General features: G+C 41.4%; 1 protein-coding gene across 2 annotated transcripts; it reads right to left on the bottom strand.

Annotated features, from left to right (window-relative positions):
* Positions 1-31642: 31642 nt before the first annotated feature.
* Positions 31643-118227, bottom strand: CDYL (chromodomain Y like). 2 transcript variants are annotated; one of them, XM_040432044.1, is made up of 7 exons: positions 117883-118227; positions 72496-73156; positions 49871-50124; positions 40674-40846; positions 34256-34466; positions 32850-32993; positions 31643-32757 (listed from the first exon to the last, which is right to left on the bottom strand). In XM_040432044.1, the coding sequence occupies exons 1-7, from the start codon at positions 117904-117906 to the stop codon at positions 32599-32601; spliced, it is 1626 nt and encodes a 541-aa protein (XP_040287978.1). In that variant the 5' UTR covers positions 117907-118227; the 3' UTR covers positions 31643-32598. The 2 variants fall into 2 exon arrangements, with proteins under 2 accessions (XP_040287978.1, XP_040287979.1); XM_040432045.1 differs by lacking the exon at positions 72496-73156 and having other exon boundaries at positions 117883-118225.
* Positions 118228-144179: the final 25952 nt, after the last annotated feature.

Genomic DNA, 144179 nt, shown 5'->3' with positions numbered 1-144179 from the left:
GATTAAGAACCTGTTTCCACATGTAATTGAAGCAACCATTTTGACAGGATGTGCCAATGGAGAGGAGGTTTTTATTCCAACAATTCCACTCATTCCATTTGATTTGACTTTTGATTTTAAACGCCTCCAGTTTCCAGTTCATCTGGCATTTGCAATGTCCATCAACAAGGCTCAGGGGCAGTCCTTAAAGTAGCAGGAATTAATTTGGAATCTCTATGCTTTTCACATGGTCAGCTTTAGGTGGCCTTTTTATGTGCAAAATATGTTATTTACAATTTACTATTTACGAACAGTTATTTACAATCTCGGGCAACGCCGGGTCCTTCAACTAGTCCCACAAAAAGCAAGCCCTCACACACTATGTTGATGGAAAAATTTTATGAATGTTAGCAAATGGCAATGCAAAATACAACAGATTTTTTTTATTTAAAAAAAGTGATTTTATGATGGAAAAACAGTAAAAACTATATAAATATCATCAATAAAGTTTTCATATCCTATATATTTCAAGGTGAACCCAATAAAAAATAAAACGTAAAAAACACTGACAATTTACATTTTTGACCACCTCACTTCCCAAAAAATGAAATAGAAACCATTCAAAAAGACAAATGTACCAAAAAATGGAACCGATAAAAACTACAAATTATCCCCAAACAGCTCAGTCAACAAAAAATAAAAGTTATGGCTTTCAAAAACCATTTCAGCAAATTTCATGTTACAAAATCCAGATGTTGCTCCTTCCCTTCTGAGTGCTGCCTTCCCCAAACAGCGGTTTATGACCACATTTGAGATATTTCTGTACTCAGGAGAGATTGTGTGATGCTTATTCTCCTTTTAACTTTGCAAAAATGAAAAATGTGAGGCTAGAGCAAGCATTATTGAAAAAAAATGTATTTTTCATTTTCACAATCCAATGTTAATAAATTCTAGGACACATATGTGGGGTCAAAACCATTACTACAACCCTAGCTGATTTTCTGGGGGGAGGGAATGAGTATTTTTGAAAATTTTGTTATTTCTTGGGATTTCCACTATACTAGTACCTAAGGGGTGTTGCAAGCTTGACATGACACCCAAACCCATTCCAGCAAAATCTGGGTTTCAAAAGTCAAATGGCACTCCTTCCATTCCTGCTGTGTGCCCAAACAGCAGGTTATGACCACATATATGGTATTCCCATACTTGGGAGAAATGAAGTAACAATTTTTGGAATGATTTTTCTCCTCCTAACCCATGTAAAAATAAAAAGGTTTAGCTTAAATTACATACTATTGTTAACATGCAATGTTTTATTTTCTTTCACCAATTGTAATAGTCTATGAAACCCTGAAGAGTCAAAATTCTCACTGCACCCCTACAGTAATTTCTTGGGAGGGGTAGTTTCCAAAATGGAGCTTTTTGGGGGTGTTTCTTATGTTATAGCATCAAGGCCTATGAAAACCTGAAATGGTGCCCAAATACTTCTTAAAAATTGAGACCCAAAATCTACAATGTGCTTCTTCAATTATAAGAGTGGTATTTTAGTCAAGTATCACTCTGGGGCTACATATGGGATACTTCTCAAATCTGTTGAATGAAGGTAATACATTTGGAGTACTAGTTCCATTTTATCACCTACTGTGTTCCAAATTGAAAATATGCAGAAAAAGGAAATTTTTTAATTTCACCCTTATAGTTCATTAATTCCTGTGAAACACATAAAGGGTTAACAAACTTCCTAAATGCCGTTTTGAATACTTTGACGGTGCCATTTTAAAAATGGGGTGATTTATAGGGGGGGGGGGATTCTCAAAATATAGGCCCAGGGGCATAGCTAAAGCTCATGGGCCCTGGTGCAAGAGTCCTGCTTGGGCCCCCCATACCCTCAGTGCATTGTGTCAAGGGGCAGGGGTGCACACCTAGCCTTTCTGCTGCCTGTGGTAAAAAATGGAAACGGCACCACCATCACAAATTCTCAACCTTTCCTCCATCCCTACTGTTAAAGAGATACTTGGAAAACATTACATACAGCATTAAAAAAATACAGAGTAATACAGTACCACATACCTCTTACATCTAGTGAAGTCTCCTCTGATGTAGAGGTTTTCTTTCCTCATCTTCTCCATTCAGACCAGACCACCATGATGATTTATTTCACAGTTTGACAAATAGACATCTTAGTTTCCTACTTTTCCATCATCCTCCCACCTTCTGACACCCTATTCTGCCACCTCTAATACTGTGCCCGCTACGCTCTCCAATACTAGACTGCTGAAACCTCCCCCTAAAAATACTTGTACAACACAGATAGTGCCCCTACGATAACTATTGGCACAAAGTGCCCTAAAAATAACTGTGTCCAGCAAATAGTGCCCCTGACATTAATAATGTCATAAACATAGGGCCAGATTTATCTTTAGCTCAAGTCAGAATAATGGAGTGAAAAAGTCGCAAATTTTTGCTCAATCGCTAAAACTGCGCACAAATTTGCGACTTTTTTCTGCTCTGCACTATGCTCGCCAGTTTTCTGAAAGTGGGCGTGTTTTCCTATGTAAATGAATCTCTAGACAGATTTACTACTGGGACTATTTAAAAAGTCGCAAAAAATGCGCAATTTCACTCCAGTGAGGACCATGCTTATCTTATGAGACTTTTTAATAGAACATGCAACTTTTTTGTAAAGACGTGCGACTTTTGTAAAGCTGCTTACTGACAGATAAACTGCTACCATCAAACAACATTTATTACAGTCTAAAAGGGCCGATCCAAAATCTGACTTGGCTAAAACTGACTTTAGCCATATATGAAAGTGGAGTGAGCTGTCAGAGTAATGATAAATCTGGCCCATAATGTCTCCCAAAAATAATTGTGTTAAGCTGATACTGTACCAGTATGCCCCCCCCCCCCCCACAGTAATAGTGCTCTCCAAAGTCCAACCAATAGTAATAATTCTCTGCCAGAGTTCATGTAGTGTTAACAGTGCCCCCATCAGTAATAATGCCCCCATTGTGCCCATACTAGTAATCATGTTCCCCATAGTCCCCAGTAGTAATAATTCTCCTTATAATGTGTCAGTACAAAAATGCCCACTTTTAATGTGTGCCAGTGCAAAAAATGCCCCCTTATAATGAGTGCCATTGCAAAAAAATATCCCTTTATAATACGTGCCAGTGCTAAACTGCCCGTTAAAATGTGCGCCACTATAAAAAAATGTGTGCCACTATAAAAAATGCCCCATCTGTGTGACTTTGCAAAAATATGGCCAGTACAAAATGTCCATATTTAGTGCCACCAGAAGAAACAATGCCCCATAGTGTCTCCCCCCCCCCCCCATAGCGGCCCAACAGCATGGTGCAAAATAAAAAAAAATGAATTGGTTCCTACAAAATAGGATTTAGAAATTTTCTTGAACATTTGTAAAATTTCTGCTAAAATTATAAGCCCTCTAATGCCCAAAAAATCCATAAATATACTTTTCAAAAATGATGCGAACATAAACTAGACATGAAAAATGTTAAAAGTAAACAGTTTTGTATGGTATAACAGTTTTAAAAGCATACAGTTCCTGAACTTAAATATTGCAAATTGAAAAAAAAAAAATTACGTTTTTTTTTAAGACGAAAAAACAAAACATAGCAATACAAATTTGCCACTGACATAAAGTGCAATATGTAACAAAACAAAACATCAGAATCATTTGGATATGTAGAAGCTTTCCAAAGTTATTACCACATAAAGTGACGCATGTCAGATTTGAAAAGTGGGGCTGAGTCTTTAAGGCCCAAATAGGCTTCATCCTTAAGGGATTAAAGGCTATGAACACCTTCCTGAAAATTCTTATGATTGTATTTTACTCATTTTGGGCTAAGAATAATTTTTGCAATTGGTCTTTATTAAAAACTTAGGGTTAATTTACATCCATTTACAGAGTATCTTGCTTTCAGTTTCACACTGAACCAGTCTAATTGCTGATCTGATTGCTCCATGTATAGCACTGCCCCTTGAATTCCTGACAGCTAATAAACACTCATTATAGCTAACTTCATATCAAATTGATATGAATATATGGCTTAAATGAGTGTTTATCACCTGTTAGGAGTTCAGAGATAAGGGCTATACATTAAACAATCAGATCTGCAACCTGACAGGTTCAGTGTGAAACTGAAAGCAAGATACTCTGCAGAAAGACTGAAACCTGTAGAACAAAAATCATTGAACATTTTTTTAATAAAGACCAATTGAAAAATAATTAAATTACAATCATAAAAAATGCTTCCAAAGGTTCATAGCCTTAAGTGTGCTACATAAAGAGGTTGTGCAGGATAGGTAATTAAAATCAGATTGGTGGGTGTTCGACTCCCAACTCTCCCCCGGTGCTCGTATGAGCACTTCTGCCAATTCAAAATTACCTGCACATCATCTATTTTAGAGGCGGTGCAGCGTTATTACAACTGCTTGTCCCATTCAAGTGAATGGATCAAACAGTTGAAATTACATTGCTCAGCCACTGCAAATGAGATGGTGCACAGGTAATTTGGAAGCAAACTCCTCCTCCTTACTGAGGTCTGCATTCCCGCTAAATGTTTGTATATATTTAAAGCACATTGGGACAGATTTATCATTAGCTCAAGTCAGAATAATGGAGTAAAAAAGTCGAATATTTTTGCGCAAGCGCTAAAACTGCGCAAAAATTTGTGACTTTTTTCTGCTCTGCACTATGCTCGCCAGTTTTCTGAAAGTTTCCATGTTTTCTTATGTAAATGAATCTCTAGACAGATTTACTATTGCGACTATTTAAAAAGTCGCTAAAAAATGTGCAATTTCACTCCAGTGAGGACCATGCTTATCTTATGAGACATTTTAATAGAACATGCGACTTTTTTGTAAAGTTTTGTAAAGCTGCTTACTGATGGATAAACTGCTACCGTCAAACCACATTTATTACAGTCTTAAAGGGCCGATCATAAATCTAACTTAGCTAAAACTGACTTTACCCATATGTGAAAGTGGAGTGAGCTGTCAGAGTAATGATAAATCTGGCCCAGTGTTTGTACCATGCATCAGATACAATTGTATCTGAAGAAGAGAATTTTCTCCCTGAAACGTGTTATAAATGTTGGATTAATAAAGAATTTTTGGGATTATCCTTGGCTGGTGACTGTGTCCTCCTTTTCTCACAGAGGGGTTCCAGCCTCATACAAGTCTACCATTTAGTGACACCTGGATTACCCTCCAGATGAACTTGGGCTGGGCAGCCAGCTTCTTCCAGAGATTTCTGCATTATGTGCATATGATTGTTGTGACCCATTTCACATAAAGTCAGAGTCCAACTTGAAACCCCATTACTTCCTATATCTGATTTCCAGAAGTACTGCTCTATGTGGAGCCCGGTGTTAGTAGTCTGTATTTTTCTAGTACACAAGTGAAGCACAACCCCCTGGAGATGATTGTCGTTTGAACAACAGGACACAGCTTTGTGCCCCCAGACATCCCTGCACTTGAGCAGCCGCTAAATGTACATATAGATCAGCTTGATCACAAAGTGGAAATTGATTTCTACATGCAACAACTGGAGAAATGCAATTTAAAACTGACCAAAACCAACATTTGAAAACTCGGATTCTCATATACAACTATCTCTTAACTTCTGTCAGATGAAGATCTTAGTCATTTATTTAACAATTTAGGAAATATGCTAAAAAATGAACTGATAGTGAAGGAAATTCTGATCAGGCGCAAAATCACTGGTTAAAGTCGGTCTTTGTAGGTGAATCTTCTTTAATTACATAACAAACAGATGTACATAGAAAAACGCGTTTCTGGGCTCAAAAAGTCCCCTCATCAGGTTAATAAGTAATTACAATAACTAGTATTGATCACAGGTTTATATGGATGTAAAAAAACGCCAAAAAACTGATTACCTGAGGGCTGCCCACAGGTAGGAGGGGCTAGCCCCAGGCATAATGGCATAAAGTGAAAAACAACTATTTTTAAACATTTTAAATCATCAGAATGCACATTATTATATACTAAATGTAGTTTATTTATATAACCAATAAAACTATGTGGGCAATTGTATAAAACTCATTAGAGTATAATCCGGCCGGGGGACAGGTGTCACGTGACCACCTCACTGCGATCACGTGATGGGGTGGGCCGGTTTGTCGGTTCACAGAGCGCTGGCGCTCTGTTTCTAACCCAGTATAACACCAAAGTGGGTCATATCAAGAACATGATTAACAAAAATTGGCATATACTAAAGAATGATCCCGTTCTCAGTAAGGATTTACCAGACAAACCCCCTGTAGTTTTCAAGAGAGCAAGTAATCTCACCAATAGATTGGTTCATAGCACTAGCTTTGCAACCAACAAAAAACGCATAGTTGCCAATAAGGGCAAATTCACATGGTGCGTTTTTTGCATACCATGCAGAAACCGCATTCAAAAGGATCGGGTAAGGTCTGTGGCCATTATACAATCTAATAAAAGAAAAGGAGAAACCTTTAAAATAAGAGCCAATATTTCTTGCAATAATGTGGGTATTATTTATCTATTGGAGTGCCCGTGTGGCCTCCAATATGTGGGAAGAACTACACGGAGCCTTAAGACCCGAGTCCAGGAGCATATCTGCAATATTAAAAAGGGGCTTGAGACGCATAGTGTCTCTCTACATTTTAAGATCCATCACCAAAAAAATCCTAGGGGTCTGCGTTTTATTGGTATTGAGATGGTACATATCCCCATAACTACGTTTATTTCACAAGATTGTTCGTACCTGTTGTATATATTCACCCAAAAAAAAATTTAACTAACTTTCGTATGTATGAAAATCCAAAAAGCTTTATTGTAAATATACACTGCTCAAAAAAATAAAGGGAACACAAAAATAACACATCCTAGATCTGAGTTAATTAAATATTCTTCTGAAATACTTTGTTCTTTACATAGTTGAATGTGCTGACAACAAAATCACACAAAAATAAAAAAATGGAAATCAAATTCTTCAACCCATGGAGGTCTGGATTTGGAGTCACACTCAAAATTAAAGTGGAAAAACACACTACAGGCTGATCCAACTTTGATGTAATGTCCTTAAAACAAGTCAAAATGAGGCTCAGTAGTGTGTGTGGCCTCCACGTGCCTGTATGACCTCCCTACAACGCCTGTGCATGCTCCTGATGAGGTGGCGGATGGTCTCCTGAGGGATCTCCTCCCAGACCTGGACTAAAGCATCTGCCAACTCCTGGACAGTCTGTGGTGCAACGTGGCGTTGGTGTATAGAGCGAGACATGATGTTCCAGATGTGCTCAATTGGATTCAGGTCTGGGGAACGGGCGGGCCAGTCCATAGCATCAATGCCTTCGATTTGCAGGAACTGCTGACACACTCCAGCCACATGAGGTCTAGCATTGTCTTGCATTAGCAGGAACCCAGGGCCAACCGCACCAGCATATGGTCTCACAAGGGGTCTGAGGATCTCATTTCGGTACCTAATGGCAGTCAGGCTACCTCTGGCGAGCACATGGAGGGCTGTGGGGCCCTCCAAAGAAATGCCACCCCACACCATTACTGACCCAATGCCAAACCGGTCATGCTGGAGGATGTTGCACGCAGCAGAACGTAATCCACGGCGTCTCCAGACTCTGTCACGTCTGTCACATGTGCTCAGTGTGAACCTGCTTTCATCTGTGAAGAGCACAGGGCGCCAGTTGCGAATTTGCCAATCTTGGTGTTCTCTGGCAAACGCCAAACGTCCTGCACGGTGTTGGGTTGTAAGCACAGCCCCCACCTGTGGACGTCGGGCCCTCATATCACCCTCATGGAGTCTGTTTCTGACCGTTTGAGCAGACACATGCACATTTGTGGCCTGCTGGAGGTCATTTTGCAGGGCTCTGGCAGTGCTCCTCCTATTCCTCCTTGCACAAAGGCGGAGGTAGCGGTCCTGCTGCTGGGTTGTTGCCCTCCTACGGCCTCCTCCACGTCTCCTGATGTACTGGCCTGTCTCCTGGTAGCGCCTCCATGCTCTGGACACTACGCTGACAGACACAGCAAACCTTCTTGCCACAGCTCGCATTGATGTGCCATCCTGGATAAGCTGCACTACCTGAGCCACTTGTGTGGGTTGTAGACTCCGTCTCATGCTACCACTAGAGTGAAAGCACCGCCAGCATTCAAAAGTGACCAAAACATCAGCCAGGAAGCATAGGAACTGAGAAATGGTCTGTGGTCACCACCTGCAGAACCACTCCTTTATTGGGTGTGTCTTGCTAATTGCCTATAATTTCCACCTGTTGGCTATCCCATTTGCACAACAGCATGTGAAATTGATTGTCACTCAGTGTTGCTTCCTAAGTGGAAAGTTTGATTTCACAGAAGTGTGATTGACTTGGAGTTTCATTGTGTTGTTTAAGTGTTCCCTTTATTTTTTTGAGCAGTGTATATAAACAGTACATACATGTATTATAAAACAGGCAGCACAAGGCGGGACACACAGATGAGGAGCAGGACCCAAGGAGAGGCCGGGAGATCAGTGCAAAAAAATACAGGGAAAAAGAATACTAGCTGAAAGAGCATACCTCAGAGTCTCATAGCAGCAACGCCCCAAACACAATGCAACAGAGGCGATTGTGGAGACTGAGGTTTAAGATGGAAGGAACACAAATCGTATTTGCGGGGTGCCGACTGGAGACAGGAGTCCGCTCCCTCTGTCAGCACTTTACATGCAGCGTAAAGTGTTAAACAGCCCAGATTGGCACTCCTGCAGCGCTTAGACCGGGCCGCCGTAAAAAGGCTTATGGGTGGTCACTAAGGGGTTAACTTCTATGGGCTCGACGGAAATAGCTGAGCCAGCGCTCGGCTATTATCGCCGGCCCCATAGAAAATGAATGTAGGGCGGCTGTGCATGAGCAGTGCGCCCTCCTTGATTTTCAGGGCTCCGATCTCGATATAGGTGCGGGTCCCAGTGGTGGGACCGGTACCTCTAAGACAATGGGGGCATATGCCTCCTTGTCTGTCATGAGACAACCCCTTTAACCCTTATATATACAAACTGAAAAGAATGACATGGTATTAAACAGGCAGGAAGTGCTGAAACCCACATGCAGTTGTGCATATATATATACAGGGGAGCAAATCCTGCACTTGTGGCCCGTTGCTAATGACGATCCCCAGCAAAAATGCATACAGTGGAGGATGACCGCAGCGAACCACAAGTACCACAATAGACATCCTACATAAGATAGAAATTATGTGGATGTGATAATCAATATAACAATATAACAAAATAATAGCAAAGACAGGTGCACTCTGCGGACTTACTAAACCCTCAAACTGATTTTAAAATTGAGAGATTAGCCAACATGTCTGAGCCCGAGCACCGCGCCAAGGTTTCTTGGCGCGGTGCCATTGTTATATTGATTATCACATCCACATAATTGCTATCTTATGTAGGATGTCTATTGTGGTACTTGTGGTTCGCTGCGGTCATCCTCCACTGTATGCATTTTTTCTGGGGATCGTCATTAGCAACGGGCCGCAAGTGCAGGATTTGCTCCCATGTATATATATGCACAACTGCATGTGGGTTTGAGCATTTCCTGCCTGTTTAATACCACGTTAGGTGCACCTGTGAGGCCTGGGCCCTATCAGCCAGTCTTGAGTGGGACTCGCAGACTCCTCCCTCCTCCCATTGCTAGCATGGTTACATGCTGGAGGTAACTGGTGAGTTGTTTGTAAATCGGCCTCATGCTCCTGTAATTTGCCCACTGGCTCCACATAGGCACAGGTAGGTGAGTGTTAGGTCCCGAGCTACTTGAGAAACCTTGGCGCGGTGCTCGGGCTCAGACATGTCCTACACCGTAGGACATGTTGGCTAATCTCTCAATTTTAAAATCAGTTTGAGGGTTTAGTAAGTCCGCAGAGCGCACCTGTCTTTGCTATTATTCCCTTTAACCCTTACCCTATTACAAGAATAAATTGATTAAAATGTAAAATAAAATGTCACCTTCATTTTGCTTTAATTCCTGTGGAACACCTAAATGGTTATCATCGTTCATAAATCCAGTGTTGAATAATTTGAGGGTGACATTTAGAGATGAGCGAATTTCAAAAAAAAATTATTTGTCCGGTTCGCCGAATTTTCTGGAAAAATTAGCTTTGATCCGAATTAATTTGCGACGAATCGCATTAAAAACGGCTATTTCCAGGCTGCATAGAGCCTTTATATGTGTGTAGAACACTGCCTTGCAGTAACACGCATAGGGAGTGTGCTGGGGTTGTGAAATAATACTGTCAGTCAGTATGACATGCGTCGCTATTAGAATCACACTGCACACTTCACTTATTTGGGCAGTCACAGGGCCAAAACCGATCAAATAACTCAAGTATTAACTCAGCCTTACAGGTCGATGTTAGTGTAAAGAAGAAGCACACTCCTTTTACACACTGGTCAGCTGATGAACAGCGTCTATTTTTCTCATACTGTACTATAATAGGGCACTAAACGCTTTCACCATTAATAGCTGCAGAAGTGAACAGAATATATATTTCTCTTTTTCCACAGATATAAGCCACTAAAGGCTTTTCAACATAACACTTGCACTCCTACAACAAATTTCTGGAATGACAGAGCTGTATAATGGCTATTTGGATCCCCAAATCATCTTTCCCTGTGCTTGCAAATCATATTTTTTCTCCAATGATGTTTTCTTTATCACTCTCCCTAGTGCCTGAAACGTCTGTCCCTGCACTTAGATGATGTGAAATGATTCCTCCCTATCCTTATCGTGCATTTAGAAAACACATTTTTTTTTTCACAATGAGGTTTTCTTTCACTCTCCCTAGCGCCTGCATAAACGTCTGTCTCTGAAGAAAGTACGATGGAGAATGGCAGAATCTAAGATGGCCGTCATATTTATAGGGCTGCTGATTGGCTGCATGCATAGCATTATGGGTCATCCCGCCTTCCCAGAGTTCCTTGCCCCATGTCCTCACACGTGTAGCCGCCATTTTAGGAAAAATTGTGCTTCGTTACCACGAAGCGAGAGGAAATTCGCGTTCGTTCAGAATCGAATTTTTCCTGAAATTCTGAACTAATTCGACTTCGTCAGCTTCGATTCACTCATCTCTAGTGACGTTTCTAAAATTTGGTAATTTATGGGTGGTTTCTATTATGGAAACCCCTCAAGGTGACTTCAAAACTGAATTGGTCATTAATAAAGATTGTTTTAAAAGTGGAATTATATTATCTAGTTTTTTATGGTAGTTTCAATACATTAACCAGTTTACATTTTGATTGTTTTTAGTATACACTGCTAGTATACCTACTGAACCATGTGATTTTTCTCTAGATGACAATAGGATGCAATTCTGTTTAAATTATTCTGTGTTTTACAACCCTATGCTTTGATTAACCACTTACAAACTGGGCCATTTTTGATCTCTTCCTGACCAAGGTAAGGTTTGCAAATCAATGCTTTGAAATGCTTTTAATAGGGATGAGCGAATCGACTTTGGATGAAACATCCAAAGTAGATTCGTATAAAACTTTGTTCTAATACTGTGCGGAGCAGGAGCTCCGTACAGTATTAGAATGTATTGGCTCCGATGAGCCAAAGTTATTGCTTTGCGAAGTCTTACTAGACTTCGCTCAATGACTTCATAAATTAATTTGTACTGTAACAAAACATTCCCCGAACTCGGAACTGAGTTTGGCACTATTTTGGGGTGCATAGGACTTTTTGATCGCTTGCTATTACACTTTTTGTGATGTAAGGTGACAAAAAAATGGTTTATTTAGCACAGTTTTTATTTTTTATTTTTTACGGTGTTCATCTGACGGGTTAGGTCATGTGATATGTTTATAGAGCCGGTCGATACGGACGCAGCGATACCTAATATGTATACTTTTTTCCCCTCAATTTTTTACCAATTTTTTTAACTTTATTTGGGGGAAATGACGTTTTTGTTTATTTTTACTTGAAACTTTTAATTTTTGGGGGGGAAAACTTTATTTTTTCAACTTTTTTTTTTCACTTTATTTTTTGTCCCACTTTAGTACTTGAACTTTTGGAGGTCTAATCCTTTACAATGCATTCCAATACTTCTGTATTGGAATGAATTGCCTGTATGAGTAATACTGTGTGCATTACTCATACAGCTTCCGGCCTGTTAGATCCAGGGGGCTGGATCTCACAGGCTCGTCACCGGAAGGCAGCACAGATGCCTAAGAAAGGCATCGCGCTGCCTTCCATGCCATCGGGTCCCCCCTACAGCCCCATGGGGACCCGATGCCACCACTGCCGCCGCACCATGTAAAAGTCGCAAACTGCAGGTCTGAATTGACCTGCGGTTTGCGGCGATCGCTGACACGGGGGGGGTCACGGGACCCCCCCGCGCATTTAGCCGAGGTTCCTGCTCAATGATTTAAGCAGGCACCGGTTTCCGATCACCGCCCGCCCGGCGGCGGTGATTGGAACTATACATGACGTACCGGTACGTCATGGGTCCCTAACGGGTTAAGGACCAATCCAGTTCTGAAGTCACTTTGCTGGGCTTACATAATAGAAGCCAACCATAAATGACCATTTTAGAAAGAACACAACTCAAATTATTCAAAACTGAGTTTAGAAACTTAATTATGTGTTCCATAGCAATTCAAGTTAAATGGAGGTGAAAATTAAAATTTTTATTTTTTTTGTCAGAATTTCCAATTTAATAAATTTTTCCTGTAACACAAGAGTTAAACCTGATTCTGCAGTTTACAGAAACATCCTATATGTGATTATAAACTGGGAAGGGAAGGAGTGCCATATGGCTTTTGGATGTCAGATTTTGCTGGAATTGTTTTCGGATGCAATGTCACATTTGAAGAGACCCTAAGGTACCCCTACAGTGGAAACGCCCAAGAAATAATTTTTTAGAAACTACCTCAAGGTATTTATCAAGGGGTGTAGTGAGTGTTTTGACCCCATGGGTGTTTCAAAGAATTTTACCCCCAAGTAAGTGGTAATAGGAGGTAATAGGAGCACCCCAATATCTCCTATATGGTCATAAACTGCTTTTTGGGCACACTGCAGGACTCAGAAGCAAAAGAGCACCATGTGCATTTGAGGCCTAATATGGCTATTTTTACAGCCCTGGCCGACAAGTGAAAAGGGCTCTGCTGTGCAGTAAAAAAAAACACAGAGGAAATTACCCCATTTTAGAAAAAAATATTCATCACTGAATTTACCAAGGGGTAGTGAGCATTATGACACTATATTTGTTTTGCAAATATTGTATAGCAGATGGTGCAAATCCCCCGCCCCCCATAGATATGGCATTTCAGTGCCCAATATGCTGTGCCAAGCTGGTATCATATGAGACTCACACTACACTTCTCAGAATGGAATTTGGCTTTTGGAGCATGGATTTTGCAGAAATGGTTATTGGGTGCTACATCACATTTGCAAAGACCCTGAGGTACCTTTTCGTGCATTTTCATAAGTGTACAGTCTTATCTGAAAATATTATAGTTTAAATGTCAATGCTCATTGCCTTTAAGAGTAAAGTCAGACTGAACGAGAGTCTAATATTTCTCTATAGAATTGAAATAGGCCAAGATGAGTTCATGCTGAGTTCAATTTGGGTAACATGTTTGTAACGAACATACAATGTATTGTCTCTTAAAAATTATTGAGCAGATGTAGTGTATCTGTTAATGCTATGATGGGTCCTACAGACATGTATCTGTGAGAGATAACCATTTGAATAGCAATGTATTATTTTACTTCCTTACAAGGTAATTAAGGAGGTCATGACTTATGGGAAACATTTGGTGTGCATTGTTCAATTCATGTATGCATGATTATATTCTATATAATTCTGTGTGGTATATTTAGATTTGCAACATATCTTAAACAATGGTTTATATAATATATCATTTATGTGTAACAGTGTGTCGATATATATATATATATTTATATATATATATATATATATATATATATATATATATATATATATGAAGCAAAAAAGTAGATGAGCAGCACACACACTGGTCGGTGCAATTCCTTGGAGCAGACCACGGACTTGATCCAATGTAGATACGTATAGAAGAAACCAAGGCAGCACACAGGTATTCGTGAAAATAAGGGTGTTTATTCCCCCATGTGAAGACAACGTTTCAGCTCTCTCTATGGAGCCTTTGTCAAGCTTGACAAAGGCTCCATAGAGAGAGCTGAAACGTTGTCTTCACATGGGGGAATAAACACCCTTATTCTCACGAATACCTGTGTGCTGCCTTGGTTTCTTCTATACGTATATATATATATATATATATATATATATATATATTATTTAGAATATATATTTTATACTATGTATATTTCACTGATTGGATATAACCTTAGGAGGTTTAGAAAGTATTAAAGTTATCTTCCTACTAATTGGGTTTCATGAGGAGAGCTGAATATTATTAGCCAGCCATGTGAGCAAGTTAATGAACCCGGATGTCAAGTAAAAGGGCCCATTGTCCATGAAGAAACAGTAGAAGATGGTGACTCCAACAGGTCTACATTATGGGTAATTAAAAGTGTCAGGAAGAAACCCTTAATACTGATGCATATTGGGGAGGTTAAAAAGGTAATGTGAATGTATTATTAGGTATTTAGAATTAATGTTATAATTGTTATGTGGTACAACAGTGCCATCTAGAGGTAGATGGACAATATTATATTATTTTATAACTTGTTTTCTCCAGCATATCAAGGGTTAAGGTTACATCATAGTAATATTAACATATGTTACACCCTCCTCAGTTGATTGGGAGATCATAATCCAGGAGGTGGTAACGTAAGATATCAGGGAGGATAAGTACTGATGGATAGGAACATGGATGGAGATCAAAACCATCAGATCAGACTATCAGATCAGATCATAAGAAAGGATATCAAAAGAAACTTGAATTATATTTTGACTACTAGAGAACTCCTGAGAACTGGTCCCATCCAAAACTCTGCCCATCCTTGACTTGTTAACGTATATTATATTTTTGCTTGTGATATTAAGATATTCCTCTCAGCATATAGTCAAGAGTTCCCATACTGTGGGAACGTATAGTGTTAAACACCTCCCTAAATGCTAGTTGTCCTCTTAGCAAAGATGCATATTGCTAATGGGAGATTAGACATTGTCTGAGTAGAGGAAAAACTCTGGGAAATTATATATGCCGAGTAGGATATAATATCATATTAATATCATTTATATTTTTGATTGTCATAGGCTGAGACAGAGTCAAGGGACAACATTTATTGTTCTTGTATTAATCTGTATTTTGTCATGTTATAACCTGTTGGTAAACAGAAAATCTTGAGTTTCTCTTGATGTATTATTTATTGGCCTGTTTGATAAAGATATAGCATTTATATCTTATCATATGTAACTTTAAATAATTCTGTGCTGGTGAGAAAGTGATAGTGGGTTACACCACCATCTAGTGGTGGTTTGTTGGTACTGCGTCAATTTGTCTATCCATTTATCTTATGTCTGTTTTGTATTGGATTTTACTCATTTATAAATAAATGTTATATTTTTGCATAATTGATTGCCCCTTTGTTTTCATTAATTGCATAAATTAAATTTAGAGTCTCAAGGTAAAAGAAAAGGCGCCTAGTGTATTTCCTGACTGATTTCCATGTTTTATTGACATTTTATCTTATATAAAAGATATAATTTGACATTTATGGAGGCACTGCTGAGATCTTGAGATATTTCTATAAATTATTTATGCAAATAATGAAAAATTCTCCACTTCTTCTTAGCTTGCCAAATTGTTATTGTTATCTGTATTGATTATTGATCAGAATAATAAGTGTAACAGGCAGCGACCCAGATAATAGCCAGGCTATAGCAGATAATCCATCATACCCGGAACAGATAGTCCATAAGACTATTGAATATATATATTCATAGGTTAAAATTGATAAGGAGAAGACTGAATGGACTAATGAGCTGCAGGAAAGAGCTTATGAAGAACGTGGGGATATATGGAAGTTAGGTGGCATGGTTGATAGATACCTGACATACATACACTCACCTAAAGAATTATAAGGAACACCATACTAATACGGTGTTGGACCCCCTTTTGCCTTCAGAACTGCCTTAATTCTACGTGGCATTGATTCAATAAGGTGCTGATAGCATTCTTTAGAAATGTTGGCCCATATTGATAGGATAGCATCTTGCAGTTGATGGAGATTTGAGGGATGCACATCCAGGGCACGAAGCTCCCGTTCCACCACATCCCAAAGATGCTCTATTGGGTTGAGATCTGGTGACTGTGGCGGCCATTTTAGTACAGTGAACTTATTGTCATGTTCAAGAAACCATTTTTCCAGTCTTCAACAGTCCAATTTTGGTGAGCTCGTGCAAATTGTAGCCTCTTTTTCCTATTTGTAGTGGAGATGAGTGGTACCCGGTGGGGTCTTCTGCTGTTGTAGCCCATCCGCCTCAAGGTTGTGCGTGTTGTGGCTTCACAAATGCTGCATACCTCGGTTATAACGAGTGGTTATTTCAGTCAACGTTGCTCTTCTATCAGCTTGAATCAGTCAGCCCATTCTCCTCTGACCTCTAGCATCAACAAGGCATTTTCGCCCACAGGACTGCCGCTTACTGGATGTTTTTCCCTTTTCACACCATTCTTTGTAAACCCTAGAAATGGTTGTGTGTGAAAATCCCAGTAACTGAGCAGATTGTGAAATACTCAGACCGGCCCGTCTGGCACCAACAACCATGCCATGCTCAAAATTGCTTAAATCACCTTTCTTTCCCATTCTGACATTCAGTTTGGAGTTCAGGAGATTGTCTTGACCAGGACCACAACCCTACATGCATTAAAGCAACTGCCATGTGATTGGTTGACTAGATAATCGCATTAATGAAAAATAGAACAGGAGTTCCTAATAATTCTTTAGGTGAGTGTAGATTTAAAACAAAATAATACCAAGAGGGACCAATACCTATTTTGCGCTTTGCCACCTGTTTTGTATGCATTATTGGCGGTCAATACTCTTTCACAAAAGAAACAGGAGTCTGTGAAGAGAATGGAGATCTATATAGCCCAGCTAGAAGCAGATCTCTAAGACACAGGGGCCATGATCAAGGACTTAAAATAGAATCTTGATCACAGCCATGATGCATACCAAAAGGCAAAAAGTGATTTAGAGGATGTACATCTCCAGTATTCCAAAATTAAGCAGACAGATGGATCCGCCCATAATCTAGTCAATGCTGAAAGGGATCCATCTAACACTGTGGGATCTCCTGACCCTCCAATTCTTATTTCCCAATATCCAGACATGTCATCACATGCTCTTAAAGCAGACCCCATCCAAGACACTCAGCAACCTGAAAGTGTTGGCGTGATAACACAGGAGGCATTAACCCAATTGAGTCGGGCGTTCCAAAAAGTAACCGCCTTACTAGGTCCCGTTAATACGGAAGCCCCTAGAAGTGTCTCTCCTCATATTCCCCTGTATAGAGATGTTAGGGTTAGAGTTAAATCACCTGTGCAATATGTGTCTCATGAGAGTAGGGAAAGCGCATTTGAGTCTGATAGTGATGTGGGAAAGCGTGCATCTTACTCCCTGCCACGCAGGCAGGTGTTTGCCCACAAAGAGGATCAGGGTCCCAGGCGACCATCATATGCTGAGGTGGTCTCTAGGAAGAAAAATTATCAATATTCAGAAAAGGATCAAAGTTCATCCAGCATAATTAAGTTTTTAAATGCCACTGTGTCCAAGTTCTCTAACAAAGGTTCTTCTCAGATAGCAAATCACTTAGAACTGTATGAATCCACTATGGATTCTTTAAAATTATACTCTGATGCTGACAGGATCAGATTCCTTCCATGGGCATTTGATGATAAGTATCGTCATTACTTTACCTCATTTAGGGAGAGAGGAATTCAAGATTGGCCAAGTGTCTTGCATGAAGTTAAACTGGAATTTGGACCATACCGAACCATTACTGCTGCAAAACGGAACATATATAAGCTTACATGTAGGCCCAATCAAAGTCCCCGTGAATTCCTTTCTGTCCTTAAAAATGCCTAGTATTAGCATATAGGTCCCCAAACTGTGAATCTGAAGAATTTAAGCAGTTGTTCTTTGATGCTACGCCAACCCAGATCCAACTTAGGCTAGCCAGAGATCTGGATATTGAAGCTCCCTTGGATAGGTTGGTGACAGCTGCCACCACGCTGTATAATATCAGTGAATGCCATGAAACAGGTGAGAGAAGATTTAAAAAGTCCCCAGAGCAAAATATAGCTGAAGCTAAGGTCAACCCTAGCTTGGGATTTGAAACACAGCCACGTAAGTTCCCTCAGTCTATAGGACCTGTCCAACAAACCCAGCAACAACAGGTAGAACCCAAGCAAACCAAGCCCCAAAATCCCAACGGGTCAGAGGGGGATAATTCTGGTGCTGGAAGGTCTAACTACCGTCCATATTACAATAAGGGTCCCCAGGGATATAGGCCTTATTACAATATGGATTCTCAGGGTTACAGGCACTGGAATAACAGGCCCATACAACAGAGGGAAGATAGGCAGGAACCCTCAAATTCACCTAGGAGTAGGTCACCCACCAATAATTAGGGCGCCCCACAAAACCAAAATATGCGCAAACCAAACAGGCTTGATCAGCTGGCAGAACAAGTGGCCCAGTTGGGTGACATTGTGAGAAAGTTGTCCCAGGTATCCCCAGGAAAACAGCCTGAACCTTTTTAACGGCAACTCCAGGTCCCAGCTCAACATTATAAAGCAGATTGGGCCGGTTCAGAACCCAGGCCACTGCAAGGCTATTAAGATGAATGTGAAAGAATCTGATGTGATTACTAATACCATTTCTCCTTGCAGTACCCCTGACCCTGAGATTGGGGCCAGGGAGGAGGTGTCAAATATGTTATTTGTCTTACAGTCTAATTGTGTCGATCCCTCTTCTAATTTCTTATGTGATTTATTTCAGGTTGAAAGCCGATATTTTGTGGATTCATATCTACAAAATGAACTTATCGGACCAATCAAAAGTTTACTTGACACCGGATCACAAGCCACCATCTTATCTTACAGTTATTTCCAACAGGTTCTGGATTTGACAACAAAGAAGCCGAGATTAAGATCATTTGATGGCTCTTTGTTAAGTGTAGGTGGAGACGCTTTACAGGTAAAAGGTACATCATGGTTGACATTTAGAATTGGCAAGAAAACAATTAGACACCCCACATTGATTGTGGATCTTCCATATGATCGGCTGATCATAAAAATTGATTTACTAAAAAGATTGAGTTCCATAATAGACTTCATTAATGAAGCAGTCTGGACTCAAGTGAAGGCACCCATTGCCTACGAGTACTCTTGCAATGCACAAACACAACGCAGTTGTCACGTGATTGAAGAGAAGTCTAATTCTATTGAAGTTCATTACAGGAACAGTCAAATGACAGATGTTACGATCCTGAAAAATGGTAAGCCCGAGGAAGCTGTCAACGGTGCCGCTCACATAATTACCATCCAAAGGGACAGAATCGAAAAGGTAACCCTGGATGATGATGTATTGACTATTTCTCTTGAAGGAGGAAATCACAAAGTCGCGGACCTGACCAAACATACTCAATCCATGGTACGGATTGAAAAGGTCAATGACAATTTATTGATTCCCATACAGGTGAACAATATAGCCCGGGTGAAATATGCCAAATTGCATCTGAAATCCAAAGCCAGCTACATAAGCTTAGGACTCTTAAAACAGATCACCAATCCTAAAATGATTAAAAGTTTCTCTCCACAGGAACAATGGGTTCATGATCTGGATGGAGATTCCCAGAGTCATAATGTGGTTGCAAGATGTCTTTTGTCTATCTCCCTAGGAAGCAAGACCACGGAACACGTTTTCATCGTGATAAATGATCCACGGTACCAAATGTATATAGGTAACAACCTTCTACACCGATTTGCCGTGCAGATTGATCTGGTGAATAAGACCTTATGGTCCAGATTACCAGGAAATCCAGAGGGATTCCAGGATGTAGAGCAAGCCTTAAGATGGGGACAACAGATGCCCTATGCCGTAAGTATTGAGGTTGCTGAAGAGGTTAAAATCCCTGAAGGATGCAAACCATTTCTTCTTCCCATTCAAGTGAAGAAGGCACAAAACTTGAAGAATGCAGATGCCCTGATCTGCTTATCCAACCGGATGCAGCAACTCGGCCTAAAGGTAAAGCCTACTCTCATGATAAACGTCCATCAGGTTCCATTACAGATGGTAGTCCATAACATGGCTCCCCATAGCATATCCCTACAAAAGGACACCGTTATTGGTCTAGCTATGGATTCAGAATACTATACTTTTGGATTCCAGAATGATGTTATTGGACTTACTCCTGATGAATATCTAACAGAAGAACAGGTAGTAGAACAAAGTTTTTCATCAACACCTGAGGGGTTATTTAATATCCATTCTGTTTATCCTTTCAGCTCTGAAGAAGGTACATGTCACATCGAAGAGTCATCATTGGTTTTCAACCATGAAATCGATGAGAAGTAGTACGAGTCCTGCCAACAAGGAAAGGATAAGGTACTCTACACCCAAAATGACTTAACCAGTGAGCTTGAAGAAGCTTACGAGTTAAGTCAGCCTGAAATCTTTTCAGAATTTCAGGAGCGGGTGGAAGAACAAGTCTCTATAGCTGATGACGCTCTGACTCATTGGAGCATGCATCAGCTAAAATAACTCTTCACAGAGCTCCAGGACATGTTCGCCAAGGATTCTTATGACTGTGGAGAAACAGACATACATGTTGCAAGAATCCAGACAGATCCCGATGCACCCCCTGACTTTGTCAATCAATACCGACTTCCACTGGCGGCTTACGAGTCACTATCGGAAATCGGTAAGAACCTGGAGAGGAGGGGCACTATCCGTCCAATACATAGCTCGTTCAAACATCCGATACTTGGTGTCCTCAAACCCAATGGTCAATTTCGTCTCTGCTCGGACCTAAGACAATTAAACAAACGTGTTTACATGTCCGGATAGCCCGTGCCATATATTGACCAATATTTGGCACAAATTCAAGGATCAAAAATTTTCACCGCCCTTGACTGTGGACGATTAAAGTTGACGAGAGGGATCAGTACAAACTGGCCTTCACATTTGGAAAGCAACAATATGCATGGACCCGACTGCCCTTCAGGTACATAAATGCGGGCCATGAATTTGCTGTGTTCATGCATAAGGCAATGCCTGATGCAACTGAATGAGGTACCTTATCCTATGTGGATGACATTCTAATCAAAAGCACGACTTTTGAGGAACACATTGTAGAGCTGAGGCATGTACTAACCCAACTGAGAGAAGCTGGTGTGAAACTTTGTTTTCAGAAGGCTCAATGGTGTTGTGCCAAGTTTAATTTCCTAGGTCACGAAATCACTGCTGATGGAATCAACCCACAGAAGAAGGTGGAAGCAGTGATCAACACCAAGTCAACTACAAATCTCAAGGAGTTGAGATCATTCTTGGGCATGATGAACTATTCACATAAGTTTATAGATAATTATGCCAAAATTACAAAGCCTCTTTTGCAGTTACTGAAGAAAGGAGTAAAATGGGAATGGAGTGAGCGTCATGAGCCAAACTTATCCAGGCGCCATGCCTTGCCTATCCAGAAGGGGGAAAACCTTTCTTCGTGGAAACAGGTTTCACTGACAAGAGCATGAGTGCAGTCCTTTTCCAAAAACAGGAAAACCGGAACAAAATCATTGCCTATGCCAGCAAGTCCTTGTCACCAGTAGAGGTAAAATTCAATAGCTGTGAGAAAGCATTATTGTCAGTGTGGGCTTTGCAATATTTCAGGAGTTTTATCCAAGGTGAAAGGATCATTGTGGAGACTGCACACCAACCGCTGCAATACTTGCAGAGTGATCGGATAAGGGACGTAAACCTGTCAAACAGCAGGATAACCGCCTGGACGATGTCCTTAATGGGATGGCCATTGGAGATCAGGCATAAACAAAGTAATAATAACCCAGTTGCTCAAAGATTAGCTGAACTCCATGATTGTACCAATGCAACAACATAAAAGTGAGTCACAGGAGAATGATTTCCTGGAGGAACAATCATCATCCCCATATAAATCTTACGAAGAGGAGTACTGCAAATCATTACCAGGTGTGTACGTAGATGGTTGGTCTTCACATACAGATATAGGAACTGAGCGTACGCTGGTTGCAGGTGTCGGAATCATGTGGATTAATATGTTCCCAGAGATGTCCTTCGGATACAAAATCAGTTCCAAAAGTAGCCAGGTCGCAGAACTTACCGCTGTGTACAAAGCTGTACAAATGGCTATCGAATATGATATTAAAGAGTTTGTCATAATAACAGATTCTGATTATATTCGAAATAGCTTTGTGGAATATTTCCCCGGATGGAAAAGATCCAACATGATGAGAAGCAACAACAAGCCAGTCAAGCTTGGTAAGATGTTTTTCAAAATCAACGAGATGGTTATTACCCACAGTCTTACAATTTACTGGAAAAAGGTAAAGGGTCTTTCAAAGTATCCAGGTATGGACAAGGAAGGGAATGATCTAGCAGATTCCCTCGCCAAGCAAGCAGCCATTGACGGAGAAGTCTTGGACGTTGATGACCTCATGGGAACTATCCAAGTGGATGCAACAACGAGAAGTCAGGCCCAAAAGGGGACTGAAGCTAATGTGTTGTAATGGAGCCAATATTCCCCTAGTGAGGATCTCATTGCGAGCCAAAAGGGGGATCCAGTTATTGGTACCTTTTATAAACACATTGAAGATCCACAGAATTGTCCCATAGATACGGAAGACTATGATGGTAAGGAGGAATTATGAATTCTGATGAAGGGTAAGTCCCAATTCTCATTACAGGATGGATTGCTGATAAGGACCTCAAAGAACAGTATCACGCAATGGGTAGTACCTGCAGCGTATCGAGGTCTGATGCTACAACATGCCCATGATGCCCCAACAGCTGGAGATTGAGGTGAGAAACTAACATACGAGTTACTATGGGACTATGTTTACTGGCCACATATGTTGCAAGACGTTCGCACGTATTGTCAGAGATGTCTAACTTGCCCTCAATTCCAGCCACAAGGACCCACTCATCGGGCACCGCTGATGAAAAGGGGGCTGTCCATGCCGTGGTCAGACATTCAAATTGATTTCATTGGGCCAGTAACCACGTCATCAAAAGGCAACAGATATATGTTAACCGTAACTTGTTTGTTCACAAAATGGGTGGAATGTTTGCCGTGCAAAACATGCAGTTCAAGCGTATGTGCATCTCTGCTCATTAACCACATATTCTCCACATTTGGTCTTCCCCAACGCATCGAGTCCGATCATGGAAGTCATTTCACTAGTGAGGTGATGACAAAGATGTGGGAGATACTGGGGGGTAAAAAGGAAGCTGCATATAGCTTATCATCCAGCCTCTAGTGGTGGAGTGGAGCGCTACAACCAATCCATTGTGAATATTCTGAAAAAGTTTGTCAATGAATCCGGTAAGGACTGGGATGTCAAGTTGCCTTTGGTTCTTATGGCCATCTGATCTACCCCAAGCGCAGCAACCAAACTTTCTCCCTTGGAGTTGATCACAGGAAGGAAGATGGTGTTACCCCAGCATTTATTATACCGGACAACAGATCTTAATTTGATAAATGCTACATCGCATCAATATGTGGAAAATTTATGCAAGCACCTTCAGCATGCTTTTGCGTTTGCCCAGAAGAACATAGAGAAAGCCGCAGTGAGTGCTAAAACATATTATGATCTGAAAACTACTCAGGAGTATCAAGTTTCCGATCAGGTTTATCTCTATAACTTCGCTCGGGATCAAGTGAAGGAGAGAAAATTCCTACCTTCATGGAAAGGACCTTATGTCATGATTGACTAGTTGTCACCAGTGGTATACAAGATAAAAATCCCTAAGGGGGATGAATTTGTGGAAAAATGGGTGCACATTAATCAATTACGTGTTTGTCATCCTAGCTCACGACTTCGAGAGATAGAAGGAGTCTGAGGAGGAGAGGTGAAGAGATTTTACAGTTCCAGCTAAAGATGGAAATTAGGATTGGTATTGTATGAACAAACATGTATACTAACCCATCCTCACGTGTGTTTCCTCTATAACTAAACATCTCTTAACTGACCTCTAAAACAAGGAACTTACCCTGTTCAAGAAAAGAACCTATGCCAATCAAAAATATATGATAGCATTAACCTCTTTTTTTACAGGATAAAAAGTGAAAGATGTATGTACTCATATTTGTCATACAATATTTTAGGCGTAAGATGCCAACTAAGATGATTGCCATCATCTATGTCATCCTGATCTTGGGGAAGGAGTTCCACGCCGAGCCGATTGTTGTGCCAGGTCCTTCGTCCGGAATTATGCTGCAGGACTCTGCGGGGTTCATTCTGACGAACAAGAGGATTTTGTCCCAGAAGATTTACATCAGCCTGGATCCACGCGTCTTCATCGAAAAACAATTCAACGTGTCCGAGATCCTGTCACCGGAGATCCAAACCTGGTACCAGACGCACATCGGATATTCCCAAGAACGGATTACGCAAATCCTGGAGTAAGCGAGAAAGACCCTGACCAGAGAGCAGTTTTCTACGAGTCAAAGACCGAGACGGTTTATTTCTGTCATCGTTGCCGCTATAATCTTTAGCGTAGTGGGCGCTGTCATTGCCACAGGTGTAACAGTTGCCAATTCCATCTCCATTAAAACATTAGAACTGGAGATCGGTTCGCTGAAAAATAACTTACTAAGTATTTATGCGGAGATGGAGAATCAAAACAAACATTTATCGAACTTATATACTATTTTGCAGGATCTATGGGATGGTTGAGTTTGTTGATCATCCAAAGCAGTACGTTGGGTAAGGTTCTTCAAAGACTAGGTAAACTATAGCTAAAACACCATAAACAAGGTCTACGTGCAGTGACCCATGAAGAAGACATATGAAAAGCCCTTTTGAACATTCCAAATATATTCACACTTTATGGAACATTTTTTTCGTGCATTTTCATAAATGTACAGTCTTATCTGAAAATATTATAGTTTAAATGTCAATGCTCATTGCCTTTAAGAGTAAAGTCAGACTGAACTAATATTTCTCTATAGAATTGAAATAGGCCAAGGTGAGTTCATGCTGAGTTCAATTTGGGAACATGTTCGTAACGACATAGAATGTATTGTCTCTTAAAAATTATTGAGCAGATGTAGTGTATCTGTTAATGCTATGATGGGTCCTACAGACATGTATCTGTGAGAGATAACCATTTGAATAGCAATGTATTATTTTACTTCCTTACAAGGTAATTAAGGAGGTCATGACTTATGGGAAACATTTGGTGTGCATTGTTCAATTCATGTATGCATGATTATATTCTATATAAATCTGTGTGGTATATTTAGATTTGCAACATATCTTAAACAATGGTTTATATAATGTATCATTTATGCGTAACAGTGTGTCGATATATATGTGTATATATATATATATATATATATATATATATATATATATATATATATATATATATAAAGCAAAAAAGTAGATGAGCAGCACACACACTGGTCGGTGCAATTCCTTGGAGTAGACCACGGACTTGATCCAATGTAGATACGTATAGAAGAAACCAAGGCAGCACACAGATATTCGTGAAAATAAGGGTGTTTATTCCCCTATGTGAAGACAACGTTTCAGCTCTCTCTATGGAGCCTTTGTCAAGCTTGACAAAGGCTCCATAGAGAGAGCTGAAACGTTGTCTTCACATGGGGGAATAAACACCCTTATTTTCACGAATACCTGTGTGCTGCCTTGGTTTCTTCTATATATATATATATATATATATATAATTATTTAGAATATATATTTTATACCATGTATATTTCACTGATTGGATATAACCTTAGGAGGTTTAGAAAGTATTAAAGTTATCTTCCTACTAATTGGGTTTCATGAGGAGAGCTGAATATTATTAGCCAGCCATGTGAGCAAGTTAATAAACCCGGATGTCAAGTAAAAGGGCCCATTGTCCATGAAGAAACAGTAGAAGATGGTGACTCCAACAGGTCTAGATTATGGGTAATTAAAAGTGTCAGGAAGAAACCCTTAATACTGATGCATATTGGGGAGGTTAAAAAGGTCATGTGAATGTATTATTAGGCATTTAGAATTAATGTTATAATTGTTATGTGGTACAACAGTGCCATCTGGAGGTAGATGGACAATATTATAGTATTTTATAACTTGTTTTCTCCAGCATATCAAGGGTTAAGGTTACATCATAGTAATATTAACATATGTTACACCCTCCTCAGTTGATTGGGAGATCATAATCCAGGAGGTGGTAATGTAAGATATCAGGGAGGATAAGTACTGATGGATAGGAACATGGATGGAGATCAAAACCATCAGATCAGACTATCAGATCAGATCATAAGAAAGGATATCAAAAGAAACTTGAATTATATTTTGACTACTAGAGAACTCCTGAGAACTGGTCCCATCCAAAACTCTGCCCATCCTTGACTTGATAACGTATATTATATTTTTGCTTGTGACATTAAGATATTCCTCTCAGCATATAGTCAAGAGTTCCCATACTGTGGGAACGTAGTGTTAAACACCTCCCTAAATGCTAGTTGTCCTCTTAGCAAAGATGCATATTGCTAATGGGAGATTAGACATTGAGTAGAGGAAAAACTCTGGGAAATTATTTTTTTCATAGTCTGATTGCCGAGTAGGATATAGTATCATATTAATATCATTTATATTTTTGATTGTCATAGGCTGAGACAGAGTCAAGGGACAACATTTATTGTTCTTGTATTAATCTGTATTTTGTCATGTTATAACCTGTTGGTAAACAGAAAATCCTGAGTTTCTCTTGATGTATTAATTATTGGCCTGTTTGATAAAGATATAGCATTTATATCTTATCATATGTAACTATTAATAATTGTGTGCTGGTGAGAAAGTGATAGTGGGTTACACCACCATCTAGTGGTGGTTTGTTGGTACTGCATCAATTTGTCTATCCATTTATCTTATGTCTGTTTTGCATTGGATTTTACTCATTTATAAATTAATGTTATATTTTTGCATAATTGATTGCCCCTTTGTTTTCATTAATTGCAAAAATTAAATTTAGAGTCTCAAGATAAAAGAAAAGGCGTTTTTATCTTATATAAAATATTTATATTTTATATAAAAGATATAGTTTGACAACCTGTACAGTGGAAACCTCTAGTTAGTGACCAGAATCTGGAAACTACACCTATCAAGTTATTTATGAAGGGTTGGAGTGAGTTATTTTGAATAAATATATGAACAGGGGTTCCACAGATATGGTATTTCAGTGTACTGAAGTATTCTGTGCCCAGCTTGTGCCATCTAAGACACACCATGTCCTTGAGATTGCTTGGCAAGTGCTACTGAGAAATGCCATAAACATGGATGTAAACTGCTGTTTGGGTACGCTGCAGAGTTCAGAAGTTAAATATCACCTTTAGGCTTTTGCAGTGCAGATTTTGATGGATTGGTTTTTGGGCGCCATGTTGTTTTTGCACAGCCTCTGGGGTCCCACTATATTGCGGAGAACCATACATTTCTTTTTCCTCTCGACTGAGCTTTGGGTTTATTTTTTGCGGAATAATGTGCTATTGTCATTACTACTGTTTTGTGGTACATATGACTTTTTGATTGCTTTTTATTTTGCTTCTTGGGAAGCAGGATAAAGAACAGGCAACAATTCTGCCATTGCTTTTTGGGTACACCATGCACTATTTGGGAAAAGCCATGTTAACTTGGTCAGTATGACTACAGAGACCAATTTTAGATATGGCAACACCAAATATTTTAGAAATATATAGAAAAAAATAGCACCAGCTTATGTGAGCTCCCATGGTCCCGGCCATCAGAGAGGCCAGCACTTTTTCCTATAGTGTGCAAGAACGGCCACCGCTGATGCATTGCAGGGTGGACGTAACCATGGAAACAAGCAGTATATAATGCAATGGAAAAATGAATCAAGCCAGCAAAGGAGGCAATATGGACAATCACAATACGTTAGTAAGTGCCTTGTATTAACTTTATCTACGTGATAACTGCAATTTGCTGAAGTGACACAACCCCATTTAAGTTATAGGCTCAGCTCTAAGGAGTTGTGGATTTTCCTTCATTATGTGATTAAGCAGACAAATACACAGTAACTCTAAAAATCATTTTGACCAGTGAAGAAAGTCAAAGTCAAACATCATTTGTCTCCTAATTAGGGTTTAAAATTATTATTTTTTTTTTACGGTTTTTATTCAGTCTTGAACCTTAAAGTTAGTTTTGTAAACCAAATCCTTACCATTAAGCTATAGGGTCAGCTCTAAGCAGTTGTATATATAAAATCATTTCGACTCTGACGCTGACCAGTGAGGAAAGTCAGAAATCAAAGTCAATCATTATTTCAATTTGTCTACTAGCTAGGATTTAAAAACACATTTTTGTTATAAAGGTTTCTATTGGGTCTTGAACCCAAAAACCTTTGGTTCTCATCGCAACAATCTTCCATTGAGCTATAGGCTCTTCTACAGCTTGATCAGCTCTTGCAAATAAGTAAAATGACCATGCTTTCATCAGCATTTCAGAGAAGTAAAATGCCTATTATTGCAACTGCACATACCATAAAGCTATAGACTTAGCTATGGACTTTTCTTGGCTGTGTGATTTAGCATACAAATAAACAGTAAATCTATAACTCATTCTGACTTTGTTCTGTGAAGAAAGTCAGACATCATAGTCAAACTCCGATGTCAGAGTGAGATATCAAAGTCAGATAGTATTTTGCCGCACACTGACATTATTCTAATTCTTGACTATGATATCTTACCATGTCCTAAAATGAACACTGTATGTGCGGACTCCTGGCCCCTGGCCGTCTAATGAGCACTGGGGACAGAACAGCAACATACTTGTACATGTATACAGTGATAGGGAAAGCAGAAGCATTTTACAAAAGCTATTAACATCTTTGGGGGCAATTTTTTTTAATTGCATTTTACTCATTTTAAACTACAAATTATCTTTTCATTTGGTATCTATTAACAATTTTCTACAGTTGTTCTACAGGGTTAAGTTTCAGTCTGCCTGCAGACTGTCACCCATAAACACTCATTTAAGCCATATTCTTATTAGTTTGATAAAAATTTTGCTATGAATGTTTGAGCTGCCAGGAGTTCAAAGATAAAGGGCTATACATCCAGGACAAAAACTGCTGAAGATATGATTCTTTATTTCAAAATGAGTAAATCGCGATCATAAAAAAATTGTTCCTAAAGGTGTTTATGGACCCAGAGTGAGTTGAAATGTGTAAGTGGTTGCCATTATGTTAAAGAATTCATTTTTCTCTTTTACATTATTAAAAGATTCCCCCATACTAAACATAACTATATATTTACTGCAACATCTACTCTTCATGCCATAAAACACTGCTCAACAAAATAAAGGGAACACTTAAACAACACAATGTAACTCCAAGTCAATCACACTTCTGTGAAATCAAACTGTCCACTTAGGAAGCAACACTGAGTGACAATCAATTTCACATGCTGTTGTGCAAATGGGATAGACAACAGGTGGAAATGATAGGCAATTAGCAAGACACCCCCAATAAAGGAGTGGTTCTGCAGGTGGTAATCACAGACCACTTCTCAGTTCCTATGCTTCCTGGCTGATGTTTTGGTCACTTTTGAATGCTGGCGGTGCTTTCACTCTAGTGGTAGCATGAGACGGAGTCTACAACCCACACAAGTGGCTCAGGTAGTGCAGCTTATCCAGGATGGCACATCAATGCGAGCTGTGGCAAGAAGGTTTGCTGTGTCTGTCAGCGTAGTGTCCATAGCATGGAGGCGCTACCAGGAGACAGGCCAGTACATCAGGAGACATGGAGGAGGCCGTAGGAGGGCAACAACCCAGCAGCAGGACTGCTACCTCCGCCTTTGTGCAAGGAGGAACAGGAGGAGCACTGCCAGAGCCCTGCAAAATGACCTCCAGCAGGCCACAAATGTGCATGTGTCTGCTCAAACGGTCAGAAACAGACTCCATGAGGGTGATATGAGGGCCCGACGTCCACAGGTGGGGGTTGTGCTTACAGCCCAACACCGTGCAGGACGTTGGGCATTTGCCAGAGAACACCAAGATTGGCAAATTCGCCACTGGCGCCCTGTGCTCTTCACAGATGAAAGCAGGTTCACACTGAGCACATGTGACAGACGTTCTGCTGCCTGCAACATCCTCCAGCATGACCGGTTTGGCATTGGGTCAGTAATGGTGTGGGGTGGCATTTCTTTGGAGGGCCGCACTGCCCTCCATGTGCTCGCCAGAGGTAGCCTGACTGCCATTAGGTACCGAGATGAGATCCTTAGACCCCTTGCGAGACCATATGCTGGTGCGGTTGGCCCTGGGTTCCTCCTAATGCAAGACAATGCTAGACCTCATGTGGCTGAAGTGTGTCAGCAGTTCCTGCAAGACGAAGGCATTGATGCTATGGACTGGCCCGCCCGTTCCCCAGACCTGAATCCAATTGAGCACATCTGGGACATCATGTCTCGCTCTATCCACCAACGTCACATTGCACCACAGACTGTCCAGGAGTTTGCAGATGCTTTAGTCCAGGTCTGGGAGGAGATCCCTCAGGAGACCGTCTGCCACCTCATCAGGAGCATGCACAGGCATTGTAGGGAGGTCATACAGGCACGTGGAGGCCACACACACTACTTAGCCTCATTTTGACTTGTTTTAAGGACATTACATCAAAGTTGGATCAGCCTGTAGTGTTTTTCCACTTTAATTTTGAGTGTGACTCCAAATCCAGACCTCCATGGGTTGAAAAATTTGATTTCCATTTTTTTATTTTTGTGTGATTTTGTTGTCAGCACATTCAACTATGTAAAGAACAAAGTATTTCAGAAGAATATTTAATTAATTCAGATCTAGGATGTGTTATTTTTGTGTTCCCTTTATTTTTTTGAGCAGTGTACTAATAATGCTTTCCCTTATAATAGAGTAAGAAATGCTGTAACATCCTATAAAACATAGTTGTTTTAAAGTGACAGAAAAATAAATCACAAAAGCCTGCCAGAACATTAAGTTAAGAAAAATTAGTTTTATTTTAGCCAATTTCACAGCTGTATATTTTAGAAAACTTTACAGACTGTACAATGTATATATTTTATCTTCTGAACAAAGGCATAGGTCCAATAAATGCAAATACTGTACCAACCCAAGCTACAGGCAGATTTACACAGAGAACAACTCTCCGACAAGAATGGGATATGGTCAGTTTGAAGTAAAAATGTAAAAACTGTACAAAAATAACGTGGATTACTTTTCTTCATATATTCAACTACTTTGCAAGAACAGATATTTCAGTTTCCAGAGTAATAAATCTGTAGTCACCAATCAATGATACCCTCCGGGAATTGATGGCACATTTGATATATTTACAGAGACACTCCTAAACTATACAGAAAAGTAAAATATATATATATATATATATATATATATATATATATATATATATTTGGGATTTGTATAGTGTATTGATTAAAAAAGGCAATAGAATAGAATAGCACACTCCTAATAAAAAAAAGGTAGTTTGGGGAGGGTATTTTGCAATTTAATAGTGTACCAAAATTAACTTAAATAATAAAATATATTCTAGTGATACCTAACATTTATACATGTATGAACATAAAATTATTTTTGGTGTAATACATTACCTGCAAACAGCTAGGAAGTTTCACTCAGGAACTAAACAACTATATAAAATTGCTTCTGAAGAGTAAATGAACCTCAGCCTTAGACACAAGATAAATCAGTGACCTGTTAATACTGCTTCACACAAAGGAAAAATACCTTGACAGTGGTTTCATCATGCTAATGTAAAAATAACCTGGACATGTTCCTGACAATATACAAAGATCTGTTTTCCTTTCCTCTCCATTTTATTAGCATATGTCCTGAGTTTACGCACACTCTTTTTGGGGCTTGTTACGATGCATCCGTACACAGTTATAGTTTTGTGGGAACTGATTAAGTCCTTTACAAAAAAAAAAGTCCATGTCTGAGGTATTTTACCTTCCAACCTCAGTGGGCAATGAAAGTCAGGGCTCACTGCTACCCGTTTTTTTTATTTTATTTTAAATATATATTTATATAAATTTCATATATATATATCTTATGAACAAAAAAAATATGCATTTTCTATATTTCCTTGTCACGCAAAAGTTTGTCAACATCTTCTTTCGGTACAACTTCTACAGCGTTCAAGAAGTGGATTGCTAGATGTTTTGTAAGTATACTCCATATCGTACGTCTGCCCAGAAAATAAAAAAAAACTGGCAGGGTTCAGTTATTTGTTCCAAACGTGAAAGAAAAAAAAAACAACTTTAAATAATCTAGCGCATCGCAATGGGTGCAGATATCCCTTTAAGTGTTTCAAGGCTATTTCATAAAACAAAAGTAATGGATTTTTAAAATTCGTCAATTTTCCTTTGCAAGTATTTCAACATGGAGTCCATTCCTTGAGCAGATCCCCAGATCTTCTTAAGCAGTTCACACTCCCTTTCATTTGTTTGTTCCAAATCTCCTCTCATGACATTCCGGACTAAAGCTTTGGACTCTTCAAGTACCTGTTGAACAAGGAGAAAGAAAATGAATATTTTGTACCTCATCCATAACCAAGTGAGCAATAAGATATCTTCATAACATAAGATCCACATACTACGGGATTGCAGTTCACAAGTTCCTTAATGCGGACCATAACTTCTTGTGTGAATGTCCCAGGCCAGAAGACCTGAGATACAAGGCCTTTTGCACATGCTTCTTGAGCCGTTAGTTTCCTTCCACTGAGTAACATCTCATTCGCCTAAAATGAAAGAACATGAAATGTTTGGTAACTATTCACATGATTGGAAGAAGAACTATCCAATGCAAATTATCAATCGCATGTATATCAAATGTTTGTTTTCTTTTTTATTTTTATATAATTTTGGATTCACATACATTTTTTAACAATTTTGCAGTGTTTTCACTAGCATATTTACCAAATTTTTTGTCAAAACCATTGTGGCAAAATGTTACTTTAAAGAGGACCTATCATCCACGAAATACAGTACAATCTGCAGGTGGCATGTGTTAGAGCAGAAGAAGTAGATTGCTGTATAGTATTGTGGGAAAAGATTCAGCAAAACTTAAGGTAACAAGGCCAATAAGATAATGGGTTGCATCAAAAGGGGCATGGATGCCCAAGATGAGAACATAGTCCTACCACTTTTCAAATCACTAGTCAGACCACACATGGAGTACTATGTACAGTTCTGGGCTCCTGTGAACAAGGCAGACATAGCAGAGCTGGAGAGGGTTCAGAGGAGGGAAACTAAGGTAATAACTGGAATGGAGCAACTACAGTACCCTGAAAGATTATCAAAATTAGGGTTATTCACTTTAGAAAAAAGACGACTGAGGGGAGATATAATTACTATGTATAAATATATCCGGGGGCAGTACAGAGATCTCTCCCATCATCTATTTATCCCTAGGACTGTGACGAGGGGACATCCTCTGCGTCTGGAGGAAAGAAGGTTTGTACACAAACATAGAAAAGGATTCTTTACGGTAAGAGCAGTGAGACTATGGAACTCTCTGCCTGAGGAGGTGGTCATGGTGAGTACAATAAAGAAATTCAAGAGGGTCCTGGATGTATTTCTGGAGTGTAATAATATTACAGGCTATAGATACTAGAGAGGGGTCGTTGATCCAGGGAGTTATTCTGATTGCCTGATTGGAGTCGGGAAGGAATTTTTTCCCCCTTAAGTGGGGAAAATTGGCTTCTACCTCACAGGGTTTTATTTGCCTTATTCTGGATCAACTTGCAGGATGACAGGCCGAACTGGAAGGACAGATGTATTTTTTCGGCCTTATATACTATGTTACTATGTAAAATAGGGGAAGGCGCAAAAGCTTTTCAAACATCTTTCTAGTTTCAGATTGTGTTATTTCCACTTTAATATAAAATCCGCAATTTAACAGTAACTTAATCTATTCAGAGTATTATATGACTGTAGTGAGTTAATCAATAAGTAATAACAATGTCTGTGAAATGAAATAACTGTAAAAAAGAAAACTTACTGATGCAATGCCCATTATTTTAGGAAATAGTAATGATGAACAACCATCTGGGCTTTGTCCAAAAGTAGTGTAAGGTGTCTGAAACCATGCCTTCTCATTTGCCCAGATAACATCACAAAGTGGCAATATAGAAGCCCCCAATCCTATTGCAGGTCCATTTACAGCAACGATAATTGGTTTCTTAAACTGAATAAAAGTATTTACAAATACTCTGCAAAATAATATATCCAAGAGTTAATATAAAAAAATATAACAAAATAAATGCATAATTATAAGAGATATATTTACTAGATTGTGTCATACAGCTATTAATCCAGTGCTGGCAGGGCATGCGGGTACTCTTGAGACATTAAATTAAAAAGTGACAAATAGTAACCTACTACCCAAGAGGGACTTGATACTGACAGTTACACCGGACCATCATTTTATAGATTGTAAAACAATTAAGCTTATCTTCCACTTAAATTATCCAGTGAAGAGTTATGATATATTTACTTACATAATATGATGCCATCTGGTGTTCACAATGTATAGCAATGGGAACGTCTATCTACTGAGTCTTGTGCTGCTGCTACATACATGGTGATCCTCTGTTCACTGCTGAGCAGCTACCAGAAATAGCGTTCACACTTGTTGTATTCACTGCAGAGGTGCTAAAAAAAAAATGTCTCTCTAAGGGTCACTATGCAAAAAACTGGGGAGAATCATTGAGAATGTGTGACCAGCAGCACTCAAGCTCAGTAGAGGGATGAGCAGACTGCTTTACACTTTGAACTCCAGGCAGTGCCATACTTTGTAAGTAAACATCATAACTCTTCATTGGAAAATTTCCTGACATGTATGATCTATAAAATTAATATGACATTTAATGGTATGACAAACCCTTTAAACCCTTAAGGACTCAGCCCTATTTCACCTTAACCCCTTCACTTCTGCAATCTGTATATATACGTGATAGCTGCACATGCCCCGTGCAGCTACCACGTATATAAACGTTCTGGCAGCTCTTTAATCCAAGCGCTGCAAAGCGCTTGGATTTAAGCTTCTGCCCCTGCCCTGCTGCTGTCACGGACAGCATACAGTCTAGTAATGCCGGCAAGGGGCCAATCAGAGTGGCCCCTTGCCGGCAATCGATCCGATTGGTTAGTCTGTGCAGACTAACCAATCGGATCGCGGCAGTGTTAAAGTGCCGGTTTCAGGCTCTGATCTGCGCTCTGCAGATCAAAGCCTGAAAGCAGATAGTGTAACTCATGCCCCCCGATCTGTGCCCCTCCAAGCCCTTAATGCCGATCTGTGCCCCCCCATCTGTGCTCTGCTGATCTGTGCCCCTCTCCTGCTCGGATGGCATGCGGTCCGCTCCCTCCCCGCCCCCTGCATTCATTTTCAAGCCGCCCCTCCTGCCCCAGCCTCCCTCGATATCCTCGATATTGTGGGCAGCCTCCCGACCCCCCCCCCTTTCCAGCGCTGCCCCCCCCCCCCCCGATCCCCCTGCTGTGTGCGATGGCGGCGGCTCAATTACTGAGCCGCCGCCATCAGCAGAGAGTGTCAGCTCTATGCTGACACTCTCCTGTAACCCCTATAGATGCCGCGGTTGCGGCATCCATGGGGTTAACAGAGGGAGGGAGCTCCCTCTCTCCACCATCGGGGCTGCAGCGCTGTGATTGCAGCACCCGATGGTTGCCATGGCAACCGGACGCTTTGCAAAAGCGTCCGGTTGCCATGGCAAAGGCATCCAGTGCTGCCACCTACAGGCAATCTGGAAGTACTATACTTTGGAATGCAAGAGCATTGCAAAGTATAGTACAACTATCAGCCCCACTGGATCTTCAAGATCCAAGAGGGAACTGATAAAAAAAATAGTGAAAATAATAAAAGTAAAAATAAATAAATAAATAAAAATGTAAATTAGAAAAAAGAAATTGCCTTTTCCTATAAAAAAAATGAAAAAAATAAATAAAATACACATATTAGGTGTCGCCACGTCCGTAACGACCATCTCTATAAATATATCACATGATAGACCCCGTCAGATAAACACCATAAAAATAAAATAAAAAAAACAGTGCCAAAAGATATTTTTGTCACCTTACATCACAAAAAGTGCAACAGCAAGCGATCAAAAAGGCTTATGACCCCCAAAATAGTACCAATCAAACCGTCACCTCGTCCCGCAAAAAATGATAACCTATTTAAGACAATCGCCCAAAAAATAAAAAAAGCGATGGCTCTCAGACTATAGAGACACTAAAACATCATTTTTTGGGTTTCAAAAATGCTATTATTGTGTAAAACTTAAATAAATAAGAAAAAATATACATATTAGGTATTGCCACGTCCGTAACGATCTTCTCTATAAAACTATCACATGACCTAACTTTTCAGATGAACACTGTAAAAATAAATAAATGAAAACTGTTCCAAAACAGCCAATTTTTGGGTCACCTTGCCCCATAAAGTGTAATAATGAATGATCAAAAAATCCTATGTACCCAAAAATGGTACCAATAAAAACCTCAACACTTTCTGCAAAAAACGAGCCCCTGCACAAGACGATCGGCACAAAAATAAAAAACATATGGCGTTCAGAAAACCAATCCAGCAAAATCTGCCTTCCAAAAACCGTATGGCATTCCTTTCCTTCTGCGCCCTGCCGTGTGCCCGTACAGCAGTTTACGACCACATGTGGGGTGTTTCTGTAAACGGCGGAATCAGGGTAATAAATTATGAGTTTTGTTTGGCTGTTAACTCTCAATGTGTTAAAGAAAAAAAAATTATAAAAATGGAAAATCTGCCAAAAAGGTGAAATTTCATCTCCATTTTCCTTTAATTCTTGTGGAACGCCTAAAGGGTTAACAAAGTTTTTTTTAAATCAGTTTTGAGTAATTTGAGGGGTGTAGTTTCTACAATGGGGTCATTTATGGGGGTTTCCACTATGTAAGCCCCATAAAGTGACTTCAGACCTGAACTGGTCCTTAAAAGGTGGGTTTTGGAAATTTTCTTAAAAATTGTAAGAATTGCTTCTAAACTTCTAAGCCTTCTAACGTCCTAAAATAATAAAATGACATTTCCAAAATGATGCCAACATAAAGTAGACATATGGGGAATGTTAAGTAATAAATATTTTATTAGGTATGACTTTCTGTTTTAGAAGCAGAGAAATTGAAATTTGGAAAATTGTGAATTTTTCCAAATTTTTGGTAAATTTGGGATTTTTTCATAAATAAAGGTGAAATATATTGACTCAAATATATGACTGTCATGAAGTACAATGTGTTACGAGAAAACAATCTCAGAATGGCATGGATAAGTAAAAGTGTTCCAAAGCTATTACCACATAAAGTGACGCATGTCAGATTTGAAAATTTTGACCTGGACATTGGGGCATCAATGACCCTTGGTCATGAAAGGGTTAAAGACCCAGCCATTTTTTGCAAATCTGACCAGTGTCACTTTAAGTAGTGATAACTTTAAAACGCTTTGACTTATCCATGCCATTCTGAGATTGTTTTTTCGTCACATATTGTACTTCATGACACTGGTAAAAAATACTAATTTTTATTTATAAAAAAAACAAACAAATTTACCAAAAATTTGTAGAAAATTGCAAATTTCCAAGTTTCAATTTCTCTACTTCTATAATACATAGTAATACCTCCAAAAATAGTTATTACTTTACATTCCCCATATGTCTACTTCATGTTTGGATCATTTTGGGAAAGATATTTTATTTTTTGGGGATGTTACAAGGCTTAGAAGTTTAGAAACAAATCTTGAATTTTTTCAGAAATTTTCAAAAACCCAATTTTTAGGGACCAGTTCAGGTCTGAAGTCACTTTGCGAGGCTTACATAATAGAAACCACCAAAAAATGACCCCATTCTATAAACTACACCCCTCAAGGTATTCAAAACTGATTTTACAAACGTCGTTAACCCTTTAGGTGTTCCACAAGAAGTAATGGAAAATAGAGATACAATTTCAAAATTTCACTTTTTTGGCAGATTTTCCATTTTAATAATTTTTTTCCAGTTACAAAGCAAGGGTTAACAGCCAAACCAAACTCAATATTTATGACCCAGATTCTGCCGTTTACAGAAACACCCCATATGTGGTCGTAAACCGCTGTACGGGCACACGGCAGGGCGCAGAAGGAAAGGAATGCCATATGGTTTTTGGAAGGCAGATTTTGCTGGACTGGTTTTTTTGACACCATGTCCCATTTGAAGCCCCCCTGATGCACTCCTAGAGTAGAAACTCCAAAAAAGTGGCCCCATTTTAGAAACTACGGGATAGGGTGGCAGTATTGTTGGTACTAGTTTAGGGTACATATGATTTTTGGTTGCTCTATATTACACTTTTTGTGAGGCAAGATAACAAGAAATAGCTGTTTTGGCCCAGTTTTTATTTTTGGTTATTTACAACATTCATCTGACAGGTTAGATCATGTGATATTTTTATAGACCAGGTTGTCACGGATGCGGCGATACCTAATATGTATACTTTTTATTTTATTTAAGTTTACACAATGATTTCTTTTTTGAAGCAAAAAAAATATCATGTTTTAGTGTTTCCATAGTTTGTGTTTCCATAGTCTGAAAGCCATAATTTTTTCAGTTTTTGGGCGATTACCTTGGGTAGGGTATGATTTTTGCGGGATGAGATGACGGTTTTATTGGCACTATTTTGGGGTGCGTGTGACTTTTTGATCGCTTGCCATTACACTTTTTGTGATGTAAGGTGACAAAAAAATTGTTTATTTAGCATAGTTTTTATTTAAATTTTTTTACGGTGTTCATCTGAGGGGTTAGGTCATGTGATATTTTTATAGAGCCGGTCGATACGGACGCGGCGATACCTAATATGTACACTTTTTTTTTATTTATGTAAGTTTTACACAATATCTTTTTTGAAACAAAAAAGAAAATCATGTTTTAGTGTCTCCATATTCTGAGTGCCAGTTTTTAGGCGATTATTTTAGGTAGGGTATGATTTTTGCGGGATGAGATGACGGTTTTATTGGCACTATTTTGGGGTGCGTGTGACTTTTTGATCGCTTGCTGTTGTACTTTTTGTGATGTAAGGTGACAAAAAAATTGTTTATTTAGCATTTATTTTTACGGTGTTCATCTGAGGGGTTAGGTCATGTGATATGTTTATAGAGCCGGTCGATACGGACACAGCGATACCTAATATTTCCCCTCTACTTTTTACAATTTTTTTTAAACTTTATTTGGGGAAAATTACGTTTTTGTTTATTTTTACTTGAAACTTTTAATTTTTTGGGGGGGGAAAGTTTATTTTTTCAACTTTTCTTTTCACTTTATTTTTTGTCCCACTTTGGGACTTGAACTTTTGGGGGTCTAATCCTTTACAATGCATTCCAATACTTCTGTATTGGAACGCATTGGCTGTATGAGTAATACTGTGTGTATTACTGATATAGCTTCCAGCCTGTGAGATCCACAAAAAAACAAGAAACTAAGTACGGCTGCCTAAAGATCTACAAAATATGGATGCGCTCTGTGTTGCACCCGCCTTTTTTTTTTTCAGACTCATTAACTTCAATGGGTTCATGGTCTGCACTTTGTGGCCAAGTATAGGACATGTTCTATCCCTTTGCAGAACAGACAAATGGATGCACAAAAGACATGTCTGCAAAACAGGGACCATGGACTCAGTCAACGCAGACCGCACACGGACCGCATCGGTATTCTGTGGATCAGCAGTTTGCGAAACCACAAAGCGGTCACAGTTGCGTGCATGAGACCATAACCTTTTCTCATTGGATCCTATCCTTTCTCATATAGCAATCAGATCTGTAACAAATACAATATATAAAAAAAATTATTCTTTTACATATCACCCAGGAAATCAGTCATTTCGGTCCTTTTTTTTTGTTTGTTTTAACAAAAACACTTCTGGCTGTCAAGTAACTAGCTGCAGAGTGTATCCTCCCTCATTGCTCAATTTGCAATAGAAAACTAGAAACACTAAACCCTGCCAATGGCCAAACCAGGAACCCCTAATTACCTGTGCGCCAGAAAAAAAAGGGATCACGAATACATTACAACTTGTGCTCTCAGCAAAAATTATACACTGACAAATTGTCAGTCTGCAAAATTTTATGCATGCCAATAATGTTTTAATTATTTACGCTTAGGTCTGGTGTTGGTTGGTTAATAATGGATATGAAAATTAAACAGTAAGTTATATATTCTACCATTTCCTTATAACACAAAAATTTTTAATTAAATTTTTTTTTTAACGCACACACTAATCTAACATTCAACATTTGTACAATAGGTCAAATATGAACTGGCAAATATATACAGTAACTGCTTGAATGAATTCATTTTCCACTGATTACTCCAAGCTACTTGTATATAACGCGGCACAGTTTTTAGAGATTGTGCACATACCTAATTGCATCTGCCATTTTAGTGCTCTCTTTTTTTCGATCATCTGTCAAGCGTCTTATAAAATAAATAAAATCCAGCCCACAGCAAAACACACTCCCAACTGCACTGAAAAGAACTAGCTTGCTGTCATCTGCAGCTGCCGTGGCTAGTGCACCCTGGACCTCCTTCATTACCTGCAAGACAGAGAGAGAATGTTCAATTTATGGCAGTAGATTACTCTTACCCAGGCAATATGAAACTGCTAAGTCTTGTTATTAGCAAGAAAGGAAGGCTGCAGAAAAGTTTGGACTGTCTAGCCCGGCTTTTATAAATTTACACAGCTTAGAATTCTAAAATGAAAGATGCAAACGCAAAACTAAATCATAACTTGAAGCAGGGTTTTATAGCCCAAAAAAGTTCTTCCAATTTTTGTACTTTGATTTACCAACTTAAAGGGGTTGTCAGTTATTTTTTTGTGTGTTTCTAACTAATCAAATGAAGAGGCTTTACCATGTACTTACTGCATCTGCAGTGGTTCCTTTCTCAGATTTCACTGAGGGTCATATGACTTGTGATAGCTTCTTTCCCTGCTCTGATGATGTTTCGTTCACAAGCCTGAGACAGCAGATATGTGTCTGCTCTCTCCTTGGATTCTTCAGGAAAAACTTTTACCCCTTCAGCAGACTCAGAGCTGAAGGCTTTACTGAGTAGCTGCAGGCAGTGAGACAGATGCTGGACACAGGAGCTGACAGACTAGAGGAGTTCTGCAGAGCATTGCACAAGAACAAGTAGGGAGAAGATCCTGTGTGTATCAGCAGTGTCATTGTACAGCTGGGACTTGTAGTCCCACACATACAACATGCTGCTGAGTGTCCCAGCAGGCAGACATGTCACTCAGGGAAGACTTATTCACTCCCTTTGCAGAGCGGGTAAACAAAGGGCCAGAATAGAACCAGGGAAATGAGGAAATGTATAATCTTTTTTTCCTAAAACTTGCTTAGCTTAGATATATATTGCTGCACATCAGATTTACAGTGCTATATTTTTTTTCTTCATAACTCGGACAACCCCTTTAAGTTATGTAACTGCCACAAACAAAAAAGTATATACAAACTGCATATACACAACACAAAATGTACAATTACAGGAAGTTAAATCCATCTTCTATACACAGCCCAATCTACCTTCTTTTTACATTTCCCTCTATACAAGCTTCGTGGTAGCAACTGTGGAAGCATGAGGTCTCATTGGAATTCCCTGCTTGCATTACTGAACTGCCTTCCTAACTCATCTCAGCATTCTGTAATTATGTCAAGTATCACTATATTACAGAAATATTAGAAATTAAATAGTCAATTCAGAGTAAAAGGAGCAGTAATTCCACACAAGATGCATCTGTCTAAAATTAAAGTAGTATTACTGTAAATCAAATAGCTTTAAAGGGCTGTCCATTTGGTAAAATGTTTTTAAAACAGAGTCAAATTTATTTCTACCGTGTTAGCCAGTAAATAGAAGATACAAAAATTGAGATCCCTCAGTGGTTGATACCTTTTAAAGGCTAAAGGCTGTATTATACAAAGATGTGGCAAACAACTGTCGGGAGGGAAGCGGTCCCTCCTGGTATTACATGCAGTGATCTTCTCCGCAGCATGGGGAGGAGCGATCACTATGCCATTGCTTGTCCCCATGCTGTATGGTGCTTTGCCGGCAGCAGATCGTTATTAGACACCACAATCTGCTGTCTGCAAACGATAATTTTTTTATCATCTCAAAAGGTTTGGATTGCCTGATGATCGTTTTCTCACTCATTGGGCAATCAATATTACAGGCAGGCAGTATTACACTGCCAGATGATCGCTAACGAGTGAACATGCGAACACTCATTAGCCTCCTCAGGACCGCCGTACGCAGGATTGCGTCTTTGCGGCGGTCCTGTTGTTCTGGGTGGACGCGCCGGTGCGTCCTCTCGCGAGACGCGAGATTTCGTGCATTGCCGGCCCGCGCATGCGCATCGCGGGCCGGCAAAAGTTAAAGAAGTATTTCGTCACCAGCCTGCCAGCAACGATCATTGGCTGGCAGGCTGGCGATTTTCAAAAAATCAAATCAGAAGCCAGATAACAGATCATATTAGTAAATATGATCTGTTATATGGCTTCTCTTCTCCTCTGCTGGTCCTTTTCGTCGGTTGGATCCAGCAGAGAAGCAGACTTCACTGTGAGTACCCACCAAACACTGTCCTTAGCCCCAGATCACCCTCCATCACCCCCATCACCCGAATTAACCCCTTGATCGCCCCCTGTCAATCACTTAGTGAAAGACAAAAAGTGATCAGTGTAAACTGTCACATTTTTTTTTTCACTAGTATTGGCTGTTAGGTTTTAGGGATAGTTTAGGCCCCTTGGTTAGGTAGTTAGCGTCAGTTAGCGCCCACCCGACCGCACCGCAGTCACTTTTATTCGCTGATTAGCGTATTGCTAATCAGCATTTGTACTTTTATAGTATCTGTAAGTGATCAAAACTGATCACGGTCAGATCTATAATAGTATTAGTGTCACTTTAGTTCGCCCTCCACCCAAAACGCAGTGTTTGCCCGATCAGGCCTGATCGGTCGCCCACACGTGCGTTCACCCACGCCTGCCCCACCGCAGTGACAAAAAAAAAATGTTGTTTTTTGATCACTGCACATTCACTTTACACGCACTGCGGCGATAAAAAAATCAGTTTTGATATTTTTTATCAACCGCAGCAGCCTCCGGTACTTTGCTAGCCTCCCCTTTGTAAGACAGGTTTGCTTTTTTTCTTGGGTAGTCTCAGGGAATACCCCTAAATTTAGTAGTCCAAAATGTCAAACAGGGGGTATTCTTCTGAAGAGGCCTACAGGATTCTGACCCAGTCGGATGAGGAGTGGGAACCCTCATCTGACGAATCTAGCGGGTCAGAATATGAACCTGTAGAAAGCAGTGGCTCTCTGACCCAAAGTTCGGACGAGGAGGTGGAGGTCCCTGGCAGCACCAGGCGTACCCGGCCCCGTGTCGCTAGACCACAGGTTACGCAGGATCCGTTTCAAGAGCAGCAGAGTGGGGCTGTCGCTGCCGGATCACGTGGTGAGGCATACACCAGCAGCGCAGCCCTTCCTGGACCTAGTACCAGCACTGCCGTACAACATGGTGACGTGGCGAGCACCAGAAGGGCAGTTGAAGCTGGTACGGTGGCACGTGCACTAGTTACCCCGTCGCAGCCACCGCGCAGACAGGCCCGTAGAGCCCCTAGAATCCCTGAGGTGCTGGCAAACCCTGATTGGCAGTCACCAACTTCAGCCGCACCAGTAGTTCCCCCTTTCACCGCCCAGTCTGGAGTTCGGGTTGAGACGGCTCAAATCGGTTCGGCCCTGGGATTTTTTGAGCTGTTCTTGACTGCGGAACTCTTGGACTTAGTCGTGGCAGAAACAAATCGGTATGCCACACAATTTATATCCGCCAACCCGGGAAGCTCTTATGCCCATCCTACGTTTTCTGCATTTTAACGACAACACCACCTCCCGTCCCAGAGGCCACCCAGCTTTTGACCGGCTCCACAAAATTCGGCCCCTCATAGACCATTTCAACCAGAAATTTGCAGATTTGTATACCCCCGAGCAAAACATCTGCGTAGACGAGTCCCTAATACATTTTACCGGGCGCCTTGGCTTCAAACAATACATCCCAAGCAAGCGTGCCCGGTATGGGGTCAAATTGTATAAGCTCTGTGAAAGGGCCACAGGCTATACCCACAAATTTCGGATCTATGAGGGAAAAGATCAGACCCTGGAGCCGGTCGGTTGCCCTGACTACCTGGGGAGCAGTGGGAAGACAGTCTGGGACTTGGTGTCACCCTTATTCGGCAAGGGGTACCATCTTTATGTGGACAATTTCTATACAAGTGTGGCCCTCTTTAGGCATTTGTTTCTAGAACGGATTTGCGCCTGTGGCACCGCGCGAACTTGTCGTGTGGGCTTCCCCCAACGGCTTGTAACCACCCGTCTTGCAAGGGGGGAGAGGGCTGCCTTGTGTAATGAAGAACTGCTCGCGGTGAAATGGAGAGACAAGCGTGACGTTTACATGCTCTCCTCCATTCACGCAGACACGACAATCCAAATTGAAAGGGCAACCCGTGTCATTGAAAAGCCCCTCTCAGTCCACGACTATAATGCGCTCATGGGAGGGGTGGACTTCAATGACCAGATGTTGGCTCCCTATTTAGTTTCCCGCAGAACCAGACGCTGGTATAAGAAGGTGTCTGTATATTTAATTCAATTGGCTGCCTATAATAGTTTTGTTCTCTACAGTAAGGCTGGGAGAACAGGATCCTTCCTCAAATTCCAGGAAGAGATCATCGAGAACCTCCTTTACCCAGGAGGTTCCGTGGCCCCATCCACCAGTGTAGTTAGCCGTCTACACGAGCGACATTTCCCCAGTGTCGTTGCTGGTACCTCAACCCAACCGCCACCCCGAAAAAAATGTCGTGTCTGTAGCAGGAGTGGAATAAGGCGTGACACCCGCTATTTCTGTCCTGACTGTCCTGACCACCCTGCCCTATGCTATGGAGAGTGTTTCCGGAAGTACCACACACAGGTACACCTAGCATAGGGATTGCATCTCACAGGACAGGCACACAGGGCTATTAGGGCCCTTTTACTCACAGCTGCTGCAAACCTCTCCTTTCACCTGGAATAAAGTGCATAACGTACTTCGCCACATCTTTGGGCGATTTGCGCTTTGCACATTGTCCCATGGGGAAGGAGAGGTTTGTTCTATAAAGGTAAAAAAAACTAAACAAAAAAAAAATTACCGGTAAGTAAAAAAGTTAAACGTTCAGTTAAAAAAAAGTTTCTATGTTCCGTTCAACAGTTAATAAATTTATTGCGTTGCGGCCTGGTTTTTTCTTTTTTTTTTTTTTTACCTTCCAGGTGGACCAACCGATCGACTAGCTGCAGCACTGATGTGCATTCTGACAGAAGCATTGCGCTGCTGTCAGATTACATGCAAGTCGGTGTATGCGGCGCTGCAAGACGAGATTTCTCCTCTGCAGTAAAAGATACGTTTGCCGAGGCATATGAGCTGAGGAGGTGGCGGTGTTCATATACTTTGGCAAACACTTTGTATATATATAAAAAAAAAAAATCCCAGCAATGATTTATTCATCCACATCGATTGATGTGAATGGAGAAATCGGGTTTGCCAGGGCATACGAGCTAAGTGGGTATGGATGTTGGGCGGAGCTCCTATGTCCTGGCAGACGCCTTTCCCCTCCTTTTTCTTTTTTTGGCAGAGATTTTTTCATCCACATTGATCGATGCGAATGAAGAAATCTGTGCCGTTCATTTTTTTCTTTCAGCCCAGAGGCTGAACGGAAAAAAAAAATCTCATTACCCGTATGCTCAATATAAGGAGAATAGCAGAAACTCCTAATGCTGGGCATACATGTAATGATTGTGGAGACCCTCAAATGCCAGGGCAGTACAAACACCCCACAAATAACACCATTTCGGAAAGAAGACACCCTAAGGTATTCGCTGAGGGGCATATTGAGTCCATGAAAGATTTAAATTTTTGTCCCAAGTCAGCGGAAAGGGAGACTTTGTGAGAACAAAATCAAAAAAATCAATTTCCGCTAACTTGTGCCAAAATTTTTTTTTTTCTATGAACTCGCCATGCCCCTCATTGAATACCTTGGGGTGTCTTCTTTCCAAAATGGGGTCACATGTGGGGTATTTATACTGCCCTGGCATTTTAGGGGCCCCAAAGCGTGAGAAGAAGTCTGGTATCCAAATGTCTAAAAATGCCCTCCTAAAAGGAATTTGGGCACCTTTGCCCACCTAGGCTGCAAAAAAGTGTCACACATCTGGTATCTCTGTATTCAGGAGAAGTTGAGGAATGTGTTTTGGGGTGTCTTTTTACATATACCCATGCTGGGTGAGATAAATATCTTGGTCAAATGCCAACTTTGTATAAAAAAATGGGAAAAGTTGTCTTTTGCCAAGATATTTCTCTCACCCAGCATGGGTATATGTAAAATGACACCCCAAAACACATTCCCCACCTTCTCCTGAGTACGGAGATACCAGATGTGTGACACTTTTTTGCAGCCTAGGTGGGCAAAGGGGCCCACATTCCAAAGAGCACCTTTTGGATTTCACAGGTCATTTACCTACTTACCACACATTAGGGCCCCTGGAAAATGCCAGGGCAGTATAACTATCCCACAAGTGACCCCATTTTGGAAAGAAGACACCCCAAGGTATTCCGTGAGGGGCATGGCAAGTTCCTAGAATTTTTTATTTTTTGTCACAAGTTAGTGGAAAATGATGATTTTTTATTTTTATTTTTTTTTCATACAAAGTCTCATATTCCACTAACTTGTGACAAAAAATAAAAACTTCCATGAACTCACTATGCCCATCAGCGAATACCTTGGGGTCTCTTCTTTCCAAAATGGGGTCACTTGTGGGGTAGTTATACTGCCCTGGCATTCTAGGGGCCCAAATGTGTGGTAAGGAGTTTGAAATCAAATTCTGTAAAAAATGACCTGTGAAATCCGAAAGTGCTCTTTGGAATATGGGCCCCTTTGCCCACCTAGGCTGCAAAAAAGTGTCACACATCTGGTATCTCCGTACTCAGGAGAAGTTGAGGAATGTGTTTTGGGGTGTCATTTTACATATACCCATGCTGGGTGAGATAAATATCTTGGTCAAATGCCAACTTTGTATAAAAAAAATGGGAAAAGTTGTCTTTTGCCAAGATATCATAGAACTTTTTATTTTTTGTCACAAGTTAGTGGAATATGAGACTTTGTAAGAAAAAAATAAAATAAAAAAAATCATCATTTTCCGCTAACTTGTGACAAAAAATAAAAAGTTCTATGAACTCACTATGCCCATCAGCGAATACCTTAGGGTGTGTACTTTCTGAAATGGGGTCATTTGTGGGGTGTTTGTACTGTCTGGTCATTGTAGAACCTCAGGAAACATGACAGGTGCTCAGAAAGTCAGAGCTGCTTCAAAAAGCGGAAATTCACATTTTTGTACCATAGTTTGTAAACGCTATAAATTTTACCCAAACCATTTTTTTTTTACCCAAACATTTTTTTTTTATCAAAGACATGTAGAACAATAAATTTAGAGCAAAATTTATATATGGATCTCGTTTTTTCTTCAAAATTTGACAACTGAAAGTGAAAAATGTCATTTTTTTGCAAAAAAATCGTTAAATTTCGATTAATAACAAAAAAAGTAAAAATGTCAGCAGCAATGAAATACCACCAAATGAAAGCTCTATTAGTGAGAAGAAAAGGAGGTAAAATTCATTTGGGTGGTAAGTTGCATGACCGAGCAATAAACGGTGAAAGTAGTGTAGGTCAGAAGTGTAAAAAGTGGCCTGGTCTTTCAGGGTGTTTAAGCACTGGGGGCTGAGGTGGTTAGAGTACTTTGACACTAGCGGATCAGTTTTGCCCTAATGCATTCTGAATGGAAAAGGATCCGCTCAGAATGCTTCAGTTTGCCTCCGTTCAGTCACCATTCCGCTCTGGAGGCGGACACCAAAGCGCTGCCTGCAGCGTTTTGCTGTCCGCCTGACGAAGCGGACCCAAACAGATCCGCCCTGGCACACAAAGTAAGTCAATGGGGACAGATCAGTTTTCTCTGACACAATCTGGCACAATAGAAAACGGATCCGTCCCCCATTGACTTTCAATGGTGTTCAAGACGGATCTGTCATGGCTATAGAAAACATAATACAACCGGATTCGTTCATGACGGATGCATGCGGTCGTATTATTGTAACGGAAGCGTTTTTGCAGATCTATGACGGATCCGCAAAAAATGCTAGTGTGAAAGTAGCCTTAGCTGCGGGCAGTTTAATACAAGCTTAACTGAAAATATGATGACACAATTGCAAGCTTTCAAGACTACTTAGGCATCTTTTAAGACAGCATCTGAATATCCACATAGTTATACACCAAAGTACATAGAGAGGTAGATGAGACAAGTGATAGAAAGCAGTTCAGTATTAGTGGAGGAGTAAATAGCTGTAGCAGTAAATTGTAGCAATTATAGATAAGGAGTGAAGAAGTTTTATTGTCCTCTAACAGATATTCAGTCCATGAATGCCGTGAACCCAAGAGGTCTGAGGGGCACACTTCTTAAGAGATGTAGAAGGACATAAATCCATGACACATTCATTCCAGATCCGAGTGCGTTAAAAGGTGGTCATAAGCTTGTATTCCCAGACTCTCCTGTCCTTCTGAGATTTGAAATTCCCTTTTAATATCAAGACTTTCATGTCTGTGTTGTTATGGTCATGGCTGCAAAAAAGTGTTTCTGTACAGGCAGATATTTCCTTTCTACTTTTATTGTATGTCAGTGACAGTTCATTCTTGTTCTAAGCTTTTGACCAGTTTCACCAACATAGAGAACCCCAATGGGACATTTGGTATGTACAATCAAATAGATCACAAGTTTTGACGTGTATTGGGGACCTGTACCTTGTCAGTGGTCATTATGTATGGACAAAACAGTCAGAATAGCATAAAAAAAAAAAAGAATTGAGATATTCAGTTCACAGATTCCTCACTAGGCCACCCTCTTCCACTGCTCCATGATCCATTGCTGATGCCAATTGCTCAATGTGCAAATACATGAATGGAGAGTAAAGAGATCTTTCTAATGATCTTTTCATTCTTCATCTTACAACCATGGCAAGTAAAGAGGAAAGTAGTTTTCACAAACATAAATGGGGATGGTGGACATGGGTCAGCATGGGTACTCTGAACTGTTGTAAATAAGCAACACCATATACTGAATGTTCTGACACTTTTATTTTTTATCATACCAGCATCAACTATTTCAGTAGGTTGTAAGCTCTTCTGTGGGATCAGATGGACTAGTGGATCGACTATCTGTGTCATGTCTTGGGCCTCTGCAACCCTGTTGCCTGTTCACTAGTTCATTCTTGGGTCACTTATGAAACATCCCCCAAGACCTGCTGTTTTGAAGATGCTATGACACAGTTGTCTAGCCATCACGGTCTGGCCCTTGTCAGCCGTTCACTGACCATTTTTCCTGCTTCCAGCACATCAACTCAGTCTCAAAGTAAACTGTTAAGATTTCATACACAGTAGGCAGCAAAATGTAAAATTAAAAGAAAAATAATATATTACGTAAATAATTTACCGATGAAACTAACCTCAGGATTGAGTGAATTATTCTCGGATGATTTTGTGGAAAGTAAGATATGTGTGAATCCATCCTGCTTGCGCACAACAATATCCCTGTATCGGTAAGCACTTTCAGTCTGTCTAACACTGAATCGTAGCCTTTTATCAAAAGACTGGTCTCTTCGCTCATCAAAAAATCTCCGCTTTCCTGTAACTCCTGCTACTGATGTCTGCAAAGTGTTGGTACCATTTGCAGTCAATGCCTGCATGAAAGTAGACGGCCCTGAAAATAGTAAAAAAATAATAATATATATATATATCATAAAAGATTGTTAAATACATAAACCAAACTGAATATTCCAGGTGTTATTCTATAATAGAGTTTTTATTTTATTTTTTATCCTAGTGAAGCACTTGGAATTTGAACTACAGTCAAAACAAGAATTGTTAATCCCATCTTGTTGCTCCATGAGCTCCTCACCAAAGAGCCGAAACCAAGGACAAGCAGCCAGGTAAAAGCCAAAGTAATAAAGTAGCGCCAACGTAAAAGCAGATTATCACATTATCGCAGATTATCCCTATTCTGTCCTCCCTTGTGTTCCACACCATCCAATCCTAGCCATAGCATACTAAGGACAGAATAGTGCCAAACCTGTAGAGTGTTAACAAAGGTTAGAGGTGCTCGCACTGCCTTTACACCGACTTCAGCATTATTTGTGCGATATGGCAGAAGAATTGTTATCCTGTGCTAGCCATCGTAACAAGATAGCAGAGGAAAAATGGCTGCAATATCACAAAAATAAAAGCTGCACTGTAAAGATTTACAATGGTGGATATATGCAACAAGAATTTTTTTTTTCTTAGCACCACAGAACTTACTGGTCATCCCAAGGGTGTGTTACATGACCTTTGTTATCACCCCCTTACAAATGAGAGAGGATCCCTAATGAGACCATCAATCAAGTACTCTGTGACTCAAATGTTGACTGGCATCTGGATCGTGAAAAGTGTTGGTTTTTTTCAGATCTGGTGAAGATGCATGTACATGTAAGCATCAGAGGCATCTATGAACACTGCACATCTTGTTAGTTTGTTTTCAGAGCGCAAGCCTCTTCATGGATCAGATTTTTAACACAAAAGCATAACATTTTTTTAAAAAATAAATAAAAATAAATCACGTATGTGGCTAAAATTGCATGAAGGTTTCTATTTGAATGTAAAGTGCTGGCTGGGATTTTCAGAATGTGTCATGCGTCAACTACAGTATTAGAAAATGCATGGGCACAGGTTATAATAAATTATTATATTTTTTTTTAGAATTTAGGGTTTATTTGCGTTAAGTCAGAAGTGTGAAAATTGGCACTATTGCCATGGCACGCTTGGTCATATCATTTTCTCAGGTTGTGTCTTCATAACAATTGACTACTGAACATTTACAGTATTTAGAGGGGTATTCCATTCTATCTGATCAGCAGGGGTCCGACACCCTTACCCCCCATCGATCAGCTGTTTCAGTGTAGCTCCATCGTACAAAGTCGCACTGGAACAATATACCACTGTTCACAGTGTAGTGAAAGGAGCTGGTTATGTAGCACTGTTTCCATAAAACCCTTAAAGAAGCACCCCCACAAACATTGTTATTCTGACTCTTTAGAAAGGTACATGATATAAACTGTGGTTAAGCAAATTTTCTTGCCAGTTACTGTATTTGTGAGTTATAACTTCCCTTCTGATCCTCAGCTGTGTCATGTGACCAACTCTCTGATCTCCAACTGACACAAGACAGGAAGTAGGAATACATGGAGAAACTGACTTTGCGTCCACACATAAGATGCAGTGTTATTCAGAGAGTCAGTGTTGATCACATGGAACAGTTGAGGATCAGAACGGAGTCACAGTAATTGGTAAGAAAATTACCTTCACTACAGATTACATCATGTACCTTTCTAACAAGTCAGAGAATAAAAATAAAGTGTTTCTTTAAGGACACGATTTTCCTTTTTTATTTTTGTATAATTTTTACTCCCTGTAATCCCAGGCCCATAACTTTTTATGTTTCCATTCACACAACTGTATGAGAGCTTGTTGGGACAAGTTGTACGTCCTAATGGCATCATATTATATTGCATACAATGTAGTTGGGAGCTGGATAAAATTCCAAATGGGGAAGAATTGGAAAGAATGGCAAGAATTGGAAAAAAACTCATTCTCTGGGTCACTAGGATTACTATTAGATATTGGTGGTATATCCTGAGGATAGGCCATCAATAACAAAATCTGCAACACCCCTTGGCAAATTCTCTCATGAGGGTGCAACATTATTATATTGCTACTTTAGCACCTTTGGGGAGCTATCTTTTTGAGACTGCTTGTATTTACCTCAGGTTGTGCTAGTTATGTAATAGTATTGGTCTGCACTTTGCTTTTTTCATGTATTTTGCTTGTAAGCTATAACAGCATACTTTTGCACTTTGTACTTTTCATATATATATATATATATATATTTTAATCTTGGTGCTTTGTGACCCATTGTGTGTATCAGCTCCATTCAGGGCTGTGCAGTGATCAGTGGAATTCTTACAGAAATCCACTGAAGTGTTCCTTAGGTTTTTATTGTGGTCTGTTAAATAAAGTCTATTTTATTTTTGCTATCAACTGGGTGTGCACCAAGTGTAAAAACTGCTCGAAACCTCTGGCAGTAAAACGGTTATTGAGACTTTCTAACCGCATCTTATATCTTATCATACCCAATATCCTATCAGATTCTCTACATGAGAGTTCTGTTGTGTTCATTGGAGCTAGGACCCACTTCTGGGAATGGGAAATTGTTTTAGCCCATATATATATATATATATATATATATATATATATATATATATATATTTCTTTTTTACTTAAACATGCCTATTACTCCATGTTGCAAATTGGATTTAAATGTCATAAAAAGATGACATTTTTTTGTTTTTCAATTAAGCTCATGGATGGTATTGCGTTTCAGGGCTCTCTGGATCACTGAAATCAATCTCAAACACCTTTGATAATTAGTTTCCAGATGAGTTCAATTAAAGGAAAACTACTTAAGAAGGACATTTCACATTATTAAGCAAGCCACAGGTTTCAAGCAATATGGTAAAGAAAAAGGATCTCTGCTGCCGAAAAGCATCAAATAGTGGAATGCCTTAGACAAGGTATGAAAACATTAGATATTTCATGAAAACTTGAGAATGATCATCGTACTGTGAAGAGATGTGTGGCTGAAATGGTTGCAGAGGGCCCAGACATACATGAAGACTAATTTTCAAACAATCTTGTTTACTCATGAGTGCCGTGCAACCCAGGATGGTCCAGATGGATAGAGTAGTGGATGGTTGATCGATGACCACCATGTCCCAACAAGGCAGCAGAGTCATATTTTGGGCTGGAATCATGGGGAGAGAGCTGGTAAGCCCCTTTAGGGTCATTGAAGATGTGAAAATGACCTTGGCAAAGTATATCAAGTTTCTGACTGACCACTTTCATCCATGGTACAAAATAAGAAACTGTGCCTTCTGTAGCAATTTCATCTTCATGCATGACAATGCACCATCTCATGCTGCAAATAATACCTCTGAGTCATTGGCTGCTATGGGCATAAAAGGAGAGAAAGTAATGTTGTGGCCACCATCCTCCCCTGACCTCAACCCTATGGAGAACCTTTGGAGTATACTGAAGCAAAAGATCTATGAGGTTGGGAGGAAGTTCACATCAAAACAGCATCTCTGGGAGACTATTCTGACATCCTGCAAAGAAATTTAGGCAGAAACCCTCCAAAAGCTCACAAGTTCAACGGATGCAAAAATTGTGAAGGTGATATAAAAAAAAGGGTCCTATTTTAACATGTAACTTGGCCTGTTAACATGTTGATTAAAATAGCTTTTGATTTCAGTAAGGCCTTATGCAAACGGGCGTTGTGCGGCTGCTCCGTGCATTGGGGACCGCAATTTGTGGTCCCCAATGCACGGGCAACGTCCGTGTGGCGGCCGGGACGGATTGAGACCCATTCAACATGTTAAATTTTTTGGCGGTGCGGAGGCACGGACAGAAACACCACGGAAGCACTCAAGGAGTGCATTCAAGTGAATGAGTCCGCATCTGTGATGTGGGGAGCACACGACCGGTGCCCGCATATTGCGGACCCGCTGTTTGTGGGACGCAATACGGACACGGCCTAAATGTGACTTCTTAATGCTGCAAATTCAACAAATAACTATTTTCAGTTCTTTACAACCTTTACAATGTTTTGAAACTCTGTTGTGCATAATAATTTGGAACAGTGCATTTTGAGTTTTTTAATTTGTGAAAAAAAATACTGTTATCATTAGGAGGTTTGTTCAATAAAATTTGATTTATACACTAATGGTTAATGACTTGAACATTATATTGTCATTTGTATACACCATTTAGGAAAATCTGAGAAAAATATCATATGCATTATAATTTGGAACACAGTGTATTTATATAACCCTCCCAAAGAAATATCATAGTAAGGTCAATTAAAACAATATGCTATGCCTGCAAAATCCCTGTCAATTGATTGCACTGTTGGATAACCGAGAGCTGTTCCATGTAGGATTCTTTGTATTTTAGTATAATGATATTGCTTTATTTTGATTTGGGGGCCTCAGAATTAATCCCTTAATGACTGAGCCATTCTGCAACTTCATGACCGGGCCGATTTTTGCAAATATGATATGGTTCACTTTATGTATTAATAACTTTCGCATGCTTTCACTTATCCAAGCCATTCTGAGACCGTTTTCTTGTGACACATTGTACTTCAAGTTAGTGGTAAATTTGAGTCGATATAAACCACCTTTATTTATAAAAAAACATCCTATATTTACAAAGAATTTGGAAAAATTTTAAATTTTCCAAATTTGAATTTCTCTGCTTTTAAGGCACACAGTGATAACTCACACAATAGTTATTACTTTACATTTCCCATATTTCTACTTTAGGTTAGCATCATTTTGAAAATATCACTTTCATTTTTAAGACTATAGAAGGCTTAGAATTTTGGAAGCAATTCTTACATTTTTAAGAAAATTTCCAAACCCCACTTTTTTAAGGAGCAACATATGAAGTCACTTTGTGGGCCTTACACAGTTGAACCCACTAATAAATTACCACATTTTAGAAATAACACCCCTCAAGTTATTCAAAACTGATTTTACAAATGTTAACTCTATAGGTGCTCCACAAAAGTTAAAGGAAAATGGAGATGAAATTTCAAAATTTCACTTTTTTGGCCGATTTTCCATTTTAATCCATATTTTTCCTGTAACACAGCAAGGGTTAACAGCCAAACTAAACTCAATATCTATTACCCTGATTCTGCAGTTTACAAAAACACCCCATATGTAGTCATAAGCTGTATGGGCACACGGAAGGGCTCAAAAGGAAAGGAGCACCATATTGTTTTTGGAGGGCAAATTTTGCTGGACTGGATTTTATACTCCATGTCATATTTGAAGCCCCACTGATGCACCCTACAGTAGAAACTACCAAAAACTGACTATTTTGGAAACCACGTTATAAGAGGACAGTTTTATTGGTACTATTTTGGGATACATATGATTTTTGATCGCTCGATTTCACGCTTTTTGTGAGGCAAGCTAACCACAAAATGTTTTTTTACGATGCTCACCTGACAGGTTAGATCATGCACTATTTTTATAGAGCAGATTGCTACGGACACATCAATAACAAATATGTCATTTTTTGTTTGTTTCAGTTTATATAATAAAGCATTTTTATGTCTCCATTTACTGAAAGTCTTTTTTTTTTTTCCAGCAATTGTCTCATGTAGGGACTCATTTTTTGAAGGATGAGGTTACTGTTTGATTGGTACTATTGGGGTACATCCAACTTTTTTGATCACTTTTCATACCATTTTTTGGGAAGTGAGGTGTGCAAAGTTGCAATTGCATCACTTTTTATTTTTTAATGGCGTTCACCGTGCAAGAAAAGTAACATGATCCTTTTACAGTTCAGGTCGTTATGGACGGGGCGATACCAAGCATGTGTAGTGTATTTTATTTTTTTCATTTTTAAACAATTATAAATGTGTGGATGTAGGAAAAAGTTTAACTTTTTTTGCAACCAGACCCACTTGGTTCTTGAAGATCCAGTGGGTTTGATACCTCGACAATACACTCTATAGTGTACTGCAGTGTATTGTAACTTTACACTAAGCCTGAACGGGCTCCTGCATGTGGCAGGACCCTGCCAGGCTTAGACACCATGGCAAGCCTGGATGCCTCTGTATGTAGTCTGGTTGCCATGCCACAGCAGCCCGATGGGGGACGGACCTCCCTCCCTCTGTTAACCCTTCAAACCATCAGGACATTGCAGCGGCCCGATGGAAAGGGAGGAAGCTCCTTCCCTGTTAACCCCTTTCATACAGCGTTCCCTATGGACTGTGGCATGGAAAGGATTAAACGGCCGACATCGGTGCCAGCATACTGGGACACTGGGGGGCTTCATAGACTCCCTAACAGCGCAGCCCCGATCTCGTCAACACTCACTGGCAGGTTGAGGAGATTGGAGCTGCACTGTAGGGTTTGAGCCTGCTGACAAGCAGGCTCATGCTGCAATTGGTCAGTCAAATCTGACTGACCAATCACAGCGATTAAAAGGCAGAGGCCACTCATGACACCTGTTTGCATGCTGGTGTCACCGCATGTAAACTTACAGTAACACTTTGAATTCTGTGAACGTCATGATGCGGTAACTAACCCCCGATCATGACGTACACAGTATGTCATAGGTTATTAAGGTTAAATAAGCATTCCCGCTAAAATGTTTATCTTCTGGCCTGCTAGCAACTAGTACTGCAAGTAATCTTAACAATGCCTTTATTCATGAGATATATACTCCATACCAGTACTCTATCCAACACGACCGGCACTCAAATTCTCTTTTTAACTAAGCCTCTTAAGTGTGGATACAACCAACAGGAACAGGAAATATCTAAAGCCTTCATATATTATCAGTTCCTATTTGTTTTTTCAGCCATGCCATCATTGCATGGCCAATGGAAGGTTATACATTCCCCTCCTCCTTCTTAATATTTGTCATCCACAGTATTATTCATATGCAGATATATCTCTGCTTTGTTTTTACTCTCATATCTCATGCTAATTTGGATTAGCTTGCTCATGCACTTATGATGTTATTGTGTATACAGTCATGAGAATAACAAAGTACACCTCAGATGAACAGCAAACAACAGAATCCACCCTGCTAGTATTTATTCAAGAAAAATGAAGCCAAAATGGAAAATGCATGCATGGAAAACACCCCATGAATCACCAGCTTGTAGAACTATCTTTAGCAGCAATAATTTGAAGAAATCTTTTCTGTGTGCCTGTATCAGTCTCTCACATGGTCCTGGAGGAATTTTACAACATTGCTTCAGTTCATTGAGGTTTGTGAGCACCTGTTTATGCAGAATCCTCTTAAGGTCTCGTGACAAGATCTCAATTGGGTTTAGGTCTGGACTTTGACTGGGCCATTGCAACACCTAGATTTTTTGTTTCTCTTCCAGCCAGAATTGTTGGTGGGCTTGGGATCATTGTCCTGTTACATGACCCTGCTTCGGTTAAATTATAGCTGTTAGATATATGGCCTCACATTTGACTCTAGCATACTTTGGTACATGGAAAAGTTCCCAACTCAACGACTGCAAGGTCCTCAGGTCCTGGGGCTGCAAAACAAGCCTAATCATCATACCTCCACCACCTTGCTTGACAGTTAGTTCCAGAACTCTTGTGGTTTGTTCAGATGCAACCTTGCAAACAGCCATTTTCCTGTTAGAGACTTTCTCCTGGCATCCTGTCCAAACAAGTCATACTTATTCAGCCTTTTTCTAACTGTACTTGTTCTGTTCTTTGTTAGACTATTTAGCATGATAACTGAAGCCTGTACAGTCTAAGGTCCTGTTCATATCTCATTTTTACTGTACGTCAAGCGAATACATTTTTAAACTTTGTTTCCCAATTATAGTCTATGGATATGTCAAGCAATACATTTCTATATATTTTTTCTGTCTGCAAACATAGCTGCTTGACGTACAGCAAAATCAAGATTTGAACAGCCCCTTATACACTCACCTAAATAATTATTAGGAACACCATACTAATACGGTGTTGGACCCCCTTTTGCCTTCAGAACTGCCTTAATTCTATGTGGCATTGATTCAACAAGGTGCTGATAGCATTCTTTAGAAATGTTGGCCCATATTGATAGGATAGCATCTTGCAGTTGATGGAAATTTGAGGGATGCACATCCAGGGCACGAACCTCCCGTTCCACCACATCCCAAAGATGCTCTATTGGGTTGAGATCTGGTGACTGTGGCGGCCATTTTAGTACAGTGAACTCATTGTCATGTTCAAGAAACCAATTTGAAATGATTCGAGCTTTGTGACATGGTGCATTATCCTGCTGGAAGTAGCCATCAGAGGATGGATACATGTTCTCATTCTGTTTACGCCAAATTCGGACTCTACCATTTGAATGTCTCAACAGAAATCGAGACTCATCAGACCAGGCAACAGTTTTCCAGTCTTCAACAGTCCAATTTTGGTGAGCTCGTGCAAATTGTAGCCTCTTTTTCCTATTTGTAGTGGAGATGAGTGGTACCCGGTGGGGTCTTCTGCTGTTGTAGCCCATCCGCCTCAAGGTTGTGCGTGTTGTGGCTTCACAAATGCTTTGCTGCATACCTCGGTTGTAACGAGTGGTTATTTCAGTCAACGTTGCTCTTCTATCAGCTTGAATCAGTCAGCCCATTCTCCTCTGACCTCTAGCATCCACAAGGCATTTTTGCCCACAGGACTGCCGCATACTGGATGTTTTTCCCTTTTCACACCATTCTTTGTAAACCCTAGAAATGGTTGTGCGTGAAAATCCCAATAACTGAGCAGATTGTGAAATACTCCGACCGGCCCGTCTGGCACCAACAACCATGCCACGCTCAAAATTGCTTAAATCACCTTTCTTTCCCATTCTGACATTCAGTTTGGATTTCAGGAGATTGTCTTGACCAGGACCACACCCCTAAATGCATTGAAGCAACTGCCATGTGATTGGTTGACTAGATAATTGCATTAATGAGAAATAGAACAGGTGTTCCTAATAATTCTTTAGGTGAGTGTATGTAGCGCTTAGGTTTTTCATCATTTCTCTGGCCTAACATTGGGGAGAATTTGCTGGGACATCCACTCCTAGACAGACTGTCAATGGCCTTGAATGCTTACCACTTGTGAAAAATCTTTCTCAATGATGGACTTCAAATTGTTTGGAAATGGCCTTAAAACCCTCCCCAGATTTCTGGGCAGCAACAACTGCTTCTCTAAGATCACTGCTGATGTCTTTCCTCCTTAACCAAGGGCAGCCAGGCACCACAATTACACGTGCATCTCAATAAACTAGAATTTCATCAAAAAGTTAATTTCTTTCAGTAATTGAATTCAAAAAGTGAAACTCATGATGTAAAGATTCATTACACACAGTTTACTGCTTTTTATGTTGATGATTATGGCTTACAGGTAATGAAAACTCAAAAACTAGTATCTCAAAAACTTAGAATATTATAGAACACCAATTAAAAAAATGTTGGCCTACTGAAAAGTATGTACAGTATATGCACTCAATGCTTGGTCGGGGCTCCTTTTGCATGAATTACTGCATCAATGTAGCGTGGCATAGATGCGATCAGCCTGTGGCATAGCTGAGGTGTTATGGAAGCCCAGGTTGCTTTGATAGTGACTTTCAGTTCGTCTGCATTGTTGGGTCTGGTGTCTCTCATCTTCCTCTTGACAATAACCCATAGATTCTCTTTGGGGTTTAAGTCAGGTGAATTTGCTGGCCAATTAAGCACAGCCATACCATGGTTATTAAACCAGGTATTGGTACTTTTGGCAGTGTGGGCAGGTGCCAAGTCCTGCAGGAAAATGAAATTAGCATCTTCTTAAAGCTTGTCAGCAGAGTGAAGCATGACGTTCTAAAATTTCCTGGTAGACCGCTGTGCTGACTTTGGACTTGATATAACACAGTGGACCAACACCAACAGATGACATGGCTCCCCACCCAAACTATCACTGCCTGTGGAAACTTGTGGACCTCAAGCAAACTTGGATTGCGTGCCTCTCAACTCTTCCTCCAGATTCTGGGACCTTGCTTTCCAAATGAAATGCAAAATTTACATCTGAAAACAGGACTTTGGACCACTGAGAAACTGTCCAGTCCTTTTTCCTCATTAGCCCAGTTAAGACACTCCTGAAGCTGTCTCTGACTCACAAGTGGCTTAACACAAGGAATGCAACAGTTGGAGCCCCTGGATACGTCTGTGTGTGGTGGCTGACTCCATCCACAGTCCACTCCTTGTGAATCTCCCCCAAATTCTTGAATGGCCTTTTCTTGACAATGTGGTTATCCTTGTTGCTTTTTCTAACACTTTTCCTGATCACTCAACTTTCCATTAATATGCTTGGATACAAAACTCTGAAAAGCTAGCTTCTTTAGCAATGACCTTTTGTGGCTTAGGCTACTTTCACACTTGCATTCGGGGTTCCGCTTGTGAGTTCCGTTTGAAGGCTCTCACAAGCGGCCCCGAACGCATCCATCCAGCCCCAATGCATTCTGAGTGGATGCGGATCCGCTCAGAATACCTCAGTCTGGCTCCACTTGGCCTCTGTTCCGCTCAGCAGGCGGACACCCGAACGCAGCTTGCAGCGTTCGGGTGTTCGCCTGGCCGTGTGGAGCCAAACGGATCCATCCAGACTTACAATGCAAGTCAATGGGGACGGATCCGTTTGACGTTGACACAATATGGTGCAATTGCAAACGGATCCGTCCCCCATTGACTTTCAATGTAAAGTCAGGAGTCCCTATTATACCATCAGATCGGAGTTTTCTCCAATCCGATGGTATATTTTTAACTTGAAGCGTCCCCATCACCATGGGAACGCCTCTATGTTAGAATATACCATCGGATTTGAGTTAGATCGTGAAACTCAGATCCGACAGTATATTCTAACACAGAGGCGTTCCCATGGTGATGGGGACGCTTCAAGTTAGAATATACTAAAAGAACTCTGTACATGACTGCCCCCTGCTGCCTGGCAGGTGCTGCCAGGCAGCAGGGGGCAGACCCCCCCTCCCCCCCTGTTTTTAACTCATTGGTGGCCAGTGCGGCCGGCACCCCCTCCCTCCCCCCCTGTTTTTAACTCATTGGTGGCCAGTGCGGCCGGCCCCCCCTCCCCGTTTTTAACTCATTGGTGGCCAGTGCGGCCGGCCCCCCCTCCCCCCCTAATTAAAATGACCGATCCCCCATCATTGGTGGCAGCGGAGAGTTCCGATCGGAGTCCCAGTTTAATCGCTGGGACTCTGATCGGTAACCATGGCAACCAGGACGCTACTGCATTCCTGGCTGCCATGGTTACTTAGCAATTTTAGAAGCATTATACTTACCTGCGATGTCTGTGACCGGCTGGGCGCTGCTCCTACTGGTAAGTGAAAGGTCTGTGCTATAAGCAATGCGCCGCACAGACCTTTCACTTACCAGTAGGAGGAGCGCCGGGCCAGTAGCGTCCTGGTTGCCATGGTTACCGATCGGAGTCCCAGCGATTAAACTGGGACTCCGATCGGAACTCTCCGCTGCCACCAATGATGGGGGATCGGTCATTTTAATTAGGGGGGAGGGGGGGCCGGCCGCACTGGCCACCAATGAGTTAAAAACGGGGAGGGGGGGCGGCCGCACTGGCCACCAATGAGTTAAAAACAGGGGGGGAGGGGGGGGCGGCCGCACTGGCCACCAATGAGTTAAAAACAAGGGAGGGGGAGGGGGGGGTCTGCCCTGCTGCCTGGCAGCACCTGCCAGGCAGCAGGGGGCAGTCATGTACACAGTTCTTTTAGTATATTCTAAAATGGTTCATGGTTACCGATCGGAGTCCCAGCGATTAAACTGGGACTCCGATCGGAACTCTCCGCTGCCACCAATGATGGGGGGGGGGGGTCGGTCATTCTAATTAGGAGGGGGGTGCGGCCGCACTGGCCACCAATGAATTAAAAACCAGGAGGGGGAGCCGGCCGCACTGGCCACCAATGAGTTAAAAACAGGGGGGGGGGGGGCGGCCGCACTGGCCACCATATGAGTTAAAAACAGGGGGGGAGGGGGGGCCGGCCGCACTGGCCACCAATGAGTTAAAAACAGGGGGGGGGGGGGGGGGGGGGGGGACCGCCCGCACTGGCCACCATTGAGTTAAATATAGGAGAGGGAGGGAGGGGGGTCCGGCCGCACTGGCCACCAATGAGTTAAATACAGGGGAGGGAGGGATGGAGGGGGGGGGGTCTATATTCTAACTTGTAGCGTCCCCATCACCATGGGAACGCCTCTGTGTTAGAATATACTGTCGGATCTGAGTTTTCACGAAGTGAAAAATCAGATCTGAAAAAAACTGTTATGCAAACGGATCGGTTCTGAACGGATGCAAGCGTTTGCATTATAGGAGCGGATCCGTCTGTACAGACACCAGACGGATCCGCTCCGAACGCAAGTGTGAAAGTAGCCTTACTCTCCTTGTGGAGGGTGTCAATGACTGTCTTCTGGACAACTGTCAAGTCAGCAGTCTTCCCCATGATTGTGAAGCCTACTAAACCAGACTGAGGAAACCTTTTAAGGTGTTTTGGGTTGATTAGCTCATTAGAGTGCCCATGAGTCTACAATATTGAACTTTTTTCCACAACATTGTAATTTTCTGAGATACTGTCTTTTGGGTCTTCATTAGCTGTAAGCCATAATCAACATTAAAAGAAATAAACGCTTGAAATAGATCACTCTGTGTCATGAATCTATGGAATATAGGAGTCGAATTGAATTACTGAAATAAAACTTTTTGATGATATTCTAATTTATTGAGATGCGCCTGTATAAGGGAATATAAGGTAAAATGTATATTCTCACTGAGTGCCGTCAATGTGCCAAAAGAGAAAATCCTACTGTAATCCCAGAAAAAAAACACATACAGTCAAGCAAGGCACAACTAAATTAATAAAACTAAATACAATATATAACCCTTTCAGGACCCTACCCTATTTCGCCTTAAAGGGGTTGTCCGGGTTCAGAGCTGAACCTGGACATACCCTTATTTTCACCCAAACAGCCCCCCTGAGGCTAGCATCGGAGCATCTCATGCTCCGATGCGCTCCCGTGCCCTGCGCTAAATCGCGCAGGGCACAGGCTTTTTTGTTTTCAATAACACACTGCCGGGCGGTAACTTCCGCCCGGCAGTGTGTTCGGTGACGTCACCGGCTCTGAGGGGCGGGCTTTAGCTCTGCCCTAGCCGTTTTACTGGGGTTCCTGTCAGCCCCATGGAGAGCCCCGGTACGTCACCAGAACTCCTAAAAAAGCCTTTGCCCTGTGCAATTTAGCGCAGGGCAAAGGAGAGCATCGGAGCATGAACTGCTCCGATGCTCATGTCAGGGGGGCTGCCTGGGTTAAAATGGAGGGATGTCCGGGTTCAGCTCTGAACCCGGACAACCCCTTTAAGGTTGTTTTAAAATTTGCCATGTGGCACTTTATGTGGTAATATTTTTGGAACGCTTTTACTTATCCAAGCCATTCTGAGATTGTTTTCTCGTGACACGTTGTACTTCATGACAGTGGAACATTTCAGTCAAAATATTTCATATTTACTTATTAAAAAAAATCTAAATTTACAAAAAAATAAAAAAAATTCACAACTTTCAAAATTTCAATTTCTCTACTTTTAAAACAGATAGTGATACATAAAAAATAGTTATTACTTTAAATTTCCCATATGTCTACTTTGTTTGGATCATTTTGTAAATGCCATAATTTTTTTGGGACGTTAGAAGGTTTAGAATTTTAGAAGCAAATCTTTACATTTTTAAGAAAGTTTCCAAAACCCACTTTAAGGACCAGTTCAGTTATGAAGTCACTGTTGGGAGTACATAATAGAAACCACCCATAAATTGCCCCATTTTAGAAACTACACCCCTCACTGTATTCAAAACGGATTTTACAAACTTTGTCAACCCTTTAGTGTTCCACAAGAATTAAAGGAAAATGTAGATGAAATTTCAGAATTTTACTTTTTGGGCAGATTTTCCATTTCAATCAATTTTTTCCTGTAACTAAGCAAGGGTTAACAGCCAAACAAAACTCAATATTTGTTACCCTGATTCTGCAGTTTACAGAAACACCCCATTTGTGATCGTAAACTGCTATATGGGCACACGGCAGGGCGCAGAAGAAAAGGAGCAATATATGGTTTCTGGAGGGCAGATTTCACTAGGATAATGTTAAGTTGCCATGTCACATTTGAAAACCTCCTACAATAGAAACTCCCAAAAAGTGACCCGATTTTGCAAACTATGCGATAAGTTGGCAGTTTTGTTGGTGCTATTTAGGGGTACATATGATTTTTGATTGCATTGCTTTTTGTGAGGTAAAGTAACAAACAATTGGCTGTTCTGGCACTGTTTTTGTTTTTTTTACAATTTTCATCTGACAGGTTAGATCATGTGCTATTTTTACAGAGCAGATTGCTATGGAAGCGACGATATCAAATATGTAAACTTTTTTTGTTTGTTTCAGTTTTACATACCGTATTTTTCGGCGTATAAGACGCACTCCCCCCCCCCCCCCCCAAAAGTGGGGGGAAAATAGCAGTGCGTCTTATACAGCGAATGCTGCTGATTTTCCTGAGTTTTCAATGATACACCCGCCGCGATGCCGTGCGGCGGGTGTATCAGCTGAGAGGGAGGCGGGACTGGGGGCCGGCATCTGCTTTTATAATGACAGCGGGGCCCGTGCAGTGACTGTATTCTACTACACGGGCCCCGCTCACTGTATAATCGTATCTCTAATAGGTAATTGTAATTGTATGTAATCACATAAGGAGCGCTGTGTATTACCGGTACTTACAACTACAAGCGCTCGCCGCTCGGTAGGTAGCAGAGAGGAGGGAGGAGGCAGGCCGGGAGGATGGACGCTGGCAGTGTGAGTCATCCGTCATGCGCCTGCGCCACCCACTTTATGAATGAAGCAGGCGGCGTGGGCGCATGACGTATGACTCACACTGCCAGCGTCCGTCCTCCCGGCCTGCCTCCTCCCTCCTCTCTGCTACCTACCGAGCAGGCGAGCGCTTGTAGTTGTAAGTACCGGTAATACACAGCGCTCCTTATGTGATTACATACAATTACAATTAACTATTAGACATAGGATTATACAGTGAGCGGGGCCCGTGTAGTAGAATACAGTCACTGCACGGGCCCCGCTGTCATTATAAAAGCAGATGCCGGCCCCCAGCGTGTATTGATGGGTCATTCACTACAGGGACACTTATGGAGGGGATCTGTGGATGACACATAGCATAAGATGCTATATATGTGTCATCCACAGATCCCCCCCATAACTGTCATACACAGATCCTCATAACAGTGCTATCCAGAGACCCCAACAAGAGCCACCCACAGATCCCCCATAAGTGTCACCCACAGATCCCCCATAAGTGTCACCCACAGATCCCCCATAACAGTGCGTCACCCACAGATCCCCCATAACAGTGCGTCACCCACAGATCCCCCATAACAGTGCGCCACCCACAGATCCCCCATAACAGTGCCATCCACAGACCACAATTAGTTCAAAACCCACCAAAAGCACACCTTTTGGTTCAAAATATTTTTTTTCTTATTTTCCTCCTCAAAAACCTAGGTGCGTCTTATGGGCCGGTGCGTCTTATAGGGCGAAAAATACGGTAATAAAACTTTTTTAGTGTCTCCATTGCCTGAGAGCCGTATTTTTTTTTATTTTTTGGCAGATTGTCTTATTTAGGTGACTGCTTGATTGGTACTATTTTGGGGTGCATATGACTTTTTGATCGCTTGGCATTACACTTTTTGTGATGTAAGGTGGCAAAAAATGGCTTTGGCACAGTTTTCACGGTGTTCACCTGAGGGGTCATGTGATATTTTAATAGAGCTGGTTGTTACGGACGCAGCGATACCTAAGATGTCTACTTATTTTTTTTTTTTTCAGTTTAACACAATAAAAGCATTTTTTAAACAAAAGAAAATCATGTTTTAGTGTCTCCATATTCTGAGAGCCATAGTTTTTTATTTTTTGGGTGATTGTCTTATGTAGGGTCTCATTATTTGCGGGATGAGATGACGATTTGAATGCTACCATTTTGGGGGTACATATGACTGAAAAACAAAAAAAAAATTGTGATTTAAGGTGACAAAAAAAAAACGGTTGTTTTAGCAGTTTTAATTTTTTTGGTGATATTTTTATAGAACCGGTGGTTACTGACGCAGCAATACCCAATACGTCAGTTTTTCTTCTTTTTTTTTACAATTTTATGTGTTTTATTATGGGAAAGGGGTTATTTTTTTATTTACTTTTTATTTTTGTTTCACTCTGGGACTTCAACTTCTGGAGGTCTGATCCCCTCTGCAATGCATTACAATACATCTTGTATTGTAATGCATTGCATGTCAGATTTTACACTGAAAGCCTGCCTAAGGGGCTGGATCTCAGAGGCTTCCGCCGTAGAAGGCAAGACCCCAATGCCTATGGAAGGCATTGAGCTGCCTTATCTGCCATCGGGTCCCCATCACTGCAGAGCGGGAACCCGATGGGGAAGCGGAGGGAACCTGTACCCTCCGCAAACCCCCTGCATGCTGCGGTCAGCTTTGACCGTATCATACAAGGAGTTAATACACCGGCATTGTTGTTTTCATCAATGCCGGATTATGCAGCAGGGGCTCCTGCGCCCGCTGATCAGCCTGGCCGCCCGATGAGCTGTGGGGAAAGTACTTAACTGTTCTGCCCAACAAGAGGAAGGGGGAGGGCTGTTTTAGCTGCTGATATCTCCTGAATGGTAGGAGCTAGAAACATGGAACTGGTCTTGTTTGAAAGCTTAAGTCAGGTCCACCAGCGACGTACATGTACGGCGCGGGTCGTCTATGGGTTAAGCAAATATTACTGTCAGATAACAATTAAACAGTTGGAGTCATTTATCAAACTGGTGTAAAGTAGAACTGGCTTATATGCCCATAGCAACAAATCAGATTCCACCTTTAATTTTCCAAAGGAGCTGTCAAAAATGAAAGGTGGTTGCTATGGGCATATAAGCCAGTTCTACTTTACACCAGTTTCATAAATGACCCCAACAGTTTTTAGATGTTTCTGTTATTTGACAGTATCAATTCAGTTGTGTCTTCCCTGGCTGTTTGTGTTGTTTGGCATTATAGTGGGATGCTTTGCCTCCTTGACATTGTGTTCACATGTCTGAATGATCCAGACCAGCAAACTGCCAAAAAGTCTGCTTTTATAAATGTGGTCACACTTGCTGATGATCAATGACCAAAGGGCATTTGATTAGTAGAACCTGGTTGCTACTTACCCTCTTAATTTCTATGGAAGCAGTAAGGGTGCACTTAAAGAGGACCTTTCACCGATTCTTACCCTATGAACTAACTATACAGACATGGAGAGCGGCGCCCGGGGATCTCACTGCACTTACTGTTATCCCCGGGCGCCGCTCCGTTCTGCCGCTATGCCCTCCGGTATCTCCGTTCCCTAAGTTATGGTAGGCGGAGTCTGCCCTTGTTCTTCTGTAGCGCTGGCCAATCGCATTGCATAGCTCACAGCCTGGGAGAAAATAACCTCCCAGGCTGTGAGCTCTGCGCTGCGATTGGCCAGCGCTAGGGCAGACTCCACCTACCATAACTTAGGGACTGGTATCTCCGCCTACTATAACTTAGTGAGCGGAGATACCGGAGGGCATAGCGGCAGAACGGAGTGGCGCCCGGGGATAATAGTAAGTGCAGTGAGATCCCCGGGCGCCGCTCCACATGTCTGTATAGTTAGTTCATAGGGTAAGAATCGGTGAAAGGTCCTCTTTAAAGGAAATGTGTCACCAAAAATGTTATCTCCCAGTTCGCAGCACATATCCTTTTTTCCAATCTGTTCTTATTTTCTAGTTGCAAATTTATTTATTCTATTCCTGAACATGATTATGGGAGCTGCCATTTTGCCTGAGCTGTTTGCTACCTTATTTTAAAACCCAAGGACCAGATTATTATTTTTTATATTCTGATTCAAAGAGGGTGCACTATGTTTTTCCCATGAAGGTATAACTTTTAATGTTATTGTGTATATATATATTTTCTTCATCCTGGAAACTTGGGGTGTCCTTTCTGCTACAGCTCCCTCCCTTTAACAGTCACAGGCATGTTCTTTCTGCTGCATCTCTCTCCCTATCACAGCTTGGGGTCATGTCCTTTTTGCTGCAGCTCTCTACCTGTAACTGTCACATCTTATAACAGGAAAATACATCTGTTGACATTTGAAAGATAAAACTGAGAATGTGTGTCCACCTCGGAGATATTACTGTGGTGGCCAGAGAAATAAGGAAAAAAACTAAAAGATGGCATTATATAGATAGATTTTATTAAATAACGTAGTGGCTACACAAAGCTGAGCTCGGTTTCAAGTTTTAAAGTGGTTTTCCACTATAAAAATCAACTACCGAAGTTATTCAACAAAGTCATGGGCAACTTTGCGAATAACTTACTTCGGCTCATCGGAGCCCATATATTCTAATACTGTACGGAGACGAACCTCCGTACAGTATTATTCCAAAGTTTTGAACGAATCGATTTCTGATAAAGCATCCGAAGCTTGCTTCAATCAACACTAAGGGCTCATTCAGACGACGGTAGTGCTTTGCAGATCTGCAAAACACGGATACCGGTCATGTGCGTTCCGTAATTTGCGGACCACAAATGGCCGCATACATAATAGAAAATAACTATTGTCCGCGATTGTGGTGCAGCAAACTGTGTGCTGTCCACATCTTTTGCGGCCCCATTGAAATTAATAGGTCCGCACCCGTTCCGCAAAATTGTGGAACGGATGGGTCTGAATGCGCCCTCAATGTGATGGAAAAATGAATCAAGCCAGCAAAGGAAGCAATATGGACAATCACAATACATTAGCAAGTGCCTTGTATTAACTTTCTCTACATGATAAATGTCACTTGTTTCTTTTTAATTAGGCTATATTCATTTTACTTTTTTGGGACAATCACCAGATTGCTTACATAATGCTTTGAAATACATTAGGACATAAAAGTCACTGACAGGCAACCTATATTATAACATGCCTCTGACATGGCCTAATAGTCAGATAACATCTAGACATTAAACATCACTACTGTTATGTTAATAACAGAGTCCATAAGGTGGTGGCACCAGCAGTGTTGGGCACTAGCCTTTGAGCCCATTGTTGATAAATAGAAAAAGGTACTGCAGCACTTACTGTCTTCAAAGATGTTCCAGGTTTATTCACCAAGATATGTGTACATATCTTGATGAATAAACCTGGAAAATCTTTGAAGACAGTGAGTGCTGCAGCACCTTTTTCTGTTTATCCAATAGTCATATACTGATGGCGGCTTGGTGCCTCTGTGAGGCCCCGGCTATCAGGGTAACCTATTACTCGCACTGCGATCAAACACCTTAGATGCCTCAGTCTCTACTGTCTGCAGCATCTAATAAGGGGTTAAATAGGTGTTACAGTGGTTCTAGACTACTGGCTACCACCCTTCATCACACAGGCACAGAATCTATGCCCATACAGTTATTGCTAATTAAAGAAATTAAAATTGAATATAGTAAACCTTATTAACCACCTAACTGTTCTGCCCGAGCTCAGCTCGGGCTGTGGGAAAAGCACTTAACTGTTTTGGCCAACATAAGGAAGGGGGAGGGCTGTTTTAGCTGCTGATATCTCCTAAATGCTAGGAGCTAGAAACATGTAACTGGTCTTGCTTGAAAGCTAGCATTCCAGGCTTTCATAAAATGACAGCATTTGTCCAAACTAAACAGGAGACATCACTGTGTGAAATTGAGTCAGGAATAATTGAGGGCAAAACCTGCTTTTACTTTCACTTTCAGCTGTATTCGCTGCATTCCGATTTCTAACAGTGATATCTTCCCACATACTGAAGATATTGCTGTCATTCTGGCATTTTTTCAAACAATACAAAGCCCATATCTCTATCTGGTACGAAACCAGAGATATGAGCAGATAAAGCAGCCACTCCACTCCCCTTCAGGGGGTGGGGGTCAGTTGCAGAGCTGATCACTGCAGGAGGAAAGAAAAATAGTAAAAATATATAGAAATGTGGCATCATCATTATCATTGTAGTGACCCACATAATAAAGTTATGTCATTTTACCACTCAGTGAACACCGTAAATAAATTCCTCAAAATAATGTACAAATTTCAGTTTTTTATATCTTTCCCTCTAAAAATAAAAAAGTTATTTAAAGGGCTTCTGTCACCCCACTAAACTTTTTTTCTTTTTTTTTGCTTACTTATAATCCCCACACTGCGATTTATGCCTACATAATCAAATTAATCATTTTGGTCCTGTAGATTTTGTTTAAAACATGCTTTTAAAATATGCAAATTACCTTGCTACCAGCAAGTAGGGCGGCTACTTGCTGGTAGCAGCCGCATCCTCCGATCCTAAAGACGCCCCCTCCGGATTGTGATTGATAGGGCCAGGGAACGTAATCGTTCTCTGCTGGCCCTGCCTGTTAGCATTCAAAATCTGGCGCCTGCGCTGCGGCCGTACCTGTCTTCAATCGGCGCAGGCGCACTGAGAGGCGGCCGCTCGCTCGGCCGCTCCATCCTCAATGCGCCTGCGCCGATGATGTCACATCTACACCCGGCGCAGGCGCATTGAGGATGGAGCGGCCGCCTCTCAGTGCGCCTGCGCCGATTGAAGATAGGTACGGCCGCGGCGCAGGCGCCAGATTTTGAATGCTAACAGGCAGGGCCAGCAGAGAACGATTACGTTCCCTGGCCCTGTCAATCACAATGCGGAGGGGGCGTCTTTAGGATCAGAGGATGCGGCTGCTACCAGCAAGTAGCCGCCCTACTTGCTGGTAGCAAGGTAATTTGCATATTTTAAAAGCATGTTTTAAACAAAATCTACAGGATCAAAATGATTAATTTGATTATGTAGGCATAAATCGCAGTGTGGGGATTATAAGTAAGCAAAAAAAAAACAGAAGCCCTTTAATACACTATATATACCCCAAAATGGTTCCTAAAAAACCTACAGCCTATTCCACAAAATAAAAATTAAAAAGTTATGACTGCTAGAACACAAAGGGGGGAAAAATTATTGGTCCTTAAGGCTAAAATGAATTATGTCACAAAGGGGTTCAAAAATGCAATAGTGTCCCCTGAGTTGTGCGCCAACAAGATTTGGCTGCGACTGTTAAGAGGTTGAAGGGTTGTGCAGTGGAGTAATACTGATGACCTATCCTGCCGCTTCCTCTTTAAAGTTTACCTGTACGTCATAGTAATGCTTCATCCCATTCAAGTAAATGGGACAAGCAGTTGTAATTACCTGAGGATAGGTCATCAATATTACTCCACTGCACAACCCCTTTAAGTGACATAGCCAGATTCAGAGTCACCGAGTGAGTATTCACATGCAGAAAATTTGCCCATTCAACCATGGTCAGCAGAGATTAAAGTCACCAGGAAATTCATTAGCACAATCACCATGCACAATTCCTTTTAGGACTAGCTTAGCTGAATGTAATGATACCTTTCACTTGGCAATCCATTGCTTCCTTCTAGAGAAAGTACTTTTAGTACCTATACAAAGAAGCAGTTCACATTGTGGGTCCAAGCCACAATGTGTACCTTGCTCCTCCTGCCAGCCCCCCTCTCCTTGATTCATAGGGTCAGGCGAGATGACTATGCAGGAACCTGGCTGTGTCAGCCAAGAAGGAGGGCCTGGCAGAAAAAGGCAGAAGCAGGGGGGCACAGAGTGGCTTGGACCCACCCTCAGTGCACTTAACGGCTCATTTGCATATGGATTAAAATTACTTATTTCTTGAAGGAACAAACACTTGGGATTGTTGAAATATGACATACAGATCCTTGTTAGAGATCTGCATATGGCCACTTCCCAGCTGCAACTTACATGTCAGGGCAGCCTCACAGTTTGGGAAACACTGATCTAATGTATATGTCCAGCTACTAAGATTGTCCAAAAACCTACAAGGTTGTGAGCAGACGTGGTGTCACAGCGCGTGAAGTCCAACAAGACTTCAGCAGCATTTTTATTGCAGCATTAGTTGCGACCAAATGAGCCAACATTTTGAAAAGTATTTACTTAACATTATATGTAGATTCAAACTGTAAAAGTAGAACAATGCTAAAAGAGGTAAACTATACCAAAGAACAAGCAAACATTGCCAATGCCCACTGTTGAGTAAAATGAGGTCATGACACAGAATAAGTCACTTTCAATTCATGTATTTCCAGGAAGTCTGCTGCTACTTTGAAGAAAAGGTAGGATATCAGATTAGATAATCAAAAGCACTGCAGTCTAGCCAATAACATCCAGTAATTTCAACCACTTGTAGAGAATAAAATTATAAAACAATTTGTCAGAATAAAGAAAAACCAATACATTAAACAACTCTCCAAAGATTTTGCAGGTTTTTCCGATTTTGAATATTTTTCCCATGCAGGCAGATTTCTTACCTTTCCCATTTACAGCTAACGGTGATGCTGTGGTAACAGTCAATGGCAGCTGAATTTGTGGCACTAGTGGTGGCGGTCTTGGTCTGCTTCCCATTCGAGCTCTTTCTGCACCAGGTCCCAGTAAAGCTCCAACTGGTTTCTCAGCAGTCACCTCTGGTGCTACAGAATCCTGCTCTTGTTCAATATGGTTTAGCTTTTCTCCGGGTTCATTCTGAAATCCATCGACTGAATTCCTGTTTTTCATTGGACTTTTTGGTACAAGAATTTTGATACCCGATCTAGAAAGGTCCATATTTTTCCTTACTGGAATTAACTGAGGACTTCTGCGTAATTTTGGACTGGTGGGAAGCTGAAGATTTTTTAAATCACCATCCTTGGTTAGAGTCAAAGATTTTGGAGACGTTCTTGAAAAAGAACTATTAGTTGACCTGGAGATTTGCTTTCTGGCGTTATTGGGAGATGTCCTATTTGTTTTTGATATCGTGCTGTTGTCTTTTGGCTTTTCACTGTGTCTTCTATTGAATTCTAGAATATATTCCTCACAGTTTACTAGATGTTGCTCTGGTTCCCAGGTATCATCACCACTGTCGTATCCTTTCCAGTGCACCAAATATTCAATTTTACCTTTTTTATTTTTCCTTTTGTCAACAATTCTTTCTACCTAAAAAGATAAACAATATAATACTATTCATTCAAGACATACATACCTCACCTTTCAAACAATACAATCATAAGCAAAGGTCATCATATCACTGTAGGTGCTATTTACACAAATGTAGGGGGAGATTTATCAAAACTGGTGTAAAGTAGAACTGGCTTAGCTGCCTATAGCAACCAATCAGATTCCACCTTTCATTTTCCAAGGGAGCTATGAAAAATGAAATGAATCTGATACCAGTTTTCCTTTACACCAGTTTTGAAAAATTAACCCCTTAATTCAAAGACCTCTTTCACACGACCGTGTGTCCCCTGTGGCTGTATTGCGGCCCGCATACGGCAGGTCCGCAATACACGGGGCACCAGCCATGTGCATTCCGCATCACGGATGCGGACCTATTCACTTGAATGGGTCTGCAAATCCGGAGATGCGGTGCGGAACAGAACAACGGAAGCACTACGGAGTGCTTCTGTGGGGTTCCGTTCCGCAAAAGGATAGAACTTGTCCTATCTTTTTGCGTAACAGAGGGATCGCAGAACCCATTCAAGTGAATGTGGGTCGCGATCCGTGTGCGGCTGGCCCAAGGTTGGTGCCTGTGCATTGCGGACCGCAATTTGCGGTTCACCAGCCCATTCATAAGAAAATTTTACACATGAAGGACTGAAATAAGTAACCAAAGACTAGGAAGATTCTTACCTGTCTTTGCTCACAACAGCAATTTTTTTTTCTTAGTTGTTATTTACTGCTTCAGTCTTGTCAAGCCATTAAAGACTTGTGAATACAATATTGCAAGAAGGCAGAAACAAAAAATAAATAAAAAATCTAAATTGGAGTTAACAGCATCTATAATCCAGCACTCTTGTTGCAGTGGAAAAACCTAGATTTATGATTAATCAGATTTTTATCCTCTACTATTAAATACTCTTATTTTGATCTGTTTATTTTTCTAAAACCTGAGCGCTGGATTATAGATGCTGCAGTGTTTAGCATGCTATTAGTGGGGCATACTAGAAGGTATATAAATAGGTAAATAGGAATGGATGCAATGTTGCCAATATTAGAGAGATAGAAACAAATCGAACGTTGATTAAATTGTGGCAAAATTTACTATAATGTAATAGACTATTTTCCATTAGGAATGTGCATGCATGTTTTATTCACTTTGACCATTCTTACTGGCTATTTTGGGCCTCGAGGACTTTCATTTTTCCATCTCTGCATTCCAAGAGCCAAAACTTTTCAATTTTTTAGTTGAATGATGGCTTGTTTTTTGTGGGACTAGCTGTCATTTTGTATGGCGCAATATTATACTATATATAAATATATACAGTGGGATGCGAAAGTTTGGGCAACCTTGTTAATCGTCATGATTTTCCTGTATAAATCATTGGTTGTTACGATAAAAAATGTCAGTTAAATATATCATATAGGAGACACACACAGTGATATTTGAGAAGTGAAATGAAGTTTATTGGATTTACAGAAAGTGTGCTATAATTGTTTAAACAAAATTAGGCAGATGCATAAATTTGGGCACCACAAAAAATAAATGAAATCAATATTTAGTAGATCCTCCTTTTGCAGAAATTACAGCCTCTAAACGCTTCCTGTAGGTTCCAATGAGAGTCTGGATTCTGGTTGAAGGTATTTTGGACCATTCCTCTTTACAAAACATCTTTAGTTCATTCAGGTTTGATGGCTTCCGAGCATGGACGGCTCTCTTTAAGTCACACCACAGATTTTCAATTATATTCAGGTCTGGGAATGAGATGGCCATTCCAGAACGTTGTACTTGTTCCTCTACATAAATGCCTTAGTGGATTTTGAGCAGTGTTTAGGGTCGTTGTCTTGTTGAAAGATCCAGCCCCGGCGCAGCTTCAGCTTTGTCACTGATTCCTGGACATTGGTCTCCAGAATCTGCTGATACTGAGTGGAATCCATGCGTCCCTCAACTTTGACAAGATTCCCAGTCCCTGCACTGGCCTCACAGCCCCACAGCATGATGGAACCACCACCATATTTTACTGTAGGTAGCAGGTGTTTTTCTTGGAATGCTGTGTTCTTTTTCCTCCATGCATAACGCCCCTTGTTATGGCCAAATAACTAAATTTTAGTTTCATCAGTCCACAGCACCTTATTCCAAAATGAAGCTGGCTTGTCCAAATGTGCTTTAGCCCACCTCAAGAGGCACTTTTTGTGCTGTGGGCGGAGAAAAGGCTTCCTCTGCATCACTCTTGCATACAGCATCTCCTTGTGTAAAGTGCGCCGAATGGTTGAACGATGCACAGGGACTCCATCTGCAACAAGATGATGTTGTAGGTCTTTGGTGCTGGTCTGTGGGTTGACTCTGACTGTTCTCACCATTCGTCGCTTCTGTCTATCCGAGATTTTTCTTGGTCTGCCACTTCGAGCCTTAACTTGAACTGAGCCTGTGGTCTTCCATTTCCTCAATATGTTCCTAACTGTGGAAACAGACAGCTGAAATCTCTGAGACAGCTTTCTGTATCCTTCCCCTAAACCATGATGGTGAACAATCTTTGTCTTCAGGTCATTTGAGAGTTGTTTTGAGACCCCCATGTTGCTACTCTTCAGAGAAAATTAATAGAGGAGGGAAACGTACAATTGACCCCCTTAAATACTCTCTCTCATAATTGGATTCACCTGTGTATGTAGGTCAGGGGTCACTGAGCTTACCAAGCCAATTTGAGTTCCAATAATTAGTTTTAAAAGTTTTGGAATTAATAAAATGACAACAGTGCCCAAATTTATGCACCTGCCTAATTTTGTTTAAACAATTCTAGCACACTTTCTGTAAATCCAATAAACTTCATTTCACTTCTCAAATATCACTGTCTGTGTCTCCTATATGATATATTTAACTGACATTTTTTTATCATAACAACCAACGATTTATACAGGAAATCATGACGATTAACATGGTTGCCCAAACTTTCGCACCCCACTGTAGCACTGAAATTTTTTGAGGAAGTGGTAAAAATGACTTTTTATTCTGTAGGTCAGAACAATTACATGATACCAACTTACATACAATTTTTTTAAAGTTTTACTACTTTTACCCAATAAAAATATTTAATTTACCATATTCTGAGAACTTTATTTTTCCATTGATATAGCCGTGCTAGGGCTTGAATTTTGCAGAATGAGTTGATGCTTTTATTGGCATGATTTTGGGGTACATACAATTGCAATTACGCCTTTTTTACGCCATTCACCAATAGTGTTTTAGGCACAACAGATGAACTTCATTGTTAGAAGATCCTATTAGGCCATTTCAAGTTGTGGGGGCCAGTAAGACGACAGCGGGATCCACTTCCCTCTGTGCAAGTGCTTAGATGCCACGGTCGCTATTAACGTCTACAGTCTAAGGCAGGGTTCCTCAACTCCAGGCCTTTAGGGTCCACCTGCCAGTCATGTTTTCAGGATTTCCTTAGTATTCATCAGGTGATATAATTAGAGTCAGTGCATCAGGACGTACCACAGGTATTCATTCTGTGGGATATTTTGAGATCATGACCAGTAGGATGGCCCAGAAGACTGGAGTTGGTCTAAGGGGTTAAACTGCCGGAAGATCTTATGTATGAACTTACGCCCACCTATTCCTTTTACTTGTTTCACCACTTTCCCACTAGCATTTTGTTGTCTCCTGTGTTTTTGAGCTTTATACATCCTGATACATGATCTATGCTCATTTAGTCACCTTTATGGGTCTAGATGTATCGTTTGACACATAGGCATTTTAAAAAATAGATTAGACTATGTTCACAGCAGCGTTTAGATATTGGGCGGGCTGTTCTAGTAGCCTGTTTCGATATAAATGCCAGCTGTCAGCCGAACCAATCCAGCCAAAACACAACACTTATGCTGGAAAGAAGCCGGATTCCATTATAGTCAATGGGCATTCGGGAGTGAATGGAGTATCCAAAAATGCTGGATACGATAAAATCCGGCAGAGAACAGCCTGCCGGATTCCATAGTGCAGACGTGAACGTATCATTAGATTTCAATATCGCAAGTAGAAAATCCATTAGAATCACCTATGATGGAGTGATGGATGACAAATATGGAGTGATGGATGACAAATATTTTCTTCCTTAATTATTGCATCACAATTCTGCCATCTGAGAGAGGCAATCGTGCCCTCTTCTGGGTTGCCAAAAAAGTTTATTTTTTTCTCTTACAAGCAATGTAATCTATTTGTGAGGAGTATTGAACAGCGAGACTTGAAACATTACAACCAAAAGCAAAAGATGTTGTTTAATACTTCTTTGTAGGGACAAGAACGTCTCAAATGTCCTTTTTACTGGTAGCTGAATCTCAGGCCGTGCAGCAGCAAAAAACATCCAGGGCATGTTTTAAAGCTGACAATCTAAGCTTTAACCCCTTCAGGACCCTGCCATTTTTCATCTTAAGGACTAGGCCATTTTTTGCAAATGTGATAACTTTAAAATGCTTTTACTTATCTGAGATTGTTTTCTCATCACATATTGTACTTCACTACAATGGTAAATTTGAGTCAAAATACTTAATTTTTATTTATAAAAAAAAATACCAAAATTAAAGATTTTGAAAAATTTCGCAATTTTCAAGATTTCTATTTCTCTGCTTTTAAAACAGATAGTGATACCTCCTAAAATAGTTATTACTTTACATTTCCCATATGTCTACTTCATGTTTTGATCATTTTGTAAATTAAAAAAAAAATTTTTTTTTTTGGGACGTTAGAAGGCTTAGAAGTTTATAAGCAAATCTTGAAATTTTTCAGAAAATTTCCAAAACCCACTTTTTAAGGACCAGTTCAGGTCTGAAGTTCCTTTGTGGGGCTTACATAATAGAAACAACCCATAAATGGCCCAATTTTAGAAACTACACCCCTCAAGGTATTTAAAACTGATTTTACAAACTTTGTTAACCTTTTAGGTGTTCCACAAGAATTAAAGGAAAATGTAGATGAAATTTCAGAATTTCACTTTTTTTTCAGATTTTCCATTTTAATCCATATTTTTCCACTAATAAAGCAAGGGTTAACAGCCAAACAAAACTCAATATTTATTACCCTGATTCTGTAGTTTACAGAAACATCCCATATGTGGCCGTAAACTGCTGTACGGGCACACGGCAGGGGGCAGAAGGAAAGAAAGGCCATATGGTTTTTGGAAGGAAGATTTCACCGGGATAATGTGAAGACCCCCTGATGCACCCCTAGAGTAGAAACTCAAAAAAATGACCCCATTTTGGAAACTATGGGATAAGGTGGTTTTGTTGGTACTATTTTTAGGGTACATATGATTTTTGGTTGCTCTATATTACACTTTCTTTGAGGCAAGGTAACAAAAAATAGCTGTTTTAGCACCATTTTTATTTTTTGTTATTTACAATGTTCATCTGACAGGTTAGATCATGTGGAATTTTTATAGAGCAGGTTGTTACGGACTCGACAATACCAAATATGACAACTTTTTAACTGTTTTTGTTTGTTTGTTTCAGTTTTACATAATAAAGCATTTAAAAAAGAAACATTTTTTAGTGTCTCCATATTCTGAAAGCCATAGTTTATTATTATTTTTTTTTGGTAGGGGATAAATTTTTCCGGTATGAGATGACGGTTAGATTGGTACTATTTTGGGGTGTGCATGACTTTTCGATTGGTGTTGCACTTTAAGTGATGTAAGGTGCCAAATTTTTTTTTTAGCACAGTTTTTATTACATTTTTTGATGGTGTTCACCTGATAGGTTAGGTGATGTGATGTGATATTTTCATAGAGCAAGTGGATACAGACGCGGCGATACCTAATATGTCTACTTTTCTTTTTTTTCCTATTTTTTACTTTAATTTTGAGAAAAGGACGCTTTTTTTTACTTAAAACCTTCAAAAAAAAAAAAAAGGAATATATTTTTTTTTACTTTTTTCACTTTTGTCGCACTCTGGGACTTCAACTTTTGGGCGTCTGATCCCCTTTGCAATGCTTCCTGTGAGATTCAGGGGGTTGGATCTCACAGGCTGTCATGAAAGGCCCTGTGATAGGGTCCCCATCACAGCAGCACAAGGACCCAATGGCCACCCCGCACTTGGCAGGATCCCGCACATGCCACGGTCAGCACTGACTGCAGCAGTGCGAGGGTTAATGCGCCGTCATCGGCGCATACAGCAGGGAACCGTTTTGACACCGGACCCCTGCAGCTGATCGGGCGGGTGCAGTTCCTGCACCCACCCGATCAGCCCGCCGTACGTGTATGGCGCTGGTCCTTAAGTCACATCTACCAGCGCCACACATGTACGGCGCGAGTCCTTATGGGGTTAAAACAAGACCAATCTCAAAGTACTATCCGTGATACATCACAAGTTACGGCTGTTAGAAACAGGTCCCAGTGAGAGCTGCACATATCTCCAGTTCTCAGATCTTAACACATTTCCAAAGGCTGTATCTCTCAATATAGAGCATAACTATTGATGTACAGCAGCTAGATTGTTAGCATTAACATAAGACCTGGCTCCCATCTCTAGCTGCTACACAGCCTTAATTTTCCAGATTAAAACAGTCCTCTCCTTCATCCGGCTGTGATCTCAGCCTAGGGGACGTTATGACAAGCTGCAGGAGGAGAGACACAAATAACTGTAATGGGGAGTGTTACATGGACTTTTGTGAATGTCATCAATCCCCGTTTTTCCATTAATCATAAAGCTTAATTGCTTTCGAATTGTCACATATCAAGGGGGTGTCTTATTTTTATTCTTTTAGAGAAAAGGAGTAAATGAGAACTTGCTCATGTAACTACCCCTCTGCGCCTAATTATGCCATGATCCAGATGTTTACCAAAGTCCAGATCAAGATCACAGCGCCAAATAAGGCTACTTTCACACTCACGTTTTGGCTTTACGTTTGGTAGATCCGTAATGGGCTCTCACAAGAGGTCCAAAACTGATCAGGGGCGACCCCGTCCGGATACCTAACCCTATACCCGGGCAATATCCCTAGTAGACCCTATAAAATGGTTTTGTTACATAACTCGTCTAGGGAAACAGACAAAATAGGGCATCCTTCAAAAATAGATTACAAATGGAATACAAATGGTATAAAGCTGGCAAAGTTAATGACTCAAAAGTATGCATAAATAAACTGAGAGGGGAGGGAAAAAATAACCCACAAATCTCCCTTGGGGGTCAATGAATTAATAATATTCCCCTAAACAGTTATGCCCTACAGTGGGTAAGGGCTACTGCGTAGCAATTACATAAGAGCCCGCCAGTGGGCACAAGCTGTATGTCTATACTCCAAATCTGGCATCTGGTGTAGCAATTTAAAAGGCCGTGTCCTGCGCGCCTAATCCCGGGGACTACCCATCCGATCATGTATACAGAACACGTGACCTACGCGCCACGTCACAAAGGATGAGGTGGTGATGGTAAGTTCACTAAAAGAGTTCAAGAGGGGCCTGGATGAATTTCTGGAGTGTAATAATATTACAGGTTATAGCTACTAGAGATGGGTCGTTGATCCAGGGAGTTATTCTGATTGCCTGATTTGAGTCGGGAAGTAATTTTTTTCCCCTTAAGTGGGGAAAATTGGTTTCTACCTCACAGTTTTTTTTTTTTTGCCTTCCTCTTGATCAACTTGCAGGATAACAGGCCGAACTGGATGGACAGATGTATTTTTTCGGCCTTATAAACTATGTTACTATGTTAAAGGATTCAAAGGTCATTCTGTTCCCATTCCAGATGATGAAGAGGTCATCTATGTACCGTGCCCACAGCCCTATGGGATCAATAACATTCATTCGCTCTCCGCAAAGACCATAGTCTCCTCCCACCAGCCCAGGAACAGATTTGCATACGATGGGGCACACAGACTCCCCATCGCGGTGCTCCTAAGCTGGTGGTAGTTTATTAGTAAACGAAAATACATTTTTGGTCAAGGTAAATTCCAAAATGCGGAGAACAAAAAAAGCTGTGGGCACGGTACTGACACCCGCGAGTTTGTGAAAAGTGGTCTACAGCTTTAATCCCAAGAGTGTGTGGAATGCTGGAGTACAAGTCCTCCACATCGATTCTAGAGAAAACTGCCCTCTTCGATATGGACCCCCTCTAAACGCCTTAAAATATCAGTTGTGTCCCGTGTATACAATGGCAAAGCAGTCACAAAGGGGACCAATAGATGTAGATGCCCGAATTCTGGCATAAATTCCCCACACCCGATACAATAGGCCGACCCTTTAGGGGTGATACCACCTTGTGTAAATTTAGGAAAGCAATAGAAAGTAGACATACGTAGAAATGCAGGTAACAGGAAATTATATTGTTTGATGACTTGTAGCTGTTTAGCCTCATCCAAAATACTCTTAAGTTCACCCTTAAAGCCATCTGTTGGATCCTGAGACAATATTTCATAAGTCTCACGATCATTAAGTAGAGACTCATGTCCATGACCACCGTGTTCCCACCTTTATCTGATGGCTTGATCACCACTGAACAGTCCTTCTCCAAGTTAGAGATCGCGGCGGTCATGGCATGATCACAATTAGGCTGAAAAGAATAGAGTCTCAGTTCTTTAATCTGTTGTTACGAACTGCAAAAAGACATCAATACAAGAAATTTCTCCTGTTACTAGCGGCATTTTATTATTTAAGATTAGTGAATGGACCCAGCCACTCTTCGTGATCTGTATCTGATTCAAGATCATATGAATATATAAAAGACGTACGTCAGACAAGATATCCATTGGGATACCTAGTTCTTGATACTGTTTTCTCTCCTGGTGCCTAAAGTGCTTGTGCCACCGTAATTTACGAATAAACAGATTCAAATCTTTAATATTGAACTGTTAAAATTCAGTGTAGGCACAAAAGAGAGACCTAACTGGAGAACCTGAATTTCAGTAGTACTTAAAGGGCGTTAGAACAGCTTTACAACCTGTGGGCCGGTAACTAATTTGGGGGTAGTTGGGTGCAATTGTGTAGTGGATAGATTAGGGCTTGACTGAATTGCCCCTAGTTGGGTTGCCCTAAAAAACGATGATCGCGTCCCCTATATGTTCCCCTCTGTTGACCACGATTTTTGCCCCCGGTTGCGGATACTTATTGATTTTGGGCCCACTGTCCCTATCTGAATCAGAAGGATCTGTTTTTGTAGATGATTGGTCTGTGTAACAAGCTGTAGTGTCCTTTTTGTTGAAAATGGAGGAATAGATCCTATTCTCTTTCAAATCAGCCAAATCTCTAACAAATTGGCGATGTTTTCTTTCCTAAAGATGGTACTTAAATTTCTCAAGGGTATTTTGCAATTGCTTTTCTTTATTAGCAAAATCTGGCTCCTGTGAGAAGGATTGAGCAACCTCAATATTCTCCATCAGCTTTTTATTCAGGAGCTCCAAATTACTTTTTTCTTCTGCGAGTAGTAAGTGCATTAAATGTAGAGAGCTATTGGTAGCCTCCTGTTCCCACTTAGTTAAAAACCGGGGTTTCTAAATCTAGCTCCTGACAAAAGTGAAATACGAAGACCCCTGGGAACAATGTTGTTTTTAAGATCGCTTTCCAGGCCCTGCACTTCCCACCAGGACATAATTTGGTCCTTATAAATGGCTGTCAATTCTCTAAAGGCCGCATGAAAAGACGGGGTATATTTCTTCTGATGGAATTGTTTGTCTGAGAAAATGTCCTTTGCCTCCACCAACCAACTGCATCAAAACCTGTGGTAATAAATCTTGCCATGCTCCAAAGGAGACAAAAATATAAACACTGATAGAAAAGTATGTATAACTTCTCATAGAAGTCACAAAATCAATTGATACTAACATAAACCCCCAAGGGGGAAAAAGGAGATAAAACGTAACTTTTACTTATAATAAGATAAAGTAAATGCACTGCACCAGAAAGACACACAAACACTAAATTAAATTCAAATGGCATACCGTTTGTACAGCCCCCTAAATTGAAGCAAGACCATGAGGCATGAGTGCCCACATTATGGATGCAACACCACGACCTCCCAATGTTCATCAGAAAGAGTTATGGCACACTGACTCATTTTTTGATGAATTACAAGAGGATCAGGTGCTCAGTCCATAATACAGAAGTAATAAAACACTCATATTATCCTGTCTAAAAGTGGCCTTAGTTAATGTATCATATTTGGTTTAGGAATTTAACATTGTTAATTAGGATTACAATTTATATAGGGGGTGAAAAATTTATACACTATATACTGTGTTTTTTGGACTATTAGATGTATTTTTTCTGGTGAGTCTAATAGTCCAAATGCCAGCATCAGAAGCAGGAGACTCTGAGCTTCGTTACTAACTGAAAGGTCCTGGCAGGACAGTTGTGAGGACACAGCATGAAATGTGTTCTGTGTACATAATCTGTGTGTTAGCCTTTAGTGACATTTCCTATGCATTTAAGGAAAAATATACAAAGGAACATACACCACTACCAAAAACTGAATCGGCTTGTTTCTAATGCGTTTACTGTACTGGGTACAACCAGTTGTTTGAGAACTTCGATATAAGCAGCTGAAATGACCAAGGCTTCTCATAGAGAACATATCTATCATTTAATGATAGCTCAGGGTACTTTAGCAAAACATTAAATTTAGAGATCCAAACAAGAAAGACTAATCTAGTGAATTACAATTGGACCAAGATGTAAAATGAGAATTTCATAACAGAGAAAGACTACTGAAATCCTGCAAACTAATTGCCACATTCCTAAATTGAAGGGTAAATTATATGTGCTGACCCTGCTTCCACCTTTGTGCAAGCGTGGAAGTTTTCACCTTGGCATCTACCGTATTTATCTACGAGTGAAACTGGTACATTACTACTTCAGGAAATGCCTTCACTAGCAGATTGTAGAAAACCCTGGAGTGGTAAAGTGAAACCACCAATACCAAAAATGCCAAATCAGACTTAGGCTGGTACCTACATATAGAGGAGAGGGGGTTACCAGGTGCCAGCCATGGGTGGGAAGTTATTAAGAATGGTGTTTTATGCCAGTCTTAGTAGAAATAAAGAAATACACTTTCATGGATGGAGACAAATGCACACAAATCAGAAATAGAAATTACACTGTCCGAGGGGCGACCAGATCATCTCTAACAAGTGTTCATAGGAATGCTGGTTAGCGATAAATTGCCTGTGTAAAAGTGATTACATGATGAACGTGCAAACGCTCGTTCATCGGGCAGTCACATCTTTTTTGCAGGCCATCGTTTCCAGATTGTGCCATCTAATCACACTCTGCTGACGGCAGATAATGATTCTGTATGGGGGCGAGCAATTACATTAGCGATTGATCCTTCCCATACTGTGGAAGGGATCACTGCAGTGGTCTCCTTCACTGACGAGCAGGCGATTGTCAGGATGGAAAGCTTCCTTCCCTATAATCGTACTGCTCATCTGCAGGTCTAATTCCAGCCCTTAGAAATTTGTCATCATGTTTTTTTTTCTTCTAAAAGTTTAAGAGGGCACTGAAGATACCGCCTTGTATCCTATGAACCATTGTTTTATTTGACAACCAAATACAGACCTTGTCCTTCTTCCTTGTTATTTTGTGATTGTATGTTAATGTAAGTCAACTACCCAGATGCCTGCTTTTCATTATCGAGTCCAATTTTCTACAATACAGAAAGCCTCTTTGCATCCCTAGATGCAGCTTTAACCCCTTAATGACCAGTCCATTTTGCACCTTTGTGACCAGAATAATTTTTGCTAATCTGACGTGTCACTTTATGTGGTAATAACTTTTGAATGCTTTTACTTATCCAAGCCATTCTGAGATTGTTTTCTCGTGACATATTGTACTTCATGATTCATTATTTCTGATATTTGCGGACTCTATACTGACAGGGAATGTCCCACAGGATTGGCGCATGGCAAATGTGTTGCCAATATTCAAAAAGGGTCCAAAAACAGAGCCTGGAAACTATAGGCCGGTAAGTTTAACATCTGTTGTGGGTAAACTGTTTGAAGGTTTTCTAAGAGATGCTATCTTAGAGCATCTCAACGGAAATAAGCAAATAACGCCATATCAGCATGGATTCGTGAGGGATCGGTCATGCCAAAACTAATTGAATTAGTTTCTATGAGGAGGTAAGTTCTAGACTTGACAGCGGCGAATCAATGGATGTTGTATATCTGGACTTCTCCAAAGCATTTGACACTGTACCACATAAAAGGTTAGTACATAAAATGAGAATGCTCGGACTGGGAGAAAATGTCTGTATGTGGGTAAGTAACTGGCTCATTGATAGAAAACAGAGGGTGGTTATTAACGGTACACACTCAGATTGGGTCACTGTCACTAGTGCGGTACCTCAGGGGTCAGTATTAGGCCCTATTCTCTTCAATATATTTATTAATGATCTTGTAGAAGGCTTGCATAGTAAAGTATAAATTTTCGCAGATGACACTAAACTGTGTAAAGTAATTAACACTGAAGAGGACAGTATACTACTACAGAGGGATCTGGATAGATTGGAGGCTTGGGCAGATAAGTGGCAGATGAGGTTTAACGCTGACAAATGCAAAGTTATGCACATGGGAAGGAATAATGCAAGTCACCCGTACATACTAAATGGTAAAACACTCGGTAACACTGACATGGAAAAGGATCTAGGAATTTTAATAAACAGCAAACTAAGCTGCAAAAACCAGTGTCAGGCAGCTGCTGCCAAGGCCAATAAGATAATGGGTTGCATCAGAAGGGGCATAGATGCCCGTGATAAGAACATGGTCCTACCACTTTACAAATCGCTAGTCAGACCACACATGGAGTATTGTGTACAGTTCTGGGCTCCTGTGAACAAGGCAGACATAGCAGAGCTGGAGAAGGTCCAGAGGAGGGCAACTAAAGTAATAACCGGAATGGTGCAACTACAGTACCCTGAAAGATTATCAAAATTAGGGTTATTCACTTTAGAAAAAAGACGACTGAGGGGAGATCTAATTAATATGTATAAATATATCAGGGGTCGGTACAGAGATCTCTCCCATCATCTATTTATCCCCAGAACTGTGATGAGGGGACATCCTCTGCGTCTGGAGGAAAGAAGGTTTGTACACAAACAAAGAAGAGGATTCTTTACGGTAAGAGCAGTGAGACTATGGAACTCTCTGCCTGAGGAGGTGGTGATGGTGAGTACAATAAAGGAATTCAAGAGGGTCCTGGATGTATTTCTGGAGCGTAATAATATTACAGGCTATAGCTACTAGAGAGGGGTCGTTGATCCAGGGAGTTAGTCCGAAAGGAATTTTTTATTCCCCTAAAGTGGGGAAAATTGGCTTCTACCTCACAGGGTTTTTTTTTTTGCCTTCCTCTGGATCAACTTGCAGGATAACAGGCCGAACTGGATGGACAAATGTCTTTTTTCGGCCTTATGTACTATGTTACTATGATAATGGTAAATTTGAGTCACCCTCTTTTATAAAAAAAAAAAAAAAAGAAGAAAAATGTACAGAAAGAAAAATTTATAATTTTTACAATTTGAATTTCTCTGCTTTTAAGGCAGATAGTGATACCTCACAAAGTAGTTATTACTTTACATTTCCCATATGTCTACTTTATGTTGGCATCATTTTGAAAATGTCATTTAATTTTTTTAGGACATTAGAAGGCTTAGAATTTTAGAAGTAATTCATACTTTAAGAAAATTTCTAAAACCCACTTAAAGGACCAGTTCAGTTATGAAGTCACTTAGGGCCTTACATAGTAGAAACCACCCAAAAATGGCCCATTTTAGAAACTACACCCCTCAAGTTATTCAAAACCGATGTTACAAACTTTGTTTACACTTTAGGTGCTCCACAAGAATTAAAGGAAAATGGAGATGAAATTTCCAAACTTCGCAGATTTTCCATTTTAATAAATTTTTTCCTGTAACACAGCAAAGGTTAACAGCCAAACTACACTCAATATCTATTACCCCGATTCTGCAGTTTACAGTAACACCCCATATGTGGTTGTCGACTGCTGTACGGGCGTACAGTAGAGCTTAGAACAGTGACGAAATTTGAAACTGTTCCCTCTCGCTTGCACTTTCTGTATGCCTCCTCTGCCGTATACATACACTTAGCCATTTTATGTGATACAAACTACAACTATATATAAACATTTTTTTTTTTTTTTAAAACCGCTAACCCCAACACTAGTCACAACAATTATAATAAATAAAAAAATATAAAATTATATAATATATATATATATATATATATATATATATATATATATATATATTATATAATTTTATATTTTTTTTATTTCAAACCTTTTACCCCAACACTACTCCAAACTATTTATATCTGACTGCCAGTACTCAGGCTTACTAATTATGACTAATTACCAGTAAATTTATATATTATTTTTGTATATTTTCATTATTTTTTTAAAGCCTAAACTATTTCTAACTAACTACCAGTACTCTGGCAAACTAAAACTATCTAATTACTAATATATATATATATATATATATATATATATATTTTTTTTTTTTTTTATTATATAAATATTTTTTTATTATATGATGTTTTTGTTTTTTTTGACAAATGCCTAACTAACACTGACCTCAACTATTTCAAGCTACCTATTGACCTATATACTACACGATTTAATAAAAAATAAAAATAAAACACTGAAGTTCTGTGGGGAGGAAGGGTGGTTGGAGGATGGGTTGTCAGGAGAACAGTGTGTGTTTGGGGCACTTTGGGGTGTTTATTCACTTGGGGACACTTGTGGGCACTCTGACAGGAGACCAGGGCCGTGCAGCTCTGATCTCCTGAAGTGTAACTGTCAGAATGAGGAGATTGGAGCTGCGCTGTGTGATTTTTCCCTGCCGGCAAGCAGGACGCTCTGAGTGACCAATCACAGCGATCGGGAAACAGGGACCGCTGTGATTGGTACCCTGATGGGTGCCCGGACAGCACTGCTGTCCGTGACAGCGATGACACTTTCATTTCATGACGTACTGTACATAGTACGTCATTCGTCACTAAGGGGTTAATCTGGGGTGTAAAAGGAGAAGTAGCACAAATGACTTTCTGTTAAGTTTGCTGCAAGCCACCTGCTAGAACTATTTTCTCATGAATACAATAGTTGCCTCTGTCAAATTTGTTTATTGACGTAAGAAAATACAGGGGGGAAAAAGACACTTTGTAAATATTGGATTGTAACTTTACAGCGTGAAAAAGGTGAAAAAACAAATAACAAATATAAGCACAGAACCAATGCAAAGGAAAAAAAAAAGTGCAGTTTTCCCCACTAGGTTACGAAGACCTTAACCCCTTAAGGACTCAGCCCTATTTCACCTTAAGGACTTGGCCATTTTTTGCAAATCTGACCAGTGTCACTTTAAGTGCTGATAACTTTAAAACGCTTTGACTTACCCAGGCCGTTCTGAGATAGTTTTTTCGTCACATATTGTACTTCATCACACTGCTAAAATTGGGTCAAAAAAAATCTTTTTTATTTATAAAAAATACCAAATTTACCAAAAATTGGTAAAAATTTCAAATTTCCAAGTTTCAATTTCTCTACTTCTATAATACATAGTGATACCTCCCAAAAAAAGTTATTACTTTACATTCCCCATATGTCTACTTCATGTTTGGATCATTTTGGGAACGTTACAAGGCTTAGAAGCAAATCTTGAAATTTTTCAGAAATTTTCAAAAACCCAATTTTTAGGGACCAGTTCAGGTCTGAAGTCACTTTGCGAGGCTTACATAATAGAAACCACCCCTCAAGGTATTCAAAACTGATTTTACAAACGTAGTTAACCCTTTAGGTGTTCCACAAGAGTTATTGGCAAATGGAGATGAAATTTCAGAATTTCAATTTTTTGGCAAATTTTTCATTTTAATCAATTTTTCCCAGTAAAAAAGCAAGGGTTAACATTAACAGCCAAACAAAACTCAATATTTATGGTCCTGATTCTGTAGTTTACAGAAACACCCCATATGTGCTCGTAAACAGCTGTACCGGGACACGGCAGGGCGCAGAAGGAAAGGAATGCCATACGTTTTTTGGAAGGCAGATTTTGCTGGACTGTTTTTTTGACACCATGTCCCATTTGAAGCCCCCTCCCTGTTGCACCCCTAGAGTAGAGACTCCAAAAAAGTGGCCCCATTTTAGAAACTACGAGATAGGGTGGCAGTATTGTTGGTACTAGTTTACATATGATATTTGGTTGCTCTATATTACACTTTTTGTGAGGCAAGATAACAAGAAATAGCTGTTTTGGCACCGTTTTTATTTTTTGTTATTTACAACATTCATCTGACAGGTTAGATCATGTGATATTTTTATAGACCAGGTTGTAACGGATGCTGCGATAACTAATATGTATACTTTATTTTATTTATGTAAGTTTTACACAATGATTTCTTTTTTGAAGCAAAAAAAAATCATGTTTTAGTGTTTCCATAGTCTGAGAGACATAATTTTTTCAGTTTTTGGGCGATTACCTTGGGTAGGGTATGATTTTTGCGGGATGAGATGACGGTTTTATTGGCACTATTTTGGGGTGCGTGTGACATTTTGATCGCTTGCTATTACACTTTTTGTGATGTAAGGTGACTAAAAATTGTTTATTTAGCACAGTTTTTATTTTTTATGGTGTTCATCTGAGGGGTTAGGTCATGTGATATTTTTATAGAGCCGGTCGATACAGACGCGGCGATACCTAATATGTATACTTTTTCTTTATTTATGTAATTTTTAGACAATAATATAATTTTTGAAACAAAAAAAAATAAAAATCATGTTTTAGTGTCTCCATATTCTGAGAGCCATAGTTTTTTCAGTTTTTGGGCAATTATCTTAGGTAGGGTCTCATTTTTAGCGGGATGGGACGACGATTTGAATAGTACTATTTTGGCGTACATACGACTTTTTTGATCACTTTTTTTACCTTTTTTTGGAAGTAAGGTGAGCAAAATTTAAATTTCATCATAGTTTTTATTTTCTCTGGCGTTCACCGTGCGGGAAATGTAACATGACCGTTTTATAGATCGGGTCGTTACGGACGCGGTGATATATAACATGTGTAGGGAATTTTATTTTTTTAATCAGGGATAAATGTGTTTTTTTATTTTTACATTTTTTTCACTTTTTTAACATTTTTTTTTACCCAGACCCACTTGGTTCTTGAAGATCCAGTGGGTCTGATGTCTGTATAATACAGTACAGTACACTATATAGTGTACTGCACTGTATTTCACTCACACTTTGTCTGAACAGATCTCTGCCTTTAGCACAGATCTGTTCAGCACCATGGACAGCAGGATGCCACAACTGAGCAGACGGGGAGGGAGGAGGGCTCCCTCCCTCTGTCACCCCATCCTGTCCGGGGGCTGCAAAGGCACAGCTCCCTCCCTCTTCACCTCTTCCATACAGAGGTCCCTACGGACCACGGCATGGAAGGGGTTAAAACAGCGGCCATCTGCACATATGTCTGCCGTTTGAATCGGAGTGTCAGCAATGAGCTGACACTCTGATTCAACCACTCGGCCATCCTGAAAATAAACGGGGGGCGGGCGGAAGATCGCGCACCCGCCCCCCACACTGCCGCACACCTCCCGCCCGCCTTCCGCACCGCCCGCAATCCTCCCCCCCGCAGGCACAAAAACACAGAGGGCTGCGGGGGGGGAGTTAACTTTCAAAAATATGGGAACTTTGAGGTTTCTGATCCCTGCGGTCAGGGACCGCAGTGATCAGAAACTTGCATAAGCGCTAAAAATCGCAGGTCTGAATTGACCTGCGGTTTGTAACGATCGGCAATGCCCCTAGGCATTGTCACAGGGTGCCTGCTGAATGATTTCAACAGGTACCCTGTTCCGATCGCTGCCGGCCGTGCGGCAGTGATCAAAACGACACAGGACGTACCGGTACGCCCTGGGTCCTTAAGGACTCGGGAAACAGGGCGTACTGATACGCCCTAAGTCCTTAAGGGGTTAAAGGCCATATGCACCTTTGTAGGCAATTTTTTTTTATGAGTGCATTTTACTCATTTTTGCCTAAAAATCATTTTTTCAATTGGCCTTTATTAAAAATATTGAGCTGTTCTGTCACAAAGCGTTAAATGTTTTTCTAGCGGTGTGACTGGTACTTTCACTTTTTGCTGGTCATCTAATAAACCTTATCTCTAAACTACTTAGAGGTCATAAACTTATTTGAGCCACATTCTTATCAGTAAGATAAGAATTGTGCTATAATGAGTGTTTATAATATCAGAGAGCAGAGATGAGGAGTCCGTTAGCTTCATATTTTTAATAAAAAATGCAAAATGCAATAATAAAAAACGAATTGCCCCCAAGGGTGTACATAGCCTTTAATTGGTGCCATTAGAAATGTCATCTACATGAAAGGAAGTTACAAAATATATATTGTTTTTGTAATGTAATATTAAAAATGTATACTACAGAAATACCAAAAATGTGTACATTTGGTCTTGTACAATTAATATTTTATAAACTTCATTAATTGTAAATTGCAAGTTTTATTTTTTATTTTGACTTCACTGTTATAATTAATGCATTTCTAATCTCGTGGCGAGATCATAATTTATTTTCTATAGCCTACTGATACCAATACACACTATTGGCCTATATACTAACAGACACACAGGGAGTTGTTTTGTCACACGATCCAATGTAGTCCAGCACTTGGGATAAAACTTTATACTTTTACCTATCCATGTTGTACCATCCACAGACAGGTTGTTCAGCACAAACACTTACGCGTTTCAGACATACAATGTGTCCTTAATCATAGCATAGTTGTTAGGACACACCCTGGTATAACAGTCAACATATGCAAAAAGCTATAGCAGGTCTTAATGGAACACATACTCCTTGCCCTTTTAGGGAGCCTCAGTTACTTCCCAAGAATGAAGGGGCCCCCCCCAGAGCGTATAGCTTGGGGGACACATGGTGGCAGGGGCACTGGTTTTTATTTGAGTCAATTTTATGGGTTTTGGTTATATTTCTGGTTTTGTAGGATTTCTCTCCTCCTCCCCCCCCCCTTTTTTCTCTTTTAATTCAAATATAGTTTTTTTCTGACAGGAATCCGGCTTTGTCTGGTTCCCCTAGTGATCTGCCTGGTAACGGGACGCTTCGAACAGCTGTCAGGATTGGCCAGCTGTTTTCTGAAGCGGGAAATGCTGGACAGCTGATTGGCAGCTGTCATTTTGAGCGGGAACCCATGTAAATAAAAGTGACAGGTGACCAGCTGTCAGTTCCAGTGGAGCACCCTTCAAGGAGCAGCGCCTCGCCCTCCCTCCCTATAATTAACCCCTTCACGTCTGCAATCTGTATATATACGTGATAGCTGCACATGCCCCGTGCAGCTACCACGTATATAAACGTTCTGGCAGCTCTTTAATCCAAGCGCTGCAAAGCGCTTGGATTTAAGCTTCTGCCCCTGCCCTGGTGCTGTCACGGACAGCATACAGTCTAGTAATGCCGGCAAGGGGCCAATCAGAGTGGCCCCTTGCCGGCAATCGATCCGATTGGTTAGTCTGTGCAGACTAACCAATCGGATCGCGGCAGTGTTAAAGTGCCGGTTTCAGGCTCTGATCTGCGCTCTGCAGATCAAAGCCTGAAAGCAGATAGTGTAACTCATGCCCCCCGATCTGTGCCCCTCCAAGCCCTTAATGCCGATCTGTGCCCCCCCATCTGTGCTCTGCTGATCTGTGCCCCTCTCCTGCTCGGATGGCATGCGGTCCGCTCCCTCCCCGCCCCCTGCATTAATTTTCAAGCCGCCCCTCCTGCCCCAGCCTCCCTCGATATCCTCGATATTGTGGGCAGCCTCCCGACCCCCCCCCTCCCTTTCCAGCGCTGCCCCCCCCCCCATCCCCCTGCTGTGTGCGATGGCGGCGGCTCAATTACTGAGCCGCCGCCATCAGCAGAGAGTGTCAGCTCTATGCTGACACTCTCCTGTAACCCCTATAGATGCCGCGGTTGCGGCATCCATGGGGTTAACAGAGGGAGGGAGCTCCCTCTCTCCACCATCGGGGCTGCAGCGCTGTGATTGCAGCACCCGATGGTTGCCATGGCAACCGGACGCTTTGCAAAAGCGTCCGGTTGCCATGGCAAAGGCGTCCAGTGCTGCCACCTACAGGCAATCTGGAAGTACTATACTTTGGAATGCAAGAGCATTGCAAAGTATAGTACAACTATCAGCCCCACTGGATCTTCAAGATCCAAGAGGGAACTGATAAAAAAAATAGTGAAAATAATAAAAGTAAAAATAAATAAATAAATAAAAATGTAAATTAGAAAAAAGAAATTGCCTTTTCCTATAAAAAAAATGAAAAAAATAAATAAAATACACATATTAGGTGTCGCCGCGTCCGTAACGACCATCTCTATAAATATATCACATGATAGACCCCGTCAGATAAACACCATAAAAATAAAATAAAAAAAACAGTGCCAAAAAAGATATTTTTGTCTCCTTACATCACAAAATGTCCAACAGCAAGCGATCAAAAAGGCTTATGACCCCCAAAATAGTACCAATCAAACCGTCACCTCGTCCCGCAAAAAATGATAACCTATTTAAGACAATCGCCCAAAAAATAAAAAAAGCTATGGCTCTCAGACTATAGAGACACTAAAACATCATTTTTTGGGTTTCAAAAATGCTATTATTGTGTAAAACTTAAATAAATAAGAAAAAATATACATATTAGGTATTGCCACGTCCGTAACGATCTTCTCTATAAAACTATCACATGACCTAACTTTTCAGATGAACACTGTAAAAATAAATAAATGAAAACTGTTCCAAAACAGCCAATTTTTGGGTCACCTTGCCCCATAAAGTGTAATAATGAATGATCAAAAAATCCTATGTACCCAAAAATGGTACCAATAAAAACCTCAACACTTTCTGCAAAAAACGAGCCCCTGCACAAGACGATCGGCACAAAAATAAAAAACATATGGCGTTCAGAAAACCAATCCAGCAAAATCTGCCTTCCAAAAACCGTATGGCATTCCTTTCCTTCTGCGCCCTGCCGTGTGCCCGTACAGCAGTTTACGACCACATGTGGGGTGTTTCTGTAAACCGCGGAATCAGGGTAATAAATTATGAGTTTTGTTTGGCTGTTAACTCTCAATGTGTTAAAGAAAAAAAAATTATAAAAATGGAAAATCTGCCAAAAATGTGAAATTTTTAAATTTCATCTCCATTTTCCTTTAATTCTTGTGGAACGCCTAAAGGGTTAACAAAGTTTTTAAAATCAGTTTTGAGTAATTTGAGGGGTGTAGTTTCTACAATGGGGTCATTTATGGGGGTTTCCACTATGTAAGCACCATAAAGTGACTTCAGACCTGAACTGGTCCTTAAAAGGTGGGTTTTGGAAATTTTCTTAAAAATTGTAAGAATTGCTTCTAAACTTCTAAGCCTTCTAACGTCCTAAAATAATAAAATGACATTTCCAAAATGATGCCAACATAAAGTAGACATATGGGGAATGTTAAGTAATAAATATTTTATTAGGTATGACTTTCTGTTTTAGAAGCAGAGAAATTGAAATTTGGAAAATTGTGAATTTTTCCAAATTTTTGGTAAATTTGGGATTTTTTCATAAATAAAGGTGAAATATATTGACTCAAATATATGACTGTCATGAAGTACAATGTGTTACGAGAAAACAATCTCAGAATGGCATGGATAAGTAAAAGTGTTCCAAAGCTATTACCACATAAAGTGATGCATGTCAGATTTGAAAATTTTGACCTGGACATTGGGGCATCAATGACCCTTGGTCATGAAAGGGTTAATGTCGTGTTGCATATTTTGGGGGTGATCGGTCACCCAGCTCTTGCTGGGTGGACTTAATGGTCCATAAGTTAATAAGATTTTAATATTTATTCAATTATTTATATTTTATGGTTGGATTATTTATTGATATTTATTAATTCAGTATTTTGATTAATTGGTATGATATCTTGGTAAACCCCAAATAAAGCAACACGGCCTATTTATTCCACACTGAATTGTCTCGTGTTTTAATTATTTATTAGGTAAGGTTATACGGTTTTTTAAGAAATGTGTCCTCTGCCACCCATGCTTTGTGATGTGACAGATCAAGGGTCTCCCGATATATACTTGGGAGAGGCTCCTGTATAATGTGCATTAGTTTGCCCAGATAGTTTTCAGTCACTACGACCGCCCCCATGACTACTAAACCCCTGAACGAGTGGAGATCTACTGGAACTTTCCTAACTAAACTATATTATCAGTCTGCTAATGCTGTATAACATGCAGTCTACAGATTCCCATCAAAGAGGTTGTCCGAGTTAATTAGTAACTTCCCAAGTCACTAATAGTCATAAAATAAATAATGAGCCTAACTCACCTGTTACTCCACTGCCATTTCCAGCATTGCAGCTCCAGCCCTCCTCGCTAGGTATGTGTACAAGGCTGCAGCAGACGAATCAACAACACTTTATTTTCAATTCTCATGGAAATGTCTCTCACATTGCCAAGTATTATTAATTTTAGGGTTAGATTATGTATTGTATGTCATATTGTCACTATCACTAGTGCAGGTGTTTTTCTTGAGGCACTTCATTGTAACCTGTAATTTAACTTTTTTCTTGAGAGCGGCATTGTCTTTATCTCCATTCCCTGAACAGACCTGATTTGACTTTATTATGAATCAGTGCTGCTATGGGGGAGACTGTTTATTTTCACAGTGACCCCATTGTCAAATTGTTCTAAATATTATAGTAGTGAGGTTTTCCTATTTCTGTTTGTGGCATGTATGTGACCACTGCTGTCAGTGATTGGTTGCAGCGATCGTCACCACTGCCGCCTTGTAAACAAACGTTGCAAGGAGGACTGGAGCTGCACTGATAGAAAAAGCTGAAGGGTGACGGGTGAGCACAGGCTCATTATTTCAGGACATTTTGTGGCTTTTAAAAGAGTTTAAATAACTTGGACAAACTTTTTAACAGTGCTCCAGACTAAAAAAAATACCTAGTAGCCATTGGCTCCTGAACTGAAAAATTTAGGAGCCAAATTAAATTTTTAGTCGCCAAATCGAAACCGAATAAAAATGTTGGTATCGTGACAACGCTACGCCGATCAGATCGGCGTAGGGTTGTTTCGATACCAAAATTTTGATTCGCTTTCGTCACCATAAAAAAGTATTGCGATACTCAATACCGCGCAAAAAAAAAAAAAAAAAAAAAAACAACACCAAAAAAAGCTGCGTGCATTTCGCATTTTATGAACGTTCGGTCCATAATAGAACAGTCCTATCCTATTTTTTGGGGTGACAAGTTGACTAAAAAATGGCGATATTTTTTAATAATTTAATAGTTTGGACTTTTCGGACGTAGCGCTATGTAATATGTGTATTTATTGTTTATATATTTTATATGTAAAATTGGGAAAGGGGGGATTTAAACTTAATATTTTAGGGTACTTTCACACTAGCGTTTTTCATTTCCGGCATAGAGTTCCGTCACAGGGGCTCTATACCGGAAAAGAACTGATCAGTTTTATCCCCATGCATTCTGAATGGCGAGCAATCCGTTCAGGATGCATCAGGATGTCTTCAGTTCAGCCATTTTGACTGATCAGGCAAAAGATAAAACCGCAGCATGCTACGGTTTTATCTCCGGCGAAAAAAACGGAAGACTTGCCTGAATGCCGGATCCGACATTTTTCCCCATAGGAATGTATTAGTGCCAGATCCGGCATTCAAAATACCGGAATGCAGGATCCGTCCTTCGGGTCTGCGCATGCGCAGACCGGTAAAAATGTGTAAAAAGATACAAGACGGATCCGTCTGTCCGCATGACAAGCGGAGAGATGGATTCGTTCATGCAATGCATTTGTGAGACGGATCCGGATGCGTCTCACAAATGCTTTCAGTCACATCCAGATCGGCGGATCCGGCAGGCAGTTTAGACGACTGAACTGCTTGCCGGATCACACTGCCGCAAGTGTGAAAGTAGCCTTAGGCCTCTTTCACACGGGCGTTGCGGGAAAATGTGCGGGTCGGTTATGGGAACACCCGCACGAGTGCAAAACATTGTAATGCGTTTTGCACTCGCGTGAGAAAAATCGCACATGTTTGGTACCCGAACTTCTTCACAGAAGTTCGGGCTTGGGTTAGGTGTTCTGTAGATTGTATTATTTTCCCTTATAACATAGTTATATGTAATATAATAATTTACCTTAGTCCACTTGATCGCGATGCCCGGCATCTCCTTCTGTCTCCTTTACTGAACAGGACCTGTGGTGAGCATTCATTACAGGTCAAGGACCTGTGGTGACGGGTCACTCCGGTCATCACATGATCCATCACCGTGGTAAAAGATCATGTGATGGATCATGTGATGACCGGAGTGACGTCACCACAGGTCCTTGACCTATAATGAATGCTCACCACAGGTCCTGTTCAGTAAAGGAGACAGAAGGAGATGCCGGGCATCGCGATCAAGTGGACTAAGGTGAGTTAAATTATATTTTATTTTTATTTATTTTTAACCCCTCCAGCGCTATTTTACTATGCATTCTGTATTCAGAATGCTATTATTTTCCCTTATAACCATATTATAAGGGAAAATAATAATGATCGGGTCTCCATCCCGATCGTCTCCTAGCAACCGTGGTGAAAATCGCACCGCATCCGCACTTGCTTGCGGATGCTTGCGATTTTCACGCAACCCCATTCACTTCTATGGGGCCTGCGTTGCGTGAAAAACGCAGAATATAGAGCATGCTGCTATTTTCACGCAACGCACAAGTGATGCGTGAAAATCACCGCTCATGTGAACAGCCCCATAGAAATGAATGGGTCGGTATTCAGTGCGGGTGCAATGCATTCAACTCACGCATCGCATCCGCGTGGAATACTCGCCCGTGTGAAAGGGGCCTTAGTGTTTGTGTTTTTTTTATTTTTTTTTATTTACTATTAGCCTCCTTAGGGGCTGGAACCCTTGTCCTATTCACCCTTAGGCCCCTTTCACATGGGCGAGATTTCTGCGCGGGTGCAATGCGTGAGGTGATCATGGTTATAAGGGAAAATAATAGCATTCTTAATACAGAATGCTTAGTAGAAGGTCAATATAATAAACATTATATACACCCCAGTATAATAAACATTGGTGGCGCAGTGCGCCCCCCACCCCAACACCCCAGTATAATAAACATTGGTGGCGCAGTGAGCCCCCCCCCCCCCCAACACCCCAGTATAATAAACATTGGTGGCGCAGTTCAAACCCCCCCCACCCCAACACCCCAGTATAATAAACATTGGTGGCGCAGTGGGCAGTGCCAATGAGGGTTAAAAAAAATAAACTCACCTCCTCCAATTGATCGTGTAGCAGCCGGTCTCCTGTTCTTTCTTCAGGACATGTGGTGACATCACTGTGCTGATCACATGGTACATCACATGATCCATCACCATGGTAATGGACCATGTGATGAGCTCCGTAACGTCACCACAGGTCCTGAAGAAAGAACAGGAGACCGGCAGCTACGCGATCAATTGGAGGAGGTGAGTTAATTATTTTTTTGTAACCCTCATTGGCACTGCCCACTGCGCCACCAATGCTTATTATACTGGGGTGTTTGGGGGGGGGGGGCGCACTGCGCCACCAATAAAGATAAATGACATGTTAATACAAATACAGGAGGCGGGTGCCGGAATCAGATAGCCGGCACCCGACCTCTGACAGGGAGCTGCGATCAGCGGCAGTTAACCCCTCAGGTAGACATAGAGGTCGGGTGCCGGCTATTTGATTCCGGCACCCGCCTCCTGTATTTGTATCAACAGGTCAGTTATCTTCATTGGTGGCGCAGTGGCCACAACCCCTCCACTCATCCTCCCGTCTCTCTTCTTATTGGCAGCGGCGGCAGCACAGGGGGAGGGAGAGACTCCTTCTCCACTGCGCTGCTGAGAAGAACATCGGCGGCGGGCAGAGAACTATCAGCTCCTGTGCCCGCCGCTGTATTCAACTGTAGAGCTGCCGCGGAAGGTCTAGTCGCAAATGGCAACAAGACTAAAAAGTCTTGTCGCCATTTGTAAATTCTAAGTCGCATTGGCGACCATTTTGGTCCCCATCTGGAGCCCTGTTTAAGAGGTTTTTTTTTCCGCTTTCATATATTTGAAACAAGAATGCCACTAAGAATATTCAGTTTTATGAGCCTTGGAGAGTATGTTGGGTTCTTACAAAAAGAACAGTTCTACAGACCTTACAAAGTGACTAGAATTGTGTAGATACATGTGATTGGTTAGAAAAATAGTCAAACCACATTCAAAAACTTAAAAAATTTGGAATTTTAAATATAGAGGATGAGCAATGTGTTGGAATACTTCCTGACCATCCGTCGTAAATTTACATTGGGTCAGATATTTAAGTATGGTGCCCGAGCGCGAGCACAGCGGGCACCATAGCAGACCACTAGCAGCGAGTACATTGTATATCATCTGTGTTTCTTAAGGGGCTGAGCTGCGCCTAGTCCATGGGACTGATGGTCGTGACGTCATTGGCCTAGGGAAAACTTTGGCACTCACATAAGTACCGCGGGGTTCGCAAACTGCTGGTTGGCGGGGGGTCCAGGTTGTCGGATCCCCACCGATCAGATACAGATGAGCTATCCAGAGGATAGGTCATCAGTTAAAAAAAAATCTTGGAAAACCCCTTTAATAATAAATGTATTTCTAAATACTTATCAAAAAGGGACTCCCTAAAAAATCCCTATGTCTGTTCCGTAGCCCCACAAAAAAAAACCATGTCCTATTCTTGTCCGTTTTACAGACTAGGATAGGCATTGTTACAACAGATCCGCAAAAAAAAAAAAAACGGATGCCATACGGACGTCATCCTTTTTTTGTGGACCGCAAAACACATACGGTTGTGTGAATGTAGCTTTACACAGCAGACACTCGGAGGCAATGCAATTTAACTCAGATAGCATGGTCAATTGCAAGATTGGGGTAGCCATACACTTTCTGTAGCAGCCTTGGGCCCTCTATAGGATCCAACTCCTGCCACAGCAATGTTCCTATAATGAAACTCCCATAGGCTGCAATAGGAAGTTATTGTAGTCTATGGGACAAGCAATCTAATTAAGTTTTTAAAAATAATAAAAAAAAAATCTAAAAATTTAAAATCACCCCTTTCCCCATAGTAAAAATAAAAACAAAGAAAATCATAGGCAGCAGCGCATCCCAAAATGCCTGATTAAAATATAAATCACGTATGTAAAAAATTTCTACATTTTTAAAAATAAAAACAGCTGATACACCTTTTTTTTAACACTTCACCTCCCAAAAATGAATAAACAGTGATCAAAAAGGCTATCAATAAAAACTACAGAATAGGGTTGTTGCGATACCAAAATTTTGATTCAATTTCGATACCATAAAAAAGTATTGCGATACTCGATACCATGCGAAAATAATAACACACCAAAAAAGCTGCGTGCATTTCACATTTTATGTAACGTCTAGCCCATAATTGAACAGTCCGATCCTATTTTTTGGGGGGACAAAGTGACAAAAAAAATGGCAAATGGCGCGGTTTTTTAAAAATAAATCTGTTACAGCGTTCGCCGCAAAGGAGATTTTTTTTTATATTTTAATAGTTTGCACTTTTTTGGGCGTGGCGATATGTAATATGTTTATTTATTTATAGTTTAGATATTTTATATGTAAAATTGGGAAAGGGGTTATTTTTTATTTTTTTTTACTTTTTATTTAATACCCATTAGCCCCCTTAGGGGCTAGAACCTGGGATCTTTTAATCCCTTGTCCTATTCACCCTGGTAGAGCTCTATTAGGGTGAATAGGACTTCATACTCTCCCTGCTGCCATGTGCATAGTGCACACAGCAGCAGGGAGCGGACAATGGCAGCTAGGGCTTCAGTAGCGTCCTGGCTGCCATGGTAACCGATTGGTGCCCCGCGATTACACTGCTGGGGCTCCGATCAGAAGCTACCACTGCACCACCAATGAGGAGGAGGGGAGGGGACCCTCTGGCCACTGCCACCAATGATTATAATACTGGGGGGGGTTGGCGCACTGCGCCACCAATGAAGATGAGTAACGAATGCAAATACAGGAGGCGGGTGCCAGAGGCAGAATCACATAGCCGGAACCCTACCTCTATGACAGGGCGCCGTGATCCACGGCAGTTAACTCCTCAGGTGCGGCACCTGAGGGGTTAACTGCCGCAGATAGCAGCACCCTGTCAGAGGTCGGGTGCCGGCTATGTGATTCTGCAGCCGGCACCCGCCTCCTGTATTTGTATTAATGGGCGTGTTATCCTCATTGGTGGCGCAGTGGCCACAGCCTCTGCCCCTTTCTCTTCTTATTGGCAGCAGCGGCACAGTGGGGAGGGAGGGAGAGACTGCTTCCTTCTCCCCTGTGCTGCTGAGGGAACATGGCGCGCGTTGAGAGCAGCATGCGCCATGTTCTCTGATACCAGGCTCTAATCGATACTGGTACAAAAGTATCGATTGGGTATCGATAATCCGATACCCGCTAAAACCCTACTACAGAGTGTGCATTAAAAAATAAGCCTTCAAACAGCTCAGTAGTAAATTTTAAAAAATGGGGCGATGCAAAAGTTTTTTTTTTTTTTGTATCAAAAACACAAGAAAAAATTTATACAGTGAATGTGACATCGCTGCAATTGTCCTGACCCAAAGAATAAAGGCAACAGGTCAGTTTTACTGTACAGTGAATGCCGTAAAAACAAAAACACATAAAACTATGCCAGAATTTTTGCCAAATTCCATCACTTTTTGGAATTTTTTTCCAGCTTCCCACTACACCATATGCAATTTTAAATGGTGCCATTAGAAAAAAAAAAAAAAAAAGTCCTCATACCTCTCTATGTGAACAAACAAAAAAAAAAAGTTATGGCTCTGGGAAAGCAGGGAGTAAGAAAGAAAACTCAAAAACTGAAGATAGCAGGGTCTTGAAAGGGTTAAGCTCAGAACTTTGACCTGGCCATTTCAAAATGTTATTCTTCTTTAACCATTCTTTGGGTCGCTGTCTTGCTGCATGACCCAGGTTCTCTTGAAATTCAGCTCACAGATCTGCGATCTGCTGCCCAGAAACAAAGCAGCTGTACGAGGACGAGTGATAGCAGTAGCCATTGCTCGTCCTCATACTGTGGCGGAGATAGCGGCGCCGGCATGTAAATGCAGTACTTCTCCTCCACTATAACAAGCAGTCAATTGTCAGGAAGAAACGCTCCCATCCCTACAATTGTGTACTTTGATCGCTGCAATTGTGTCGAGCGCTTATATGGCAGTCACTGACTTCCCAGGACACCCCTGCGCTTTCAGTCCCTATGAGAAAAGCACATTACAGATGTTTGTCATTTGTTTGTCACTACCCAGAAAATGCAATTTTAATCCCTGAGGTCAGAAAAAGCTGAGATTTAAAAGCATAAATTACAAGTTTTAGAAAAACTTTTCCCACAAAATTCTATATCAATCTGCTCAGCTCCTCTTGCTCTATAACATGCTCCCTGCTGATTGCAGTTTGTGGTGACAGGTCCTCTTTACAACAGGTCACACACTCACACCCGATGGTCTGGAGCCCTGATACATATAATATGGGATCATTTTACTGAATAACTAAATGACCAAGTCCAGGGTGGATTTGATTTAAATCAGTTTGATTTAAATCACTAGTCAGTAAGGCTTGATTTAAATCATAGTTTTGTACATAAAGACTAATTCTTGCTGGTATAACTTATAATATGCAAGTAGATGAAGATTTTTAGAATAACAACTTTTCATATTATGGCACCGGACGGGGTTAAAAGCAGAGTGTGCTTGGCTTGCATGCTGACCTGCATTCCCTGGATTTTGTGTGGCTGTCATGGCCCATAAACAGGTAGGAACTAGTGTTAGGGACCACTCAAATGAGACGACCTTGACGCGGTGAGTGGCTTATTACGCTTTGGCCAAAATGTACACCCATGTCTCATCCAGCATGGAGGCAGGGCGGAGTGCTGGATGTAGAGTGCGATCACATTTGCATTTTCCAACTTTTCATATTAGTTTGATTAGGTTGATTCTGTATTCATAGGTTTGTAGAAGTTAGGATTAAAGGGTTTCTATCACTTCGTTTCACCTATTTAGCTTTCAGACACTAGCGATCCGCTAGTGTCTGCTTTATCTAACCATCCTAATATAAGAGCTTATTGTCCTGCCGTTTAGCTAAAAAAATAACTTATATAGATATGCAAATGAGCCTCTAGGTGCTATGTGGGCGTGATTAGCACCTAGAGGCTCCGTCTACCTTAACAAACTGCCGCCGCCCAGCGCGTCCCTCCAGCCCGCCCATCTCCTCCGGAATGCGATGCTCCTCGTATTCGGCGCATGCGCAGTGAATGTCTGATCGCTTCCCTGCTCAGACATCTCCACTGCGCCTGCGCCGATGACGTCATAGTGCTCCGAGGAACAGGCGCAGTGGAGATGTCTGAGCAGGGAAGCGATCAGACATTCACTGCGCATGCGCAGAACAGAGACGCGCACGGAGAGGATCGCTTCAGCTGGAGATGGGCGGGCTGGAGGGACGCGCTGGGCGGCGGCAGTTTGTTAAGGTAGACGGAGCCTCTAGGTGCTAATCACGCCCCCATAGCACCTAGAGGCTCATTTGCATATCTATATAAGTTATTTTTTTAGCTAAACGGCAGGACAATAAGCTCTTATATTAGGATGGTTAGATAAAGCAGACACTAGCGGATCGCTAGTGTCTGAAAGCTAAATAGGTGAAACGAAGTGATAGAAACCCTTTAAGGTCTTTTTCTAACATTTTTGCTGTGAAGAAGAGGCAAATTCAGTTTTGAGAACTGCAAAAGTAAACCAAGCATCTGTGATAATATCTTGTAGGCAGAGAAACTGCCTAATGATCTTACAAAAACCTCTGGAAGAGCATGACATTGTGAATGGACAAAGGGGGGAACTAACTCTCCTTAGGGAGAGAGCACCTTAATCAGTGTGAGGAGACTTATAGACCATACATGCTCCTCTGGGATTCTGGGAGGGAAGAAATGCAAATGAGCTCTTAACAAGCTTTGCCTCTAATGCCCCAGATGTAAGGCAGCTATCCTATAAGTCAATATTCAGCTCTTAAAATAAGCCTTGAGACATGACTTGGATATTAAATAAGCCAGCACCTCATCTGCAGACAGCTGTTTCGAACACAGGCTTCCTACCCAGTTAAGCCAGTACTCTCTGCTCTGCACTGATGAGGGGCAATCACTGATGAGGTGCTGGCTTATTTAATATCCAAGTCATGTCTCAAGGCTTATTTTAAGAGCTGAATATTGACTTATAGGATAGCTGCCTTACATCTGGTGGCATCAGAGGCAAAGCTTGTTAAGAGCTCATTTGCATTTCTTCCCTCCCATTGTGAATGGATTAATGGAATTTATTTACCAAAAAAATTAAACATATACAGCCTTATTCTACATAATTAAAAAACGAATCTTTATTTCATGATGGAATAACCTTTGGATGTTAATATATTTTCCTGAAAAAGCATTTTATATTAAAAAAAAAATCCGATTTAAATCAAAAAAATCAAATTTAAATAAAAAAAAATTGATTTTTTTTTTAAAAAAAATCATTGATTTTAATCCACCCTGACCAAGTCTAATATTTTTGACTCACTAGTTGGATTTAGTTATTTTTATCTACTTTTAGGACCTGTGTGACCTAAAACTGCATCAGCTTTTCAAATTTATGTAGCAACATAGAAAAATCTGAAGGGTTCACAAACTTTCACAATTGCCACTGTATATTCTCAGATTGGGTGTTTTACGAGTGACATACAGTTAACCCTTTAAGGACTCATGATGTAGCTGTATGTCATGGGTCCGATCCCTAAACACCTTAGCCGCAGGGTTTCTGCTATTTTAAATAGCAGAGACCCGCGGCACATGTATGCGATCAGCCATAAGGCTGATCGCATACATCTTACCCTTCAGATGCTGTGGTCAAATGTGACCACAGCATCTGCGCAGACCGGAACTGGAAGTCGCGCGCTTCTGATCCGGTGACAACGTTCCCCGGCTGAGATCAGGAAACCTGTTACTTTGCACTAAGTGACCGAAGCTTCAAACAGGCTTCAGAGTCAATTAGATGTATATATCAATACAGGCCACTAGGTGGCAGCCTTGTATTGATATAGTGCAAATAAAGTCTTAAATGATGGCTATTTAGCCATCACTGAATACTATGGGCAATCGAATGATTGCCAGTTAATGTCACCCAAGGGGACTTAAAAAAAGTTTAAAAAAAAAAAAAGTTTAAAAAAGTTTTTAAAAATATAAAAAAAAAATATATAAAACCTAAAAGTTCAAATCATCCGCCTTTCCTTAAAATAAAAATACTTAACCAATAAAAAAAAAGAAACATCATGGGCATCGCTGCGTGCGAGAATGCCCATACTATTAAAATATAACAATATTAATGGCATACGGCAAATGGCGTAGTGGAAAAAAAAAAAAAAAAGCCAATTTGCAATTTTTTGTCATTTGAACTACGCAATAATTTTTTTTAGAAAAAGTGATCAAACAGTCATACACACTTAAAATTGGTATCAATGAAAAGAACAGATTGTCCCGCAAAAAATGAGCCCACACACAGCCCCGTACACATAGATACAAAAAAGTTATAGGGGTCAGAATATGGTTATGAAAAAAAAAAAAATTCTTTCCTCAAAAGGCTTAAAAAAAAAAAAAAAATTTCAGTATTAAAACGCTAAAAAAATTATACAAGTGTGGTATCGTTGGAACCATACTGACCTGGAGAATGAAGATAACAGGTCAATTTTACCGCATAGTGTACAGTGTAAAAAAAAAAAAAAAAAAAACTTTTATCAGAATTGCGGTTTTTCCCAATTCTACCCCATTTGGAATTTTTTCCCCGCTTCCTACTACATGGTATGCAACCGTAAATGGTGTCATTAGAAAGTACAACTTATCCTGCCAAAAATAAGCCCTCATAAGGCTATGTGAATGGAAAAATAAAAAAAGTTGGGACTATGGGAAGGGAGGGAGTGAAAAACGAAAATGCAAAAAGGGGAAATCCGAGGGTCCTTGACACAAATGCATGTTTTTCTCAATATCTGGCATGAAATCAGAATAAATCTTTCCTGTTTTTGGTCAATTAGGATTACCATAATTATTATTATTTGCCAAATGCCAGAATAATGATAGAGAGAATGTTTTAAGGCATTTTTATTACTTTCTGCTATGTCAAAAGTTTACATACACTAAGATTACTATGCCTTTAAACAATTCTGGACCGCCCATATGATGATGTCATGTGTTTGGAAGCTTCTGTTAGGTTTGTTGGCAACATCTGAGTTAATTAGAGACACACCTGTGGATGTATGTAAATGCACACCTGAAACACACTGTTTCTTTGTGTAGCATCATGGGAAAGTCTAAGGCTGCGTTCACACGGGCGAGATTTCCGCGCGGGTGCAATGCGGTAGGTGAACGCATTGCACCCGCACTGAGTCTGGACCGATTCATTTCTATGGGGCTGTTCAGATGAGCGATGATTTTCACGCATCACTTATGCGTTGCGTGAAAATCCCAGCATGCTCTATATTCTGCGTTTTTCACGCAACGCAGGCCCCATAGAAGTGAATGGGGTTGCGTGAAAATCGCAAGCATCCGCAAGCAAGTGCGGATGCGGTGCGATTTTCACGCATGGTTGCTAGGTGACAGTCTATAAACTGTATTACTTTCCCTTATAACATGGTTATAAGGGAAAATAATAGCATTCTGAATACAGAATGCATAGTACAATAGGGCTGGAGGGGTTTAAAAAAAAATAAACTCATTAACTCACCTTCTCCTCTTGATCTCGAAGTTCCCGGTCTCTTCTTTACTTGAGTTGTGGGCTAAAGGACCTTTGGTGACGTCAGATCTCATGCTCCAATCACATGGTACATCACCACGGTGATGGACCATGTGATTGGAGCATGAGATCTGACGTCACCAAAGGTCCTTTAGCCCACAACTCATCAGTAAACTCAACTCAAAGGTCCTTTAGCCCACAACTCAAGTAAAGAAGAGACCGGGAACTTCGAGATCAAGAGGAGAAGGTGAGTTAATGAGTTTATTTTTTTAAACCCCTCCAGCCCTATTGTACTATGCATTCTGTATTCAGAATGCTATTATTTTCCCTTATAACCATGTTATAAGGGAAAGTAATACAATCTACACTACAACTAACCCAAACCTGAACTTCTGTGAAGAAGTTCGGGTCTGGGTACCAGTGTCGGTTTTTTATCACGCGCGTGCAAAAAAATTGCACCCGCGCGATAAAAACTGAACATCGGAACGCAATTGCAGTCAAAACTGACTGCAATTGCATTCCTACTCGCGCGGTTTTGCCGCAACACACCGGGACTCATCCGGACCTAATCCGGACACGCTCGTGTGAACCCAGCCTAAAGAATTCAGCCAAGATATCAGGAAGAGAATTGTGGACTTGCACAAGTCTGGCTCAACCTTGGGTCCAATTTCAAGATACCTGAAGGTGCCTCATTCACCTGTACAAACAATTATACGCAACTACAAACAAGATGGGAATGTCCAGTCATCATACCGCTCAGGAAGGAGACTGGTTCTGTGTCCCAGAGATGAACATGCTTTGGTCCGACATGTGAATATCAACCCAAGAACAAAAGCAAAAGACCTTGTGAAGATGATGGCGGAAGCTGGTAAGATTGTGTCAATATCCACAGTGAAACGTGTACTGTATCAACATGGGCTGAAAGGCCCCTCTGCTAGAAAGAAGCCATTACTCCAAAAGAAACATAAAAAAAGCCAGATTAATGTTTGCAAATGCACACAGGAACAAAGACCTACATTTTTGGAGACATGTCCTGTGGTCTGATGAAACTAAAATGTAACTTTTTGGCCATAATGACCATCGTTACATTTGGAGGAAAAATGGAGAAGATTTGAAATCTAAGAACACCATTCCAATTGTGAAACACTGGGGTTGTTTTGCTGCAGGAGGGACTGGTGCACTTCACAACATAGATAGCATCATGAGGAAAAAAGATTATGTGGAAATACTGAAGCAACGTCTCAAGACATCAGCCAGAATGTTAAAGACGACCTTTCACCACTCCTGACCTGGATGTTTTAATAGCTCCATGCATTCCCCATGTAATAACAATTCTGGAGCATCTATTCTTATGGCTCTATGTTGCCCCATTCCTTTGTTATTTCTACTAGAAGTTATGAATGAATTGCTAGCAGCCTGCAGTAAGGGTGCAGAGGAGAGGTAACCAGTTGTGTTGTGGGTACCTGCACAGACTCACTCTATCCAATCAGTGCTACCATTTTCAGACTGTGCAGGTACACACCCCCAACTTGTTACCACCCCTCTGTAACCCTACTGCAGACTGCTAGCAAGTCATTGGTCCTCTTTAAAGCTTGGGCTGAAATGGGTCTTCCAAATGGACAATGACCCAAAGCATACTGCCAAACTGGTTACAAAGTGGCTTAAGGATAACAAAGTCAATGTTTTGGAGCAGCCATCACCAAGCCCTGATCTCAATCCTATTGAAAATTTATGGGCACAGATGAAAAGGCAGGTGCGAGCAAGGCGACCAACAAACATAGCTCAGTTACACCAGTTTTGTCTGGAGGAATTGGCCGACCAACTATTGTGAGAAGCTTGTAGAAGGATATCCAAAACATTTGACCCAAGTCATACAGTTTAAGGGCAATAGTACCAAATATTAATGAAATGATGCAAACTTTTGACATTGCAGAAAGTAATAAAAATGCCTTAAAAAAATTCTCTCTCTCATTATTCTGGCATTTGGCAAATAATAATAATTATGGTAATCCTAATTGACCAAAAACAGGAAAGGTTTATTCTGATTTCATGTCAGATATTGAGAAAAATATGCATGTGTGTCTTTTTATATAGTGTATGTAAACTTCTGGTTTCAACTGTAGCACAGGGTCCTATCATTTCTTCAGATATTAATCTGTGTAAAGTAGTTAAACCTTTTCTTTTGTTTTAGTTCTTTATTTATTTTTTGCTTTTTTGTTATCCCATGAAAAGCCTTTGTTACCCATACACAGGAGACATGATAAATATTGGATCATGGGGGTCTGACTGCTGGGACTCTCTATGGTTTGAAAGAGGGATGTTCTAAAGTACCCTCTGAATGGAGTGGTAGTGCACATGTTGGTCCACTGCTCCATTCACTTCTATGGGGCTGATGCAGACAGCACTCTGCTAGTACCATAAAAACTAATGAAGTGGCAAATAAGGTTTAACACTGATAAGAGAAAATACAGGTCACCAGTACATAAAAAAGCCACAAGCACACGAACAATACTGATGTGGTCCGTGTGCTATCCGCATTTTATTTGCGTGCTCCACATTAGGGATGAGCGAATCAACTTCGGATGAAAGATCCAAAGTCGATTTGCATAAAAATTAATTCCAATATGTATGGAGCCGTTCGGGAAATAGTTTTTTACAGTACAAAAATAATTTCTGAAGTTATTATGCGAAGTCTCGCGAGACTTCGTGAAGCAATAACTTCGGCTTATCAGAGCCAATACATTCTAATGCTCCTGCTCCATACAGTATTGGAACGAAGTTTTAATGCGAATCGACTTCGGATGTTTCATCAGATCCCAAATTAATTCCTTTGGGCCAACTGGCCACTTTTGCTTCTATAATTTTCAATACTGTGTCCAACACTGGGGCTATTTCCATCAGCTGCTTTCCATCCTATCACCTCAATTTTTGGCGCTCCACTGGTTCCTCCTTTTTTATTTTTTTCTCTCCATTTCACATTCCACAAATAGAACACGTCCTATACTTGGCAGCAAAATGCAGACCGTGAACCCTTTAAAGTCAATGGGTCTTCAAAAAAAAAAAATATCGGATTCAACACAGACCTGATTCACGATTTGCAGACCGAAAAATGGATACAGTGGTGTGTATGGGGCCACAATGGGAAAACACTGGGCAAAACAGACATGAAAAAGGACTAAAGTATAGCATCTGCCCAATACTGGTTGCTACCATGACAAATGGGATCATGGAGTGCATCAAATGGACCACAGATGTATGTGACAAGAACACTGTTCTACAACTTTACAAATCACTAGTCAGACTGCACATGGAAGAGTTTCTACTAATTTGGGCTCCAGTACACAGGAAAGACATAGTAAAGTTTGAGTCAGCTCAAAGGCAGGCAATTCTAGTAAGACATGTAACGGGTGGCAGCACTCCAGATGGCGACCAAAATGGTCGCCAATGCGCCTTAAAATTTGCAGATGGCGACAAGACTTTTTACCCTTGTCGCCATTTGCGACAGGGCTGCCGCGCTGTAGCCAAATATTGCGGCGGGGCATGGGAGCCAATAATTCCTTGCGCCGCCGCCCCAGCGCAGGCGTTCGCTCAGCAGCATAGGGAAGAAGGAAGCAGTCCCTCCCTCCCCCCTGTGCCGCTGCTGCCACCAATGAGAGGAGAGAGGGGAAGAGGAGGGGAGGGGCTGTGGCCACTGCACCACCAATCATGTTAACACACCCATTAATTCAAATACAGGAGGCGTGTAATGGCTGCAGAATCATATAGCCGGCACCCAACCTCTATGAGAGGTAGCTGTGATCCGTGGCAGTTAACCCCTGGGGTGCCGGCTATATGATTCTGCAGCCAGTACCCGCCTCCTGTATTTGAATTAATGGGTGAGTTAACATCATTGGTGGCGCAGTGCGCCCCCCTTTCCCCTAGTGTTAAAAATATTGCTGGCGCAGTGCGCCCCCCGCCCCCAAGTATAAAAAATCATTGGTGGCAGTGGCCACAAGGTCCCCTCCCCTCCGTGACAGTTCCCATCGGAGCCCCAGCAGTGTAATCCTGGGGCTCCAATCGGTTACCATGGCAGCCAGGACACTACTGAAGCCCTGGCTGCCATGGTAAGCTCCATGCTGCTGCGTGTACTATGCACAGGGCAGCAGGGAGAGTGTGAGGTCCTATTCACCCTAATAGAGCTCTATTAGGGTAAATAGGACAAGGGTTGTAGCCCCTAAGGGAGCTAATAGTTAGTAAATAAAAAGTGTAAAAAAAAAAAAAGTGTAAAAAAAACAAACACCAAAATATTAAGTATAAATCGCCCCCTTTCCCAATTTCACTTATAAAATATATAAATAAACATATTACATATTGCCACGTCCGAAAAGTCCAAACTATTAAAATATTTTTAAAAAATATCTCCTATGCGGTGAACGTCGTAAAAGAAAAAAAAAAATGATAACAACCGTGTCACCTTGTCCACCCAAAAAATAGGATAGGACTGTCCTATTATGGGCCGGACATGCCAGAAAATGCGGAATGGTGTTTTTTTTTGGCGTGGTATCGAATGGTATCGAGTATCGCAATACTTTTTTATGGTATCGAAATGGAATAATGTTGGTATCGTGACACCTTTAATATGTAGTGCTGGCTCATTACTGTGACCTGCGTCTCATCTTCTCCAAGTCTTTTTTTTTATTATTATAATTATATATATTTTCAATTTGGCGACTAAAAATGTAATTTGGCTCCTACATTTTTCAGTTTAGGAGCCAATGGCTCCTGTTTATTATTTTTTTAGTCTGGAGCACTGGGTGGACTACAGTACGCAGAGAGATTGCCAAAATTTGTACTCAGGACTGAAACAGTAACAATAGGGCATCCTCTACATCTAGGACAAGGTTTCTACACCATCATAAAAGGGGGTTCTATACAGTGACAGCAGTGAGACTATGCCAGACAAGGTTTGGGGGGGTGAATTCACCAAAAGAGTTCAAGAGGGGCCTGGATGCACTTCTTCACAGTAACGATATCAAAAGTTATATTTACTAGATTTCTCGAGAAGGTTCTTGAGCCCTGGATTTATTCTGAATGCCTGATTTGTTGTTGAGAAGGAATTTATGTCCCTAAGATGAAAATTGGCTTCTACCTCATGGAGGTTTTAGCCTTCCTCTGGATGAACATGTAGTATAACAGGCTAAACCAGCTTGACGTATGACTTTTCAGCCTTCTATACACTCATGGCTTTATTGTGACATACATCAATCCATTTACTGAGTGTAGCAGGATAATAATGACACAATATAACCATAGTATAATAAGATGGTACAGCATGCCAACAATGCATACAATGCAAAGAGGGCTACAAGTAAGGGCTTCATATAGGTATAACAGGATAGCACCATATGCACCCAAAAGCCAAGTCATAAAACAAAGAAACGTCATGGTATGTACCGACCATGACATTTGATGCGAATATGTTGTGTCATTGGTGACAATTCATATTTAAGGTGTTTTTATCTGTTGGAAATCAAATGAAGGTGTTTCTATTGGCACCGTTTTATCATGAGAAGGAAAGAATCTAGGTGCTGCGTCTTCAATGCATAGGGCCAAGAGGACAGGCTTGAAGAAATGTCAGATGAAAAACAATGCAGGAAGTTGACCAAGGAGAAATAGAAATTTGACGTGCATCTACTACACCTTTAGAAAAGCGTCCATGTGTATAGGAATGATAGCACCATTTCTGGCCATTATATAACTTGTATCTGGCATTCTGTAGCAGTTTTTGCCCCTGCATGCTCCATCTCTAATGGTCAGTTTGCCCTGAGCAAGTAAATGGAGACTAGTTAGTTTTATGTTTCCCATAACCAGTACAGATTCTGCTGCCACTCATCATCATGGAAGATAGTATAGAGAATTACTGAGCAGTATTGATGTGATTCAAACACTGTGAATGATGTAACACTATTAGCTGCTGCAGCATGGCTGTGTCTCTCTCACTCACTGCAGCTCACTACTCCTCCCGTCTCCATAGACTTCTTTGGGCAGCTAGTAACCTTTAGTGAGCCGACAGTCCCCTTTAGTCTCACAAGACGTATTTAGCAAAGAATTCAGAGCAACAGAAAAGAGAAAAGGATCCTGAGAAGTGGAGAAAGAGGCAGTTTTCTCTGATAAAATATAAAACAAAGTCTTATATTTGCCTATACTATTGATTTATGCAAAGTTTGTTGAAAAGTTAGTAACATTTCAAACTTTCACACTAGTCTACAAAGTCCTAACCTCAGTAGAATTGACTGGACATGACCTGAAATGTGCAACTTCTGCCTGAATATTAAAGACCCTGATGAGTAAAACGATATGATTTAGGGAGAGTTCGAATCGCCTTTATTTTTCCATTCTTCTGATCTGTCAGAAAAACAGAAAAAAAAATAAAGGAAAAAAAATGGATCCTGTAAAAAAACGGATCCTGTGCATCAGTTATGCACATTTGGTATCCATTTGAGCCATTTCCGTCTGAGATCAATTTTTTTAGATGGTAAAAAAAAGTGCACGCAGTACTTTTTTTCCATCTAAAAATAAACAGATCTCAGACGGAAATGGCTCAAACGGATGCCAAATGTGTATAACTGATGCACAGGATCCGTTTTTTTCTTTATTTTTCTGTTCTCACAGATCAGACGAATGGAAAAAGAACAGTGATGCGAATTCTCCCTTATGTGTCTCCACTTTCCTGTTCCCGAGATATATTGCTTATGGTATATAAACTGGGCTTTATGCGTAGCAAAGGGTGGGCTCAAGCGACTCAGAGTACCAGTGCTCCTCCGCTTTGCCACCCCCTCTGTCCCCTTGATGGGCAAGGCTAGATATGTCGTTTGGCCTTGTAATTTCACGCCTGTACCATAGTCTGCACTATCCAATGAAATAAGAGATTACTGCGCATGTGCCCATGACATCACCCTCAACCTGGAAGAGGCTTTACGGTAAGTTCAGATCTGTGGCTGAACTCCGGTATTCTGTTCAAGCACAGGAATATGCTGGACACCACTGGTGTCAGACATATACCATTCACTATAAAGGGGGTCAGTCAGGTTTCTGGCATGACTAAAAGCATTCTGCCAGACAAAATACCACAGTATTTCGCCCTCAGCAACAGATGTAGCCTAGAACTTCATTCATGCCAAGGTAGCACACCTAAGGTGACACTACAGTAGAGGAAAATCTAGATGCTACCCAACCTATGTGTAGATTTGTACAGTATAAGGACATGTTGGTTCATAACCAGGGTAGAGAAGATCTCCTACTATATTATCAATTACCAAACCACTTAGCCGCCAAAGCACAAGATGTAAGCAGACCTTCCAAGGGGAAGGAGGCGTTATGGGTATCCTATAGGGTTCTGGGTGGCAAATAAGGCAGAGAACAGCCTGCTGGAGTTCAATGCACGTGGCATAGCCAGATCCCTGTTGACTATAACAAGATTTGATGGTGATCCAGCCAGTTTTAAACATAAATGACGGCTGTCAGCTGGACAAGTACCGCTGCATGCAGTGGTTCCTGTCCAGCTGACAGAGAGCATTTATGACGGAAAAGGCTACCACGAAAGGCACAGCGCTAATGTGTCCGGGGTGTCTACAAAATGCTGACCAACCTGAAATGAACAACCTCAAATGAGAGGAAGCCATTTTTTTTTCAAATATGCAACATTACAGGAATCCAATGCTAGTATCAGAAATGCTGCTTTTAGTTGGGCTGATCTACATAACATCCTGATCTGCCGTTTTTCCAATTCCTTTCAGTTTCAGAGGTACAAAGTGGAATATAGACAGCATTTTACTGTCTGAATAGTCTGTATTCTGAAGGATTCCTACTACAGACTGTCAAATCAAGACACAGACTTCTTACAGATGTGTGAGGGTCCTGCAACAACTTTTCATTTCGCTGCAGCCCTTCAGTGAGTATATACAATAACATACAGTATATGATCTACTTCCTATTAAAAATAAATCCCCAAAAAGTGAAGGTGTTAAGGGTTTCAGCCTCACCTGATATTGCTGCTGACAGATCCACCCATCAGCAGAAACGATTGCAGTCCCCGTGACTCCAACACAGCCGCTCGTCCTGTGCATGCCCAACACTGGGACATAGAGCTATACCACTAGACGCACAGCAGCAATGCACAGCGACACACTGACCATGCAAGAGTAAAATGTCGGCCATAGTTATAGGGGCTGTATTACACCAACAGATTATCTGACCAATCATTGGTCACACTTTTGTTATACACACCAACTATTGGTCTGACTGGACAGATATTGGTTATATAATCTGTTGGTGTAATACAGCCCTTTGATTGCGGTGGTTAAACCAGTAACTATCTTAGGCTACTTTCACACTCGCGTTTGGTGCGGATCCGTCATGGATATGCACAAATGCTTCCGTTCAGATAATACAACCGCCTGCATCCGTTCAGAACGGATCCGTTTGTATTCTCTGTAACATAGCCAAAACGGATCCATCTTGAACACCATTGAAAGTCAATGGGGGACGGATCCGTTTTCTATTGTGCCAGATTGTGTCAGTGAAAACGGATCCGTCCCCGTTGACTTCCATTGTGTGTCAGGACGGATCCGTTTGCCTCGGCATCATCAGGCGGACACCAAAACGTCCGCCTCCAGAGCGGAATGGAGACTGATCGGAGGCAAACTGATGCATTCTGAGCGGATCCTTTTCCATACAGAATGTATTAGGGCAAAAACGGATCCGTTTTGGACCGCTTGTGAGAGCCCTGAAACGGATCTCACAAACGGAAAGCCAAAACGCCAGTGTGAAAGTAGTCTTACTTGATTGCACTGGCTTTTATTTCTATGTTGTAAGGGAGATGAGTGGTGCAAGATAGGTCTGATCGTCAAGACCAGGGATGTCCAACCTGCGGGCCTCCAGCTGTTGCAAAACCACAACTCCCAGCATGATCGGACAGCCTACAGCCATCATGGTATTTTGGGAGTTGGAGTTTTGCAACAGCTGGAGGGCCGTGGCCATCCCTGGCCAAGACAATAGCGTTATAAGAGCTCAAATCCAATCTGCTTGATCACCAAGTGCCCACTTTCCAACGTGATCTGTACGCAAACATCTGATGTCCAGGGCCCACTTATTACATAGGGAACCTGTAACACTGTACATCTAGTCATAGTAGAGAGCAGGAGGAGCTGCGCACAATAATAAGTAGTTTGGAGGGAAACTATTCAGGACACCTTGTCACTTTCTATACTTAGGAGTGCAGTGGGCGGTCCTAAGTCGTGACCGCTAGTTATCTCTGCATGCCTAGTCACAGGCGGCGGGCTGTCAATCAATGTGTAGGACCACCCACTGGACCCCTAGGCTCAGAACGAGCAGAGATTTAAATGAATAAAATACATAACTCTATAACCTGGTGCCTGCAGAGCAGACGTCATCTGCAAGGAGACAGGTTCCCTCTAAGAAACCCCCCCCATCACCCTCTGAAAGGCGCCAAGGTCACACTTCACTAGATCAGGACTGGACTGTAGCCAACCTGCCTAGAAATCTCCTATTTTTCCCCACAGATTGTCTTGCGTAATACAGTACCGACAAAGTGAATGAGGTTAGACAAATCTCATGGCAGATCAAAACTGGTGTAAAGGAAAAACTGGCTTAGTTGCTCATAGCAACCAGATTGCACCTTTCATTTTGCAAAGGAAATTTGATACATGAAAGGTGGAATCTGATTGGTTGCTATGGGCAACTACGCCCGTTCTCCTTTACACCAGTTTTGATAAAATCACCCCCTTTGCTTTTTTCCCCCCACACGAGAACTGAGCTTCTTTGCGATTTACAAACTCGCAGCATGTCAACCGCTGGTGCGGATTTCACCCTTTGCAGCGCAGAGCAAAACTGCATGAAAATCCGCACAAAAATTTGAGAGGAATTTCTTTTTTGAAACCTGCACCCGTCTGCAGGTAACCTAATAGTCTGTCGGACTACTAGAAGGGTCCTACCAGCTCCTGAGGTCTTCAGTATTCCCCCCACACTTTCCATGGGTACATGCTCTTTAGCTCCATTAGGAGCACGCTTTGGGGTGAGACCGCACATCACCTCCATCATCCTCTACAAGTCTCCACTTGTTGGTCATCAGCTTGCCAAAGTGAAGTCATGTTAGCAAGTCAACTGATGCTGGGCATTTCCAGCTTATACTGGAAACCACCAGGACTCATCCTATTTCAGAGCTGCAGTGCCAGGCTAGAGCCCTGACCGCTGGGCAGGGAGGGTGTGCCACTACAAGTCCCAGCAGTAGCAGGTAAGGACTTTCCCAGCAGTCTGCCCCCGTGCCCAATCACACGTGTCTGCCCCCCCCCCCCCCCCCCTGCTGCCTCAGCACATTCACAAAGATGACTTTTCCTCACCCATATGTGGTGTAAGGAGTTCTCAAAGTGTTCACCCAACTCCTTGCCCCTCTCAGAGCCATGGCAGCTACTTCTCTGCCCGGCACACACAGCAAAGTCACTGTCACGGCTGCTCCCCTCATCTTCCTCATCACAGGAGGAGGAGGAGGAAGGCCGGGCCACCACTTGGCTCTCCTCATGATTTCTGTCCAGCAAACTGCTTGCTGATGAGTGCTGATAGAGCCGCACAGAGTACGAGGAAGAGGAGGAGGAAGATGAAGGTGCAGCAGCCGGTGGGAGGAAGCAGGGACGGGAGTAACTCCGCACACAACTACCGGGATCCACACTCCCCGGAATGTGGGGACACGGGAGGGAGGGGGGGCAGCCAGGAGAAAAAGGGAAGAAGAGCTGCCTGGAAGGGTCAATGTCTACCCACCCTCCTCCCAACCGCCCCCGGCCGGGCTCCCCGGGTTACCGTACCTCATAGAGTTCCTCGGAAGCCATGCTGGTGGGGGCCGGGGGTCTGGGAGCCGCCGCCGGGCTGAGCACAGTACTTTCTCTCAGTTGTGTGTGCTTGGCCTCCTCTGAAATGCCAGTGTGCTAGTAGTGTGCGCACAGGAGCTGCGCAGCCGCCTCACACACTCACTCGGGCACACTCACACGGGCACACCGGGCGGTGTATATGTGCCTATGTATACACTCAGCGCTCCGGCGGCTCTCCACAGGAACCACAATCGAGTGCAGATAGGGAGGGGGAGGGCGGGTGTAAAAGCGCGATCCGAGCTCAGCGATCTTCTTCTTCAGTGTATCCTTCAGCACCAAGCACCGAACCGCCCACCTCCATTATTACACCCCTCCCTCCTTCCTCTCTTCGTCGGAGTCGCTAGGTCGCTGTTTCGTCCCCTCCTCCTGCCCCCTCCCATTGTCCTTCCAACTCGCACCCACCCCCCACATCCAACACCGACCATCCCTCCGCTGGGGAGCGGGCTTGAGTGTTGGGGAGTCTTCTTCTGCCACCTCAAGCCTACAGCTGGCCAGACTGCTGCATGACCTAGCCAAGTTCATGGCACTGAACAAATGCAAAGTGTGAGCTGATCTGTGACACCAAACACACCCCAATTCCTTCCAGTCACCCTGTTGCTTCTCTGAGCTAGCAGTAGGACAGCTCCCAACTTGGCCATGTTTCCAGAGGTATCCAACATTGAGAACAAAAAACAATTGCAACTAGATCCATAACATGGGTTTCTTGACCTTCTGAAGACATCTCAGTAGTGTTGTCTTGTTTATTAATAAATAATGCAACAAAATGTCTCAACAATAAAGGGGTGGACAGTGCATGGAGAGCTACTGAGGGTTTCTGAAGACCGTCATGGCTCAATATCATACAGTGATCTTCCAACAAGTTGAGAAATACAAGACAATCAATCATAAATAAGGAGGAGCTAGAGAGATACATAAACCCTCTATGAAGAGTCAGGCAAGCCATAGAGTTTTCTATCAGGAAATACATTTTGGTCAATGTGATCAGACCATGGGGAGGTATAAAGTTTTCAGAAGATCTATCTTGACCAGTGTGTTAGTACTATGAGGAAGATAACATTCTTTAAGTATGAGAAGATCCGTGTTGTTTGCGTGGACTTTGAGGATCTGTAGAGTTTTCTGACTGGCAGGAGATTCACCTTGGCCAGTGACTGGGCTTGTAAGGGCTATGTCATTTTCTGACCATCAGGTGATCATTTTGGCCAGTGTGTGAGTATTAGAAGAGGCATATTGGTCTGCATATGTAGACTAGGAGGAGCTATAGACTTCAAAGTATCAGAATATCCAAATTGGCTTGCATGTGTGGATTATGAGGGGCTATAGAGGTTTCAGAAAATCAAGGCATCTATCTTTGCCAATGTGTTAGCAATATTAGGAACTATAACATTTTGTAGTATGAGACCTGCATGTGTGGACTATGAGGAGCTGTAGTTTTCTGACTACCAGGAGATCCATGTTGGCCAGTGTGTGATAGTACTAGGAGGAACTATATTGTTTTCTATTATGTTCCATGTTGGCTGTTGAGTGAGATTCAGAAGATTCACATTGGTCTGCTTTTGTAGACTTATGGGTAGCTATATTTTTTTAAATACCAGATCATTAACATTGGCTTGCATTTGTAGACTATGAGGGGCTATAGAGTTTAATGCAAATGGGTGATCCTTATTGGGTGATTCACATTAGTCTTCATGTGTACACTATGAGGAGATTTAGACTCTTGAACTACTGTAACAGAAGATCAACAGTGACCTGCATGTGTGGACTTTGAGGAGCTACTGTATATTTTTTGACTAGCAGGAGATCTATGGTAGCCAGAGTGGGAGTACTATGAAGAACCATAGAGTTTTTTCAGTATCAGAAGATACACATTGGCCTGCATTTGTGGACTTTATGGGTTTTTGGTCTTTATGTGTCAATAAGTCAAGCTATAGACTATTAAAAGTACAAGATCAACATTGACACACATATATGAACTATGAGGAGCTATAAAGTTTTCTGACTAGCAGGAGATCAATGTTACCCAGTGTGTGATAGAACTATGAGAAACTAAGAAACTATAGTTTTCTAAAAGGAAGCCCATGTTGGCCAGTGCAAGAATGTCAGGGTTCACATTGGCATACCCTGTATATGTAAAATATGTCAAGCTATAGATTATTGAAAGTACCGAAATTGACCCGCCTAGGTGATCTATGAGGCGCTATAGAGTATTCTGTCTAACAGTAGGTCCAAGTTGGCCAGTGTGTATCAGTATTCACATTGGCCTTCCCTGTATATGTCAAGTATGTCAAGCTGTAGATTATTGAAAGTACTGAAATTGACCCACATATGTGGCCTATGAGGAGCTATAGAGTATTCTGTCTAACAGTCGGTCTAAGTTTGCCAGTGAGTATCAGGATTCACATTGGTCCGTATGAGTCAAACATGTCAAGCTATAGATTATTGAAAGTACCAATAGGTAAAAATTGACCCACATACGTGGCCTATGAGGAGCTATAGAGTTTCCTGACTAGCAGTAGGTCCATTTTGGCCAGTGTGTGAGTATCATGTTTCACATTGGTCTGTATGTGTCAAATATGTTAAGCTATAAACTATTGGAAGTACCAGAAGATCAACATTGACCCACATATGTGGCCTATAAGGAGCTATAGAATCCATGTTGGCCAGTGTGTGATAGGACTATAAGAAACTATAGTTTTCTAATTAGGGAACTTTCCTCATCTTAGGGAAATAATTCCTTCCTGACTCTAAATATGGAGTTGAAACATAAGCATAAAAACTTTCCTTGCATGCATTGTTTTAATAAGTTAAAAAGCTAAATTATTATGCAAATAAATAAAAAAAAGAGTATAGGGCTCACCCTCTCATTGCTGTGGATAAGGTGCACTTGTCAATATGATTCCCCCTGTCATTGTGTATATTTAAGACAGGCACTCTACACTTAAAGCCACCCGGAGAGAATATTCCCTTAAAGAGGACCTTTCACCGCTCCTGACATGCCTGTTTTAATAGCTTCATGCATTCCCCATGTAATAACAATTCTGTAACATCTACTATTCTGGCTCTATGTTGTGCCCTTCCTTTATTATTTCTACTAGAAGTTATAAACTATTAGCCTTCAGTAAGGGTGCAGAGGGGAGAAAATCAGTTGGGGGGTGTACCTGCACAGTCTGAATATGGTGGCACTGATTGGATAGAGTGAGTCTATGCAGGCACACACCCCCCCCCCCCCCTTCCCCACACACACACACACACACACACACACACACACACACCATGTTACCTCCCTCTGTACCTTTACTGCAGACTGCTAGCAATTCATTCATAACTTCTAGTAGAAATAATAAAGGAAGGGCACAACATAGAGCCATAAGAATAGATGCTCCAGAATTATTACATGGGGAATGCATGAAGCTATTAAAACAGACATGTCAGGAGCGGTGACAGGTCCTCTTTAATAAGTATTTCATATTGTACAACTACACTCACAATAGATAAGTATTAATATTACACATTCGCTTTGGCAATAAATAAATAAAAAACGTTCTAGAACATAATTAAAAACAAGATAATAAACAGAAAACAATAATGATAAAAATAGTAAAAAAGTGGGACATATGGTGACAATATTATACTGGTAGCTGTATGTATGGTAGGTCCACTAGTAGCGTTGTATTAGCTATTGTTGGTATCATTGGTAACTAACATTCACACAGCTATAGAAGGTTGCCACAATAGGTATTACATTTGCATATGATGGTATTAGGTTAAAAATAATATCACAATTAGTTTCTAATTAGACACACCGAAGTTCTGTCTCCTTTAGAAATAGTCCACCATAGTGTTGATCGCGAATATTCTAATCGCAAATTTTTATCCCGAATATCGACACTTACAGAATTCGCGAAGATGTAGAATATAGTGCTATATATTCATAATCGCGAATATTCTAGATTTATTTTCATCAGTAACAATGTTCTTGCTTGTGGGCCAATGAGAAGGCTGCAATGTCTTTGTCTGAGCTTAGCAACATCCCTAGCAACCAATAGGAAAGTTGCCTACCCCTTACTATATAAGAACCTCCCCAGCAGCCATTTTCTGCAGTTTTTTTGCAGTTCTGAGAGAGAGAGCAGTGACATTGCTGTGCTCTGTGCTTTTATCTGGATCCTATTTCTTATCCAATTACATTAGTTAATTAGTTAGTTAGCTTATATATATAATACAGATAGTTAGTGGGAGATAGTCAGTGTAGGTTATATAGTGATATAGTGTCGCTGATAGGTTCCAGTGCAGGGTGTTAGGTAGTCTGATAGGTTCTGCTGTCCATACATACATGCTACAGACATAGTGCTGTGATGTCACAACAATACTTAGTGCACCATTAAGTAATATCTACTCAGACCTGATAAAATGTGAAGTTGTACGTATTGCGCAAAAAATATGCGCATCATTAGTGCCAATTTACGCAATCGTGAAAATAATGACCAGAGATCACGAATTCTAGAATTCTCTAATTCTCGAATTTATTGCGAATATTATGTGAAAAATTAGCGAAATATCGCTAAAACGAATATTGCCTATGCCGCTCATCACTAGTCCACCAATGGTAATACTTATAAGTCTGTTGGTTAATTCACCATGTTAGAAACAAAAGTGATACATTTGAATGTCTCTTATTTTATATTGTGTCCATTGTATACTTATATGGCCATTTTATATCATTCAGCTATATTAGTGGAGGTATTGTCCTAACATTGATCAGTGTTGAATACTCACTGTTAGTCGGTATTATTTACCATCCGTGGCTTCCCATATGGTAATCAGCACATTGGCCTCTGCCTCTACCTCCCTGGCTGGTTCGGGTGATGTTACCTTTGTTCCCGGCTGCGTTCTCCGCAACTTCCAATGTTATGTATTTGGCATCCCACGTGTTTCAATGTGCCAATACTTGGCATCCCACGTGTCTCAGTATGCCGGTCTCACACTTACCAAACCTCTTGGCGAGATGGGGGATTATAGAAGGAGGGTTATATCGTCCTTTAAGCGCTTCACATTACTTAATAATAAAGAGATGATTTTCTCATATTTCCATTGATTTTAGCAAGTGGGTCTCTGAACCTGCAAGTAAATCTGTAAACGCCAAAAGCGTTTAATTATTTTATTTATTTTTAATTATTTTATAATAATTAAGAAAAAGAATTAAAATTGCAAAGAAATAAAAATAATTTTAAATACAAACAAGCATACATAAGTGAGTATACCACAGTAAGATGGGTAGTATCTAATACAAAAATAGAATAGAAAAAATGGAATGGTCAGCACTCACAATTTACATGGGTCACGCAGAGTATTCGTATCAAATTAAAATTTATTCACATTAATAGCAGACATAATAAAATATAAGTATTGGCCAATACTACAGAAATTACAATAAAATAAACGAAACCACCTGAATCTTGAAGCGTGTGGTCTGGTATCCAGAATGGTCACAATGAATCAATTAGTCAATATATTTATGCTGGTTATTGTCTCAACTTAATATTCCCGGGTACAAGAAAGCTTCAATAGTTGCTAAATTATTACAGAAGTTCGCAATCAGACCTTAATAGAGCGATAATTTGGATGAAAAAATAAATACAGGGAGTGCAGAATTATTAGGCAAGTTGTATTTTTGAGGATTAATTTTATTATTGAACAACAACCATGTTCTCAATGAACCCAAAAAACTCATTAATATCAAAGCTGAATGTTTTTGGAAGTAGTTTTTAGTGTGTTTTTAGTTTTAGCTATTTTAGGGGGATATCTGTGTGTGCAGGTGACTATTACTGTGCATAATTATTAGGCAACTTAACAAAAAACAAATATATACCCATTTCAATTATTTATTTTTACCAGTGAAACCAATATAACATCTCAACATTCACAAATATACATTTCTGACATTCAAAAACAAAACAAAAACAAATCAGTGACCAATATAGCCACCTTTCTTTGCAAGGACACTCAAAAGCCTGCCATCCATGGATTCTGTCAGTGTTTTGATCTGTTCACCATCAACATTGCGTGCAGCAGCAACCACAGCCTCCCAGACACTGTTCAGAGAGGTGTACTGTTTTCCCTCCTTGTAAATCTCACATTTGATAATGGACCACAGGTTCTCAATGGGGTTCAGATCAGGTGAACAAGGAGGCCATGTCATTAGATTTTCTTCTTTTATACCCTTTCTTGCCAGCCACGCTGTAGAGTACTTGGACGCGTGTGATGGAGCATTGTCCTGCATGAAAATCGTGTTTTTCTTGAAGGATGCAGACTTCTTCCTGTACCACTGCTTGAAGAAGGTGTCTTCCAGAAACTGGCAGTAGGACTGGGAGTTGAGCTTGACTCCATCCTCAACCCGAAAAGGCCCCACAAGCTCATCTTTGATGATACCAGCCCAAACCAGTACTCCACCTCCACCTTGCTGGCGTCTGAGTCGGACTGGAGCTCTCTGCCCTTTACCAATCCAGCCACGGGCCCATCCATCTGGCCCATCAAGACTCACTCTCATTTCATCAGTCCATAAAACCTTAGAAAAATCAGTCTTGAGATATTTCTTGGCCCAGTCTTGACGTTTTGGCTTGTGTGTCTTGTTCAGTGGTGGTCGTCTTTCAGCCTTTCTTACCTTGGCCATGTCTCTGAGTATTGCACACCTTGTGCTTTTGGGCACTCCAGTGATGTTGCAGCTCTGAAATATGGCCAAACTGGTGGCAAGTGGCATCTTGGCAGCTGCACGCTTGACTTTTCTCAGTTCATGGGCAGTTATTTTGCGCCTTGGTTTTTCCACACGCTTCTTGCGACCCTGTTGACTATTTTGAATGAAACGCTTGATTGTTCGATGATCATGCTTCAGAAGCTTTGCAATTTTAAGAGTGCTGCATCCCTCTGCAAGATATCTCACTATTTTTGACTTTTCTGAGCCTGTCAAGTCCCTCTTTTGACCCATTTTGCCAAAGGAAAGGAAGTTGCCTAATAATTATGCACACCTAATATAGGGTGTTGATGTCATTAGACCACACCCCTTCTCATTACAGAGATGCACATCACCTACTATGCCTAATTGGTAGTAGGCTTTTGAGCCTATACAGCTTAGAGTAAGACAACATGCATAAAGAGGATGATGTGGTCAAAATACTCATTTGCCTAATAATTCTGCACTCCCTGTATATTCGATATGTGGGTACACAATGGCTGAATGGTTCCCCAGTTCTTACATGTATTCACAAACAGACCATATTGCAGCGATAGTTCGAATGGAGAGTGAATTCAATGTGACCGATTGGTTCGTGGATATTTCGGATGGGGAGTATAATTCGATATGTCGGTACAAGATCTTACAAATATTCGCAATCTGACTCCAATAGAGCGATACTTTCGGATGGAGAGTAAATTCAATATGACCGCTTAATTGAGGCCAGCACTAGTATCTCACTCGATGTTCAATTCGAATATTGTTGCGATTCGATATTGTATGGTGAGAGTTGTTATAGTACTCACGATTTTGCAGTCATGACTCTCAGTCCGTTTGGCGCTGAATTCAACCCGCCACCTGTTGTTGGCGTGTATCACGCTCCTTTCCCACGAATCTGTGACGTCTTTTTTGCGGACTTGTATCCAAATCTCGCTATATTATCGCGATTATACCTCCGTCTCTACGTTCTATACAGCTGACTGCTCTTAGCGATTTCTTAAAAACTTGATCCCAACGTTGAGTCGGTTCTTTATCAAAGATGTTTACTGCCGGTAGTATTCTTGTGACTTCTTCTTCAAAAGGCACTGGAAAATATTTTAAATAGACCAAACACGTTTCGGGGTATAATTGGGGTCTTACTCCTTCCTCAGTGGTAGTTTTATGAATCTCCATGTGCCTTTTTATACCCTCTAAGCTCCACCTCAAATTTTGGCAATCTCGAAAACATGGAATTATCCTCAATCCTGATTAAACTCATAAAAAGTCCACATATGAATAAAGTTTTCATTCTTTGTATCATAATCATCATATAATTTATAATTTTCTGTCAATCAATGGTTAAGAAAGACAATAGATGGTAAAAAAAAGGAAAAAACAGAAAAAACGCATATGCGTTTTTCATGCGTTTTTTTGGAGTATTGATTCGTTTTTTTGAGGAATGATACTCCACTCCTCCAGGGACTATTCTTATAAAGCATATACTTGAATAAAATTGCTTAACTGTAAAAATTTTATAAAACTTAACAAACTTATAGAAGTTGCCAAAGAACCTTTCTCCAATGATATAATTGCAACTGAATCTTCTCTTGTGGACATAAAGATGGAGCCTCCGAGTCAAGAGAAGACCCCGAGGTCGATAAACACCTCTAGGGTCCCCCATCGGCTCTGAAGCCCCACCCGATAATTATAGGAATCCGAATACTTCCATATCTGCATTAAGGCCTTGTGGAACCAGAGAAACGAATTAAAAAATTTGTCGAGATTCCACTCTAGACATGCGTTTTATATGATCTCACCCGCGCCATTGTTGGTTAATATGTTCTATAGCAGCATATGTTAAACCTGATGGATCTTTATTATGCATACTTTTGAAATGGTGGGATAAAGTGTGTTTAATATCTCCCTTTCGTATATTGGCCATATGTTCCAATATACGCTTTTTTAAGGTCCTTTTGGTACGTCCTACGTACTGCTTGTTGCATGGACAGGTGATAACTTAGATAACACTAATAGAGTTGCACGTCAAAACTCCCTAATTTGGTGTACGTGTCCAATAACACTTGAAGTAACCTCTGTGGTCTTTTTTGGAAAAGAAGTTATTGAACATGCACTACATGTCCCGCACCTATAAAAACCTTTAAGGCCGATCCATCTCTGTACTGATGCTTCTAGTTGTTTTGGATTTTTAATGGTTGGTGCTATTTGTATGCCTAGATTCGGGGCTTTAGAAAATGTTACACAAGGTCTTAATGGAATCTCCCCTCCTATAATCTTATCCTTTTGCAGATGGTGCCAAAGTTTGTTCACTATATTTAGAACATCTTTATATTGATTGTTAAATGGTATCATGAGTCTCATTTGATTATTCACTTTCTTTTTCTGCCCCTCATCCTTTTTATTATCAAAGAAGGTATCCCTATTTACTCGCCTTATTTTTTCTAAGGAGGTATTTACCAGATCCATCGGATACTCTTTTTCCATAAATTTCTGTTTCATTTGTACTGCCTCCTGTTCAAAGGTGGCTTCCGATGTGCAGTTACGCTTGAGTCTCCTAAATTGGCCTTCCGGCACATTTAGTAACCACCTTGGAAGATGGCAACTACTGAAGAGGATAAATCCATTCCTTGACACTGGCTTAAAGTAAGTACTACAAACTATTCCTTGATTTGTCTGAGTTAATTGCAAATCCAGAAACTCTATTGATGAATCGCAAATATGTGCAGTGAATTGCATGATTTACCTAATCTGTGACGTAAAGTCATGATTTTATTAAAGACACGGAGGCGAGTATTGCTTTCTCTTTCTTTACTGTGACCAATAGCAGCAAAGGAAAAAATATAAACCAACAAGTTACCAAGGCAACCAGAGCCCTCCCCCATATGACCCAGTATAATAGTTCTGGATCCCAAATACTCCTCCTCTTTCTTTGATGATAATACTGCACTTGAAAAAACGGAACATTCCAACTTGAAAGAAACTCCAGCCGAACGAAACTAAGACGAAAGCATCATGGAACCAGAGTTGTAGAACTGAAGAACGAAAGATGAAGATAGGACCGTCATCGGTTGCAGTGCCAATAGTAGATTCATCCTATGAAAAGAAAAATCATAGAAGCAAAGGGTAATCAATCTAGTAAGGATGTGTATAAGGCATAGTGTAGCCAGATATCTAACAAAACATCAATATTCTAAATACAGTACAAGGATAAAAAACAAGCTCTAAGAATAAATACTAATAAACATAATAAGAATGAACGGGAGGGTAGCAAAAAACGGGGAGTGGCAATACTCGCCTCCGTGTCTTTAATAAAATCATGACTTTACGTCACAGATTAGGAAAATCATGCAATTTAATTACATGACACGGAGGCTCCTATTGCGAGTTTAAAGCTGATTAACAATAGAGGAGAAAATATGAGGAGGACAAAAATAAAACTCACGAAATGTCGAAACGCGTGACCAGTCTGCCAGTCGCATAATGTCCTCCAATCGTGCCCCTGCGACCACCATGGAAGTCGCCGAAGCACCTCTGGCGAAATGCGTGGTGAATACCGCGGTGTCCACTCACGCTAAAGACATAATCCATTTAACCCAACGAGCCAAGGTGACGCTGGTAACGGGGTGAAACGGACGGCGATAAGAGAAAGAGTTGAGGGCAAGTGGAAACACGATGAGAAGCAGTACGAGACTCATATTCTCTAAGACAGGCGACCGGACTGAGAGATGGAGAATCCGGAAAACACGGGTAAGACACCGACCGAATATTGGTCTTGGTGCGTCGAGTGATATTAAACACCACACCCTCCGGTGTAAAAGAACGAGCGTCGTAATCCAAAGCCCTAACGTCCGAGACCCTCTAACAATAGATCAAACAGAATAGGGAAACCAGCTTAGCAGAAAGCTGTCGTAAAGAGAGGTCCGTGTTAAGCGGCCAGGATGAAAATAGAGATAAGACTGAAGATACGTCCCAGGTGGACGAAAAACGGGGCCTAGGAGGGCGCGAAATGCGGGAGCTCCTAAGAAGGCGGCATACCAAAGGGTGTTGTCCCGCAGGAACTGAATTAAAACCCTGATGATAGGCAGAAATGGCCGAATGAAACAGATTGATTGTCCGATACGCCTTCCCCTTATCAAAAAGAGATGTGAGGAACTCCAGAATCTCCGTTACAGGGGCTGAAACGGGATCCACGTGCCTAACCACGCACCAGTCAGTCCAAGATTTCCAGGCCGCACCATAGGATCGTCTGGTTCTGGGAGCCCATGCGTCTTTCAAAAGACGTCTAGTTGAATCCGAAACCGCTGAGATGTGCCAGGGTTCCCCGAAACCCTGCAGGCCAGGAGCTGCAGGGAATCTTCTAGTACGAGGGGGTGCCGAAGACCTGAAGGATCCAAGAGGATGTCCGGAAACACTGGAAGAAGCAGGGGAGACTGTATCAGGCATTCCAATAGCTGGGGGAACCAAGATTGGGTGGTCCAGAACGGGACAATCAGGACTAGTTCGGCCCGTTGTTGGCGAACCTGCGCCAAGACTCGGGGAATCAGAGCAAAAGGCGGGAAGGCATACATGAGATGTCCCGACCAGTCCTGCAAAAAGGCGTCTATCGCTTCCGCGTCTGGATCCGGACGCCAGCTGTAGAATCGGGGCAGTTGAGTGTTCAAGCAGGACGCGAAGAGATCCATATAGAATAGTCCCCCACAGGGAGGATATGGAAGAGAACACCGTCGTATCTAGCCTCCAATCGCTGTAGTCGGAGAGAAAACGTGAACTCCAGTTGGCGTGAGTGTTGTGGAGACACGGCAGATATTCCGCGACAATAGTGATGTCCTTGGAAAGGCAGAAGGTCCAAAATTCCCGAGCCAGGTGGGACAGGGTCGTAGAATGCGTGCCTCCCATGGCGTTGACGTAGCGAACTGCTGAAATGTTGTCCATCCGCAGTCTGATTCAGGTCCTGGCCAACCGGTTTGCTAAACTGCAAATCGCGAAAGTACCCGCGAGAAGTTCAAGGGAGTTGATGTGCAAGGTGGATTCCTCCGCAAACCAGCGTCCTCCGGTGGTCACTCCGTTGCAGAAAGCGCCCCATCCCAGCAGGCTGGCATCCGAATCGACCGTAAAGTCGCTTTGCCGTCCCAGGCCTCCAAATTGTGGATCCACCACGTCAACTCGTCCCTGGCTGCCCCGTCCAGGGTGATCAAGTCCACATAAGAGAGACCCGCTTGAAGGTGGGCAATCTTGAGGCGCTGCATGGCACGGTACTGTAGGGGAGCTGGAAAAACCGCCTGGATAGAAGCCGAGAGGAGGCCTATGATGCGGGCTAGTTGGCGTAGTGAGATCTGCGAGAGGGAGAGAGCTTGGCAAAGCTCCTTGCGGATCGCTTGGACCTTGGAAGAGGGGAGGCTGAGCGTCTCTGTATTGGAGTCTATTGTGAAGCCCAAAAATTCCATATCTTGGGCCGGCGTTAGGCAGGATTTCTCCAGGTTGAGTAGGAACCCTAGACGGGACAAGAGATCCATAGCAACTTTGTAAAGGCCCAAGGAGCCGAGGAAAGCCCGAACGGAAGACATGTAAATCGCCAAATCTCCTTGTCCCAACGGAAACGAAGGAGGTCCCTGGATGTCTCGGATACTGGAACCGTAAGATGGGCATCCTTCAAGTCTAACTTGACCATCCAATCCCCGTGTAGGAGCATGTCCCTGAGGAGGTGAATGCCCTCCATTTTGAAATGGCGATAACGGACGAAAGCGTTTAGCGGCCGAAGGTTGATCACCAGGCGCATCTGACCTCCTTTTTTGGCCACCAGAAACATATTGCTGACTACTCCCTCGGAAGAGGACGGGCCGGTTCTATAGCGCCCTTCAGGGAAAGGGCCAGTAATTCCTTGTGCAAAAGAAGATGTTTTGGTGTTGGGAGGCTGTAAGGTACAGGAGGGGGAATGCGAATATGAGAGCTGACTAGCTCTATATGGAAACCTTGGACGGTCGACAGAACCCATGGGTCTGAGGTAATTGTTGACCAAACGTGGGAAAAAAGACGGAGTCTGCCCCCTACCCAAGTAACTGAAGAAAGGGACGGGATTGGTAGACTTACCGAATGTATGTCTTGAAGACGAAAAACCTCTGGCTCCCCTGGATCTCCAAGCAGGACCGCGGGTGGGGAAAAAGGCAGATGGCTGTCTGGTCTCCTGGTTCGAGTTTTGGTACAAAAAGGAGCCTCGACCCGATCCGCGGGTCTGGAATGATGATCGGCCGGACAGGCGGCCCCTAGAGCTGCTGGCCCTGGTGGAGACCCGTCCCTGAAAAACGCGTCTCATAGGCGTTTGTGCCTTATCTAAGGCTGTAAAAGCTCCAACAAAACGGGAGAGATCCTTTATAAAAGAATCTCCAAATAGGAGGCCCTGGGCGTCCTTTCCTGCCTCTGTTAATGCCAAATTGGCTCAATTTTAAAAAGTATGGCTTTCCGTCTCTCAATAGAGAGAGAGGTATTAAAGGGGTTATCCGAGTTTTTTTGTTGTTCTTTCTATGTTCCTAACTCGGCAAATGTAGCAGCTTTCCACTTCACTCACTTTATCTCCAGTGGCTGGTTTCTCAGATTTCACTGAGGGTCACATGACCTGTGATGTCAGCTTCTCTCCCTGCTCTGATAAAGGTCGTTTACAAGCCTGTAAACGAAATGTCACTGTGCTGGCCACGCCCCCTTCACTGCCGGCTGTGTGCTCTATCCTAGGAATCTTAGCCCCTTCAGCTGCACAGATTCAGGGCTGAAGTGCTTACTGTGTAGCTGCAGGCAGTGAGGAGACAAATGCTGGGCACAGGAGCTGAAAGAGAAGTTCTGCAAAGCATTACAGGTAGGGGGAAGATCCTGTGTGTATTAGCAGTGTCATTATATAAGTGGGACTTGTAGTTCTACACTTACAAGTTGCTGTTTTCTCCCAGCACTCAGGGCAGCTCTTGTATCCACTCCCTTAGCAGTGTCATTATACAGCTGGGACTTGTAGTCCTACACATACAACAAGCTGCAGAGTCTCCCAGCAGGCAGACATGTCACTCAGGGCAGCTCTTGTATCCACTCCCTTAGCAGTGTCATTATACAGCTGGGACTTGTAGTTCTACACATACAACAAGCTGCAGAGTCTCCCAGCAGGCAGACATTTCACTCAGGGCAGCTCTTGCATTCACTCCCTTAGCAGAGCAGGGGGGGGGGGGGGGGGGGCAGAGATTGTTTTTATTGCATGTAAACAAAGGGCCAGAAAAGAACCAGGGAAATGAGGAAATATATATATATTTTTTTGCATAAAACTTGCTTAGCTCAGTTATATATCAGATATTCAGTGCTATATAACTTTTTTTCATAACTCGGATAACCCCTTTAATATTCCCTATGATACACACAGCATGCTGCACCCATCCACGGAGCTCTTCCGGGTCTACCAGCGTGTTTTGAGCTTTAGCGGACAGCCAACTCAAATATCTTTGTCAGGGGGCCTAAAATATCTAAAACCTTATCTTGACAAGCTTTTAAGGCTGATTCAAGCCCTTTGCGGGGGTTCCATCCCGACTTAGCAAAATATTGGGACATCTTCGGGTCCACAACAGGGGTCTCACAGACCTTATTTGCGACAATTGGCCTGGGGCATTCAGCTTTCAACTTGTTTCTTGGACAAAAAAATCACAGAAAAAACTAAGATAAAAACATCCTGCACGGTATGATATACAAATGTGCGGATGTCCCTGGCCATATTATTGAAGAAAACCACAGAAATAAGATAATAATGCACTTAGTAAAGTAGATGCAAGCATTATATATGGACAAAGTCCTCACTCTGATATGATAATATCTGAGACACTTAGTCAATATATTTTGATCAAAACACATCTAAGCCCGCCTACCAAGCGCCAAGGTGGTCTCAGGTCAGGCGGGTCCTACGCTAAACCTACCTAAGCCATTGGGCTTCCATGTTTAGGAGAGCAGACGCCACACATATGGTGTGCTGCTCCTAGTCACCTCCATGTGCATCAAGCAACCAATGGGAGGAGGAGCCAGCACACCTATATGTACCACCTAATCAAGGCGCTCTATTGGATAGGAAGGGCAAAAGTGCAGAGGAATGCTACTCCCAAGATAAAATAGGTGCGCATTCACACTTGAAGGTGCCACTCCCTCAAGCAAATACTACATAGACAAAAAAATCACAGAAAAAACTAAGCTAAAAACATCCTGCACGGTATGATATACAAATGTGCGGATGTCCCTGGCCATATTATTGAAGAAAACCACAGAAATAAGATAATAATGCACTTAGTAAAGTAGATGCAAGCATTATATATGGACAAAGTCCTCACTCTGATATGATAATATCTGAGACACAGTCAATATATTTTGATCAAAACACATCTAAGCCCGCCTACCAAGCGCCAAGGTGGTCTCAGGTCAGGCGGGTCCTACGCTAAACCTACCTAAGCCATTGGGCTTCTATGTTTAGGAGCGCAGACGCCACACATATGGTGTGCTGCTCCTAGTCACCTCCATGTGCATCAAGCAACCAATGGGAGGAGGAGCCAGCACACCTATATGTACCACCTAATCAAGGCGCTCTATTGGATAGGAAGGGCAAAAGTGCAGAGGAATGCTACTCCCAAGATAAAATAGGTGCGCATTCACACTTCAAGGTGCCACTCCCTCAAGCAAATACTACATAGACAAAAAAATCACAGAAAAAACTAAGCTAAAAACATCCTGCACGGTATGATATACAAATGTGCGGATGTCCCTGGCCATATTATTGAAGAAAACCACAGAAATAAGATAATAATGCACTTAGTAAAGTAGATGCAAGCATTATATATGGACAAAGTCCTCACTCTGATATGATAATATCTGAGACACAGTCAATATATTTTGATCAAAACACATCTAAGCCCGCCTACCAAGCGCCAAGGTGGTCTCAGGTCAGGCGGGTCCTACGCTAAACCTACCTAAGCCATTGGGCTTCTATGTTTAGGAGCGCAGACGCCACACATATGGTGTGCTGCTCCTAGTCACCTCCATGTGCATCAAGCAACCAATGGGAGGAGGAGCCAGCACAACTATATGTACCACCTAATCAAGGCGCTCTATTGGATAGGAAGGGCAAAAGTGCAGAGGAATGCTACTCCCAAGATAAAATAGGTGCGCATTCACACTTGAAGGTGCCACTCCCTCAAGCAAATACTACATAGACAAAAAAAATCACAGAAAATACTAAGATAAAAACATCCTGCACGGTATGATATACAAATGTGCGGATGTCCCTGGCCATATTATTGAAGAAAACCACAGAAATAAGATAATAATGCACTTAGTAAAGTAGATGCAAGCATTATATATGGACAAAGTCCTCACTCTGATATGATAATATCTGAGACACTTAGTCAATATATTTTGATCAAAACACATCTAAGCCCGCCTACCAAGCGCCAAGGTGGTCTCAGGTCAGGCGGGTCCTACGCTAAACCTACCTAAGCCATTGGGCTTCTATGTTTAGGAGCGCAGACGCCGTACATATGGTGTGCTGCTCCTAGTCACCTCCATGTGCATCAAGCAACCAATGGGAGGCTGGCGGATCCGGGCCTCTAGGTATCTGGCGACATGTTCAGATGGAAGCCACTCTGTGGACCTCGGATGGTGAAGAGCATCCAGGTCAAAGAGTGGTTCGCCAGAGGGGTCTAGGACGGCCAAAGAGGGTTCAAAAGACCGTCCGCATTAGTAGTAAGGGATACGGCCGGGGTAGTAGATGGCCCCAAGGGATCCATATCTAATAGGTCCAGACCCTCCTCCTCTGCACTGTGGGAAGATTTTTCCTGAGCCTCCTCATCCGACCCATGATCGGAATCAGAATCAGTGTCATGCTGCGCTCTGGCGCATTTCCAGTGCCTCGCCTTTTCTGCCTGGCGGGCGTAGGCTCTCTTGCGCGCCATCTTGGGTGGAAGGTATCTCACTACTGCTCATAATTCTGGAGGCTGGCACATTATGGGCGGCCGCCCGTGAACTAGAGGGTCCAGGGCGGTTACTGGCCTTAGAGGAGGACGGATTTTTTGACACAAATTGATTGGCTATAGCTACAGAGCACTGAATTGCAAGCGCCTGTTCATCAGTTTGTGCAGTGGAAGGCCCCTGGACATGAGAAAACTCCTCCATGTCATCAGGAGTGGGTGTGTGTTGATTATGCTCAGACATGCTGTAATGCAGAGGTAGCACTAACCCTGGTAATGACAGCAGGATAAGTGGGGGTGGCAGACACACCTAACTGTCCGGCAGCTAAACTCACAGGCGAGGGGGGCAATGAGCCGGCAAGAGCACCGCACAGAAAAAAACGCCGGACTAGCGGCAACACGTAGAGGACACGAGCGAGATCTCGCGATACTGAGGAGAAAAGCGCGCGAGATCTCACGAGAAGAGGGAAAAAAGAGCGTCGAACTCGCCGAGAAGGAAGAGGACAGGAAAAACATGGCAATGGCGGCCAAAGTCTTGCGAGACTACGGCCGCCCGACGGATGCGCCGAAGAGAACGCCAATACCCTGAGGTAAGGATAAACGGGGAGAATAGACCGGCAAAAAGGAGAGGAAGAAAAAGCAGTAAATGTAACCCAAAATAACCGGGCAGTAGAGGGGAGACAAACCCTGTAAATAAAAACCAAAGGGGAACAACCTACAAATAGAAATATTCAAATTATATATATATATATATGAACGGAAAAGAATACTGAAGAAATAATCCTAATACATAAAACATAACATTTATTGATATGCTAATAAAATCCTAGATAATGTGTGCAACAACTGTATACTGGGATGGACAAGGAATGTAGCCACTAGTAGCAGTGGTCAATGGTCACCCCAGTAACAAATACAAAAATAATTAAAGTGCACAGTGGCACTGAGTAGGTAACCAGTGTGTCCTACCGGTACCCAGGGAAGGTCGTCAGGAGCTTCACCACACGATGTAATAATAGTAGTTCATCCTGTATGGATAGACGGATAAATCACAGGGGGAAAGAATACAACGGCTGACAGTAGAACACATGCGTGTAGGGTCCCTAGGGTGTTCCCTATAGCTGTCTATCCGTAGACCCTGATACTAGAAGTGTGGTAGCAGACTGACCACAGGGCACTCGTCCTTGAAAGGACGACCCTGTCTGGAACCTGTCCCTAACTCTGGAGACTGTATGTCCCTAAATATGCATAGGCAAGATCCCTACATGCATGTTTCGCTGCCGGGACATGCGGCAGTTCATCAGGGGAGATGATAAGCAATCAGGCAAGTCGATCCTGTATGAAGCGGTCAAGCCTGCAGACCAAATATGACACGGTCAGTCATATGGTCAGGAGGTGCATGATGATAGTCAACCCCTCCAAGGGCTACCTCATAGGTAAGAGGTTACAGGTAAATGCAGTGTGCAGATGAGAGTGACTGCATATGGGACGCCAACTAGCCTGGTGTACCCACCTTATTTAAATACACCTCGTTTCCCGCCGCTGCCGTCCGTAATAGAGGCCAATGGGCGCGTCTGCCCGCTTGCACGTAAGCGCGGCGCATGCGCTCATCACAGTGTGAAAACGAGGCCTGCAGCGCAGGAAGGGTGCGTGATACAAGACGCACTCCTGCGCATGCGCGAACTCGCATAAAGTATCGCGAGATCGCGGGAGCTGTGCAGAGCAGCAAAAGAGATAGGAAGCAACATAGGTATCGATAACTTCATAATATTCGGCAGGGTACAAACGATCGGACAAACAGAAGTACAGCCGAATATGTCAAACCACAATCGGTTCTAATTTGAAGATATTTGTGGCTTTTAATCCTGTGTTGGATAAGTACAGCTAGAACATAGTGGAACAAACGAAAAGACAAGTCAGAGTAGGTAGTCATGAGAGATATATTGAAATCCCATGTGGGGTCATAGTCAAAGGTGATAATAGACCTAGAGACTATTGATACAGAATTAAGATATTGATGAATAATATCAAAAAGAGGTACAAACTACGTGCATAATACAAAAAGGGGAGTACATACTGCACGTACATACTACACGTGTATACAACGCCTCGGTGTACATAATGATTTACTGCTCGCAGAAAGATGATTAGTACAAAAATAGTGACGGCTAGATCTATTACTGCCAGGTAGACTGGTACAAACGGCAATAAGACTGACAAAAGGTCTATTCTACAAAAAGCAGCTATAATTCAGCTGCTCATTAAGACCATTAGGTGAAACAGTCCTCAAAAGGAATATCTAACGTGACTCCCGTTGTAGAAGGATCTTATATATGAACGGAAAACACAGAAAAAATCTAGTGAGAGAGAGAAAAGGGGAACTGATATAAGGGGAAAAACTGAGTCCCCGTTAATACCAAGCCCCACAATTAAACTTCCCACACAATGGTACTTATCTGTGGACAGCAGCAGCAAAGAAAGAGGAGGAGTATTTGGGTTCCAGAACTATTATACTGGGTGATATGGGGGAGGGCTCTGGTTGCCTTGGTAACTTGTTGGTTTGTATTTTTTCCTTTGCTGCTATTGGTCACAGTAAAGAAAGAGAAAGCAATAGGAGCCTCCGTGTCATGTAATAAAATTGTAAATTCAGTTCATTAGTATTAATGGCCTCTAAGAATTTGGACAAGGCTAATCTGTCTTTCTTCCATATGAAAACTACATCGTCGATATAACGAAGCCAGAGAACCAGGTCCGTCCCAAGTAAAGGGTTGATGTTAAAATGTTCCCATTATGCCATAAATAAATTGGCATAACTTGGGGCGAACCTGGTGCCCATGGCTGTTCCCTGGACCTACAGATAATATTCGGACTCAAAGAACATGTAGTGATCCAAGATGTAACTCATACACTCTGCCAGAAATTCTATTTGCTCCATCGGTAATCTGTTCTCTTCCGGCAGCATATGTTTCATAGCAGTAACACCTTGTGTGTGTTTAATTACAGTGTATAAAGATTGTACATCCAAGGTACAAATTGTCCATGTTGGATCAAAACTCAAGCCCTCCAAGATTTCTATAACCTGTGTGGTATCTTTCAAATAGGCCTTCTGTTTCTGGACTGTTGGTTGAAGTAATTTATCTATATAACAGGATAAGTTCGAGGATAGGGATCCTATGCCGGAGACAATTGGGCGACCCGGAGGATCCACAGGATTTTTGTGCAATTTAGGGATGCAATAAAAGACAGGTAATCTCTGTTGTGTGGTAACTATATATCTACATTCTTGTTCTTCCAGGATTCCACTGTCTAAACCTTTTTTGCACAAATTAATTAATTCCTGTTGAAATTCATGTGTTGGACCTTTAGATAATTGCCTATACGTATTTGTGTCCCCCAATTGTCTCCTGCATTCCTCCAGAATTCTCCACAAAAAGCAGAGCCACCCTTTTCCGAATTTAACTGACAAAAATAGAATAGTCAATTTTGGATTGTAGAATGATAATAAATAACTCCCAATACAATGGTTTTTGATATGTATTTGGAACTGGGCATTAACGGCAACCTGTCTAGATATTTTTACTTTCATTTATACATGCTTTCTATGTTTTTTATGTTTTTCATGGCTATGCAGACTTATAATTAAAAAATGATTATTAATTGCCATAACTGAGGACAAAAAGCAATTGCATACAAAAAAATGCATTAGTAGTACACAAAAACGCATTGAAAACGCATAGCAAATGCAATGCGTTTTTTGTAGGTGGTACAAGAATATATTAATAAAGAAGAAGAAAATTAAGACATCTGGAAAAGTATAAACAAATATATATAAGATCTATTTGGAAAACTTGGAAAAATTTATATGACAAAAATGGAGGAAAATAAGAAATCCAGTTTGGGTATTTATGATGACTGAAAAGATGGCTATAAAAGTGGGCAGGATGTTCAAGTGTATGCAGCCCCTGAGGAAGAAGTTAGCTTGAACTCCGAAACGTGTTTGGCGTTTACAGATTCACTTGCAGGTTCCAAGACCCACTTGCTAAAATCAATGGAAATATGAGAAAAATCATCTCTTTATTATTAAGCAATGTGAAGGTCTTCACGGACTATACAACCCTCCTTCTAAGGGAAACAGCATTTCTAAAGGAGACAGAACTTCTGTGTGTCTAATTAGAAACTAATTGAGATATTATTTTTAACGTAAAACCAAGATATGCAAATGTGTTATCATCTATAACCTAATACCATCATATACAAATGTGATACTTATTGTGGCAACCTTCTATAGCTGTGTGAATGTTAGTTACCAATAGAGATGGCCTTGCGGTTCGCCCGGCGGTCGTTTTGCGGCGAACTTTGCTCGTTCGTGGTTCGCCAAATGGGTGAACATATGGCGATGTCCGCCAGCGCCATATTCTTTTACATTGTGAAGAACTTTGACTCATGAGACATCCATCAAGTGGTACAGGACAATTGAGATGTTTCAGCACATGGACCTTATAAATAAACCTGATCCGCCATTTTACATTCAGTCTTTTGCCAAAGTAGGGAGAGGCTGCTGTGTGGAGCAGGGACATCAAACGCTAGCTAATAGGGCCACAAAAATCCTTTTAAGGACTGGTATAGGTGTGCTATTGATAGGTGTTACTTACTGAGGGTGTAATATACTTATAATATACTTTCTAACATAGAAAGTATATGATAGTGCATTTGTATTCTGCAGCAGTTGTGTGCGGTTCTGCGATACCGCAGCTATACAGAGGGACAAACGCCATTGGAACAAATAATTTCTACTGGTGTGATATACCAATGGCCCCCCAAAAAAACTGATTGAAGCAGGGGTGTGATATACCATAATATACTTTCTATATAGTGCATTTAGGTAGTGCAGCATTAGTTTGCGGTTTTGCTGCGTTACCGCAGCTACAGGTGGTGACAAACGCCATTAGAACAAATCATTTCTACTGGTGAGATATACCAGTTGCCCCACAAAAAAACTGATTGAAGCAGGAGTGTTATATACCAATTATATAATTTCTATATAGTGCATTTGGGTAGTGCAGCATTTGTTTGTGTTTTAGCAGCATTACCTCAGCTACAGATAGTGAAAAACGCCATTGGAACAAATAATTTCTACTGGTGTGATATACCATTTGCCCCCCAAAAAAACTAATACTTTCTATATAGTGCATTTAGGTAGTGCAGCATTTGTTTGCAGTTTTGCTGCATTACCACAGCTACACAAAGTGACAAACGCTATTGGAACAAATAATTTCTTTTATGTACGCTGAATGCATAATTTTTGGGACCTGTAGTCCATTGGCCTGCTGTAAAATTGATATCCAGTGACCGTGTAATCTACCTCCAGCCACATACTTGTTCTTTTATGTACGCTGAATGAATAATTGTTGCGGCCTCGGAGGAATTCAACACCAGTGACGACCTTGTGTTATCGAATTTTAACTATTATCATTAGGGTTTTTTTCAAGAGGGGGGATTTCGTTAGCAATGTTTTTAATCCAATTTTATATTTTTAGTTGTAATTTACCTCCAGTCACATAATCACTTGATCTTTTCTGTCTGGTGAATTCCCAATGTTTGGGGCCTGTAGTCCAGTGGCCTACAGTAAAAATTTTATTCATTGACCTAATATTTTTTGTTGGAATTTTTTTCATTGATCCCCCTCTAGTATGTCACTGTCCATGTTGTGGGACTATTTGTACACTTCTACAAAGTATTTGGTGGCTGAAAATATGAACTGACGGTCTCTCAGGTTCGCCTGCCATTAAAGTGAATGGGGCACGCCGCAAACTTTCGGTTCGCAAACATTTGATCGCGATCGCGTTTGTGAACTGTCCTGGCCGATGTTCGTCCATCACTAGTTACCAATAATACAAACAATAGATAGCTAATACAACGCTACTAGTTGACCTACCATACATGCAGCTACCAGTATAATATTGCCACCATATGTCACACATTTTTACTATTTTTATCATTATTGTTTTCTGTTTATTATCTTGTTTTTAATTATGTTCTAGAACAGTTTTTTATTTATTTATTGCAAAAGCGAATGTGTAATATTAATACTTATCTATTGTGAGTGTAGTTAAATACAATATTAAATACTTATGTAAGGGAATATTCTCTCCGGGTGGTTTAAAGTGTAGAGTGCCTGACTTAAATATACACAATTTATTATGCAAATAATTAACAATTACAATTATCTGTTAAAGGGTTTGTCTGGCTGATCATAAAAAATAAAAAAAATAGCTCAGAGTGGCATAAAAAAGCAAGATGAGATATCTCCCACGATCCCTCTGCTTCCATTCCAGACGCTCTACGTACCCCCACTGTTCTATGCTTCCTGTTCACTCTTGACACACAGTAAATGCCTGCTGACCTAATCACTGGTTGACACAGGTTATCCCTCTGTGTCAAGAGGAATCAGGAAGCAAAGACCAGTGGGGTCATGAGGAGTGTCAGAATGGGAGTGGAGGGGGATTTTTAGAGGTGTGTGAGACTTATTATTTTTTTACCCCACTTTCTTGCCTGAATCTACCAAGATAGACTTACTTGAGTCAAAAGAATGACTCAAACCAACGAATCCTCATCAATACTGAAGCTAGCAGTGATATCTAGGATAAAATACTGTATGCAAAGGGTACTATTACTTATGCAATATGCAAAATAGGGTGGATGGTGCAGGATCGTTTCTGACTAAAGAGCAGATTGTGAGTCACTATATCATGCAGTCTGTTATAATGTTTGTACACTGGAGTCTACCCTACACTTACACTTAAAGGGGTTCTCCGGGAATCAAGAAAATGAAAATACTTACTTTATTGTAAATAGATTCCCATATACCTTTCATTAGTTATAATGGCTTGTTTTGTCTAGGGAGCAATCAACAGGGGAAATAAAAAGGCTGCCATCCTATTAGTACAAACAAAACCTGTCTTAAGGGGGAAAAGTTACTTCACAACACTGAGCCAAAGAACTGCCTCATCCTCCTCTTCTGCTTGTCAGGGATTATGATCCAGAATACAGTTTAATGTGATCTTCAGCTGAATCTCTGTAGGAATTGAGGTCATGAGGAAACATGAAGTACAGAGAGGAGGGTGGGGATGTGGCTAATGAGCAGCAGCACTTGTATGCAGTCTCCATTACCACAGCCCCACATTACCACAACCTGTCCTGTCTGTCCTCTCTGCATTTCATTTCTCCTTATGTCTCCATCCCCACAGAGATTTAGCTAAAGTTCCTATAAACTGTATTCAGGATCATAATCCCTGACAAGTAGGAGAGGAGGATGAGGCTGCTCTTTAGCTCAGTGTTGTGAAGTAACTTATCCTGCTGTGTGATTAGGACAGGTTTTGCTTGTATTGATAGGATGGCGCCATTTTATTTCTCCTAATGATTGCTCTCTAGACAAAATGAGCTATTATAAAAAATTAAAGGTATTTTGGAATCTATTTATGATAAAGTAATATTTAAGTATTTTAAAGTTCTTAAAATTAACATACAGTATTTCAAGTTTTTTTCGCCCCATAAGACACATGCCCCTGCGTCTTATGGGGCTAATACTAATCAAGTGCTTCCATTATGGAAGCGCTGATTAGTACCGGTGGACCGGGAAGCGGTGAAAGTGCTATACTCACTTCTTCCTGGTCCTCGGCACTTTGCTGTGAAGGCTGCGCACATGTGAGGGCCCGTTGTGACCTCACACTGCATGCCACACACAGCAGATTGAAGAGGAGGATTACTGAGCGCGGGCGGTGAGGAGCAGCGGCGTCCGGAGCAGGATAGGTAAGTGTTTTTTTTATTTTATTTTGGGGCTGATGGAGGCATATCGGGGCTGAAGAGAGGCATATCGGGGCTGAAGAGAGGTATATGGGGGCTAAAGAGAGGCATATGGGGCTAAAGAGAGGCATATGGGGGCTGAAGAGAGGCATATGGGGGCTGATGAGAGGCATGGGGCTCTTATCTGAGGTCTTATTGGGGGTCATTCACATTGGGGTCTGAGATGAGGTCTGATTGGGGGTCTGATCTGAGGTCTTATTGGGGTCTTATTAACATTGGGGGTCTGATTGGTGGACTGACCTGAGGTGTAAAGAAAAATATTTTTTTCTTATTGTCCCCCTCTAAAACCTAGGTGCGTCTTATGGGCCGGAGCGTCTTATAGGGCGACAAATACGGTAAATGGAATTTTACACTTTAAAAATACATGTTACAATCAGTAGGTTTACTTGTGTTTTGTCGGTTTCTGCTGTCTATTTGTTTGTTTGGGGCAATTGCATTACTGACCCTACCGTTGTGCTATGGTCAGTATTGCAGAGTAGGATTCCGATAGGGACATTGAGGGCCAGTGGTGTGCTGTTTGGGTCAGGGTTCAGGGATAGAGTTAGGTCAGCTGTTGTCTGTTTGTTCAACTTTGAATATCTTCATCCATCTGCCAAATTATCTTTATCATCATCATCTGTCTGCTTCATTACCTGGCTGGCATCTCCTTCATCCATTTGTGCCATTATTGGTTTACTATCATCAATCAGTTTCTGTCACCTATCGGTGAGTTTCTACTCCAGTGTTACGCTGAGCACTCTGGGTCCCCTGCTGGTCTCGGAGCGCTCACAGCGTATGTCCCCAGGCAGCACTCCAGCGTCTCGGCGTGTGCGTCCTCGCTCTCTAGGGCGCGCGCGCGCCGGGACTCTTAGATTCAAAGGACCAGTGCACCAGTGATTGGTGCCTAGTCCAAAGGGGTTATTAAGGGTTAAGGTTGTGAGAGGCAGTGCTGACTTAATTAGGCTGCACCTGTGCACTGTCCATTTATACCTTCTCCTCCCACAGCCTTCTGCGGATCTTTGTGCCTTGTGCCTCAGAGAAAGCGTTCCCTATGATGTTAGTTTGCCTTACCTGTTGCCGTACCCGTTGCTACCGTCCACTCGCCTTTGAACCTTTGCCGCCTGCCCTGACTGCTGCTTCGTCCGACTACGCTCTTGCCTTCTCCCTGTGTACCACGCCTTATCAGTTGCCAGAGAGGTCGAGTTGTTACTAGGGGACACGACCTGGTAGTTACCGCCGCGGCAAATCCATCCCGCTTTGCGGCGGGCTCTGGTGAAGACCAGTAACTGCTTAGAACCGGTCCTCTGGTACAACCCGCGCCATCGCCTCTCTGGTGCAGAGGATTCACTACCTGTCCTGCCGGTTCGTGACAGTAAGATCCGGCCATGAATCCCACTGATGTTCCCCTGCCAAGCCTGGAGGACCTCACCACCATTGTGGCCCAGCAGGGTCAACAGCTGGCCCAGTTGACCGCTATGTTGCAGCAGCTCCTGCCTTCTCTGCAACAGCCAGCTCCTCCGTTTGCTCCTGCTGCATCACCTCTGCCTGCAGTTACCACCGGTTCCAGAATCCGTTTGCCCCTACCAGACAAATATGACGGAGATCCTAAGCAGTGCCGTGGGTTCTTGTCGCAGTGCTCTCTCCACCTCGAGCTTCTGTCCGACCAGTTTCCTTCTGAGCGAGCCAAGGTAGCCTTTATTCTCAGT

The sequence above is a fragment of the Bufo bufo genome, chromosome 5, assembly GCF_905171765.1.
Source record: "Bufo bufo chromosome 5, aBufBuf1.1, whole genome shotgun sequence".
Classification (NCBI taxonomy): domain Eukaryota; kingdom Metazoa; phylum Chordata; class Amphibia; order Anura; family Bufonidae; genus Bufo; species Bufo bufo.
This window is presented reverse-complemented; position numbering and strand designations above follow the sequence as displayed.

What these genes read in the sequence shown, in the direction of transcription:
- CDYL (XM_040432044.1), bottom strand. Translation starts at nt 117,906, where the DNA reads ATGGCTTCCGAGGAACTCTATGAG. An exon ending in AAAATGGCAGATGCAATTAG is followed by an intron (nt 34,467 to 40,673) that starts GTATGTGCACAA and finishes ATTATTTTGCAG; the next exon opens with AGTATTTGTAAATACTTTTA. An exon ending in AAATAATGGGCATTGCATCA is followed by an intron (nt 32,994 to 34,255) that starts GTAAGTTTTCTT and finishes CTTTCATTTTAG; the next exon opens with GCGAATGAGATGTTACTCAG.